This window comes from Mytilus trossulus, chromosome 4 (assembly GCF_036588685.1).
Source record: "Mytilus trossulus isolate FHL-02 chromosome 4, PNRI_Mtr1.1.1.hap1, whole genome shotgun sequence".
NCBI classification, from domain to species: domain Eukaryota; kingdom Metazoa; phylum Mollusca; class Bivalvia; order Mytilida; family Mytilidae; genus Mytilus; species Mytilus trossulus.
Window position 1 is genome coordinate 4,497,804 of NC_086376.1, and position 144,179 is coordinate 4,641,982.

The 144,179-nt window shown below is 33.0% G+C and overlaps 8 protein-coding genes across 8 annotated transcripts; 7 read left to right on the plus strand and 1 right to left on the minus strand.

Moving 5' to 3' along the window:
• The first annotated feature begins 5,195 nt into the window (after nucleotides 1-5,195).
• LOC134714393 (uncharacterized) lies at nucleotides 5,196-8,588 on the plus strand. Its single transcript, XM_063575634.1, has 5 exons — nucleotides 5,196-5,317; nucleotides 6,074-6,157; nucleotides 6,577-7,524; nucleotides 7,958-8,011; nucleotides 8,578-8,588. Exons 2-5 carry the CDS (start codon nucleotides 6,079-6,081, stop codon nucleotides 8,586-8,588), a joined length of 1,092 nt encoding a protein of 363 aa, XP_063431704.1. The 5' UTR covers nucleotides 5,196-5,317; nucleotides 6,074-6,078.
• Nucleotides 8,589-18,830: 10,242 nt separating this feature from the next.
• LOC134714394 (uncharacterized) lies at nucleotides 18,831-36,618 on the plus strand. The gene is made up of 9 exons (XM_063575635.1): nucleotides 18,831-18,845; nucleotides 18,907-18,944; nucleotides 18,982-19,601; nucleotides 20,153-20,206; nucleotides 33,271-33,354; nucleotides 34,076-34,214; nucleotides 34,324-35,162; nucleotides 35,599-35,652; nucleotides 36,605-36,618. The coding sequence occupies exons 1-9, from the start codon at nucleotides 18,831-18,833 to the stop codon at nucleotides 36,616-36,618; spliced, it is 1,857 nt and encodes a 618-aa protein (XP_063431705.1).
• A 6,946-nt stretch (nucleotides 36,619-43,564) lies between these two features.
• On the plus strand, nucleotides 43,565-47,557 carry LOC134713692 (uncharacterized). Its single transcript, XM_063574981.1, has 4 exons — nucleotides 43,565-43,646; nucleotides 44,558-45,655; nucleotides 46,694-46,747; nucleotides 47,475-47,557. The coding sequence occupies exons 1-4, from the start codon at nucleotides 43,568-43,570 to the stop codon at nucleotides 47,486-47,488; spliced, it is 1,245 nt and encodes a 414-aa protein (XP_063431051.1). The 5' UTR covers nucleotides 43,565-43,567; the 3' UTR covers nucleotides 47,489-47,557.
• Nucleotides 47,558-54,595: 7,038 nt separating this feature from the next.
• LOC134714395 (uncharacterized) lies at nucleotides 54,596-68,401 on the plus strand. The gene is made up of 6 exons (XM_063575636.1): nucleotides 54,596-54,675; nucleotides 54,780-55,633; nucleotides 56,001-56,054; nucleotides 66,339-67,289; nucleotides 67,577-67,648; nucleotides 68,385-68,401. The coding sequence occupies exons 1-6, from the start codon at nucleotides 54,596-54,598 to the stop codon at nucleotides 68,399-68,401; spliced, it is 2,028 nt and encodes a 675-aa protein (XP_063431706.1).
• Nucleotides 68,402-100,417: 32,016 nt separating this feature from the next.
• LOC134714396 (uncharacterized) lies at nucleotides 100,418-102,808 on the plus strand. Its single transcript, XM_063575638.1, has 3 exons — nucleotides 100,418-101,150; nucleotides 102,376-102,429; nucleotides 102,795-102,808. The coding sequence occupies exons 1-3, from the start codon at nucleotides 100,688-100,690 to the stop codon at nucleotides 102,806-102,808; spliced, it is 531 nt and encodes a 176-aa protein (XP_063431708.1). The 5' UTR covers nucleotides 100,418-100,687.
• Nucleotides 102,809-111,542: 8,734 nt separating this feature from the next.
• Nucleotides 111,543-114,846, plus strand: LOC134714397 (uncharacterized). Its single transcript, XM_063575639.1, has 4 exons — nucleotides 111,543-111,603; nucleotides 112,239-112,331; nucleotides 113,532-114,107; nucleotides 114,758-114,846. The coding sequence occupies exons 1-4, from the start codon at nucleotides 111,543-111,545 to the stop codon at nucleotides 114,844-114,846; spliced, it is 819 nt and encodes a 272-aa protein (XP_063431709.1).
• A 6,040-nt stretch (nucleotides 114,847-120,886) lies between these two features.
• On the minus strand, nucleotides 120,887-123,382 carry LOC134713696 (adhesion G protein-coupled receptor B1-like). Its single transcript, XM_063574987.1, has 4 exons — nucleotides 123,134-123,382; nucleotides 122,032-122,228; nucleotides 121,414-121,561; nucleotides 120,887-121,027 (listed from the first exon to the last, which is right to left on the minus strand). The coding sequence occupies exons 1-4, from the start codon at nucleotides 123,195-123,197 to the stop codon at nucleotides 120,960-120,962; spliced, it is 477 nt and encodes a 158-aa protein (XP_063431057.1). The 5' UTR covers nucleotides 123,198-123,382; the 3' UTR covers nucleotides 120,887-120,959.
• A 5,470-nt stretch (nucleotides 123,383-128,852) lies between these two features.
• LOC134713693 (uncharacterized) lies at nucleotides 128,853-143,909 on the plus strand. The gene is made up of 10 exons (XM_063574983.1): nucleotides 128,853-128,936; nucleotides 129,907-129,973; nucleotides 134,228-134,278; nucleotides 136,334-137,565; nucleotides 138,726-138,813; nucleotides 140,148-140,198; nucleotides 140,395-140,574; nucleotides 140,880-141,079; nucleotides 141,718-141,865; nucleotides 143,735-143,909. Exons 1-10 carry the CDS (start codon nucleotides 128,928-128,930, stop codon nucleotides 143,809-143,811), a joined length of 2,103 nt encoding a protein of 700 aa, XP_063431053.1. The 5' UTR covers nucleotides 128,853-128,927; the 3' UTR covers nucleotides 143,812-143,909.
• The last annotated feature ends 270 nt before the right edge of the window (nucleotides 143,910-144,179 follow it).

The window sequence follows — 144,179 nt, forward strand, 5'->3', positions numbered from 1 at the left end:
TAATCGTGTAATATTTTATGAAGAACGTAATCAAAATTTAAACGCATTTTTACAAGTTTTCCACTCAAATAATAATGCAATATCTCTTCAAAACATGACATTAGTGAAAGATAAAAATCTATAATTGAAGGTTTAGCTATTGATGTATATTTTTCATCGCATTATTTGAATTGCACCTACAATTTCGTGCAATATTAAAAGTGACACAAGGTGATATTATTAATTTGGACTTTGTTCAGGAATCATCCCATGTTAAACTATACTGCACGTTGTTTTTTTGAATATCTAAAACCCGTTTAATAGTGTTCTTTTGAATGTCCTTGTAAATCATTTATCTTTCCTATTAGGTCTATTTTTTAATAATATCTTTTTGACGTAACTCGTTATTTTTGTACTTTTTTTCTCATTTTTTCTTATGTGCGTTGCCTATATATGCCATCTTGTTTTGCTTTGTTGACGTATCTGTTTATTTTTATAGTGGTTAACATTTTAATACAGTGTGACTGCTGTACTCCTTTCTTTCAGAAGTTTACCTATTTTTTTATTCACACATTGTCGTCAATAAAATGCAACAGTGAGAGGTTTATATGGCTATAACACCAGATTAAATCCACCATTTTTTTTATTACGAAAATCGAATGAACTTTTTGACACAATTCAGTTCTAAGTGCCTTCGAATTCTATTTTTATAAGGTACACGTATCCAGGTATCACGATTGAAAGACCATGCACATATTTTGTGCTGATTAGCTTACAGACTGACAAAGACGTTTTAACTTTTCATATTTCTCTGTCCTAAATGGTCTTGTATTTATTACTACTGCAGTCCCGTAATGTAATGCTGTCATTTTATTGTTATATTTTACATTGTGACAAAATTGTCATGTACCAAGTCATGAAAATGGCAGTTGTTGTCTTATAGTTCGTTTCTGAGTGTGTTGCATTGTCGTTTTGGATTTTGTTGCACCTCAGTGTTCTATTGTTTCGTTGTTTCCCTCTTATAGTTGATGTGTTTACCTCAGATTTAGCTTGTAACCCGGATTTGTTTTCTCTCAATCGATCTATGACTTTCGAACAGCGGTAAACTACTGTTGCCTTTTTTTTCATATACTTAACCTACTAAACCAACCAAACCCAAACATCGGTATACACATTGGGTATTGTTATACGATTTTGGTATGACTGAACGGAAAAAAGACAATCTGAGAAAAGCAATATACATTGTCCAATGCATTTTTCTTAATTATATATAGAAAAATGTGGTGTGAGTGCCAATGAGACAACTATCCATCCAAATAACATTTTATAAAAGCAAACCATTATAGGTCAATTTACGGCCGTCAACAAGGATACTTGGCTCACACCTAACAAAAATCTATAAAGGGCCCCAAAATTACTATTGTAAACCCATTCATACGGAAAAACCAACGGCTTAATCTATATAAAAACGAGGAACACGTATAAATTACATAAACAAACGACAACTTCTGTACATCAGATTCCTGACTTAGGACAGGTGCAAAACTTATTGATATTGAAAATATTGACGTTCCCTTGTCACCATCCTACGGTGTTTATATATCTCAACTTGTACGATTCGCTCGTGTATGTAACAATGTTTTATATTTTAACGAGAGAAATTTATGTATTACTGAAAAATTATTACATCAGGGTTTTCGATATCACAAACTAGTCAAAACATTTACTAAATTTTATCATCGGTATAAAGACATCATTCGTAAATATAGCTCAACATGCAGACTTCTTATTCGTTCAGGTATTTCACATCCAATTTTTTATGGAAATACTCTTTATAAAGCACAAAGGTGTCAGTATTCACCTCAGAAACTTACAAAACCTTTGAATAGACTTATTAAGAAGGGATATAATTACGATACTGTTGTCAAGTCATTAAAGATTGCATATTTTGGCGTTAATAGTGAGTCACTGATAAGGTTTTGCGTCGGAACTAAAAAACAGTTGTTGGCATGACACGGGTTATGTTCTTCTCATATATGTTATGATGGTATGATACTAAACCCCTAACGGGAAGAATTGTGCCGGATGTACATATGATGAAATCATAATCTTTCAGTCAGTTTAACTGAAGTCTGGAGCTGGCATGTCAGTTAACTGCTAGTAGTCTGTTGTTATTTATGTATTATTGTCATTTTGTTTATTTTCTTTGGTTACATCTTCTGACATCAGACTCGGACTTCTCTTGAACTGAATTTAAATGTGCGTATGGTTATGCGTTTACTTTTCTACATTGGTTAGAGGTATAGGGCGAGGGTTGAGATCTCACAAACATGTTTAACCCCGCCGCATTTTTGCGCCTGTCCCAAGTCAGGAGCCTCTGGCCTTTGTTAGTCTTGTATTATTTTAATTCTAGTTTCTTGCAAGGACGACTGTTTAAGTGCAAAAAGAGCAGTGGCATCTTTTATTTGTGTATATCAACATTTGATTAGAAATACGGTAATAAAGGGGTTGGCTCTTTTGGGAGATTAAGGAAATGAGTAATGGCATGTAAAATTCACTATTCTGTCCAGTTTTTATTCTAAAAAACATACACATATATATTAAAAAGAGAGACGAACGATACCAGAGGGACATTCAAACTCATTAATCGAAAATAAACTGACTAAAAAATTTAAGAAGACAAACAGAAAAACACATGACACAACATGTAAGATGATGTGAATATTGTCAAAACTTTATGATTTCAGAAGTCAGATACACAAAACATATTCATTTCCCTACTGAGTATAGATCAGTATACGCATTGCTTCTTATTTTTCTACCTTTTAATGCATTCTTATGTATGTCATCATTATCTTTTATACTTTACATAAAACTCCATGATACTCTTGACAATTTTGGATGACTGTCTTAAAATTGAAGAAAAACTTTTACGACGTTTGCTTGTTGAAAATATACCATTCTGGTGTCCCATTTCTTTTTCTAAAAAGATTAAAACAACAAAAATACCGAACTCCAAGGCTTATTCAAACTAGAGAGTATTTGATCAAATAGCAAAATATAATTTAACAAATGGAAAACAACTGTCATATTCATGACTTGATACAGTCATACTCTGGTATTGGAATTTAATTATTTGTTCTTGTTGAACTTGCACTACACATCAATATCTTAAATGTGATTCAATGAAATCGCCTGACATAAGTGCAAACTGTTATAGAGCGTGCGTAAACGGCGTAAAACTTCTCTATTATCCTATTTTAAACATGCAAATGTAATTTCTAAGAACATTTTCGTTTTGTTGGCAATAATATGTCATAGCTTCCTTGCGTGTAAATATCAAACATAATACATCGCAAAAGTTCTCAATCAACTGGCGATTCTTTCTCTAGATTTTAGTTATTTTAAAATATAACATGCAAAATTATATAATTATTTTTGACATCATCCATCTTCTGTGAAATGGTTTTTAGTTCAGATAATCTTGTAATGTAAATGTTATTGTTACGGGACAATTTCCCCAAAGGAAAACAACTCAAACAAAATCAAACCATATACATCAGTCTGTAATGGCCTGACTCATCAGTTCGACAAGAAGCACAAGCAACTTCCATATACAGAAAAGATACAAAGTGTCAATATAAGAGTTCTCCCAGTTACTGAATTGCTAGTTCAAAGTTAATAATCATGTTTCCCAGTCTAAAGTATCCATCAGTCATTAACATTATGAAAAGCATAACCTTGTCAAACGGGGAAATATTTGTTACAATACCTAATATCTATAGGATGTATGAAAATACATAGTTATTCATGATTTATCAAAAACAAAATTAATGTTTGACCAGTAAATACAATATTCATAGATTTTACTACGGCGTAAATTGATACTCTTTAAATCAAGTATTCAATATAACCATAAGCTTACACAGATCGTATCTAAATTTACTTTGTCCATTGTGAATAATCATAGCACCACACCCGTTGATTCATGGACGTTTCGTAGATGTATGATTGCAAATCAGACAACTCTCCACGAAAGACTTTACGACATAGAATTTAACAGCCTACAAGAATCAACATACCCCCTACAGCAAAGTCAGTCATAAAAAGCCCCGATTTGACAAATGTAAAACAATTCAAACAAGAAAACTAACAGCCTGGTTTATCTACAAAACAATTAATGAAAACAAAATATGATTTACAGAAACAAACGAAAATCAATGAGTTACAGCCCTCATGGTTGTGACAGTCGCATACACAAGGTTATACAGCAACAAACGAAAACTACTGAGTTAAAGGTCCTGAATTTGGACACCAAACCCTTCTCTTGCGATTGGATAGTGATGTAACGTCAACAATAGAACAAACTATAAAAATCTGTTGAAAAAGGCTAAACTCATTAAATCAATACAAAGCAAAAAGCAACTAACAAAAACACTGAACGAACGTGACAGGATACTTATAAAGCATTTTAACATAAAAATATTTTAAGTATAGATCTGAGAGGACTTGCATTTACTGACAGATAGTCAAACCCAATGGAAATAACAAAAACATCATGTATTTAAGACTAAAATGACATTAAGTCCACTTTCAACTGCCAAATGAATTATTGTACTAGTAAATAAGTGATTCAGTTTTTTTCTTTCATGTTAGAAAAAAGAGAATACAATTTCTTTTTTTCCCGAATTTAATAATTTTAATTTTTCTCTCCATTTAATTTAAATATTCCTGTTAAGTTATTGCTTGCTTCCATAGTATCAAGACAAATTATAACTAGATGTATGGAAGAATAACATAATATGCACTTATCAAGACTGTTACTTGCTACATTTTTGTACTAGAGAGACACTATTATCAATTATAATAAATATACACGATTTCACGTTTCAAAGTTTCTTTCTGACTAATCTAATGGCGATTTATTGCATATCAATTTTAACATTAAATTGTGTTACAATGCACAAATGACCGTATTACGTAACATCAAAACCTTTTGTTAGATTTTTGAAGAAAATGTGTAAAATGACAAATAAACCTGTCTGATTAATATTTGTCAATAAATTGTCATGTAAGCAGAGATATATTTATGTTGTGGTTTAAAACCATGTAAAACACGAATTTTACAACCTAGCGTTAAGAAAAGGGAACTGTAAGTGTACTAAATTACAAATTTTATTGAGAAAAATCAATGTATGTATACTACGGTCAAATTTAATGCTAGTGCAGTAAAGCGGAAAGCACGTACACTCAGTGATATAAAAGAGGACAATTTCTTATCTTTTACACATACCATTTGTACAACATTTTCCAAAAGCACCAACAGAAAGAAGAGCAGGTATTACAATTTTTAACTAAATAGTTATAAATTTTAGCAAATTTCTTCACTTTTATAAAAAAAATCGTTTTAAAGTTCCAATCGTACAGTTACTTATAGTCGTTAACTGACTGTCATTTGTTCATTAATGGAGAGTTGCCTCATTGACTATCATACCGTATTTTCTTTTTCTTTTATAACCGTGCCTTACAAGAAGCTTCTTTATTATAATGCATCTTGAATTTCATTTTATACCAACAATTATTCCAAACTTTTTGAATGCATTTTGAGAATTTGATAACAACAATTCTCTGATTTTTGCGCTATTTTCACATTTCTTGATCGGTGATGAGAAAATATTTCTCCTCACTAGTTAAAAATCTGTTCTCGGCAAATGGTAGATTAAAATTTAATTGTGACGTTAAATCTTCTTGGTTTGTACTGAATTCTCCTGTTGTGACGTCAGAAAAACAGGCGACTATGCCTGATGACGTCACATGATGCATAAAAAGTATACAACATTTAAATATTTTAAATAGAAGAAAAAAAGCATAAGAGAACAGATTCCACCACTTTAACTTATATAATATGATATTTCTCCACTCTCGCCAGTTAAATTTCAACTATTTAAAAAGCTCGGCAAGTCTCACGCTTCAAATATTAAAATTCAACTGTCTCGAATGGAGTTACATCGTTACAAACTTGTTGCAGTTGTGGAATCTGTATTTATTTATACTTTTTGTCAGATGTTCCTTAATAGATTTTAATTAATTTTAGGCAGGATGAATACTTTTATAACCGTTCTCCTAGTGTCCGTTGCCTTTGCAAATGCTGTACCTAGATATGGCGGCGGTAAAGGAGGTTAGTTGTTATTATTTACAAAATATGATTTTTGCTCTATTTCTCAAAACAAAGGACCAACTTTTATATCTTTATGAAAATACTTTAGTATTGCAATTGTTTCGCTTGGATTTAGTTCTATACAAATCGGTATAAACGAATGCGGATTTTATTTTGGGATAAGATTGCATGAAAGTGAAACATAAGTCTCTGATATAACGTCAAAATACCGATTTTTTCTTATAAAGTGAGAAATAATTTTATCATCTTGTCTGTAAAAAATAATCACAAAAAGGATAATCAAAGAAATATGGCACAGATTCGAATTACAATATCGATATAAAAAGAAAGTTAGAAAGAAAGTTTATAGAAAAATGACTGTAAATTATCTAGAAAAATGTGTTTTTCTATCATTTAATATCGTTGTATAATTATTTCAGTAGGTGGATCAATCAGTGGATCAATTGATGGATCTATTGGCGGAAATGTTGGAGGTGGCTTCGGAAGTGGACTTTCTAGTTCTCTCAGTGGTGCTCTTAGCGGAAACTTGGGTGGTGGCATTGGAAGCGGAATTGGCGGCGTAGGTGTATCTAACTCTCTCAATGCTGCTCTTAGTGGAAATTTGGGAGGTAGTCTAGGAGGTGGATTCGGCGGAAGTGGACTATCTAGTTCACTCAACGCTGCTTTAAGTGGAAACTTGGCCGGAGGCATTGGAGGTGGTCTTGGAGGTAGTGGAATTTCTAATTCTCTTGCTGGTGCTCTAAGCGGTAATTTGGGAGGTAGTCTAGGAGGTGGCCTCGGTGGTAGTGGACTATCTAGTTCTCTCAATGCTGCTTTAAGCGGAAATTTGGGAGGAAGTCTCGGAAGCGGCATTGGAGGCAGTGGCATTTCAGGTTCTCTGGCTGGTGCTCTAAGCGGAAATTTGGGAGGTGGAATTAGTGGTGTTGGTGCCGGCAGATCTATCTCCATCAGCATTAGTGCATACCTTAGATTGATTTCCCACATCTCTGCTCTTCAACAAACCATCTCTGCCAATACCTTAGCAGCAAGTTTGAGCGGTGGAATCAGTGGTGGAATCGGCGGAGGAATTGGTGGTGGAGTAGGAGGTGGATTCACTGGTGGTGCTGGATCTAACTTTGCTGGACAATTTGACGGTGGATTTGCTGGTTCTGTTGGCAGATCTGGATTCGGAACTGGAGTAGGAAGCAGCGGATTTGCCGGACAATTCGGAAGTGGATTTAGTGCACAAAGTGGAAATATCGGAGGTATTGGAGGAGCCGGTGGTTTGAGTGGAGGACTTTCCGGAGGATTAAGTGGTGGAATTTCTGGTGGACTAGGAGGTGGTATTGGAAGTGGTGCTGGAGGAATCAGCAGTGCAAGCCTTCAAGGTCAGTATTCTATGTAAAAAAGTTAAACAAATTTAAACAGGAATCCTTAAATTTTAAATTTTGCGATACTTAATATGTATAACGGAACGATATTAGTAGGGATATATAAAAAAACATTTTATTAAGTGATGTAAATAGCATTAATCATTGAATCAATATCGACTTAAGATCGAGTACGATTTTCCTTGTTCTTTTTCCCCCGTTTTACGGGGATGGGGGTTGGGGTGCAGTTCAAACATGAGATTGCCTTGAATCGAACGCCATCGGTACTTTTATGTAGACGAACGTTAACACTGGCGTAACTAATTATGAACCTGGAATATGTAATCAATGATCTGCTGATTGCCACAGTTGTCCCATTGAGTAAAATTACGCGTTGTTGTGATTCTATTATCCTTTTTAACTTCATCTATAATCTTTATGTCGTTTTCAGCTGCTCTTCAAGGAAGTGTAAGCAGTGGATTCGGAGGCAGATCTGCTGGAAAAGGTAAGCCTTCAAAAAAGTCTGAAATATAACAAGATATAAGGATTTTTAAAAGTTTTTATCAGACATAGTAACATGCACAGTGTACTCGATAGTAAGGGCCAATTTACTATTATCGATTTTGTAGTCATTAAGAAAAACACGAAAGATGATAAAACCTACAATTCAAATATTAAACGGTCTTTGTTATTTTCTCTTTAACTTTTAACTTTTTAAGAAATTTTACATATTTTCGAAGATAATGGAATGTTGTGAAATGTTGAATCAATAAACAATGGACCTGAAGACACCTCTTCAAACAAGTTTACATAGTGCTTTGCATATGATTGTTTTGACCTTCACATATAAAAACAACCAACATAAGAAATATATAATTATTTGAAATGACACACATAGGAGAAATACCAGAATAATAAGTAAACGTATAATTTGAAAATAAACTTTCAGGGATCAAAAAGTGATAAGTAAAGTTTTATTAAGTGTAATCTATGTTTATTTTTGATAAAAGTGTATGCAAAATTTATGTATTTTTCAATTAGACATACTAATATATATCATTTATCTTGTAGGAGCATACTAAATAACATATGCATATTTATTTGACGCCTGAAGTCGATGAACGAACAACTCCATTTCTCTTTTGTTGTATATACTTGGTATTAGAATAAACATTGTCATCAGAATCAATTTTTTTTGGTTGTTTGTTTTCCCCCTTAATACAGTAATAACAAAATACAAACCACGTCAATAACCAGCCACAATCACTTTTAATGTAAATATAACAGAATTTGATGAGACTGTCATTAAAGTGACAGGGTTAGCGCTATAGAACCAGGTTTAATCCACCATTTTCTACTTTTAAAATGCCTGTACCAAGTCAGGAATATGACAGTTCTTGTTCATTTGTTTTTGATGCGTTTTGTTATTTGATTTTGCCATGTGACTATGGACTTTCCGAATTGATTTTCCTCTAAGTTCAGTTTTTGTGTGATTTTACTTTTTAGTCCATGTTGTTAGAGTTTCTTTGATTTTCAAAAATGATGTTTGATGAACTTTTTGTTTTTTTTCATACTTCAATTAACTGTGAAGAAATATACTCTCAATAACGAAGAGAAGATTACAATACTACCAAGGAAAAGAAGATTGAAAAACAATGAGTCTTTCAGTTTATTATGATAAGTGGCGTAACAAATCGTTATGATCCAAAATCAGTGATCACTTTTGATTAAGACATTTTAAGTTCTGAATAAAACATTGCACTTGTGTACATATAATATACCGTATATGTTGACGTTTCCTCGTACATTTTGACAAACTCTCACGATTCAACCGGATTTGTAAAAATTGGAACGAAAGAGACAAAGCACCCAAAACTATCAAGATTTTTTCCGAGCACAAAAACCGTACAGACTTGTTATTGATAACTGTTTTTTCCTCTGACCCAAGCTCTTTACAAAGTTGCAGTCTGATGTCTGATCGAAATCTAATGTTTTACATTTCCAAACTTATTCGGTTCTAAATAGCTTGTACCAAGTTTTCTGACTTTGTATAACGTCACCAGTGTCTGATTACTAAGTTTGCTATTTTATATATTTTTTGTTATTCATCATGGATTGACAGGCATTTACATATATTTACTAGAGTGGCACTTTATAAAACAAGCGAGATAAATAAGCATAGTCAAGCAAATGAAAGAAAAAAAGAAAATATGGTTTTTATAAAACGATACAATATATAGGTAAATATATATATGGACGAAGTAAACCATTTTCATTAAATAATATAGTTAATAATTGTAATTACATTCCGTGCACATTTATACATTACAATTCACTATTGAATTTATTAATAACTAATCCCAGGAGTTCCAGTAAATGTTATTATCTTTTGCACTCATGTTTATCTATCTCTGATATAGTTTATAACATCTATACGATAGTTTTCCTGTTGCATCGTGAATCTGTAGATGAAATGTATTGCTAGTAAAATGACTTTATATTTTTTCAAATTTAATTTATAGTTATCATAAAAACCAAACATGTCTATATTTACAATTAGTGGTATTTCAATATGTATTGCTTAAAAAATCTAAGCATTTAGATGGTGTCAGATGTCTGCTACAATATGTCAGACCCACAATGAATGTTCTATGTTTTCTGGTTTTTCCTTGCAAAATGTATATAAATTGCACTGTACACGGTTTATTTTTAAAAGTAAAGTATAAGTACCTACAATACGATGAATAATTCGGTATTGAAACTATCAGAGCTGGGTATTTTTGAAAATTTATATCACAATTATGTATTTTTTCAAATCTCCTCATATTTGATTAAATATACTCTCCCATTTCGCTCAGCTGCAATCACAACTGGTATCGTTCCTCGGTTTAAAGTATTATACATATCTTTTGAACCAATGTTTGACTTGAAATGTTTTTTAAATATTCATAGGTAGCAAAGCGTGTTGTTTTTTCCCTTTCAGCGTTGATTCCTATAGATTGTAATCATTCTTTAATGTTATTTTAATCCCATAAAATTGTAAAAGTGTGTGTTTAAAAGTATATAACCGTTTAAAATTTTGAAAAAACAATACATTTTCTTGCTCATCTAGGCGGTCATTCACAGGCCATAACCCATTTTAGTGCCCATGTTCTATAATAAACACAGACAATATCAATTTTAATGTTCCCATTATTCTATATAAATGAATATATGACTTCCACAAAATTGAAAGGACATTTCGCAGTCTTGACATATTTTTCAAGTCACAAAAGACTTCTTTGCAAAAAACGTTATCTTATTTTTCAGTTGTTCCAAAATCAGTCAAATCTGTTATTGTTTTTATGTGTAGCAGTAAATCATTTAATCACTTTGAATTTGAATAAAATAATCTTCTAACCCAAGTCAAGTTAAGCCCGTGTATAAAATGTCTCAAACGAATCATTTTGAAGCCATTGTTATTGAATCTTATGCAATTTGATTGGATTAAGTTGTTATTCGCTTATACATTTATGCTTTTCATACATGACTATTGTTTAAATCAGAACGTGCATGAACGTGTAAAATAACTTAAATGACATTAAAACTGGACACTGAACGGGTCAATATTTTTTTATCAATAAAAGTAAAGGTACGAAAGGTATCACAATTGATACATTATTCACGTGCTTGTTCACACTATACGGACTTCATATACAGGAGTGTGCTCCTTACGCAGAAACTGCTCCAACAAAGTTATGAGGAGGACAGATTAAAATTGACACTCCGTAAATTTTATGGACACCATCACGAATTGGTGGATCCATATGATGTCTCTTTAACCAAACTAGCTAAGGACATTTTTACCACATGGTAGATTGTGGTTTGTCATTATGTCGTCTAATCTTTTTATTACCAAACGTGACTTATTCCCGATTGTGACTGTTTTGCTGAATGTGAATTCGCATTACTATAAGACGTGTTTCTGTACTTGTTTATCCCAAATTCATATATTTAGTTTACATGTTTAATGTTATATTTGTAATTCTCATCGGATTTTGTCAAATGTGTTGACGTCTTTTTATTATATTTAGGTGTTGCGGATAGAAAAATTAATCACCGCCTTTATTAATTATATTAAATTTTGAACAATTATTTACGTTTGAAGGTGGATTCATAACAAACTGGACATATATATATATTACAGTTAATTGCTATTAATAAGTATTGCAATATGCATTTTGTTTAAATGAATTATCAGTATTTAGTTCTAATATAATCTTAAATCAATCCTAATTCTATCTCACTTTGATAGTTTTTCATATGTGACGTCATGCTGTTTCTAAATTTCATAAATTCCAATGTGGCATAACGTTTGTGCCGTTTCGCCATCGTATGTGACGTCACATTTTTTTAATTACGTTGACGCCTGAACTGATTCGGATGTGTCTATTCTGTGTTAAACTTTAATAGCATTATGTATTCGGGTTCAGTTTTCTGTAATTAGTTACTACTTCAGTTTCATTATGTAATCTCTTTCATATTCATTTGTTAAAATTTACTGTTTGCAATAGCATGAATTGTTCTATATAATAAGGATGTTCTTATCCCGGGCATAAAAACAATGCCGTATTTGGCAAAACCTTTTCAACTTTAGATCTTCAGTGCTGTACAACTTTGTACCTTTTTCACTTTCGATCTTTTATATCTTGGCGTTATGTATTCGGGTTTAGTTTTCTGTAATTAGTTAATACGTCAGTTTCTTAATGTTAACTCTTTCATATACATTTGATAAAATTTACTGTTTGCAATAGCATGAATTGTTCTATATAATAAGAATGTTCTTATCCCGGGCATAAAAACAATGCCGTATTTGGCAAAACCTTTTCAACTTTTGATCTTCAGTGCTGTACAACTTTGTACTTTTTTCACTTTCGATCTTTTATATCTGGGCGTCACTGTTGATTTTTGTGTGGACAAGGCGCGTTTTTGGCGTATTGAATTTTAAACCTGATGCTTTTTGTTATCTATTAATCATGTTTTTCTTTGTCTAATATGTTCTCCTATTTATTTGTATTGTAGTCCTGTAATATTATGTTGTCATCTCAATGTTATATTTAACTTTGCCATTAAAGTGCGAGGTTTGGCATGCCACAAAACCAGGTTCAACCCACCACTTGTATTCCCCTTTAAAAGTGTCCTGTACCAAGTCAGGAAGATGGCCATTGTTATATTATTGTTCGTTTATGTGTGTGTTGCATGTTAACGTTTAGTCGTTTGTGTTTTCTCTTATTTTTGAGATATTGAGATAAGACGTGGCACGGTACTTGTCTATCCCAAATTCATGTATTTGGTTTTTATGTGATATTTGTTATTCTCGTGGTGTTTTGTCTGATGCTTGGTCCGTTTCTGTGTGTGTTACGTTTCGGTGTTATGTCGTTGTTCTCCTCTTATATTTAATGCGTTTCCCTCGGTTTTAATTTGTTACCCCGATTTAGTTTTTTGTCCATGGATTTATGAGTTTTGAACAGCGGTATACTACTGTTGCCTTTATTTATGAATCGCCACTCCTTCTATTTTCACAACATTTTACGAATATACAGTAGATATTATTTCTCATAAGACTATTGAGAAGAAAAAAGAGAAAGAATACGCATAAGAACTTTTATTTTATTAAAAAAGTCATTTTGAAGAGAAATTCCGAAACATATTTTACGCACGGCCCCGCAGGTAAAATGATTGTTTATCTTAATATAAAACGCATCAGTCTCACAAACTAGTCAACACATTTACTCAATTTTATCATCGGTATAAGGACTTCATTCGTAAATATAGCTCCACATGCAGACTTCTTATACGTTTAGGTATTTCACATCCAATATTTTATGGAAATATTCTTTATGAAGCACAAAAATTTTAGTATTCACATCAGAAGATAACAAAACCTTTAAATAGACTTCTTAAGTAGGGATATAGTTACGATATTAATGATTATCGGTCATTAACGATTGCATATTTTGGCGTTTATATTGTTTTATTTATAGGGTCTTTACATCGGAACTAAACACATTTATTTAAAAACCAGTTGTTGGCATGACACGGGTTATGTTCTTCTCATATATGGTTTGATAGTATGATACTCAACCCCTCACGGGGAGTATTATGCCTGATATTCATATGATGAAGACATATTTTTAAATTAGTTTAATCGAATTCTGGAGCTGTCATATCAGTTAACTGCTAGAAGTCTGATGTTATTAATATATTATTGTTATTTTGTTTATTTTCATTGGTTACACATTCTGACATCAGACTCGGACTTCTCTTGAACCGAATTTTCATGTGCGTATTGTTATGCGTTTACCTTTCTGCATTGGCTAGATGTATAGGGGAGGGTTGAGATCTCATAAACATGTTTAACCCCGCCTGTCCCAAGTCAGGAGCCTCTGGCCTTTGTTAGTCTTGTATCATTTTAACTTTTAGTTTCTTGTGTACACTTTGGAGTTAAGTATGGCGTTCACTATCACTGAACTAGTATATATTTGTTAAGGGGCCAGCCGAAGGACGCCTCCGGGTGCGATAATTTCTCGCTATTTATTTTCAAAAATTCAACATGAAAATCTCCGATAGATGATTTCTCATGGTCCTAAGTTTAGAGAACCCCAATACATCAATTGGAACCATAACTTCAAAATAATTATGGATTTCATTGAGGACTACGCCAGGGCATGGGCTAAGCGAGAAGAAGTTGAACTGGACACTTTGTCAGAATGGGTTAAAACAATCAGGTCTCTGATAAAACATCGAATTCACAAGTTGAAAAACTGTGTGAACGATCGACCAAAGTCCGTTTTCAGAGACAAAGAGGCCATGAAATGTCTATCAAATCTTCATGATAAGTATGTTGTTGTTCCTGCGGACAAAGCTTCAAATAATATTGTCTTTGTATGTAAATCGTATTACTACGAATGTTTTTTAAAAGAATTGGGTATAAAGGAGCACTCAGGTAATCCCACATACAAAGACATATCATTTGACAAGGATGAGATTTTGGCAAATCATAAGTCCTTCATGGCTTCAATAAACATTACATTGAACACCAAATCAGAGGACTTACCTTGTTTGTATTGGATACCAAAGCTTCATAAAATTCCGTACAAACAACGGTATATTGCTTGCTCATCTTCATGTTCCACTAAAGAATTGCCGATTAGATTGACTAAAATTCTGTTCGCAGTGAAAGAGGGTCTTCAGAAATACTGTGAAACTGTTTACTCGCGTAGTGGTATAAACCATATGTGGATTCTTAAAAATTCTAAAGAACTTCTAGACATGTTTAAATCTCTTTCTTTTTCTGAAATTAGTTCCATCAAAACTTTAGATTTTCCAACCCTGTATACCACCACTCCCCATGTGAAATTGAACAATTGCCTAAAAGAAATAATCCACAATGCCTTTCAACCTAAAGATGGTAGCATACGCTATAAATTTATTACTTTAGAATTTCATAAGGCATATTTCGTTAATAATGACAAACAAAAAGGTAAAATATACTACACAGAAGAACAAGTGATCAGTATGCTGGAGTGTCTCATCGACAACATATTTGTTGAGTTTGGGAACAAACTGTGCGCCTCTTCTTGCCGACCTCTTCTTATTTTCATATGAATCGGAGTTCCTCCAGACACTTGTCAAAAACAAGAGGATCAAAGAAGCCAGATTATTTAATTTCACTTTCAGATATATTGATGATGTTCTTTCCATAAACAATCCGAACTTTTCTGATTGGGTTCCATTAATATTTCTCACAGAACTACTGATTAAAGAAACAACAGACACGGCTTCCTCCGCCCCATTTTTAGACTTATATCTCGAATTTGACTTACACAGTCATCTCAGTACCAGAATTTATGACAAACGAGACGATTTTAATTTTAAAATTATAAATTTCCCCCACCTTAGTAGCAATATACCAACTTCACTTGCATATGGGATATATATATTTCCCAACTTATTCGATATTCAAGAGCTTGCAGCTCCTACTTAGACTTTGTAAAACGTCATCAGTGCCTGAGTAGAAAGTTGATGAACCAGGGGTATGTCAAAGAACGTCTTGTCCTTTTCCTAAAATCGGAAGGTACCAAGACCTTATTAATCAATATTCCATATCAACTTCTCAAATAATACACGATGGTCTTGATGTATAAATTCTGCGTACTGATGTTGTATATCATCTTAACAACGTTTTGTTGTTCTTTCGTTTGTCTTTGTTCTATTATTAATATTACTTTTACTGTTGAATGGTTTTATGTGATATCCGTTTGACGTGGCTCGGTACTTATACATCTCGTCAACGTGTTTGTATTGGCTTTCATTTTTTAGTGGTTTGTTTTGTATATGCTACTTTTTGTATTTCTTTTGTTCTTATAACGTGACTCTGTACTTTAAAAGATCCCGTCAGTATGATATTGTTCTATTATATGTCATGGTATATTTCTATTATGAAGTACTATATACGTTGAACCACAAACGTCAAAAGCATTCAATCGCGTAGTGGAATCAACTGTTTTTGGATTCTTATAAATTCTACATATAACTTTTGGACTAGTTTAAATCTCGGTCTATTTCTGAAATTTATTCTTACATACTTTTGATTTTTTAACCTTGAATATTGCCTATGTAAGTTTTAAAATTGATTGTATGCACATTGAACATTTATATGACGTATAAAAATTTCTGACGTCAGACACTCAAATCAATCAATGTATTCGTAGATAGTAGATGTGTTTGTGTTCTGTTAAATTGTTCCTTTTAAAATTGTTATACGATGATGACTGATGTACCCATATTTATACTATTTTATTAATTGTGTCTGTTTAATTAACGCATCAATGTAAATATAACGGAATTTGATGAGACTGTCATTAAAGTAAGAGGGTTAGCGCTTTGAATCAGGTTTAATACACCATTTTCTACATTTGAAAATGCCGGTACCAAGTCAGGAATATGACAGTTTTTGTCCATTCGTTTTTGATGCGTTTTGTCAGTTGATTTTTCCATGTGATTATGGACTTTCCGAATTGATTTTCCTCTAAGTTCAGTATTTTTGTGCTTTTACATTTTTCTACATGGAAGACCTGTTGGTAACCTCCTGCTGTTGTTTTTTCTATGGTTGGGTTGTTGTCTCTTTGACACATTTCCCATTTCCATTTTCATTTTTATGAAAACTTACAAATGCAAATGTTGATCAAATCGTTCTAAGAGAATACATGAAAGATATAACGAAAACAGATCAACGAAATTAAATCCATTACTACAACCACTTAAAAGAAGTGTACCCGATTAAATTAATAAAATCTTATTACATAAAACTTTGAACAGTTTTATTTCAAGAATTGAAATACAACTGTTTAAAGTTTTATGCAATAAGCATAATCACAAAATGACGAAATCAAAAAATGTAAACATTTCGGAATTGAAATGGCGACTTACTCATTGACAAGTAAAAGACCGGCAGATCGTGAACTATTCCCTTTATATACGACGACGACCATTCGCTATTACACATCAATTTGAAAAAACATCGCATTACAATGAATAAATGACCATATTACGTAATATTTTATAGTATTGTTTTAGGAAATGTGCGAAATGGCAAATAAAACTGTCTGATTCATATTTATCAATAAATTGTCATGTAAGCAGAAGTAAATTTAAATTGTGGTTTTTAAAATAACGTTAAACATTAGTTTTGAAACTAAGTGTTATGAATATAAAATGACTAGTGTGCTGAACATCAAACTTTACTAGAAAAAAATTAAATTATCTACATCAGGGTCAACACTAATGTGCAGGCAAGAATGCGGAAAGCATGTTTACACAGATGTATAAAAGAGAATAATTGCTGATTATTTATACATAGATACCATTGATATCACCGAGAGACAGAACACCAGGTATAACACTTTCAAATTAATAATAATAAGCTCAAGTAAATATCTTTAAACAATGCTTCACATTTATAAACATTTAGGACATATAATAAGACTGGTTATATATCTCAACATTATTATTCATAATTATTTCCTATGCGTCTTGAATAAGATTTAATAACAAAAAGTATTTATGTATAAATGTTTATTAATATCTTGTAATCTTTTACAGTCAGGATGAATACTTTTATTACCTTAGTCCTTGTGTCCGTTTCCTTTGCAAATGCTGTACCCAGATATGGCGGCGGTAAAGGAGGTTAGTTTTTTAAATTTACATAATATGATTTTTGCTCTATTTTACCAAACTAAGGAAAAATTCGAAAAGTTTGAATATTTTTTTAAGTGTTTTGGTGATCTATAATTAATTCCTGAAAAAGTTCTTTAAAAAAATAAAAATATCGATTTGTGATGATCTGATTTCATATTCAATTACTTGATTAAGTTTTACGACGAATTTAACATGACTTAGATTAATGATTGATTATGGTTTGATGAACGTTCAAGGGCTTATATATCGTTCAAATACAGTGCAGTAACATGAATTAAATACAGGAATTGATAAATTATAAAAATTTAGCCAACCTGGTCTTTAACCTTACAACTGGATAATTATGGATTCCCCATTTGGTTGTAGCAGGGAATCCATAACATGTTAAGAGCGTTGAACTCTTCACGACTAAAAGCACGTTCGAATCATAATGCTTTAAAAGGTGCCGTTTTCAAATTTGTACGGTTTCAAATACTCTTGTTAGAACTTTCAAAAATAGTCTACCCCCAAATGTCAGAATAAAAATATTCTCTTTTTTTAATATCTTTATGTAAATACTTCGGTATGGCAATTGCTTTGCTGGGATTTAGTTCTATACAAATCTGTTAAAACCAATGCGGATTTTATTTTTGGATAAGTTTGTACGACAGTGGAACGTAAGTCATTGATATTACGTATAAATATCGATCTTTCTAATGAAGTGAGAAATAGTTTTAGATTATAATAATCATCACAAAAAGAATAATTATAGAAATATGGCACCAATTTTATTTCCAAAATCGATAACATAAGACAGTTTAAAAAAAAGAAATTTTATAGAAAAATGATTGAAATTAACTAGAAAAGAAAAAAATTCAAAACAACAAAATGTGTTTTTCTATCATTTAATACCGTTGTATAAATTATTTCAGTAGGTGGATCAATCAGTGGATCAATTGATGGATCTATTGGCGGAAATGTTGGAAGTGGCTTCGGAAGTGGACTTTCTAGTTCTCTCAGTGGTGCTCTAAGCGGAAACTTGGGTGGTGGCATTGGAAGCGGAATTGGCGGCGTAGGTGTATCTAACTCTCTCAACGCTGCTCTTAATGGAAATTTGGGAGGTAGTCTAGGAGGTGGATTCGGCGGAAGTGGACTATCCAGTTCACTCAACGCTGCTTTAAGTGGAAACTTGGCCGGAGGCATCGGAGGTGGTCTTGGCGGTAATGGAATATCCAATACTCTTGCTGGTGCTCTAAGTGGAAATTTGGGAGGTAGTCTAGGAGGTGGTCTCGGCGGTAGTGGACTATCTAGTTCTCTCAACGCTGCTTTAAGCGGAAATTTGGGAGGAAGTCTAGGAAGCGGTATTAGCAGCAGTGGCATTTCAGGTTCTCTGGCTGGTGCTCTAAGCGGAAATTTGGGAGGTGGAATTAGTGGTGTTGGTGCCGGCAGATCTATCTCCATCAGCATTAGTGCATACCTTAGATTGATTTCCTACATCTCTGCTCTTCAACAAACCATCTCTGCCAATACCTTAGCAGCAAGTTTGAGCGGTGGAATCAGTGGTGGAATCAGTGGAGGAATCGGTGGTGGAGTAGGAGGTGGATTCATTGGTGGTGCTGGATCTAACTTTGCTGGACAATTTGACGGTGGATTGGCTGGTTCTGTTGGCAGATCTGGGTTCGGAACTGGAGTAGGAAGCAGCGGATTTTCTGGACAATTCGGAAGTAGATTCAGTGCACAAAGTGGAATCGGAGGTATTGGAGGAGCCAGTGGTTTGAGTGGAGGACTTTCCGGAGGATTAAGTGGTGGCATTTCTGGTGGACTAGGAGGTGGTATTGGAGGTGGTGCAGGAGGAATCAGCAGTGCTAGCCTTCAAGGTCAGTATTCTTCTATGTAAAAAAGTTATACCAATTGAAACAGGAATTCTAAAATATGAAATTTTGCGATACTTTATATGTATGAAGAAACGGAATATGAAATGGACATCTGTTAGTGACTGCTCCAGTAGTACATGTATATATAATCCTGTTAATGACACATTTCAAACTTATGATGAAATATTAGCATAATAAACAGCCTGATATATTAGAATAGATAGAAACAAAACACTTAATTAAGTGTTGTAAATAACATTATTTATTTAATAAATACCGACTTAAGATCGATAACGATTTCCCTCGTTCTTATTTTTTCCCGTTTTTTTACAGGGATGGGGTTTGGGTGCAGTTCAACCATTTGATTGCCTTGAATCGGATGCCATCGATTAATCTTATTCAGACGCGCGTCAGCACTGGCGTAACTAATTATGAATCTGGAATGTGCAACCAATGATTCGCTGTATGGTACAGTTTTTCAATTGAGTAAATTACGCGTTGTTGTGTTTCTATTATTCTTTTTAACTTCATCTATTATCTTATGTCGTTTTCAGCTGCTCTTCAAGGAAGTGTAAGCAGTGGATTCGGAGGCAGATCTGTTGGAAAAGGTAAGTTTTAAAAAAGTTTTAGATATAACAAGATATATAGATATAAAGATTTAAGATTTAATCAGACATAGAACAAGGACAGTGTTCTCGATAGTTCGGGTCAATTTACCTAATATTTTTTAAAAGAAAAACACGAAAGTTATTAATAATCATTGGCAATATTATATCTTATTATTTATAATATGCTCAAAAAGAAAAAGTGATCAATTACAGTGCACATTAATTTAAATTGATCTCGCCATTTCGGGGTCAAACTCTATTCGAAGATAATGAAATCTTATGAAATGTTGATATTAAAAAAAATAATTTAACAGACATCTCTTCAGTTTTATATCAATCTGAACAAAGAAGTTTACATAGTGCTTTGCATATTATTGTATTAACATTCACATATAAAAACAACCAACATAAGAAATATACAATTATTTGAAATGACACACATAATATATATATATAGAAATACCAAAATAATAAGTAAACGTATGATTTGAAAATAAATTATCAGGGATAAAAAAGTGATAAGTAAAGTTTTATTTAGTGTAATCTATGTTTAGTTTGATAAAAGTGTATGCAAAATATAATGTATTTTTCAATAAGACATACTAATATATATCATTTGTTTTGTAGGAGCATACTAAATAACACATGTATATTTATTTGACGCCTGAAGTCGATGAACGAACAAATCCATTTCTCTTTTATTGTATTTACTTGGTATTAGAATAAACATTGTCATCAGAATCAATTGTGTTTAGTAGTTTGTTTTCCTTTTAATACAGAAATTACAAAATACAAACCACTTCCATAACCAACAATAATTCTAGTCCTTGTTGTTTGATTTTTTTGATTTTCAAAAAATTTGTTTAACGAATCTAATAGATATAGGAAGATGTGGTGTGAGTGCCAATGAGACAACTCTCCATCCAAATAACAATTTAAAAATTAAACCATTATAGGTTAAAGTACGGCCTTCAACACGGAGCCTTGGCTCACACCGAACAACAAGCTTTAAAGGGCCCCAAAATTACTAGTGTAAAACCATTCAAACGGGAAAACCAACGGTCTAATCTATATAAACAAAACGAGAAACGAGAAACACGTATATATTACATAAACAAACGACAACTACTGTACATCAGATTCCTGACTTAGGACAGGTGCAAACATTTGCAGCGGGATTAAACGTTTTAATGGGCCCAAACCTTCTCCCGTTTTCCGAAACAATAGCAGAATCTAAGACTACTTTTTAATTTCATACTACCAATAACTGTGGAGAAATATACTCTAATGCTTTACATTTTCAAACTTATTCGGTTTTCAATAGCATGTAGAAACCAGTCGCCCCAAAAAATTTCCCAGCAATAAAGCGTGTTTGGTCAGAATAATTACATGTGATTACTTCCTGCTTCTGAACGACTGATATTTGCCCTATTTTATTGACACGAAGACAAAATATCTATGTTTATCCAAAACACCTTGAACAATTCTGCTGTGAAGCAATCTGACCACGGACTATTATTATTTTTCATCCTTTTCAAAGCTTGTGATATTTCAGTAAAGGTAATATTACCTTCTAGTGAATCCTTTTTATTATCTTTTAATTTAGGTGTTAGAAATGGTATTTTCCCTTAAACATTGACTTCTTTTATACACTCTAGTTTTCTGTAAAATTTCTCAAAAAATCAATTTTGTTTGGTTCAAGATTTCTTTAAAAGTTTTATTTACAACATATTGGGTTAAAAGATTTATATATATATATATGACATGCACACGTATAAAAATTGCGGTTTTTATCCAACGCAGTCATAGGTTTGAACGTAGTTTTCAATTTAGACTCGTTTATATTTTTTGTTTAGGCATGTATCATATTTTCCCTCCGGTTTATATGATCCGTTCATCCTATATATTGACTCTTAAAATTCAAGAGTTAATCTAAAAATGAGGGTACTTTCTCTAAAAATGAGGGTGCTTTTTATATGGCCTTCCAAATACCGTTTCGATCCCTAACATCACTGAAGAGACATTTATTGTCGAAATCCGGATATGGTGTACTAAAGAAACATTGACACCGAATGTTTGTGGCACAACATCCTGTCCACAAGTTAACAATTTTTTTTTTCTGTGACGTATTAAATTTATAATAAGATCCATTTTGTTACAACCTGTGATCAATTTTATTTGGCAATCGCCAATGGCAATCAGCAGGGTTAAAGAACATCAGTTGTTCGACCTGTTAGTCAAATGCGTTTTGTTTAAATATACTTTTTCACTCTTTTGGAAAATGTTGTTTGTGCTGTTTTTAGACCCTTCTACAACGAAATTTGTTTGACATGCACACGTATAAAAATTGCGGTTTTTATCCAACGCAGTCATAGGTTTGAACGTAGTTTTCAATTTAGACTCGTTTATATTTTTTGTTTGGGCATGTATCATATTTTCCCTCCGGTTTATATGATCCGTTCATCCTATATATTGACTCTTAAAATTCAAGAGTTAATCTAAAAATGAGGGTACTTTCTCTAAAAATGAGGGTGCTTTTTATATGGCCTTCCAAATACCGTTTCGATCCCTAACATCACTGAAGAGACATTTATTGTCGAAATCCGGATATGGTGTACTAAAGAAATATTGACACCGAATGTTTGTGGCACAACATCCTGTCCACAAGTTAACAATTTTTTTTTTCTGTGACGTATTAAATTTATAATAAGATCCATTTTGTTACAACCTGTGATCAATTTTATTTGGCAATCGCCAATGGCAGTCAGCAGGGTTAAAGAACATCAGTTGTTCGACCTGTTAGTCAAATGCGTTTTGTTTAAATATACTTTTTCACTCTTTTGGAAAATGTTGTTTGTGCTGTTTTTAGACCCTTCTACAACGAAATTTGTTTGACATGCACACGTATAAAAATTGCGGTTTTTATCCAACGCAGTCATAGGTTTGAACGTAGTTTTCAATTTAGACTCGTTTATATTTTTTGTTTGGGCATGTATCATATTTTCCCTCCGGTTTATATGATCCGTTCATCCTATATATTGACTCTTAAAATTCAAGAGTTAATCTAAAAATGAGGGTACTTTCTCTAAAAATGAGGGTGCTTTTTATATGGCCTTCCAAATACCGTTTCGATCCCTAACATCACTGAAGAGACATTTATTGTCGAAATCCGGATATGGTGTACTAAAGAAATATTGACACCGAATGTTTGTGGCACAACATCCTGTCCACAAGTTAACAATTTTTTTTTCTTTCTGTGACGTATTAAATTTATAATAAGATCCATTTTGTTACAACCTGTGATCAATTTTATTTGGCAATCGCCAATGGCAATCAGCAGGGTTAAAGAACATCAGTTGTTCGACCTGTTAGTCAAATGCGTTTTGTTTTAATATACTTTTTCACTCTTTTGGAAAATGTTGTTTGTGCTGTTTTTAGACCCTTCTACAACGAAATTTGTTTGACATGCACACGTATAAAAATTGCGGTTTTTATCCAACTCAGTCATAGGTTTGAACGTAGTTTTCAATTTAGACTCGTTTATATATAACTATATATATACAACTCGTCTAAACATCAACCCAACAATGTTAGATCTGTAAATTTACTTTCGCAAATTTTTGGTTCTTCCCTCGCCGGGATTCGAACCCATGCTACTGTGATATCGTGACACCAAATCGCCTGCACTGCAGCCGTCCCGCTAGACCACACGACCACCTGGGCTCTCAAAAAAAGAGCTTTCGGTGGGCATATGTTACCTTTCCACGTCAGTTAAAATCTAGTTATATATATATATATATAGTATCTTGTGGGAACGACATAACAATCTTGTTGGAACAACATAACATCTTGAGGGAACGAGATAGTATTTTGAGGGAACGACATAGTATCTTGTGGGGACGACATAGTATCTTGAGGGAACGAGATAACTATCTTGTGGGAACGACATATCATCTTGAGGGAACGACATAGTATCTTGAGGGAGCAACATATTTTTGTTTCTTTCATGGCCGCATTCTGCCACCGTACAATGCAATACTGAAGCAAATATTCTCTCGATACAAAACACATTTCTGCTTAACTGACACCCATTACATTGTCAATTACTTTCTTTTTCTCACAAAATTAGTACTTTCTATCTTTACACATGTTATGACTTTTAGACTTTTATTAAACCAGACACAATGTTCTTTTAAAGAATTCAGTCCTTCAAATATTTCTTGTAACAAAATAACATGATCTCCTCTGTGTATTACGAAAAACAAATCAACATTGTCATAAAACGTCACAAAACTTAATTCAATAATGTTTATAAGAAAATACATTACTAGTCAGCACATGGCGATTGTTTTGTTTGAACTATCTTTTGTGTGTGCTAATTAGACTGTTCGAATGGTATTCATAATACTTTTTTGTGCCAGTTCGTCTTTAAATTGCACACGGTATTCTGCTTTCCATTTCTTTTCCTCGCCGCATTTTGTAAGTCAGGAGCTTATAATGAAGTGGTTGTTTTTCTTGCTGTGTATTTTTATTATTGTTTTAAACATCAGGCCATGAGGTTCTCTTTTGAATTGTTTTTACATTTTAAATTTCTATGCCTTTTATAGCTTACTGTGTGGTTTATGTTTTTCTCATTGTTGAGGGCCGTACGGTGACCTATAATTAGCGATATAACTTTTATGTCATTTGTTCTCTGTTTGAGATTTGTCTCAATCATACCATATCTTTTTTTTTACTATTTAAAGAAATTCCTATGCCTCGTTTGCCGAGTGATCATAAAGAGTTTATTTGCATGCAGTAATCACTATATCATGTCAACATTGAGGTTGTGAAATAAACCCAGCTCGTTTTTATAAGGGTGTTCGACTACGATCCTTAATTTCTAGGATTGCCATTGTCAGTATTCTCCTGTTCCCACGAAGGTCAATGTCCTATTCTAAATCTTGAACGATCCTTAAAAAGTTTATTTAGATTTCTTTTATAAAAAAGTACATTTTTTGCCATATTTCGATTTCAGACTTATTAGATATCGAACTATTGGACGTCGGACTATTTGGGTGTCGGATTAATGGCGTATCGGACTACTTGGGTGTCGGACCAATAGAGTGTCGGAATAATGGGGTGTCAGAATATATAGCTATATAGGCTGCCCTATATATAATGGTTTACTTTTACAAACTGTGACTTGGATGAGAAAGTTGAGAAAATCAGCGGACAAAAAGCTAAATTATTGGACGAAAAACAAAACGGACAAAAAACAAAAGTGTCGAAAAAAATTATAGACAAAAAGCAAAACTCGAAAAGCAAAAGTGTCTGACAAAAAGCACCGTATCGTTCGCTTTCAAAAATATACTGCGAAAAAAAAAATGAAAATTGAAAATTATTGATACAAAATAAAACAATCTTACATTTGTATTTATAGAAATAAAAGTTATAAAGGTGGGATAAATAGACTGATATGGCTATAATTCACCTAGTCTGTGTGGTATTATAAGATATTTAGATTCAATGGCATTGCACGATTTCATCTCTATTCACCAACAAAAGAGACCCGGGTTAGACATACAAATCTATTTTGTCTTTACCTATAACAAATATCAATAATCATATAATTGAAGAATGATTTAAAGTCTTCGTATCCTCAGATCTTTCACGATGTTCAAGAAACTGTCTTCAAAAAGATGCATTCTGATATGCTTACTGTACATCACGTGTTATTCCTTAAGCAATTGCATTACACAATAAAATATATCCTTCACGATAACACGAGGTCCCACAATAAAGTGCACAAGTGAATTTAATACAAAAATAATAAAAAAAAAAACGTGTTTCCATGATCCTAGATAAAAATGTAATTAGAAGTATAGGAAGCTTCTTTTTGTAATTTCATAGGGTTGTAAGAATGAAGCGCTTCATAAATATCATGATAAATTGAAATGTGACCAGTATAGCTACTAAAAAACGTGGATTTTTTTAAATGAAAAAAAATGTGTGGACTTGGACGGCGTTTTTTGTTAACTTAAGCAGAACTTATCATTTTGGACTTTAACGGTGCCACAACGGTGTCATGAGAACTACTTACTGTTCCAGAACAGTTCTCTTGACAGTAACTTAATGTTAGAAGTGATCTCTACTGTAAACTAGTAAAGGTTGCACTATGTAGATACAGCTGTTTCTCAAAACACGCTTCTTTTGGGGAGGTCTTAAATATTCATAGTAAATTAATTTTGTTAACATACTGGTTCCCACTTATGCTCTCTGTGTTCCATCTCACAGAGACATAACTTGGGAATGTTACCAGTAAATAAACATGTGCATATTGTTTACATTGAAATATGTGGTAACTTTTCATTCGAGGTAGGGGTAGTTAAGAAAATTAGTGTTAGTTTAAACTCTGAGAAGTTCAGAGCATATAAACGTTGAAAATATGCCGCACAGCCCTATATTTTGACCTTTGAAAAAAATTGTGGTGCACTGTGATGAACTTTCAATTCTAGGATAAGATTTTTTTTAAACTTCATAGTTAAAGTGGTACAGTTTTAGCCGTAAAAGGAGTTCCTATGGGAAATTGCATTTTCAATGCAACCTAAAGCATATCTCATTCGTTCACAGTAAAACATGTCACCAGAATGTTTTGGGATGTTTCAGGAAAAATATGTTTAGTGTTTGCGTTTCTCGGGTAACAATACAAAGATTGGTTCCCGGCTATATCCATGCGACTCCAAGTACTCTTCTAAAGATTTTTTGTAGAAGAATCATTAAAATGAAAATTAAATCTGACGTCGAATATTGTAGATTTTTTTTATATTGGATGACATTAATGAAATTTACGATGATTATTAGAAAATTAGGACACGCCAGTTCCAACTCTTAATGGATAAAATAGAGAATGGAAATGGGGAATGTGTCAAAGAGACAACAACCCGAACATAGAAAAAACAACAACAGAAGATCACCAACAGGTCTTCAATGTAGCGAGAAATTCCCGCACCCGGAGGCGTCCTTCAGCTGGCCCCTAAACAAATATATACTAGTTCAGTGATAATGAACGCCATACTAATTTCCAAATTGTACACAAGAAACTAAAATAAAATAATACAAGACTTACAAAGACCAGAGGCTCCGGGTGCGGGAATTTCTCGCTCTGCGTTGAATACCTTTTGGTGACCTCCTGCTGTTGTCTGTTCTCTGGTCAAGTACACATTCCCAATTTCCATTCTCAATTTTATGAGAAACGCAATGAACTTGTATTCTACAATTCAGGTTTTTTGAAAAGTTGTGATCCAAAGGTTATTGACCATCGGAAATTTGCAATAAAAATAAAAGTTAGGACTAGCTGAGCTTCTTTAAGGTTCACCATATTCTACATATCATATACAAGACAAAAATCGACAAAATTATTGTATAGTTTCAGATAATACCTAAAAAATCAAATGGTCCAGGCTTTAAGTCCGACTGGTTAAGCAAAATTGAGTTAGGAAAGCAGAAAGAAAAAATGTCACGAACACAGCGATTTTTTTCTTTGTACCAAGTGACTTTGTTTTTACACTTATTGTATAATTACACCAAATGCAAAAACAGAGCACAGTTCCAATGGTCATAAAGGCCCAAGTAGTACAACTCATGTTTTGTCCTCTCCATAGGTCCAAACTTATGTCTGCAGGGTCTAACATGCCTACCCCTAATTTTAACAAAAACTGACAAACATTCCTTTTGGTAAATGTTTAACCACTAGGTACAAATGATAGGTAATGGTCTAAGGTTGAATGGGCCTAAAGGTTAAGGTGGGACATTTCATAGTTTGTCTTCACCATAGATCCAAACATAGATATTTTATGGTTTGTCTTCAAAAAGTCCGAACTTGGGTCTAAATGGCCTAACATGCCTACCCCAAATGTTTTAAAGAGTGTCAAAATTTCCCTTCGTCAATACTTTTTACCTACTATGTGCATTTTATAGGTAATGGTCAAATGTCTAATGGGCCAAAAGGCCCAGGTGGGACAACTGATGGTTTGTTTTCACCAAAGTTCCGAGTTTAGGTCTAAAGAGTCTAACATGCCTACCCCTAATTTTTAGAAGTCTGTTAAATACGTTTGAATCTTGTGCAACCTTAGGGTTTATAGACATATCTGAAAATAGGCTCCTACTTAATTATTTTTCTACATTGGCTAGAGGTATTAGGGGTGAGATCTCATAAACATGTTTAACCCCGCCGCATTTTTGCGCCTGTCCCAAGTCAGGAGTATATTTTGTATGTGCCTGTCCCAAGTAAGAAGCCTATAGTTTCGTGGTTGCCGATGATTCATGTTTGTCGACTTATTTCTGATTTTTTGTAAAACAAAAATAGAGCCGATCATACAGTATGGGTTTTTGTCATTATTGAAGGCCGTATGGTTGCCTGTCATCCCAATAGTCTAGATCATGCCATAAAATCATAAAATGCCGGGTGGCCCACTTTATTCGACTCGATTTACCCCCCCCCCCCCACACACACACCACTTTATATCGCTAAAAAAGGAAAATGCATAAATTGAAAACAGCACTCGATCTAAAACTACAAATGCAATTGAGCTGAAAATTTACTTGGCCTCACAGGCACTCGTGTTAGAAAAATTAAGGTATCAGTTATATTTTTTTCTGAAAAAAGTGACTGTGCTTGATCTTTTTTCAAGCAATACAACAGTGCGCACAGTTTTTAAACAAAGTCAGTGTTTGATTAAAAGGGAAAAATTCCTGCTACGCTCAATATAATTGGAACGTTTTTGACCATTAACCCAGTTAAACAACGGGATCTTAAGTTTTTCGTAAATGGCCGAGAAATTGATTTTGCTATTCTCTCATGCACCGCTTGCTTGGAAGCATTTGTTCTTCTCGAGTGATTTTGCGGCTAAGGCTTGGGGGACGGTAAGGGGTATGGGTTTTTTTGGCGACAAGACGAAAGAAATTTTCTTTCAATTTAAGCATATGCTGAGGCTGGATAGCTCCCCCCGGCCAGAACATCAAATGGTTGCTGTTGGATTAAGCATAATTTTTTAAACGTTCTTTTTTGGAGATTTTCTTTTGTCACTGTTTTACTTAATTTTGGTAAATTGTGGATTTGAAATCTGAAATTAATATACAGATGGTCGAAACACGATGGGGTGGGTTCGAAGTCCCCGGAGGTGTGGCATAGCATGACCCCTCCAAGATTGGCAAAATTTAAGAACGATCAAAAATAGAACTACTCGAAAACTACAAATGGGATTATGCTGCAAATAAAAATTGACCTGTATTTCTGATGGTGCTAAATCATTGAACAAGATTGAAAAACATCATTTGTTCCAATCTCAACTTGTAATCTAGGGCAGATATCTAAAAATACCTCGAGACAATAGAACATGTCTAACTTGTAAAACCTTAGAAGATGAAAATCATTTTCTTCTCCACTGTCAAATTAATAACGTTTTACGTATAAAACTTTTTAATGACATGGCAATAGATAATCCTATGTTTTCAAATCTATCTGATACACAAAAACTAGTAATCCTACTAAATCCTTCTAATATAAACCAAGTGAAAAAAACAGGTTCCTTTATAAAACAGTCTTTAGAGCTGGGGACAGGGGACTCTTAGTTAGTTTTACTAGTATATATATAGATATGTGTGTGTTCAACTCAGTTATTTTATTGTTGTTGTTACTTTTGTTTATGTCACAAGTATAATGTTGCTTATATGACAAATAAAGATTATTAATTCAAATAAATGTATACATTGTATTTCACCTTTTAACCCCATACAGTAGTGAAATTTTTTATTCATGCAATCGGCAACAAATGTACACATTGTGTATCTATATCATCGTTAAGGATTGAAAGGTCGAATACAATGTATAAACAATTACACAAAGAAGTTTATTTAAACAACAAACACGTGTCAAGAATTTGAAATGAATTTAGAAATTTCCAACATGCGAAACCTTAATTTTTATACAAAATCGGCTTAAATGGTAGCAGAGGCGGATTTAGCGGGATGGCAAAGGGCCATAGTCCCCACTTGTTACGTTAAGAAAATCATTAATTAATTTTGAGAAAAGTGGTTATTTATTTATATACCAGAGCAGAGTATAAAAGTAGTTATTTAAAGAAAGCGAGATTTTGATTGGATAAAACAATTCATTTACCATAAGCTGAGTTCATTTTAGCATAAGCTAAAATCATTTCAGAATAAGCTAAAATCATTTCAGCATTAGCTAAAATCATTTCAGCATAAGCTAAAATTATTTGAGCATAAGCTAAATTCATTTTAGCATAAGCTGAATTCATTTTAGCATAAGCTTAATTCATTTTAGCATAAGCTTAATTCATTTTAGCATAAGCTTAATTCATTTTAGCATAAGCTGAATTCATTTTAGCATAAGCTTAATTCATTTTAGCATAAGCTAAAGTCATTGTAATTTTAATATTTATGACCTTGATTCTGCGCCAACATTTATGTATAAAACAATTCAGCATATGCTAAATTGATTTTAGCTTATGCAAAAATGAATTCATCTTATGCTAAAATGAATTAAGCTTAAGCTTAAATGAATTTGGCATATGCTAAATTCATTTTAGCATATGCTTAATTATATTATAGCATATGCTAAAATGATTTAAGCATATGCTAAATTCGATGTTTATGACCCTAATTCCGCGTCATAGTTTTCAGATGTTTTTGTCTGAAAGTTCTATTAAAAGTATCTTCAACATTCGTAGACATAAACTGATGCTTCAAGTTTTTCAACAAACATATTATACAAGTCATATTGTCAAGATAAAATTGTAACCCTCAATAGACCACTTTCAAGTTAATCCGCCACCGAAAAAAAATCGTCAATTATGCGCGCCTTTGTGACGTCTTTTTACCAGTTAAGGTGGTATGGGTGTCTTTCGCCATCTTGGATTGTAAAAAACAGAGAATCTAAGGTCAATATTTTCTATCAAGTTAGCAAAATTTGATGTGAATTTTCATAAAAAAGAACCACTTTATAAGAATATAACTTAGAAATATATATATATTTACAAGACGTAGATTAATTTTGGTTGTTTTTGAATATTTTACAAATTAGCTTTAAGGGGAGGTAACTCTATAACAGTGCATTTTCTGAAGGACTCTACATGAAATTTTCCTATTTTGTCTTTTAGATAGAAAAAAACGTACGGTGACCCTATCTTTTCTTTTGATATTCTCAAAGCATTGTCTGAAAGCAATTATTTCCTAATTTTTTTTTACAATTCTATCATTTTGTTTAGTTATTATTCACAAAATGGTGTTTTTTCCTGTATAATCCATACAAAATTTGTCATTTTGTCACAACCTGTAGCTTGAGAAAATGCACGGTGACCTATCATTTTTATAATATTTTTGATCATGTATCAATAGATACTACATTTTGACAAAGTATGAACAAATTCTATCATTTTTATTTTAGACTCCCATACCACCTTAAAGGGGATTGCCTGTATCCCTGCAGTTTTAACGTTTACCAAGCGTCTTAGTGATCGTCATTGTGCAAGATAAACTAGGAATAATGTTTGTTTTGTAAGTATTTAATTACAATTCCCTAATGACAGCAGTGCTGATTGTCTATTATTACAATTTAATTTGCCGAATAGTTCGTGCAATATAACATTATAGTTTTCCCAGCTACTCGCTCAACATTGGAACGATGCCCCTAAACGCTCGAATGATGTTCACTAAAACCAGAGCGTTTGACGGAAATGCTTTAAACTCGAAAGTTGTCTTTTGGTATTTGCAAATGGACGCGTATCTCACAAATAAGTATTACCTTAGTATAAATCAATTGTACTTTTTCACGTTTCATTACTTAGAAGAAAATTATTTAAAATATATACAAGTGAAAACTTTACCAACAAAAAACTTATTATTAAAATGGTATCAGAAGAACGACGGTCTATGTAATATATGTAACGAATAAGAATATAATAACCATGAAAATGCCTGTACCAAGTCAGGAATATGACAGTTGTTGTCCATTTGTTTGATGTGTTTTATCATTTGATCTTGCCATTTGATTAGGAACTTTCCGTTTTGAATTTATCTCGGAGTTCAGTATTTTTGAGAGTTTGCCCGATTGAATTAATAAAAACATATTGCAAAAATGTTATGAACAGCTTTTTTTCAAGAAATGTATACATATATATATGTAATTTGTCTAAACATCAACCCAACAATGTTAGATCTGTATATATATTTTTTCTTCACTCGCCGGGATTCGAACTCATGCTTATTATATATCGTGGCCCAAAATCGCATTGGACTATGCCCTACGCGCTAACTGGATAAAACATGTTACTTATTTGATTGATATGTGTTTGAAGAAATCACAAAATGTAAACATTTCGAAATCCAAATGGTGACTTGCTCATTGACAAATAAAAGATCGTGGACTATTCCCTTTATAAAAACTATTCGCCATTACACATCAATTTAAAATAACATCGCATTACAATAAATAAATGACCATATTACGTAATAATTTTTCTCATTGTTTTAGGAAAATGTGCGAAATGGCAAATAAAACTGTCTGATTCATATTTATCAATAAATTCTCATGTAAGCAGAAGTAAATTTAAATTGTGGTTTTTGAAATAACGTTTAACATTAGTTTTGAAACTAATTGTTATAAATATAAAATCACTAGTGTGCTGAACATCAAACCTTACAAGAAAAAAAAATTCTATACATCAGGGTCAACATTTCTGTTCAGGAAAGAATGCGGAAAGCACGTTTAAACAGATATATAAAATAGAATGATTGCGGATCATTAATACATACCATTGATACCATCTAGAGACAGAACACCAGGTATAACAAATTCAAATTATTAATTATAAGCTCAACTAACTATCTTCAAATACTGCTTCACATTCATAAACATTAATGATCAAATGATAACACTGTTTATATATCTCAACATTATTATTCATATTTTTTCCAATGGATCTTGAATTAGATTTAATAACAACAACTATTTGTACTTTTTGTCAAATTTTCCTTAATAGTTTTTGTTTTATCTTTTACAGTCAGGATGAATATTTTTATTACCGTACTCATAGTGTCCGTTGCTTTTGCAAATGCTGTACCCAGATATGGCGGCGGTAAAGGAGGTTAGTTGTTTAAATTTACATTAAATGATTTTCGCTCTAGTTCACAAAAAAAATTCAACAGTGAGTACACACAATACTATTTTTGTCAATTATTCTATTTATTCTTAGTTTGAATATTTTTTAAAGTTTTTTGGTGATCTATAATTAGTTCCTGGAAAAGCTCTTTCAAGAAAAAATAATTTTTGTGAAGATTTGATTTCAAGTTCAATCTGAGATTCATTTTTATGACGAATTTAAAATGATTTAGATTAATGATTGATAATGGGTTTAAGAACGTCCAAGGGCCTATATATCATGCAAATACAGTGCAGTAACATGCATTAGGTACATGCAGTTATCAATTATAAAAATTAAGCCGACCTGGTCTTAAACCTTCCAACTGGGCAATTACAGATTCCTCAGTTGGTTGTTGCTAGGAATTAATAACGTGTAAAGAGCGTTGAAATCTCCAAGACTGAAAGCACGCTACAAAAGGTGCCGTTTTGCAAATGTTTTCGGTTTCGCATACTCTCAAAAATGTCAGATTAAAATTTGTTCAACTCTTTTTTTATATATCTTAATGTCAATACAGTATAACTTCATTCTATTTAATATTTCGATAACAAGAGTCAGAGAAAAATTTAAAAGAAAAACGATAACCAATTTACGGGAAGATCATACACATTTATAAAAGCTAAATTTGGTTTGCTATCATTAAATATAATAGTATAAACTATTTCAGTAGGTGGATCTATCAGTGGATCAATTGATGGATCTATTGGCGGAAATGTTGGAGGTGGCTTCGGCAGTGGACTTTCCAGTTCTCTCAGTGGTGCTCTAAGCGGAAACTTGGTGGTGGCATCGGAAGCAGAATTGGCGGCGTAGATGTTTCTAATTCTCTCAACGCTGCTCTAAGTGGAAATTTGGGAGGTAGTCTAGGAGGTGGTCTTGGCGGAAGTGGACTATCAGTTCACTCAACGCTGCTTTAAGTGGAAACTTGGCCGGAGGGATTGGAGGTGGTCTTGGAAGCAGTGGGATATCTAATTCTCTTGCTGGTGCTCTAAGTGGAAATTTGGGAGGCAGTCTAGGAGGTGGTCTCGGTGGTAGTAGACTATCTAGTTCTCTCAACGCTGCCTTAAGTGGAAACTTGGCCGGAGGGATTGGAGGTGGTCTTGGAGGCAGTGGAATTTCTAATTCTCTTTCTGGTGCTCTAAGTGGAAATTTTGGAGGTAGTCTGGGAGGTGGCCTCGGCGGTAGTGGACTCTCTAGTTCCCTCAACGCTGCTTTAAGCGGAAATTTGGGAGGAAGTCTAGGAAGCGGTATTGGTGGCAGTGGCATTTCAGGTTCTCTGGCTGGTGCTCTAAGCGGAAATTTGGGAGGTGGAATTAGTGGTGTTGGTGCCGGCAGATCTATCTCCATCAGCATTAGTGCATACCTTAGATTGATTTCCTACATCTCTGCTCTTCAACAAACCATATCTGCCAATACCTTAGCAGCAAGTTTGAGCGGTGGAATTAGTGGTGGAATCAGTGGAGGAATTGGTGGTGGAGTAGGAGGTGGATTCACTGGTGGTGCTGGATCTAACTTTGCTGGACAATTTGACGGTGGATTTGCTGGTTCTGTTGGCAGATCTGGATTCGGAACTGGAGTAGGAAGCAGCGGATTTGCTGGACAGTTCGGAAGTGGATTCAGTGCACAGAGTGGAAATATCGGAGGAGCAGGCGGTTTAAGTGGAGGGCTTTCCGGAGGATTAAGTGGTGGAATTTCTGGTGGACTAGGAGGTGGTATTGGAGGTGGTTCAGGAGGAATCAGCAGTGCTAGCCTTCAAGGTCAATATTCTATGTTAAAAATTTAAACAAATTTAAACAAATATTCTTAGATATGCAATTATGCGATGCAGTACTTTTAAAATATAAAGGAACGGTTTTCGAATGGAAATAAACAAAACATTTTATTAAGTGCTGCAAATAACATTTTTCGTTTCATAAACATCGACCTATGACGTATACGATTTCCCTCGTTCATTTTTTCCCTTATTATAGGGATGGGGTTGGGGTACAGTTCAAACATGTCATTGTCTTGAATCGGACGACATTGATAATTATTATGTAGACGAACGTCAGCACTGGCGTAAGTAATTACGAACCTGAAATGTGTAACCATGATCTGCTGTATCACACAGATTTCGAATGGATTAAAAATACGCGTTGATGTGTTTCTTTTTATTCTTTTTATCTTTATCTGTAATCTTGATGTCGTTTTCAGCTGCTCTTCAAGGAAGTGTAAGCAGTGGATTCGGTGGCAGATCTGTTGGAAAAGGTAAGCGTTTAAAAAGGTTTAAAGTATAATAATAAATATATATATATATAAAGACACTAGTAGTATACCGCTGTTCGAAATTCATAAATCGATTGAAAAAAACAAATCCGAGTTACAAACAGAAACTAAGGGGGAAACACATCAAATATAATAGGAGAATTACAACACAACATAAACACAACACTAAAAAGCGACACACACAGAAACGAATTATGATATAACAATATATTAATGATTTGAGTTTTAATCAGACAACAGCAACATATACTGAGTACTTGATTAACTTTGTTAGGGCAGTCGATGAAATTTATCCCAAACATTTTTATAAATTTGACATACTAACATGTTGTGAAATGTTGATAAAACAACAATGGACCTAATATACCTCCCTTCAGTTTTATATCAATCCAGACAAAACATATTACATAGTGCCTACATATTTTTATATACTAGTTATCAAAGGTACCAGGATTATAATTTAGTACGCTAACATACGACTCATCAGTGACGCTCAAATCAAAAATACTTATAAACCCAAACACGTACAAAGATGAAGAGCGTTGAGGATCAAACATTCCAAAAAGTTGTGCCAAATACGGCTAAGGTAATATATGCCTGGGATAAGAAAATCCTTAGTTTTTCAAAAAGTTCAAAGTTTTGTATACAATATATTTATAAAAATGACCACATTATTGATATTCATGTCAACACCGAAGTGTTGACTACTAGCCTGGTGATACCCTCTGGGCCGAAACGTCCACCAGCAGTGGCATCGACCAAGTGGGGTAAATAGTTATCAAAGGTACCTAAGTAAAAGTATGATTTGAAATAAACTAGCATTATCAGGATAAATAAAATATAAGTAAAAGTTCTATTTTGATTTAAAGTTTATGCAAAATTAAATGTATTTTTTAATTAGATAGTATATTAATATATATCATTTGTTTTGTAGGATCAGCATACTAAATAATATATGTATATTTATTTGACGCCTGAAGTCGATGAACAAACAACTTCATTTCTCTTTTATTGTATTTACTTGGTATTAGAATAAACATTGTCATCAGAATCAATTGTTTAGAACTTTATTTTCCTCATAATACAGTAATTCCAAAATACTAACAACATCCATTTGTTTGAGGATTGCTATGTTCAGAACCAAGTGAAACAGAACAAAAATAAGAATGAAAAATGGAACAACATAAACACTAGACCGCCAAAAATAAGAAACACAAAATTACACAGAAACGGACTATTTGTTAACAACTGCTATACTCCTTACTTGATACAGGTCATTTAAAGAAAAATAGTAGGTTGAACCTAGTTGTATTGTTACCAAAATTTCCCGCTTATATGGCAATGATACAAATACTGCTAAAATGTAAAGGGAAAATGGTCCCAAAAAGTCTCAAGTTTGTGTTGACTAAACATCGTTAATTGGATAGACTATCACTATTTAATACGAATTACATATTCCTTAACATCATTTACCAAGGACGAGATTTTACAAAATCACAAATCTGTCCTTCTTTCTTATGGTATCAACATCAAAGAAAACGAAGAAAATTGACCATCAATATTTATACTGAATACTAAAACTACACAAAAATCCATATAAAGAACGATATATACCTGGATCGACAAAATGTTCGACTAAATAGTTATAAGGTCACCAGGATTATAATCAAGTACGCCAGACGCGCGTTTCGTCTACATAAGACTCATCAGTGACGCTCATGTCAAAATATTTATAAAGCCAAACAAGTACAAAGTTGAAGACCATCGAGGATCCTATATTCAAAAAAGTTGTGCCAAATACGGCTAAGGTAACCTATGCCTGGGATAAGAGAATCCTAAGTTTTTCGAATAAACATCTTTATAAAATACTGACTACTATTCTTTCTACAGTTAAAGATGTGTTTCAAAGGTATTGTGATGAGATATATTCTTCTAGTGGCTTTAACCAGATTTAAAAAATTCGAAAGATCTACCGCTTAATCTTCGATCACAATCTTTGCAATTTTGCAGCCACATAAAGACTTGATTTTTCTATCCTTTACACTACTATTCCCCATGCTCAGTTGAAAGATCGACTCCACCATCTCATTAAACAGAGCTAAATGGGATTCATAGATAATAATTTCTTGTTTTGGGTTACAATAATTCACATTTGGGAAGAACCACACTGAATCTACCAGAAAATATACTAAAGATGATATTATCAAATGCTGGAATTTTTTATCGACAATATATTTGTTGAGTTTGGAGAATTCAGATTTGAACAGACAATCGGTTTTCCAATGGGTAGTAATTGTGCACCCCTACTAGCCGATTTGTTTTTGTACTCGTATGAAGCAGAAATTAAACAAACCCTTCTAAAAGACAAACAGGAAAAGCACCTTGCGAAATTCTTTAATTTCACTTTCTGATATAGTGATGATGTCCTATCACTGAATAACCCATATGTCAGCCAATACTTGCATCTCATATATCCCATTGAACTTGAAATTAAGGATACTGCTGATACTAGAAATACTGCTTTATACCTTGATTTTTTCCTCAATTTTGACACAAATGGACGACTTCACACGAAAATCTATGGAAAACGGAACGATTTTAACTTCATAATTATCAATTTCCCATTTCTCAGCAGTAACATACCCTCTGCCCCTTCGTATGGTGTTTACATATCTCAATTAATACGTTATTCTCGTGCATGTTCACACTATACGGAATTCGTCTACAGGAGTGTGCTCCTAACGCAGAAACTGCTCCTTCAAAGTTATGAGGAGGACAGATTAAAAATGACACAACGAAAATTGTACGGACACAATCACGAATTGGTTGATCCATACGATGTATCTTTGTCCAAACTAACTATAGACATTTTGACCACGTGTTAGATTGTGGTTTGTAATTACGTCGTCTGATCTCTTCATTATCGAACGTGACTTATTACCGAATGTTACTGTTTTGATGAGTGTGAATTCGTATTGCTTTAAGACGTGGCACGGTACTTATCCATCCCAATTTAATTTGTTGAGTTTTGATGTTGTGTTTGTTGTTGTCATCAGATTTTTTCAAATGTTTTAACGTTTGTAGTTGTAAATCGAATGTTTTCTGTTGTATTGGGGGACAACTACTCATCCAGTTCATTTGTTAGACTTATTTTTGGGTCAACAAAATTTACACTATATATTTGGTTTGCAGTTTGATCAGAACAACCACAAAGCTAGATAATACGATTAATTATCTAATAACTACTTCAATTAAATGTTAATTAGTATTATACTTTTCACTGTTATTGATATAAGTTAGATTAGTCATACAAATCTAATCTTGGATTTCATCCAAATTCTCTTAATTTTCAGAACAAGTTTTAGGAATTTATATGTGACGTCACTTTGGGCGGTGCATTGACTTTGACTAATAGGGCTGTGGTTTTGTAATGTATTTGGTTTTTAATTCTATAGCTAATCACCACTTCAGTTTAATCATGTATATCTTTTATATAGTCATTTTATAAAATTCACTGTTTGCAAAACTATGTGCCCTGTCATACGTTTGTTTTTACTAATCAGGATACCACTAAATATTAAACAGAATTCGAGATACTCTATAGTTTTAGTTTTGTAAATAACATTGCAAAATATGGTGTATTGTGAACAGGTATTAGTGGAACGACTATTAACAGTCTGAGTCAGATGTTTCTACTTGAAAGTCAGACATTATTTGTTCCTGTAACCCCGCCTACTACAAAAGGCTGGTGAGGAGGAGTCTGGATAACGAAATTGTTTTCAGCAATATCTTGGAGGCTTAATTTTTTTTATACAGAAAGCCAGTTCGGGGAGCGGGCGCTTGACAGATCCTTGTTTCTTAGGTTGTTTTCTGATTCCTTTCCAAATTTCGTGAATAAGGTTAAACAAATTTATCAAAGAAAGGAAGAAAGTTCAGAGTAAACCGGTGGAAACTTTTTGTGGTTTAGGATCTACTTATCGTTTCAAAATCCCTGAGACCACTAGGGTTAATAAGTGGGATTCGTGTTGTTCAGTCGTAGTATTTGTATGTTTTGTTTTGTATACTGTTCATTGTATGCCCGTTTAGAGCTCACTTCGCCTAATGACTCATGTTATTTTTCGCATTACTTGACGTCCATCGTCCGTCGTCGTCGTCATTCGTTAACTTTTGTAAATTTTCTCCTCTTGGTCCAAATTAACCAAACTTGGCCACAATCATAGCTGGAGTATGTAGTTTCAAAATTGGTGCGATGAACCTCGTCTGGCTACTAACATCGCCGGGATGAATAAAAATAGAATTTTGAGGTAAAATGCAAGTTTTTTTTATGCCCCACCTACGATAGAAGAGGGGCATTATGTTTTCTGGTCTGTGCCTCCGTTCGTTCATCCGTTCGTTCGTCCGTTCGTTCGTCCCGCTTCAGGTAAAAGTTTTTGGTCGAGGTAGTTTTTGACGAAGTTGAAGTCCAATCAACTTGAAACTTAGTACACATGTTAACTATGATATGATCTTTCTAATTTTAATGCCAAATTAAAGTATTGACCCCAATTTCATGGTCAAGTGAACATGTAAAATGATAGTGCAAGTGGGGCATCCGTGTACTATGGACACATTCTTTTTTTGTTTATTTTTTTGAAAACTGAATAGAGAAAATCTGACTGGAGCAAATCGGATTCTGATTGTTAAGCTCTACATATTGTCGATATGCGTCAAAATTGACGACTTCTTATAATAGTCATTGCCATAAATGACATAGTTAACCATTTTTGTTCTTTATAACTATAATTGATATAAAAAAACATTAACTTGCATCAATTATCAGCATAACAAATAAATTTTCATCGTTAAAATCATCAGCCGACGCCTTATTAAATTTATTTCCCTCTGATGATGATTCTAACCGACATTTTTCCGTTTATGCGTTATTTCATAGAAATGAAAATAGAAAAATAAAAACTTAAATAAGCAAAAATTATCAGACAAAATAAATCTACAATTAAGACAATATAGATGAAATCGTATGACGTCTTCTTGGGATTAATGCCCTTTAAAGACGATTTTTATCATGTTTTGAGGGTTTTGCATGTCATGGTAGTAATTATAACTGGTTAAAAAACACTTTAAATTACATAAATGGTCAGCAAGGCACAATCTACTAACAATTCACATTTTGTTTATATAGACAGTTGTCTGTAACTCGTTAAATGAGTGATTACCCAGCCCCTCAATAAGGATTTTTCATTCCGTTTTGTGTTTGTGATGAAGTAAAAAAGTGTAAAATAAAAAGAGTCTAAACGGTCAGCAATAAAAGATAACGAAAACAGATTTTTTTGTCAGGAATTCTTTTTTCGTCTACAATGTTGGAAAGTTTCCTTTGTTGATTATGCACATATTCCAAGATGAGTGACACAGGCTCCTTAGATCCACTTGTAATTTTTGCTATGACATTGTCAGTTCGATTGTTTCTTATGATATTGCATGTGCTTTTGTTTCATTGATCAATGTATTTTTTTCGATCGTAAAGGAAGATGACAATAATTCTCACCATTTAGTTATAACATTAAGGTTACTCTTTATATATGTACAACTAAATATGCCCACTTTTCAAATTTGACAACCTTAGACGATATAGTACAATCAACAATCACCACAATCTATCAAAAACATTCTTCTGATGTTCACGAGAAAAATATTGTTTCTTGTTCAATTATTTTTGAAATATCCAAAGACTCTGAGGGAACTACGATATGCATTACAGCAAGGCTAATATTCTTAAGTCCGAGGCTTCAATATTTGAAACAATTTATTCGGGGAAATCTTTTCAGTTGTGATATTTGTAGTTATCCAATCACCTCATTTCGAATTTCAAGATGTGAGTCAAGATATGAAGCAGGCTCAATTGTATCTATGACATAATTTATTTAAAATTCGATCGACTATGCACGTATTCACCAACCTTTGATTTTAGGTTTGTCATTGGAATTGCTTCAATTTTGTGGAATGTGAAGTTATATAATGATGCTAGCTTATTCGTTTCTTTACCATTTTTTTTCTTCGGTTGATGTTTCAGATTAAAATTGAGAAGAACTTTGATTGTCCTTTATACTTCTTTCTTGGAAGTGTCGTATGATGAATATTATCGGTTCGTAAGTGATTTAAAACAAACGCATAACTTTTAAAATCTTATTACATTTAAGCTAACTTCTAATGAAATATTTATTTAAAGTTAAAATAAAATAACATCAAATTTTATGTCTAAAGCATAAACATATTTTTGATAAAGTTTTAACGCCTCTTTTTATTATTTTATAGGATTTTGAAAAGTTCCGTGCTTTATATAAAATGTGCTTCGGTAGATCATTTCTTTTCATTCGGTTTTAATGATTATAAATTATTTTATACCATGGCCAGTACTGTGTAATTTTGTCCTTTTATAAGTTGTTTTTGTGCTTCGTGCCGTTTATACCATTTCCAACTGATTATGATAGTTTGTTATGTTTCACAGTAGTCAAAGATACGGGAAGTTTTTAGCGGGGAGTGTTGAAAAAATGTGATCGCTGCCAATATGCTAGTAATTTTGAATGCATCCAACCTGTCAGTCATACCTGTAACGTGCGCACATTAAGCTTTAATCGTGTATTGGGCGAAGGAGAAGCGTACTTAAATAAGCATATATCGGGCGTTCAAGACAAATACGGTTGCGTATGCCTGGCGTTTGTCTAATGTAGATAGAATGCAAGTTAAGAAGGAAAAAATCGTATCTTGGACAATTTATTGTAGGGTGTGGTTGTTACAAACATTTCAAACACACCCCGCATACGTTTTAGTTAAAGCCGATCTCGAAGTGTCTACAACGTGCCCTTAACGTGTCTCAAACTTATCGGTAGCGCGCTCAACGCGTTTGTAGCATATGTATAACGTGTGTGTAGCGTACAGGTATACGCTAGACACACGCTTCAGCTGAATGAAAATGGTTTTGCTGCATTAAAATTTCCTCGAGTTGTAGCGTTCACCAAGCGTATACCTTTTGTATTTCGACGCACTTCAAACTTATGCAACGCGCGTATGACGATTACTTAGCGTTCCTCTGGCGTGCAACTAACGTATACCGATCTTGTCAATTTTCTCTGTACGTTTGGTGCACGCCGGTCTATACGCCAATGTGTGACGCCGGCATTACTTCAGTAATAAACCGGTAGACTGTTTAATATACCCCTTCCCAATATATGACGACGACCATTAATTACACATCAATTTCAAATTACATTTCATTACAATGAATAAATGACCATATTACGTAATATTTTATAGTATTGTTTAAGGAAAATGTGCAAAATGGCAAATAAAACTGTCTGATTTATATTTATCAATAAATTGTCATGTAAGCAGAAGTAAAATTTAAATTGTGGTTTTTGAAATAACGTTTCATATAAGTTTAAAAAATAAGTGTTTTGAATAGAAAATGACGGTGTCCTTAACATCAAATTTTACTAAGAAAATCTAATTCTATACATCAAGGTCAACATTAATGTTCCATCAAGAATGCGGAAAGCACGTTTACACAGCTGTATAAAAGAGAGAAATAGTTGAGTATGTATACAGTCATACCATTGATACCATCGAAAGACAGAAACCAGGTATTACAATTTCAGATTAAGAGTTATAAGCTCGAGTACTAAATTAAAAAAGGTGCACATATATAAACATTTAATGACATATAATGACACTAGTGATATCTCAACATAATTATTTATACTTTTTTGCGCAATGCATCTTAAATTATATTAACATCAGTTATTCATAACTTTAAATGCGTTTTGAAATACATTTTAAATGTCAACAATTACTTTTATATGTTGTCATATGTTCCTTAACACCTATTAATCTATTTTCAGACAGAATGAATACTTTTATAACCGTACTCATAGTTTCCGTTGCCTTTGCAAATGCTGTACCCAGATATGGCGGCGGTAAAGGAGGTCAGTTGTTTTCATTTACATAATATGATTTTCGCTCTATTTCACCAAACAAAGGAAAATTTCAAAAGGAATTACACTCAATTCTCTTTTGGCAATTATTCTATTTATTCTAACAAGTTTGAATAGTATTTTAAGTGATCTAGTCATCTATAAATAGCTGCTGAAATAGTTCTTAAAAAAAGAATAATATTGATATGAGATAATCTTATTTCACATTCAATCTGAGACTTGATTCAGTTTTATAACGAAATTAATATGACTTAGATAAATGAATGATTAGGGTTTGTTGACCGTCCAATGGCTAATAAATCATGCACACACAGTACAAGAACAAGAACTTAGTACACGAATCGATAAATTATAAAAATTAAACGGACCTGGTCTTTAACCTTCCAACTTGGCCATTACGGATTCCTTAGTCGGTCGTAGCAAAGAATCTATAAAGTATAAAGAGCGTTAAACTGCATAACATTTTACGGTTTCACATTCTCTCAAATATAGTCTACCACCAAATGTCAGAATAAAAATATTCTCAACTCTTTTTTCAATATCTTAATGTAAATACTTTGGTATGACAATTGTTTCGTTTGGATTACGTTCTCTTCAAACAAATACGGATTTTATTTTTGAATACGTTTGTAAGAAAGTGAAACATAAGTTTCTGATATTACGTCTAAATACCGATTTTTCTTATGAAGTGAGAATTTTTAGATTATCATAATCATTTTGTTTCTAACGTATAATCTCAAAAAGGATAATTATATAAATATGGCGCGGTTCTAATCACAATATCGACAACAAAAGACCATTTGAAAAAAAATTGACTGCAAATTAACTGAAGATCATACACATTTATTATATAACTAAATTTGTTTTGTTATCATTAAACATAAAAGTATGAATTATTTCAGTAGGTGGATCAATCAGTGGGTCAATTGATGGATCTATTGGCGGAAATATTGGAGGTGGCTTTGGAAGTGGACTTTCTAGTTCTCTCAGTGGTGCTCTAAGCGGAAACTTAGGTGGTGGCATCGGAAGTGGAATTGGAGGCTTAGGTGTATCTAATTCTCTCAACGCTGCTCTAAGTGGGAATTTGGGAGGTAGTCTAGGAGGTGGGCTTGGCGGTAGTAGACTATCCAGTTCACTCAATGCTGCTTTAAGTGGAAACTTGGCCGGAGGCATCGGAGGTGGTCTTGGAAGCAGTGGAATATCTAATTCTCTTGCTGGTGCTCTAAGTGGAAATTTTGGAGGTAGTCTAGGAGGTGGGCTTGGCGGTAGTGGACTATCCAGTTCACTCAATGCTGCTTTAAGTGGAAACTTTGCCGGAGGCATCGGAGGTGGTCTTGGAGGCAGTGGAATCTCTAATTCTCTTGCTGGTGCTCTAAGCGGTAATTTGGGAGGTAGTCTAGGAGGTGGTCTCGGCGGTAGTGGACTATCTAGTTCTCTCAACGCTGCTTTAAGTGGGAATTTAGGAGGTAGTCTAGGAAGCGGTATTGGCAGCAGTGGCATTTCAGGTTCTCTGGCTGGTGCTCTTAGCGGAAATGTGGGAGGTGGAATTAGTGGTGTTGGTGCCGGCAGATCTATCTCCATCAGCATTAGTGCATACCTTAGATTGATTTCTTACATATCTGCTCTTCAACAAACCATCTCTGCCAATACCTTAGCAGCAAGTTTGAGCGGTGGAATCAGTGGTGGAATCAGTGGAGGAATCGGTGGTGGAGTAGGAGGTGGATTCATTGGTGGTGCTGGTTCTAACTTTGCTGGACAATTTGACGGTGGATTTGCTGGTTCTGTTGGCAGATCTGGATTCGGAACTGGAGTAGGAAGCAGCGGATTCGCTGGACAATTTGGAAGTGGATTTAGTGCACAAAGTGGAAATCTCGGAGGTATTGGAGGATCAGGCAGTTTGAGCGGAGGACATTCCGGAGGATTAAGTGGTGGAATTTCTGGAGGACTAGGAAGTGGTATTGGAGGTGGTGCAGGAGGAATCAGCAGTGCTAGCCTTCAAGGTCGGTATTAAATGTCATCACCAGGAAAGAGTTGAACAACATAATTAAACAGGATCTCTATGATATAAAATTGTGCGATGCGATACTTTATATGAACGAACGGTATTAAAGGTCGGTCATTTAAAGACTTATCAAGCGTATCATATACGTTGACGTATCCGCATCTGCAGATATACCAAAAAACAGTACATGATCCCGAGCTTTAATTTTATGTACTTTCAATAATGCAAATGGGCGACTGATTAATTTCTAATGCAGAAGTTTACAAAACAATAACGGGAAATATCGAGTTTTAGTGGAATATGTAACCCTACTTTTAAAGATATTCCGGATAGTTGGAACAGTTTACAGGCATGATAGGAGTGAATACGATAAACTCGTTTGTTTGTGTATGAATTTGTGCACACGTAGAACCAAATTGTTAATTGACAAACAGAGTGATACTCAGTACTTTCTATTACCTTTTATGATAAAATCGCAAATAAACAATATTCAAAGTTGCTTACATGTATATATGTAGTACATTTGATATTTTTTGTGTTTATTCATATAAGATCTTGAAACATTTTTAATCTAGATTATTAAAGGATTGTGTACGATATTCTTGTACCTGCCCTACATTGGCTCCTTTTTAAGGGCATGTAAAAGTAGTTTATGAGAACACCCCCCCCCTTTTTTTTTTTTACAAAACACCTCTATCACAAATATTGAAAGTGTATGTTTGATTGTTTCGAAGAGATTCCTATTGGGTTTTTTTTAACTGAAGTATGGTCTTATTAATAAGCTCGGGATCACATAATAGTTTTTGATATATCTGTAGATGCGGATACGTCAACGTATACGATACGGTTGATACGTTTGTAAATGACCGACCTCTAATAGAAGGGATATTATTTTATTCAAAGTGCTGTTATATCCTTCATCTTTTTATCAACACCGACTTCAATAAGATTTCCCTCGTTTTTTCTCGTCCTTTTTTAAGGGGGTGGTATATATTATTATTTTTTACTTCATCTACAATCTTAACGTTGTTTTCAGCTGCTCTTCAAGGAAGTGTAAGCAGTGGATTCGGTGGCAGATCTGTTGGAAAAGGTAAGCATTTAAAAGAAGTTTCAAATATAATTAAAATATAACATGACAGATGATTTGAATCAGACAATAAAAACATGAACAGTAGAACTTTTACAGTGTAATTGGTAGTTAGGGCCAATTTACCTTGAATTTGTTTTCAGTGACTCAAAAATCATTAAAATATACGAATCGAAAATCAAAAGGTGAATATTATTCACTCGAAACGTTTTGGTTTTTTTTAATTTTACATCTGTACATGGAACCTTACAATCAGAATGTTATTAATAATTAATAGAATATTTATTACTATAGTAATTTGTTTTCTTACATATAACTAACCGTTAATCAAAAGTTAATTTTTTTTTCATTACGTGATCTTTATAGATTTGATATGCAGTATAGGTTGTACAATGGCATGAAATTTAATATAAGAACAATGGACCTAAACACATTTGCAATAAACATCTTATCAATCCGTACAAAAAAGTTACCTTAGTGCTTTGCATATTTTGTATTAAGACTCACATAAAAGAACTTCCGAAATTAAAATGAGTCAGTAAAATATTTTAAATGGCACACATAATGAAGATATTACATTGATTGGTAAAAGTTTGATTTGAAATTAACTGACAAAATCAGGGATACAAGAAATGATATGTAAACGTGTTATTGTTGTTTATTAACGTGTTTGCAAAATAAACAGTGCTTTGACATCAATATATGCTAATACACACATTTTGTTTTGTAGGATCCGCATACTAAATAACAAATGTATATTTGTTTGACGCCTGAAGTCGATGAACGAAATACTCCATTTCTCTTTAATTGTATTATATCGGTATTAGAATAAACATTGTCATCAGAAGCTATTGAGTTCAGTCATTTGTTTTCCTTATAATATAGTCAATTCCCAAATAAAAACCACTTCCATGACCAACAGTTATAATTATCAGTAAAGACATAAAAAAATATCTATGCATTATTACATGTTTCTTACAAAATAATAAAAGTTTGATATTCGTGCTAAGTACAACGTACTAAAGCTTAGTATAATGCACCAAGAACGTTCCATATAGCTGGGTCAAACAAAAAAGGTTTTTAACCTAAGATACTGTGGGAATACGGTTAAAAAAATCGGGGCTACAGAACAATACAACTTTAGCGAGATAAATAATAACAACAGTTGTATACCGTTCTTCAGTAGCAATAAATCGATTTGACTTAAACTAATTCGATAACTTACCAAAACACATCAACAAAAAGATGAAAACAACGGCAAACAACGGAAAGACAAAAACACTGAAATACTACAAAAACAAACGATAACATACAAGATCCAGTATCGCTCACCTGACTCGACCTGGGTTTTGGAAATCATATGAAAAAAACAAATTTGGCTACTAATTAACAACACTTTGCCAGCACCTGATTAGGAAAGGAGCATTCATGATATGTTTGGTTTCATTCAATTCAGTGGTTCTCTAAAAGAAAACTTTTGTATGCATTTCCCGTAGGGTCCTACGTTAAATTAAGTCACCCAATGGCGGCCATCTTGGATGATTGATTTGCTCCAAAGTAACAACACTTGTTCAACACCTCAAGGAACATTCATACTATGTTTAGTCTTATTCCATTCAGGGGTTTTCTAAAAGAAGAAATTTGTATGTATTTCCCGTAGGGTCCTATGTTAAACAGTCACCCTCTGGCGGCCATCTTGGATTTTTGATCCGCTACAAAGTAACAACACTTGGTCAACACCTCATAAGGAACAATCATGCCATGTTTGGTTTCCTTCTATTCGGTGGTTTTCAAAAAGAAATCATTTGTATGCATTTCCCATAGGGTTCTATATTAAACTAAGACCCTCGCTGGCGGTCATCTTGAATGAAGATTTGGCTACAAAGTAACTTGGTCAGCACCTCATAAGGAGCATTCATGCCGTGTTTGGTTTCATTCCATTCAGTGGTTCTCTAGAAGAGGTTCAAAATGTAAAAAGTTCACGCCGACGACGAACGACGACGGACGACGCCGGACGACGGACGACGAACGTCAAGTGACGCGAAAAGCTCACTTGGTCCTTCGGACGAGTTTAGCTTAAAAAAAAGGACTACTCGATAACAACTTAGTATTCATGACTTTGTTAAGGCCATTTTGATAAAACGAAAGGTGGAAAGCCAAACATTCCGCTCATATGGCAATATTTAAAATACAATTCATATGAAAACATTACAAAAAAAGTCAACAAAGACTCCCATATGTATTGACTTACAACCGTCAATTGGACAAACTATCACTTTTCATCCGGATTTGAGAAAATTAAAAAAAAATTAGAAAAATCACACCACATTTTTTCAAGATCTTTCAAAAGCCATCAGAACTAGTCTTTCGTTTGAACTGAATCTTGAAAGACTTGTCGGTGAGAGTTCTAACATAGGCATTGACAGGCTTGTTATGAAAACGGTGTCTGACTTTGAAGCCAGTGTTGCATACTCAGATTTTTACCATACACTCATTTGGTAACAACAAAATGCATCCTATTTCGCAATTGTCTTGCAAAAATGCGTATACGGTATATTTTCTACTGTGTAGAAGTTGGAAACGATATGTCGGTTAGTCTGGCCAATCATTCACAACAGTTAAATTAGCCATCGTTGTAAATATAACTGTAAGAAAGACTTTCAGCGCAGTTGTCATTTTAGACCCTCTGATTACAATTAGGCAGATTTCAATCGAACACCATCATTGACCACAACACTACTTGGTCTTGAGAGAAAAAAGTCATACAAGAAAACATTTAAGATAAGATAAATGAAAACCACGACACCAAATTTGTGTATTTAGAATAACAAAGTTGTCGACATTTCATGTTTGACAGCCCTGGACTATACTGTTCAAACACTCTGATTGAAAAATACCCCGTCTTATATATATATTTTAATTAAACGCAATTTTCGCTGATATGGGACAATGCTTGAAAGCATAAATATATTAAAAATAAACAATGAAAATAAACAATACATAGCAAATTATGATTTATAATTATTCTTTTTATTTTTTGTTGTATACATAATTAAAATAGTCCAACAATATAAGACCTGAAAAATACCATAGCGGATGCATGTATATACACCTGCTGATGTGACAACTTGAAAGCCCTTCCAACATTATTCCAGCGATACCACTCGTTACCAGAATATGTCAAATTGGAAGCAGGACTTTGTCTATTTAGCATTTTTCATCATTTAATTTGTTTTGATATAAAATAGTTTAAAATACCTATAGTGATTTCCATCATTAGGATGACCTATCTATGCTTGACCATTAAACTTTTATTTTGGGAGTGTGGTTGGATTGTTGTGTCGGTTTGCAATAGATTAATCAACAGTTTTATTTTCATATTCCCTTTTCAAGCAGTTTATACAATGTTCTATCCAAACACAATCAAGTGTTTGCTTGCATCTACTCCATTTGGACCCTGTTGGATGGTTTTCCTCACTGGGAATCATACCACATCTCCTTTTTTGTAGTTATGTGTGTATATTTTTAAATATTTTATCCTCTGCATGAGAGACCTCGATTATTCGAAGCCACCGTCGGTCATTATCTTTTAAATTTCTAGTTAATAGTGCTTTCGACTGTTATATTCGTTCATTCAACTTTTTAAAAAGGATTCTTTTAAAAAAAAAAACGAAACATAAGGCACATGTTGAACAGATAGAACACACATGATTGGCATATGTGTTGCAGCAGCAAAACTTTTGCAAATGCATTTTTGAAATACTAACTACAGTTGAACATGCTAATGTGTGATCAAAAGCATGAACGGTGATGCATTTTGCCGATATTCCATTCACAACATTCACCATGAAATTCATTCTTATTTTAACACGCATTCTGAACTAGTGAAGATATTAATGACGTGTGCTGAAGGTTTATGTCGGTTTCGATATGTATCGATCCCTCGTTTACGCCACCGAAGCAAACAAATCAAATATCATTTCAAGACGTCATAGCCGTTTGGACAAATTTTGACACTGCCATCAAATTTTCTCTGGCCCATGCTCCACATACCTAGTCAGCCTTGTTCTCAATCTAATGCCGAAATTTTTGCTTTCGAAAAAGAAGCAAGCTGAAACAAAATAAATCAAACACAACCTACCAATTTCTCTTTAAAATGACCAAGTTTATATAAAACAACTTTTAAACCAGTACTAATTTCATAACTTATCGTTATCACTAATTGCAACTGAGTTTTTTTTTTAATAAGCGAAGAATATTGACACAATTTGTACGACCCAAATTTTAATAATAATCATTCTTTTCTTCTCAAACACACAGTGCAACATGTGTGTCCCTAAAGTGCACGGAGAATATTTTAGATACTCATCATCAGTCCCAACATGCTGAACAGCACGTTTCATCCACAAACGACTTGTAAAGAGAAAAATAACACAAATTTCTTACTCGGACAAAACATTTTAAACGGAAGTCTCTTATCAAATAGCAAAATCAAAACATCAAACACAGCAAACAAATGGACAACAACTGTTATATTCTTGACTTTGTATTGTATTTTTACTTATGCAGAAAATGTTGGAGTAGACATTGTTTGTATAGCTAGCTTAACCACTCACTTGTATAACAGGTGCATAAATTTCCATTATATTGAAAACTACATGACAACAGAATAAAAGAAACAGGTATAATAGGTAAAAATTTCAAAAAAGGTTTACAGCTAAGAGTTCCAAATGGTGAAGTTGAAATCATCCCTTCTTAAATTTTATGGACGCCATCACGAGTTGGTTGACCGTTATGGAATAACCGTTTTACAAATGATATCGGATATGTTCATTACGTCGTAACTACAATCTCCTTCCCTTTCATGAATTTGACCTATCGAATTAGACTATTTACCAGATTTGTAATCACATAAGCAACACGACGGGTGCCGCATGTGGAGCAGGATCTGCTTACCCTTCCGGAGCACCTGAGATCACCCCTAGTTTTTGGTGGGGTTCGTGTTGTTTATTCTTTAGTTTTCTATGTTGTGTCATGTGTTCTATTGTTTTTCTGTTTGTCTTTTTCATTTTTAGCCATGGCGTTATCAGTTTGTTTTAGATTTACGAGTATGACTGTCCCTTTGGTATCTTTCGTCCCTCTGTCTTACAGCAATCATTATTGTGTTACAATGGTAATCGAAATAAAAACACAGTTAAATATCAACGAAACGAAAAGGCATATAGACAAAAGACATCAACAAAAACAAAAGACAAGAATTCATAAACTTATCATAGCAAAATATCACGATGACGGAATGTATAATATTCGAGCCACATCAAATGGATATTACTAAAACTAGACTAAACTGTACAGATAATGATAAAAAATAATACTTGTTATGATATAAAACAACGTCAGTACCTAGAATCTATATTTCGAACACAATCGTATATTATTTGTGAAGTTGATACGTAATATTTATTAACAAGGTCTTATTAAAGATTATTATCCATATATCTGAATGTAAATTAAATGGTCTGGCTTTGCAATACTCGAATACCAAAAGTTCATTAGGCTTAATCAGGTACGAAGGTGAATGGCACTGAGGACCCAATATTCCGAATGCTTTTTAGCTCAACTGAATTACAAATGTAGCCCAATTGCGCCCATTGATGTTTGTATGTAAAATTGGCCGATGTAAAACTGTCGCAGGTAATAGGTACATTGGTGTTTGTGATTGTAAATCATCATGTTAATGCAACTGTATTTGTAAAATCTACTTCTTCTATCATTGTTATTCAAAATTGTTGTAAATAAAAAAAGATCAGTAACATATTCCTGATTCCTGTTCAGGCGAATTTAGATTTTAAGGATGATATATTTAAAGAGAAAATGTTTTTTTGGAGAGACAACATAAGTATTTGGCTTATTTTGAAGACATCACGTACTTACATAAATCATCAAATTTTAAATGGCGTTTTATCTTAGTAAGACCAGTAGACCGTGGATATACCCTTTCAAAATAAATGACAAAGACCAATAAATACGTGTCAATTTTTGAATTAAATGTTCTACATGAAATAAATGACCATATTACATAATATTCCAACTTATTGTTAGACTTTTAAGGAAATGAGTAAACTGATAAATAAAATATCTGATTCATATTAGTCAATAGATTGTCAAGTAAGCAGAAGTAAATTTAAGTTGTGGTTTGAAATCATGTTGAACATTACTTTAAAACTTTGTGTTAAGAATAAAGAATGATAGGTCTATTTAACAACATTTTTTTTACATAAAAATTCAAAGTCTATATACCAAAGGTCAAATTAAATGCTCGGTCAAGAAAGCGCAATGCACGTACACTTAGCTGTATAAAAGAGAAAAATTGCTTATCATTCATACATAACGATATACACATCAGTAACTAAAGGTACCAACAAACAGAAAACCAGGTATTACATTTTTTAGCTTATAAGTACGAGTACAAACTAATATATATCAACATATTTTTATCCAACGCAATCATAGGTTTGAACGTAGTTTTCAATTTAGACTCGTCAATATACTTTTATATACACATTCATTAATTTTTATATTATTATACAATTAAATATGAAAATTTGTACTTTGCATGAAGTATTTGTTACTTAAATTACATGTCACGACATATTTTTCATCTGATTTCTCAAATCAAATGTTTATACAATATTTGAATTTATTTCAGGCAGGATGAATACTTTGATAACCGTTTTGCTAGTGACTTTGTCCTATGTTAATGCTGTTCCTACTTATGGCGGCGGTAGAGGAGGAGGTCTGTAATTATGTTCTATAATATACTATCGCTCTATTGAATCAAGCAAAGCGAATATCTATTAACTTTTTTTTTTTACTTTCCCCTTTACACTTGTAGTTTGAAATATTATTTTAAGCGGTTCACATGCAACTCAGATTAAGAAAAAATCTAAGACTTGTTTTTTTTTTTATTATGACTGGATTAATTTGAAGCGGCTTAGAACAAGGCTTAATTTTGAGCAGTTTAAAATCCAGAGGCTAATATTTCAGGTTCATACAGAAGAAGAACAATATATATATATACATCGAAATGGTAGAATGCGAAAATTGAGCCAATAGGAACTTGAATCTACCTTTTGCACATAGGGACCAACTTTGGGCCAAACCTACACAAATAAATACTGTACCAAAATACATTACATATTTGCTTTGCCGTTGTTATTTTTTTAAATAGAAGGAAAACATTAACTTTGATATCAAATGCTTTTAAAAAATTATAGATTAAAAAATATAAAGGTGGTCACACCATTTTTGTTTTTACTTCTTTGGACTTTTAAAGGTTGGAGACTTGCTATATTGTTTATTTTTTCTTTAAATTGAATAGTATATCACATATTCCTAAGTCAGTTCCGGCAATGATTTCCAACAAATGAAAATAGCGCACACTCTCCTAAAAAAACGCCTTGGACATAACTTCTCACTGCTAATGTTGCAAGGAAATGGTGCTGATTGTTGATGGTAGCTGCTTACAAATATATTTTCCTCTTGATCATTTTACTTAAAGTTTTTAATGATTATTTATAAATAATAAAATTATTGGGAATACTTAAGTACGATGGATATTGTAAAATGATACCAACGTTATTTACTATTTCGATAAGAAAAGTTAGTCAGACAAAATAGCCTTAAAAATTAACTACAACCTTATTATGAAACTAAACTTTATATTAGTTGTTCTTATATCATTTAATATACGTGTTTGAATTATTTCAGTAAGTAGTTCCATCAGTGGGTCCCTTGATGGATCTATTCGCGGAAATGTAGGAAGTGGTTTTGGAAGTGGAGTTGGTAGCAATGGAATTTCTAGCTCTCTCAGTGGTGCTCTTAATGGGAACTTGGGCGGAGTCAGCGGAAGTGGATTTGGGGCCAATGGAGTATCTAACTCTCTCAACGCTGCTTTAAATGGTAATTTGGGAGGTGGTTTGAGAGGTGGGGTTGGCGGTAGTCAACTATCTAGTTCTCTTAACGCTGCCTTAAGCGGAAACGTGGGTGGAGGAATCGGGGGTGGAATTGGAGGTAGTGGAATATCTAATTCTATTGCTGGTTCTGTAAGTGCAAATTTGGGAGGCAATCTAGGAGGTGGTCTCGGTGGAAGTGGACTATCTAGTTCTCTCAACGCTGGTTTGAGTGGAAACTTGGGAGGTAGTCTAGGAAGCGGAATTGGCGGCAGTGGCATTTCAGGTTCTCTGACTGGTGCACTTAGTGGAAATTTGGGAGGTGAAATTAGTGGTGTTGGAGCCGGCAGATCTATCTCCATCAGCATAAATGCATACCTTAGATTGATTTCTTATATCTCTGCTCTTCAACAAGCTGTTTATAGTGCCAATACCTTAGCAGCAGGATTAAGCGGTGGAATTAGTAGCGGAATCAGTGGAGTAGTTGGTGGTGGAGTAGGAGGTGGAGTAGGAGGAGGATTCACTGGTGGATTAGGAGGTGGAGTAGGAGGTGGATTAACTGGTAGTGCTGGTTCTAATTTTGCTGGACAATTTGACGGTGGATTCACTGGTGGTGCTGGGTCTAATTTTGTTGGACAATTTGACGGTGGATTTGCTGGTTCTGTTGGTAGAAATGGATTCGTCTCCAGAGATGCTAGCAGCAGATTTGTTGGTTCTGATGGTAGAACTGGATTTGTAACCGGCGGTGCTAGTAGTCAATTTGCTGGACAAGTTGGCAGTGGATTCATTTCACAACAACAAAGTAGAAGTATTGGAATTGGTGGTGCAGGAGGTTTGAATGGAGGAATTTCCGGTGGATTAAGTGGTGGAGTTTCTGGGGGAGTAAGCAGAAGTATAGGAGGGGCTGCAGGAGGACAAAGTAGTGCAAGCCTTTCAGGTCAGTATTGCATGTAGTCATTTGGTAAAATAGGTTGAACAACATATTTAAACATGGCCTCTATTATATAATTCTTTATAATGCAATGCTTGATATATAGAACGATTATAAGCAGTGATATGAAAAAAAATATATTTAAGTTAAAATGCTTTTTTACCATGAAAATGGTTGGGCCTTCGTTTTTAAATGAGCTGTTTAGAACTTTCCGCCAATCATGAGTTTTACGTAGAGAAACAAAACGACTGGCGTATCAAATTATAAGCCTGATATGTTTATCCAAGGATCTGATAAAAGTATTACTAAGATATGTTGTATTTTCAATAAAGCAATTGAAGTAATTTATTTTTAAAAATTATGTTGATTTTAGGTAATATCCAAGGAAGTATAAGAAGTGGATTCGGCGGCAGTGCTGTAGGAAAAGGTGAGTTTTGACTATAATGTTAAAAAATACCAATATTGAAATAAGCAAATATCATTATAAGATTTTCAGTTCTCGGCCATATATAATTACGTGAGAGGGCCAATTTCTGATATTTTTTCACGTACTTGAGAGAAAATCCGAAAATGTTTAAATCCTATTGAAAATTTTAATATGGTAGAGTGCAATTAAATAAGTCATAGTTTTTTCAGCGGTTTAAAATATTTACGTATACAACTGACATAAAAAAAAAATGTAGTTATCCGTTTTACATATTAGGCTGGTTAGGGAAATGTTACCAATTTTTACAAAGTTTTGTAAAATATTGGATCGAAGAAATTGTTTATCAAAATATTTTACATTGTTTCTGAAACATAATAAACGTTCATAAAACCGACAAAGTATTTCAATATAATTAGCGTTCGGTTAAGAATACCCTTCGTTCAAAAGTTTGAATATGAACTCGATTGTGGTGGACATCTATGTACACTGCAAGCTTATGTCAAACTTAAAATTGAGAATGGAATTGGGGAATGTGTCAAAGACACAACAACCCGACCAAAGAAAAAGACAACAGCAGAAGGTCACTAACAGGTGTAGCGAGAAATTCCCGCACCCGGAATCGTCCTTCAGCTAAAGCTTAAGTCAAACTTAAGCTATTTAGTCAATTTGTAAATATAGTTTTCAAATTTTGAAACAGCTTACATTATCAGATACAAAATTAATAATTGAAATATTTATAAATATGATATCATGATTCTCTTTTGTTTAAATTATGTGAACAATGTGCTATATGTTTCCACTATATATGCTTATAAATATATAATTCTTTTGTAGGATCAGCATACTAGATAAGAGATGTATATTTATCGAACGTCTGAAGTCGATCGACACACAACCACATGTTCTCCTTTGTTGTATTTACTTGGTTTTAGAATAAACATTTTCGTATCAATATCGTATTTGTATTTTATTTTATTTTATTAGTACAGCTGCAACAAATTGACAACATTCTATCCAGCCTTCAGTTTTTATCAATTGATTTGTGTAGTCAACATTGTGGTTAAGGACTTTCATAGTTGAAAAGTCACTTGGAAACCAAAAATATATACCAACAATTCTTACAAAAAGAAGAATGCTGAACAATCAAAGGTCTGATCTAGATAACCTTAAAACTTCAGCTAATGAGAAAATTGTTTTTCTCATTGTTACGGATATTCAAATTAGTTATTCAAATAAAGACAACAGTAGTATACCGCTATCCAAAAGACATTAATCGATTTGGAGAAAACAAATCCGGATAAAAAAAATCAAAACCGAGGAAAAAGTATCAACTATAAGAGAAAAACAACGAAACAACAGAAACACTAGTTAATAAGTGCAACACAAAAAGAGACTATGTATCAATTACAAAAACAAACTATAATATAACAACTGCCATTTTCCTGACTTCGTACAAGACATTTTAAGAAAAAATGGTGGGTAAATCCTGTTTTTTGGCTAGACAAACCTCATACTTTCATGGCAATGTTAATCGTAACACTAAAAGGACAACATTACATGACATGACTAAAGTACAAATAAATGCAAGAAAGTTCAGAACGGAGAGAAAAAGTACTTAAAAAAAATAATACAATACATTTCGACATGCTTATAGTTTTCAAAGGTACTAGGCTTATAATCTTTTTCGCCAGACGGGCGTTTCATATACATAAGACTCACCAGTGATGCTGAGATCAACATAGTCAGAAAGTCAAACAAGTACAAAGTTAAAGAGCATTGATGTGTAGGTTTTACAGTGTTATAATACAATACTGATATCAATACGTTTTAGGACTCGCTGGAATGACTAGACAAACTATTCTGTAAATAATCCAGATATCGTGTAACTATATTATATCAGGTTTGGTTATTGAATCAGACTGTTCACTCTCTCCAAAATAAGATAGTTCTATCTGCGTAATTTAATCCACGACAATGTAGAGCAAGTAGTTTCACGGAGCTAGCTTGTGAATGGATATACATAGATCTTAAAATAGCATAAAGAAGTGATTTGATAGACAACAAAATACTAAAATTGTTGGTTAGGACACTCATATATATGTATATTGGGTATCCAGTATAGTAAAGTACAATCTAATTATGTATCAAAGATTAAATTTCAAAATTAACATATCTATGATTGTTTAGTATTTTCTTTTGTAAGCATTATCATTCGATAAAGTTGTTGGATCCAAATTACGTAACTGCATGTCGCTAAAAATCAATGACGATATTATATCATTTGCTTATTTAAACACACATAATGTATCTTTGTGTTTAAATTATATTTTAAATGGTTACAATATATGTTAGTCTTGCTTGTGTTGTCTCCTATTGTCTCCTTGTTGATTCCGCATACTAAAGAGGAGAAACTGATTAAAAATCTATAGCAGTCGGCTAGAGGCTTGTGGTTTTAAGAATTGAATGCAAATTGCTGCAGCATTTGTTAAACTTATGTGTGAAAATGTCATGATAAAGAAAAGTAAGTGTCTGCTACCTTATATGTGAAAATGTCATGATAAAGAAAAGTAAGTGTCTGCTACCTAAAATTTACGAGTGAAGAAACATAGTTTTTTTTTGACGAGTTAAACGCTGGGAAACATTGAACTATCGTTGGGAAACATTGAACTATCGTTGTCAAAAAGAAACAAAATTGTGCATATATATATATACATATGAAATTTGATTTTTTAATACAATCTTTGAATGAACAAAGTATTAAATAAACATAAACATATATGCAAGAGTGTGCCAACCTCAACATTGCTACATATAAGAACCTTTTTTATAATGTTCACTGTAAAACATTTTCTTTCATTTTACCTTCTTCCCACGCACATGTCCTGTATGTAGGCACGATGATCATGGCGTCTACCTCGACGGATTTTTTTCGTACTTCTTGTTAAAGGTGTCAAAACGAAATTTTAAACAGACTTTCAAGATGTCATAATACTTTGTTCAAATTGAACTTTTGATCAATTTTCTCTTTGTACATACTCCACACAGAGAAGCGGTCAACATTATAACAATGGAAAACAATCCACTGTTACACAATCATGAGTTTTCACACACAGAGACTTCCTATTTATTGTTATATTAATCGACAGTTGTTCACCATGATTCACAATTATTTTTAAGATGGTCACCAAACAATTGGCGGAATAATTTTGAGAATGATAAGCCTGGATTAGCAAGAAACAGCATAACAATGAATTACATGACATAACGCTGGCTAACTGGCTAGCAATAAAATCAGATCCAACGCACCGCTTTTTCTAAAAGTCATGTACAAATTTAGTAATATGGCAGTTGATATCAATTACTATTAGTCCGTTCCAATGTATGTAATGTATGTAAGCGTTTGTTTTTGTTGCAGTCCAGTGTGTATGTTGTCCCGTTTTCCCTCGTTTGAAACCCGAATTTGTTTTCTCTAAATCGATTTAAGACTATTGAACAGCGATATACTACCGTGTCTTTTATAAAACAGGATAATAATGAAAACTCTGCTATACAAAATGCAGGAAACAGTAGTGTACAAGCGGAAGCAACATATTAAATTGAAAACTCAAACCGCACAAAATCCAAATGCCAGTAAGATATCAAATTGTCGTCCTTTAAATACATGTATGTCATAAAATATACTTGGCACACTGTTGGAATTTACTGACGTGTGACTCGATATTTGGGTCAGTCTCAGCTTTGATCTTTTGGTACATGGACACTCCTATGTTCGCCTCATACCATCATTGTGTCGTATTTAAATATACGCATTTTGCATATTTTGCTTCCAATTCAAAATTATATAATAAAGAAAGTAAACGACATATATTTATAATAAAAAATAGATAAAAACTGACGAGGAAAGGTAAATGAGTAGTTTAACATCGAAATTTAAATCAAAGGGGTCATGCATTAGTGGTGTACTTCAACAATGGTATTAATTGCAATATTTCAATTATTGATATTCAGTTTGTAGCATTTTCTTAACAATAAGGATGTTCAATCAAATTTGTATGTTTTGCGTATAAATTTTACATTGAATAGTATTTTTCAAACATTGAAAATTCTTTAGTTGTTTGCTTTATTAAAATGTCGAAAATATTTCGTTTTTTTCAGTTTCTTCGGAGAAAAAACATCTGTGTTAGGAAGACAAACATGTAGCACGAACGACATTGCAAAACCCAATACATTAGTTTAAAGTCAGCATACAATAGGAATGTGTGAAATTTCCAAGTCTCATTGCGTGGTTTTAATTTTTTAATGTAAGTGTTTTGTAAAAAAAAAAGAGGGACGAAAGATACCAAAAGGGACAGTCAAATTCATAAATCTAAAACAAACTGACAATGCCATGGCTAAAAATGAAAAAAAGACAAACAGAAAAACAATAGGACACATGAAACAACATAGAAAACTAAAGTATAAACAACACAAACCCCCACAAAAAACTAGGGGTGATCTCAGGTGCTCCGGAATGGGAAGCAGATCCTGCTCCACATGTGGCACCCGTCGTGTTGCTTATGTGATTACAAATCCGGTAAATAGTCTAATTCGGTAGGTCACATTCATGAAAGGGAAGGGGATTGTAGTTACGACGTAAGGAACATATCCGATATCATTTGTGAATTGGTTATTCCATAACGGTCAACCAACTCGTGATGGCGTCCGTAAAATTTACGAAGGGATGATTTCAACTTCACCATTTGGAATTCTTGGTTTAAAAGCTTTCTTGTGAGCAGCAAACCTCTATCAAGATAATCATGATAGGAAATGCAAGCATGTGAATATCGTATCAATTGGGAGATATGTATGCAGGTGCTGCTGAAATGTTGCTACTTAGAAATGGAAAGTTCACAATTGGAACGCTGAAATCATCTCTTTTGTCGTGAAGTTTTGTTTTCAACCGACCCTCAAAGTCAATTTCTAGATGTTAGTCAAGATATGAAGCCGACTTAACTGTATCTGTATTATCCTTTATCTCTAGTTCGATGGGATAGATGCGTTCCACATAGTCACCAAATTTTGAATTGTTTAGTGAAAGCACATCATCTATATAGCAGAAGGTAGAGTTAAAGGATATTGCTAACTTCATGAAGATATGTATGCAGGTGCTGCTGAAATGTTGCTACTTAGAAATGGAAAGTTCACAATTAAAACGCTGAAATCATCTCTTTTGTCGTGAAGTTTTGTTTTCAACCGACCCTCAAAGTCAATTTCTAGATGTTAGTCAAGATATGAAGCCGACTTAACTGTATCTGTATTATCCTTTATCTCTAGTTCGATGGGATAGATGCGTTCCACATAGTCACCAAATTTTGAATTGTTTAGTGAAAGCACGTCATCTATATAGCAGAAGGTAGAGTTAAAGGATATTGCTAACTTCTTATCTTTCTTCCTAAGAGGTTCATGCATGAAGTCAGCCTCATAATAATAAAGAAACAAGTCGGCAAGTAGAGGGACACTGTTTGTTCCCATTGAAATGCCGACAGTCTGTTGAAAACACGTCCTCCGAACGTAACACATATGTTGTCAATCAAGAAATCAATCATCTTGATAATACCATATTCAGAGAATTTTTTGTTTGAATCAGAGTGATTCTTTACAAAGTAGGATTTATTCCTCCCTAAGACAAGATATGAGTATCTACGTTGGCCATTCTTTTTTATGAAGCAAAGTAATACCAACTCTTTCAATTTGGCTTTTAGTTTGGAATGTGGAATACTTGTGTAAAGAGTAGAAAAGTCAAATGTTTTAATACTGTTACAAGATGAAAGAGAGTTAGATTGTATGTACTCTTAAAGATCTTTGGAATTTTAAAGTATCCACATCTGATTCACGCCACCTCTAGAATAGGCAGTTTTACAATAACTTTGAAGCCCGTCTTTGATTGCTGATAAAATAGATGTTAATAATTGAGAGAGGTTTCGTGGAGCACTTGGAAGACCCAGCAATATACCGTTGTTTGTAAGGACACTTATGTAGTGTAGGTATCCAATACAGTGATGGAAGATCCAGTTCTTCATCTTTGGTTGAGATCCCAGTGTGTGATTTCGTTTTAAATGGTTTAAACATGATTTTGACCAGAACTGCATTATAACGTGAAGGCAAACAAGACATACCCCTGCTGACCTGGAGGTTTTCCAACATCTAAGTCTTCAGTACGTTAGTGTTGTTCTAATTGAGAATTTTGTGGTCATTAAGTATGACCTATCCAGCAAATAGAGTAAAGGGTGACCGTCTGCCCCGTTTGCACTCAAAAACATTTAAATAATATCATGTCATCATATAGGCTCTATTCAGCATATTAGAGGCTTCATAAACATGTGACCAGTGTTTAGGACGTGATCAGTGGTTGTAATTGCCGTCCAGTGTTGTCTGTGTTGTCATGAATTATCATTAATATGGTCGTTATTGTAAATTAACTGTTTACAACACTTTGAATTTCTGAAATACCAAGGCTTTCCTACCTCATGTATATAAGTTACTTAACTGTATTTGGAACATCTTTAAGGGATGTTTGGTCCTCAATGCTCTTTAACTTCGTACTTTATTTGGTCTTTCACTTTTTTTTTATTCGAGTGTCACTGATGAGTCTTTTGTAGACAAAAAGTGCGTCTGGCGCAAATACAAAATTTCAATCCTGGTAAATGTTGTCGTTTATCGTTTATATATAGATTATACTGTTGGTTTTCTTGTTGGAATAGTCTTACACTAGCCTCTTTTTGGGGGAAATAATGGGGGTGGGGGGAGGAATGTATAGCTTGCTGTTCAATGCGAACAAAGTGTCCGTGTTGAAGACAAAAATTACTAAACCTTTATATAATAAATGCAAAACAAGACTATTTACTCCTTTAAATAAACTTATTCTGAAAGGTTACCTATTCAACACTGTGATAAGATCATTGAATATTGTTTTTATTGATATAGATATTGACTTTGTTATAAGTAGATTAAAAGCTAACTAAATATTATGTTATATACATATACATTTTCATGGATCTACAATCTGTCGAAACCTGAAACTTGGCATTGCACAAGGTCATGTTTTTCTATGGCTGTTTATGACGTATTTACACTAAATCCATTGTATGTTGGATGTGTACGGATTGATTGCTTAGTCTTAGAGGCATGCTTTTTTATTAGTTGTTAATGGCTTTGAACTAGTTGTCAGATAACTGCGAGTACTCTCAGATCTGTTCATTGTGTCTTTTTGTGTCGGGATGTATAAGAACCCGGCCACGTCCACTTTTATTTTTTGTCTATCTGATGAGTTAAGCCTTTTTCAACTGATTTTTATAGTTCATTCTTATGTTGTACTGTTAACCACTGTCCCAGGTTAGGGGAGGGTTAGGATCCCGCTTACATGTTTAACCCCGCCACATTATTTATGTATGTGCCTGTCCCAAGTCAGGAGCCTGTAATTCAGTGGTTGTCGTTTGTTTATGTGTTACATATTTGTTTTTCGTTCATTTTTTGACATAAATAAGGCCCGTTCTCGCTTGAACTGTTTAACATTGTCTTATAGCTGACTATATGCAGTATTGGCTTTGCTCATTGTTGAAGGCCGTACGGTGACCTATAATTGTTAATGTTTGTGTCATTTTGGTCTTTTGTGGATAGTTGTCTCATTGGCGATCATACCACATCTTCTTTTTTATAAGTTTAAATTTGTCTTACATGTTGTTCATTTAAAAAGAAATTATTAGACAATTGAAAAATATGGCCTTAACTAATATAAAATGTAATCATAAATGCATTTAATACTAGTACTTAATGCATTTCAGATCCAACGTTTAAAAGTCCAATTGCTGGGTATTTTGTTTATAAAAAAAGAAGGGATTACTGCAATTATTGACCAGTTTCATCGGTCTTAAGTAAAATGTGTTTAATTTCACTAATTGAGGTAACGTAAACGTTTAAGTAAACGTTTCATTTTGATAGTGAAGTTTTTTGTTCCATTTTCATTTTGTTATAAAGTAGTTGTTTGCTTGAATTTTGTATATAAATTCAGGATACTTTGACAAATAACGTCGTGACGTAATAGGTACACTGCCTCTATGGTAAATAATTTGTCTTTTTAATAAACTCATCATAGATGCCAGGATTAAATTTTGTATTTACGTCAGACGCGCGTTTCGTCTACAAAAGACTCACCAGTGACGCTCGAATCCAAAAAACATAAAAAGGTGAAATAAAGGACGAAGTTCAAGAGCATTCAGGACCAAAATTCCTAAATAATTTTTGGATCATCACTGGCGAGTCTTTGATAGACGAGACGAGTGTCTGACGTACAAAATCTGGAGTATGCTGTGTTTGATGAGTGTTTTCTATTCAAACGAAAAACATCAGGCATTTTCATACACTGCATACGCCTCAGAATAAAAGTAATATTTACAAAAGTGAATAATCAGGTAAAATATGTAATTTTGGGTTTATTATAATAGAAATGACAAATAGAAAAGAATTAGACCGTTGAATCGACCACTTCAAAGTATATGCAGACGACCAATAAAAATCGTAGTTGCTTATCGATTATGAAATTACATGAATAAATGACCATATAACATAACAGTCCAGACTTTTTAAGGAAATGTGTTAAATGACAAATAAAATGTCTGATTCATATTTGTCAATAAATTGTCATGTAAGCAGAGGGAAATTTATAGTGTGGTTTTAAATCATGTAAAACACGAATTTTACAATTAAGTGTTAAATATAGAGAATGAAAGTGTACTTAACTTAAAACTTAATTGAAAAACATCAATGATCATATACAAAGATCAATTGTAATGCTCGCCAAAGAATACGGAAAGCACGTAAACACAGCCGTATAAATAAGAACAATTCCTGATCAATCACACATACCGATATATTCATCAGTTACCAAAGGGATCAAGAGAAAGAAAACCAGGTATAACAGTTTTCAACTTAACAGTTAGAGGATCGAGTAGATATCAACTAACTTATTGCTTCATATTTATAAAAATCGTTTGATTGTATACACAAATTGATATAAAATTTATTACTCTATACGAAAGTATTTTACCTATAAATCTTAACAACGACAATATTTTTTTTGTATTTAGAAATCTTAGATTATATTTTTTTCATTTTAAAAATATTGAATATTATGGTTTTACGACAATAATGTATATGGTTGAAGAAATGTATTAATACCTTTTACTTCATTTTAAACAGGATGAATACTTTTATCACCGTTCTGCTTGTTGCTGTTTCCTTTGCTAATGCTGTACCCACATATGGCGGCGGAAGAGGAGGAGGTCTGTATTTATAGAAATTGATTCTAGCTCGGATTGACGTAACAAGGGATATGTTTAAAAATCAGTGTCACTTATTATGTTCTAATTTTTTAATTTGTTTTTTTTTTGGCAATTATTCTTTTTGCATATTTGCAAGGTTTATTATATTATCGATAAATAGTATGATGGACATACAATTTTGAAAGCATGATAATACTTATTTGCTATAATACAATTATAGTTAACTAGTATACATATTTCTGAGGAACCAGGTGAAGTCATACTCGGTATGTGTTGTTTTCTTTCTGTGTTCTGCTGTTTTCTGCTCTTTGGTCGAGTTGATGCTTTTTTGACACACTCCCTCTTTCATTTTTTATTTTATCAACTTTTTCATTCAATCTTAGACTTATTCATTAATGTGGCTAGTTATAATTAATGATTTTGATTTGTTTGGCACCAAATAGCTAGTATCACATGCGCATACAGTACAACAATAGTAAACAAGTACACCAAACTGGAAATTTCGGAAAAATGAGCTGACCGACATTGTTGCATTGCAACTGCTCTTTAGAAATAATTGCATGATTTCCCGGTCAGTTGCTGACGTGCTTAGTGTTTGTGTCTCTCGCAACAAATACTTCAAATATGAAGAACCAAGTAATCCTCTCCGGTGTAGCAAGAAATGCCATTGAATTAGGATGTTACCTGCTGACAACAATAATCAGATTTCCCAATTCATAGTTTTAATGTTAATTGCTGTTTCGTCTTTTAAAAAAGGCTATGGAAAGGAAAATTGCATTTTTTTTTCGATTTACTATGTCCTTACCAAAAGTTAGTCAGAACATGGAAGTAATATTTAAATTCATGGTCAGAACAAGTGCCAGAAAATGACTTTCGATAAAAAATCATTGTAAACCTAAATTTCTCATTTGTTTTGCTACATCATAGAATGAACTTGCTGAATAACTTGTTGAATACATTATTTCAGTAAGTGGTTCAATTAGCGGAGCAATTGATGGATCTATTGGTGGAAATTTAGGAAACAGCTTCGGAAGTGGAATTGGAAGCAACGGAATTTCTAGTTCTCTAAGTGGTGCTCTAAGTGGAAACTTGGGTGGAGTTAGTGGGAGTGGAATATCTAATTCTATCAACGCTGCTTTAAGTGGTAATTTGGGAGGAAGTCTAGGAGGTGGATTTGGCGGTAACGGACTCTCTAGTTCTTCTCTCAATGCTGCCCTGAGTGGAAACTTGGGTGGTTCTATCGGCAGTGGTTTTGGCGCAAGTGGAGTATCTAATTCTCTCAACGCTGCTTTAAGTGGAAATTTAGGAGGTAGTCTAGGAGGTGGTCTCGGCGGTAGTGGACTATCTAGCTCTCTCAACGCTGCTTTGAGTGGAAATTTGGGAGGTAGTCTAGGAAGCGGAATTGGCAGCAGTGGCATTTCAGGTTCTCTGGCTAGTGCTCTTAGCGGAAATTTGGGAGGTGGAATTAGTGGTGTTGGTGCCGGCAGATCTATCTCCATCAGCATTAGTGCATACCTTAGATTGATTTCCTACATCTCTGCTCTTCAACAAACCATCTCTGCCAATACCTTAGCAGCAAGTTTGAGCGGTGGAATCAGTGGTGGAATCAGTGGAGGAATTGGTGGTGGAGTAGGAGGTGAATTCACTGGTGGTGCTGGATCTAACTTTGCCGGACAATTTGACGGTGGATTTGCTGGTTCTGTTGGCAGATCTGGATTCGGAACTGGAGTTGGAAGCAGCGGATTTGCTGGACAATTCGGAAGTGGATTTAGTGCACAAAGTGGAAATATCGGAGGAATTGGAGGAGCAGGCGGTTTGAGCGGAGGACTTTCCGGGGGATTAAGTGGTGGATTTTCTGGTGGTCTCGGAGGCGGTATTGGGGGAGGTGCTGGAGGAATCAGTAGTGCAAGCCTTCAAGGTTAGTATGTTATGTCATCATAAGATAAAACATAAAAGCCAACAAAAAAAATGAATAAATGCAATGCTTCACATTATCAGTGATATCAAACGTATAAGGAAGCCCAAAACTGCTTCTCAAACACCATGATATTGGTTCAGTATACTCATTTTAAATGAATTATTTTGACTCGGGTGCCCATGATGAGTCTTACCTAGATGAACTGGTTTACTTAACTGTAAGCATGACAATTTTATCCAATTATATGTTGGTATGAAACATAATGTTATTACTTCTATCAAATATAGTTTTATATTTACATCAAGGTGCTCTTCAAGGAAGTCTAAGCAGTGGAATTGGCGGCAGCGCTGGAGGAAAAGGTTAGCTTTTTGAATTGACATTTAAAAAATAACATGGTAGAATTAATGAAAAAAAATGTTAGTAGCTAACGTGATCAGTACTTTTAACAAAAATGAGAAAGGTTGTACCTAAAAAGAAACAAAAATGTATGCATGTATAGAAGGGCAAACTTGTTCCCAACAGAATTAAATAACGATTAAGAATGACATGTTTTGGATAGTGATACTTGATTTGTTTTCAAATCTATATAAATTACAGTTTTGAGTTATCTTTAGGAATTTGATGTATCGTTTCTATTTAATCCTAACTGATGTTAAACTTTCTTTTATAATTACATGTAAAGATACAAAAGCGTGTAACAATGTATCTTTATAGTGTCGCTCTGTCTTGGTCAAAAATAGTGTGTTAATGAAAATGAAATGTGAATGTGAAAAAAACGGTCGTCAATGTACCATAAAATATAACTAAAAAGTTTTATGTAAATTGACAAATAGTATAGACTTTCTATGCATTGTTGTGAATGACAATAATATTTTTTTCGTAAAATTAACATTGAAGAAATTTCACAATTAAATTGAATAAGTACTTTTAATTCGAATGGCCCCCTTATTGAAAATACACAAAATGTAATTAAAATATTGTCCGAAAAATATCTCACATGATCAGTGATACATTCAATATGTTTAAAGATGCTAGTTAGTTATATGTTTACAGCTTAAGTATATGCATAAACTAATATAAGTTTTTTTTTTGTAGGAGCAGCATATTATTAAAAGATGTACTGTAACATTTATCGGATGCCTGAAGTATTAATAAACAGCCCCATGTGTGTCGTGTGTAATGTATTTAATTGTTGTTAGAATAAACATTGTTATTGAAATTCATATTTAGTCTTTTATTATTTTAATGATAAAAAGGTCTTTTTTGGCATGAAACACATACGTCGAACACAAACTGACAATGACATGGCAAAAACCGAAAAACAACCAAAGATAAACATCAAACCCTAGCACAAACACAACAGTTTTCAAAAATGAAGGTAATGGATACTTGGTGGATTTGTATTCTGGTCCTAATATCTTTGTATTAATTGATCTCCACGTAACGCAGCTCTTGAAAGGAGCTGTCATATTTTCTGTTTTGATGCGCATCACTGCATATTTTATCTATGCAATTAGCAATAAAGACACATTTTGTATCTTGTTTCCCAATGTCAAACTTGAATGATTAACTTTCTACAATAGTATACTGTCCTCTTTTGAAATTCGCCATACTAAGCCTATAGACCATGTTTTTGAATTCGCATTTCATAGTGGGATGATAATTGGGAGATCTCAAATGTAGCAACGTAGGCAACCTTGGATACGCATTTCATAGTGGGAGGATAATTGGGAGATATCAAATATAGCAACATAGGCAAACTTGAATAAGCATTCGATAGTGGGATGATAATTGCGAGATCTTAATTGTAGCAACGTAGGCAAACTTGAACTAGCATTTCATAGTGGGATGATAATTGGGAGATCTGATACGTAGCAACGTACAATGTAGGCAAGCTAACGTCATTCGGTCTTATAGATGGAAACGTGTCTCTTTGGCAACCATCAAACGTCTCCTTATTCCGTTATTGATTTTCTCCTGAAAAACGAAAAGTTAAGAGACTAACAAACATGAACCAGGAGACTGAAATATGTTGCTGTTATAGTTAAAATCTGACTTTGGTTGTGAACATGTGATGTGATGTTTTGATAAGATAGACTAAATACTTCACATACTAAATATACTTATTAAATTCTCAATTCAAAGTACCAACAAATCTTTACTAAAACTTCAAATTAGCAGTAAAAGAATACTGGTCCATCCTGCATTTGTCAAGTGTTATTTAGATGTCTTTTCGTTGTATATCCAATATGTCTATGTATGCACAAAAAGAAATAACAACCATTTGATTTAATATAAACACTTGTACTCGCGTTGTAAAATATCATTGACTGTGAACACTCGACGGCTTTCTCGACGAATATGTGACCATTATACCCATCCCCTAAAAGAACCTAGCTTTGCTTTTCATTAGGTGTGCCAAAATTAGATTACTAAACTAGAAATGTACTTCTGACTGTACCTATATCATATCAAACTCCAAAAAAAAAACAAAAAAAAAAACCAACATTGCTTTCTTTGTTAAATTCTGTAATTTCAAGCATTGATGGCTACTAAGTTCAAATAAAGTAGCCGTCATTTTATGTCAAAACTATAACTTAATTGTGCTGAATTGTGTTGAAAACTTTAACATGCGTTTCATGCATACCGGTATTAGATCGTATTGGTTCCCTGAAGTTTGATAGTACAAAAACCGGAACATCTGATGGCAAATGTGCCTTCTTATTATAATTTTATACATATTTTTTAAAGAAACTTTTAACAAGGGTTCTACAGTGAGCCAAAGAACCGAAGCTTCCATTTGATAGCATAAACTAGTCAAATATTTCACCCATCAACAAAGATGTGTAGATATGCGCAAGAACCTTTTTGTTAAGAATAATTATGTACTACTTTCTTATCTGATGCCTGAGTTTATGGTTCTATACCTATAGTCAAAAGAATGTAATAACTAATTATGCAAAATCTATTCATATATATGAAACCATTTGAGAGAAAAATTAATATATAATTATAGATTATCGTTATTTTACCTATGAAGACGTTGTCAATTGAATGTCAATAACATGATCAATGCCACGTGCCTGCTTAGTGTCAAGCGATAATTTTCCATGTCAAGCGAGTAGCATAATATGAAAAATTATCACAAAAAAAGATAAAAGAAAAAATGCACAAAATAGCGATAATAGGTTAATATATAATTTACGATTTTGGATATAGTTGACCATAAAACAATATATGGTCCGAGACCACAATTATTTCGTAGTGCATTTGTTTTAGAACATAAATGGAAATTAAAATAATCCCACCTGCGCTTTCTCAATGAAATTTTTACAGCGTGTTGTACTACGTTTGGGACAAATTATATCAAAATTATTGAAAACTTCATCGGCTCTAACTCAAAATATGGAATGTGTCTTGAAACCGTTTGACAGCTTCCGAAGTGCTAATTTTTAACCTTTTTCAGCTGGACCAAATCACTTCTTTCCTTAAAAATTCTAGACCCAGTGTAATTTCACCCCCTACTTGCAATTTGAGGCATTAAACATGGAGAATTTGGAAGAGGTATGAAAATTAAATGAAATTTAACAGATGTTTTAAATATGCGCAAATTTACTCCAATTGAACCATTTTATTTTAGCTTAAAACATTTAAATTAATTCTCATTTGTTAGGAAACACTCAGATTGAATAGAATTGTCAAATAACATTAAAATATGACTTTTATTAGAGAAGACAGTTTTACGGAAAGTGTATATAAACTTTATCATTTTGCACCTGCTGTCAAAAAACATTGGACGAGTTGTGATACTATAGTTTTGGTACCTTGCTGTATGTTAATTTATTCGAAAAGTACGTACCTGACATTCTATCTTATTCATATATTGAAGATCATTTTGTGACCTCAACGTCAATGTATCGTACTGATTGTTACATGTATTAGTATTTATTATCTCCCTTACCCCATGGTTCATGTTCATGTATATTTATTGATGGGTAATTTCCCTAATCGTTTCCCGCCTCATGTTCATTAATACGTGTATCTCTCATATCAATCGCATGTGTTTTAATATTGTCTCTGCTTATTGGCGTTATGACTGCGGTCAAAAGCTTACCCACAGCTCAAAGGGTATACAGCTCTTAGCAATTCTTCAATTAACAAAAAGGTAAGTAGGGGCATTTGTCATCTAAAACGAACATAGACGACATGTTCCATGGTTGTCTCTTCGATATGTCAAAAATGATTTGAATACGTGCTCTTAAAACATGGACACACAAAAGAAAAGCATAGATATAATTATTATCTCTGTCGTACCCTAATGCATCATGGAGTCACGGTTGTTGCTGGTCCTCTGCCACCCGCTGACGACTTAGGACTTCCTTTGTGATGTCTTGTGAAGGGTGCCGCATAAGGATTTGAAAACGATCCGCATAAGTGTTTGTAATTTCAATTGCCGAAAGTAAAAGAGAAGGGGGTCGGTAATAATTGCACATAGTCTTCTTTTAGGCCGTAACATTTCCCTTGTTTTAAAGGATACGAAGCCAGGAGTTTTATTTAATCCATTTTATTCGGAACATTTAAAGAGAAAAGCGTTGATAGGAATCATTGAAACTGATTGCTGTCTGCCCGAGTGATATAGATAAGTTTGAGACCTAAGGCCATCGACTCTTTAAAAAAAAAGGTCACCGGTCTTGCCTTCTGTGAAAACGTTACATGTATCGCTGAATATGCTACGCATAAAACTTGTACGTTCCCAATCAATTTAATTGAGAAAATGTAAAACATATTTTTTTTTACTGTATCTGTCCTCGCCCGGTTAATCTTTGTTTTAAAGGAACCTGACGGGTAATTCATATTGCGAACAAAACAAGCCCTTACTTTTTAGATATCTTAAAAACCAAAAAGAGAACTTACAAGTGTTTTTATGAGAACGGTCACGTGACATACCATTTTAGTAAAGCTAAATATATAGGCAGCTAAAATTAAAATTAGGCTTGAATACACTTTTTATGAACAATTGTTGTAAGACGTCAGCTGTACCTTGATGATCATAATGTAGCCATCAATCTTTTAATGTGGATAGATTGGTGGAGGGTGGTAAACGAATGGACAGGGGCGTCCGCTGGTGTTTTGATCGGCATTTTAGCAGGTACACAGTTTGTTTAATTGCGACCCCTCATACTCAAAAAGGTATTTTGGTTGTGAAAATGTTACACATAAAATATTTCGGGCAAAAAAGGAAACACGATATTAAAATGGATGTTTGTTGCCTTTAATGGGGGACGCATGTTAAAAGCAGGTACATACAAACAATATGAGTCTTATAGTGGTGCTTCCTTTGACAAAAAAAATCCCCATAATAATTGAACCCTTTAAAGCAACTGCGATCCGTGAACAGATTTTATTTTGATTTATTATCATGATTTATCAATCAGGAAGACAGGCACCAAGGTACAGCAGAAGCTGCAACAGACCCTCGTAGGTTCAGGGCGAGTTTCTATTAGGTAATTTTTATTTATTCATTATAAAAAAATACATTAAAATAAGATGTGGTATGATTGTCAGTGAGAAAAATTATCTGGCGTATATGGCAGCGTACAGATTTTTAAACTCTTTCCGAAAGACGATGACAGACAGAGCGTGTGGGAAATCCCGAAATACAACCATCACACATTAACGGTTGTGGCGTTTTGTTTGTCTTCAGGGCTGACGAAATAAGCAGTCCTGGATCTGGCACAGTCTGGCGAGATTGTTTTAGTTTTCAGCAGGTAGGGGGACATTCTGAATTTCGATAGCACAGAAAGCCAAGTACCTGTAAGGAGAACAACCAGAAAGATCCAGAAAATCATGGACAGAGCGGAGAGAGCAGAGAAGCTCTGAAGGGCAGAGAGATAGGATGGCTGGAATAGTCTGTTTATCAAGTTGCTTTTGATTAACTCCAAGAGGGCTGGGGATATAACCAAGTAGCGGTGGCGGATGTCCTGCTGGCAGTTAAAGGTGCAGGTGTGGAGATTGAGGTGTATTTCAATGAGGTAAATCACAATAAATTCTTAGTTATCGATATGAAGTACAAGACTTACTCTATCGTATCAAAATCAATATTTCTCTTACAGGTGATGAAGTAATATTTATGTATATCGTATTGATATCAAGATCTCTAATTGATGAATTTTATGTAGACAAAACGCGCGTCTGACGTACTAAATTATAATCCTGGTACTTTTAATAACTATTAACACCACTGGGTCGATGCCACTCTGATGGATGTTTCGTCCCCGAGAGAATCAATAATGTGGTGAATTTAATAAATTTCCTGTTACAAAACTTTGAATTTTTAGAAAAACTAAGGATTTTCTTATCCCAGGCATTGATTACCTTAGCTGTATTTGGTACAACTTTTTGGACTTTTGGATCCTCAATGCTCTCCAACTTTGTACTTGTTTTGCTTTAAAAATATTTTGATAAGATCGTCACTGATGAGTCTTATGTAGACGAAACGCGCGTCTGGCGTACTAAATTATAATCCTGGTACCTTTGATAACTATTTACAGCTGTTCGAACGCAAGGAGGCGCGGTCGTGCAATACTTGCCCTCCCCAAGGTGTACGCCAAAAACATGAACCAACCAGCCACCACAGCAGAGAAGCCCCAGTCATACCTCTACTTGACGGTCAAGGGAGACTTCCTTACTCACTCGGTATGTATATATTTGTATAAGAGTTATGTGCTTGAACAATGGTAATGACTGTGTTTGCATTTCGCGGTCTGCTTTCTGTTGCATTATGTTTATTTCTTTGAGGTCATAATGTTAGTGTGATATTTTTTAAAGGCCACCAAAATGTTATTTCCGTTAAAATCATTCTTGTTTTGTGAAAATGTAACTAAATCTTTTTTATTTTTCACTGTAACTATTTTTTGAAAATATTCCTTTGTGTTATTTTAATTTTCATTCTACAATTCAGGAGGCAGCAGACCGAGCCGATGACGCGAGGCAGCGCCGCAGTGGCCTTTTCATATGCACTGAAAGAGAAAAATTTAGAGAAGCTGGTTGTAGAGTTAAGTAAATGCTTTTGTTAGAAGACATCTTTGCTACTACACTTGTTCGTCGGTTAAACTTAGTCAATCTGATTTTTGACAAAACAATCACACAAGCTCGAGCAGAAAATTTTATACGCAAAGCTGTGGCTAAATTTATCTCTTTTTTTCAGACGGGTAGAAGAGCACCAAGAAAGGGAATGAATAAGAAGACAGTTTAGGTAAGTATGGAGTGATACATATAGATTCTTACACTGCAACAAGTGTATTACGATATTTCTACACTCGAGACAGTTAAATTTTATTATTTAAAGCGCGAGGCTTGCCGAGCCCTTTAAATAATAAAATTTAACTGTCGAGAGTGGAGAAATATCGTAATACACGAGTTATAGTGTCGGAATCTGTTTCTCTAATGCTTTTTATCGTTATTTTTCAAAGATTTTCAGAAAATTGTGCTCTTTATATGCGACGTCATCAGGCAAGGTCGCCTTTTTTCATGACGTCACAATAGGAAAATTGAGAAGAAAACACAACGTGTTGACGTATCAGCGATAATTTTTCATATCACTAGCAGTTGGAAAGCAGGTCACGGTTTGACCCCAAGTTTATCAGCAACAATAGAGTCACGTGACCGTGAAAATTCAGTAAAAAAACGGACGAGACAAACATCATTTTTACTCACTAAATACAATTGTCGTAATAAAAACTTATTGACCTAAATAGTCTTGAGTATCCATATTTTATTCTCGTCAAAGCTCACACATCAAATCAAAGTCCTTTATTCTTTATTTTATTTGCAAACTTGGAGTTTGGGTGAAAATTGTCAAGTCTCCCGATCGAAAAATCTAAATTTCTACGAGGAAACTAAAAATGATTGGCTGAATTTAAATTTAATAAAGCATCTCATTAAGGCAAACACTCGATATGAATATCTCGGCAATAGAATGTTGGATACGCAAACGTCAAATTGATTTCAAAACGAAGCGGTGGTTTTAATGCCGATTTGTGCAAGTGGTTATCTCCCCTTACTATCACCAGTCAAAAATAAAAACCCAGGAAAATGCATAAAAATTAAGAAAGGAGCTTATTCTACAAAAATTAAAAAGAAAATAAACGAAACTCGATTTATAACTATGTTATGATAATATAAAGAAGAGATACTTCCTATTTTTCAGAGAAGGACTAAATGTAAAAAATCAAAAGACAAAATATAAGTAGGCTAGAAAAACAATTCAGAAATGTGGATAATTTGACACCTACATGTAAAACTAAAAACCTAGCTATATTGAAATTAGATCTGGCGGATGAAATATACTACATGTAATTTTTATATGTGGGATCATTCCTAACAGGTTTTTTTTAAACACTTCTGATAATATTTAATGCAATAAAACATAGTTTATACAATTTGAATAATCTTTCTGAAAATTGATATAATTATTTAAAAATAAATAGTACTGACAATATATATTTTATATTCTATAAAGTGTGACCAAGACTGGCAAGAGTCACAACAAATTTCTTCAAATTAAGAGAGCCTTTAAACTCAAGCCTATGTTTCTTAGTTGAACATTAAAATATAGAAAAGGGATTTATGAGTTTTATACCAAAAATATTGACAGAAATTCTGTAAAAAAAATATGCTTTAAATTATAAGTGAAAGTGACACAATTTTGAATTTCAGAATCATTATTATTATTATAAAATTAAACAATTAGCTAGATTAGCTTGTACAGTAGCCCTTTGTCATATTTCTCAGGGTATTTTATAGATTATGAAAGTAAACTTTTTTGAAAAAATGGGGCTTCTTCTCTTGAACAGGTTGTTGTATCAGCTGCTTAAATTACATATTTATAAACAAAGTATTGTATATATATTCTTTACCTGAATACTAGTAATAGGAAATGAAATGAAACTGGTGGGACACATTTTGTGCATTTTACTTCAATAATGATCAATGATGCTTAAATTTGACAAGAATTTGCCATATCTTCCATTTTGTAAGAACATATCTCTATTAATTAACTTCTTGTTTTGCTGACTTGATAAGCTAGTTTTTGCTCTTATTACTATAGCTTACTAAGTAAAGAGATAATAATCTAAGCAAGATTTTATTAACTGACCGTTCATTTCCTTTTTGCATATGTTTTTTTCCTACAGAATTTTCTTTGCAATGCATTTTCTATTGCTATTTTTGTGCTTTTGTCCATCCATACAGTACAGTAGGCTATCAATAATTTGTCAGATCTGTCAGAATTTTCCAAGACGTTTAGCTTTAAACGCAATAAAGAAGATCTTTGTTTGTTGTTTCACTTTTCCAATGTGTAATTTTTTACTATGCACATGACCCTGACACATATTTTGTTATAAACGTTACATGACGTATGTTGAAAAAAGAAAACAATGTCACCGTCAATTTATGTAGGGGAACAATAGGGGTATTTAGTTACTTTAAAATACAAGTATCGTATGGAATTGTGAAAATCCGCAACTTTTAATCAAAATTTCATTCATGTCTTTAATAAAATCAGTATTTTATAGCACTTTGAAACAGGTACAATGAAAAGAAGCTAAACTTCACTGTTTGGAAGTAGAAGCGTAGCTAAAACCAGAAACAAATTGACATGGCTGGTGGTCACCAAAATTGATGTATAAAAGTAAAAAATGATGGCTTCAAAATTGTGCAGAAATTTGAAACAGGTTTCCCGGTTTCATTTAAGATTATAACCGTTCTTTTCTGTATTTGGATACGCAAACGTCAAATTAGGAAAAATCGAGTTTTTTGGCGAACAAAAAAGATGGCTATTTTTTTTTTAGAACGGACAGGATAAAGGAATAGCAATAAAAAGCTATTTTTTGTAATGTTTGCATGTCGTAAAGAAACTATATTGGTCACAAAACCTACAAATTTTAAAATTTAATTATAATAAAAGCATGACAAGTTTCAAAAAATACTTTAAACGTCAATCTTTTAGCCGATTGATTTGGCGGACTTTTTGACGTTACGGACGACTGTAGCGCCACCTAATTAATTCCCCCTGCTATTGTTGCTGATAGAGCTTGACGACAACGGCCGTATCGAAGGACTGGCTTTCCAACTGTAGACTGTTCTGAGAAAGGAAATCAGTCAGTAAGATCATAGGAAACATTCGTAAAATATCGAAAAACAGAGAATAACACGTAAAAAGTCACCACAAAAATAAATTTCTGTTATGGTTGTGGCCTTTTATCTACTTCTTGCATGAGAAGATATTTCTCGTAATGTGATACGAAAAAGTAATACTAAAATCTGTGTTAATTTGATTGGCTTATCCAGTATCATAAGACTATGTACATTTCGTCTATGACAACGGGCATTTTTGATTTCTTTAATAAGGTACAAAACACTAACATTTTTCACCCGACAATCTTTAAGTTTGTTTTGTCAAAGTTTTACATGCTGAAGTGTACGAAAAGTCTTTAAATAAATGATGCCAAAGTTTGACATCAGAAAAGTACATATAACGACATACTGACATGTGCAAAAGACAAGACCAACGATTCGCGTAATTTTTGATTTAACACAATGAATATAAGAGAAATAGGTTAAAAAAAAAAACTTGTGAGAAATGGTTATCTCTTAATATCAAACCTCGAAACTCGTTAATTATCAAATAAAAAGTTAATATCAAGCAATATCCTCTTCTCACTCGTTATGAAACTTATAAATGAATACAATAGTAGTATACCGTAGTTCAAAAGTCATAAATCGATTGAGAAAAAAACACATCCGAGTCACAAACCAAGACCGCGGGAAACACATCACCTACATAAGGAAAAAAGGAAAAGGAACAACAAGAACACCAAAGTGCAGCAAAAACAAAAGCTAACAAACATAGAAACAAACTATTTGATAACAGCTAACACTGGGGTTGAGAGATGGAGATTTATCTAAACGGATAAAACAAAAATATGGTTTAAAATATCATGTTTGCAGATAAAAAGCTCATGATGCAAACAATTTTATCTACATGCAAAATACCTTTATGTACTGTGTTACAACCTGACGAGGTTTACGAAAAAAGGCGTCAGTTGATTAGAGTACACACAATCTAACTCTCATTCATCTTGTTACAGTATTAAAACATTTGACTCTTCTACTCTTTACAAAGTATTCCACATTCCAGACTTAAAGACAAAATGAAAGAGTTGGTATTGCTTTGCTTCATAAAAAAGAATGGACCAACGTAGATACAAGTATCTTAACTTAGGGAGGGATAAATCCTACTTATTAAAGGATCACTCTGATTCAAACAAAACATTATCTGAAACTGATATTATCAAGATGCTTGATTTTTTTTTATTGACAACATATTTGTAACGTTCGAAGGACGTGTTTTTTTAACAGACTGTCGGCATTCCAATGGGAACAAACTGTGACTCTCTACTTGCCGACTTTTTTCTTTAGTATTATGAGGCTCACGTCATGTAGGCACTTCTTAGGAAGAAAGACAAGAAGTAAGCACTATCCTTTAACTCTGCTTTCATTTCCTATCATGATTTTCTTGATAGAGGGTTGCTGCTCACAGGAAAGCTATTAAACCCAGAGTTCCAAATGGTGAAGTTGAAATCATTCCTTCGTAAATTTTACGGACGCATTCACAAGTTGGTTGACCGATATGGAATAACCGTTTCACAAATGATATCAGACATCTTCCTTAGGTCGTAACAACAACCCCCTTCCCTTTCATGAATGTGACCTACCAAATTAGACTATTTACCGGATTTAATATCACATAAGCAACACGACGTGTGCCATATGTGAAGCAGGATCCGCTTACCCTTACGGAGCACCTGAGATCACCCCTAGTTTTTGTTGGGGTTCGTGTTGTTTATTCTTTAGTCTTCTATGTTGTGGCATGTGTAATTTTGTTTGTCTGTTTTTCTTTTTCATTTTAAGCCATGGCGTTGTCAGTTTATTTTAGATTTATGAGTTTGACTGTCCCTTTGGTATCTTTCGTCCCTCTTTTTTTTTTTTACTAACGAGAGCTACATTTAGATATAGCATATATGACCCCATGTCCCAGAAGTATGAATTCGAATATCTCCGAGGGAAGGACACACACATAACAAACTAATAATTATTAATATATGTTTATATGATATTCTTTTATTAATGTAATGATGTAAGTTTGTGATTATTCTCAGTTCATGTCGCAGTTAGTAATGAACGCAGCTAGCTTGCAAATTTTGTTTTATAAGTTTTCCATTATTTGGCCACGAACAATAATATTTAGGTGAAAACTGTAGCCTTTTCATGCAATACTACCTTTTAACATAAGTATCTTTTTTGAATCAAAAAAAGGTTCAAAGGACATGTACAACATATTGAATGAAAAATATATTACATTTGCTGCAAAGGAAAAATGGTAGAACCATCTTAATATGACTGGTATTAACTGGAAAAAAATACACACTTTGTGTAAAAAATATAGTAAAAGCACTAAGCTTTGCTGGTTCCAATATAGAATTATCCATAGAACTTTGGGAACTAATTCACTACTTTACAAATAAATAGTAACAACATGTGCACATTTTGTAAAGAAGGACCAGAGACTATAGAACATTTATTTTGGAGCTGTCCGATGGTCGCCAGTCTCTGGCATGCACTAAACATTTGGATTTTTGAAATGACAAATATTGAACTGCCTTTGAATATTATGATTATTTTATTTGGTATCTTAGAAAATGTTAAATTGAATTTTGTTAAAAATAAGATTATTCTTTTTTCAAAATACTACATTTACCGAACAAAACTACAAGAAGTTTTGCCAAATTTAAATGCTTTAAAAAACTATTTAAAGGAACACTTGAATTTAGAAAAATACATTTCATTTAAAAACCTCTCTGTAGGAGAATATAACAAATACTGGAGTCCCTCGGCCCCTATCATAGAATAAATAATAAATGTTAAAATTTGATTGAAACATCACTTATGCAGTCTATGGAAGGTGCGATACGATAAAAACTTTTCTTATATCAATGAGCGATATTGTCTGATATCAACGAGTTGCATTGTGGGAAATTTCAGACGAATGTTTACATTTTTATGATGGAACGAAGATTTCTCGGTATAAAGTAATGATTCTTTTCTTAAAACAGGCTGACATTTAACAAGACATACGTCTGCTGTATAATTTCCATGAATTATTTTAAGTTATACCAAGCAAGATGTATTTAAACGAGAAAATTGAATTGTTGAATAAATGAGACATAAATGCACGATTTATCATTTGTAGATGTATAAATTCATTTAATGTCATATAGCAAAATATGTGGAATGCAATCGAGATGAATTAAATTGTTGGATAAGCCAAAATCGCCTATAAGTCAAAGATACTGCTATATTTTAAAATATCAATGCGATGTTTGTCTTATATCATAGCGATATTTTTTTAATATCAAAAATTTATGAATGCGATACTTTTCTTATATAACTGCTATAGTTTTCTAATATAGAATTAATACGATGACACGTCACAATGCATGTCAAAAGAACCGCAAACATAATTCACAAACTTAGTTCATTTTGGGGATCAATATCACTAAAATTTCGTTTCTGTAACAAAATTAACGCTTACACGATCTTATCATTTTTAAAATGTTACTTGACCCTATTGATATTTTAAAGTGTTAACAACTTGTTCAGTCTATTGTTTTGCAATCACATGCTTTAACCGACAAATTCTATTTGAAGTGATGAAGCAATGGCGGAATTTGAATGCGGTTGTAAATAGTCTACCGACCTATTCGATTCTAATAAAGGTCCAGTGGCGGATCCGGAGGGGGGCGGGGGTTGAAACCCCCTTTTTTGGCCGATCAATGCATTTGAATGGGGATATATGGTTGAACCCCCTTTATCCTGGGTTTAAAACCCCCCTTTTAGAAACGGCTGAATCCGCCCTTGAGGTCACACTCCTATAGCCTATCCACATGGGTAATATCGAGAAAAAAAAATCATTACTTAAAAGAAAAAAAAACATTCATTCAAACAATCCAATTCAATACAGCAATGAATATTCAAATGGTAAAATAAATATTCCAAACAAATTAAAATGTACAAATGCTGTTGTCCCGATCTTTGAAGATACCAACTGAGTAGCCTCAGACTATAAATTGAACAACTTCAGATCGAACGAAAATCAAAAATCTTGAGAAACAGAAACTGTATTTATTATCAACATGGACGCTTATTTACAAATTTAGCTATACATTTTGGACCTTGGATTATAGCTCTCCCTCTTTTATATAAGCTTTGGATTTCAAATATTTTGGCAACGAGCATCACTTCAAAGACACTGTATTGTCGAAATGCGCATCTAGTGCATGAAAATTGGGACCGTTAATGTTATTACATGTACTTCCACTGGGTGGACTGTTGGTTCCCGGGGGTATCACCAGCCTAGTAGCCAGTACCTTGGTACTAGTACTGGCATGTAAATACGGATTTTTTTGTGTTATTTAAATTTTCTGTAGCAAATTGTTTGAAATTATTATAAATGTTGGCAACAATTATCTGGTTAATTTGATTGATTTTGTAAAATTTGTTTCAAATATGACCAACTTCTTATCCAAAATCACCAGCACCGTATCAGGACCCACCAGCACAATGACAGGACCCACCAGCACAGTATCAGGACATGTATAAATTGAGAAAATGCTCAATTTTAATAAATTGCAATGTTTTTTTCACAAAATTGTTTAGTCGTGTGGATTGCGGTATAGAAAGCGGACTCTATGAGCATTTTTGTTTTATTTTTTCAGTTCGAGATTTTCTTAAAATGAGCATTTTTGTATTACGCTTACTGAAACAGTTTAGAGGGTCATTTTTTAATGGTTTATATATGAACCCATAAGAAACGAAATTGAAAAATCTCAACTGTTTTCTTCCATTTTTTATGAGTGAAAACGTCAAAAATCATCATTTTCGTCTTTGTTTACATTTTTTTCATTGATCACCAGCACCCGTCAGGACCGAATCACCAGCACAGTACGTTCTCTCGCAGGACAACCATACCCACCGTGTATATTGTACATAACAGCAATTATTATGTACACCTCTGAGTCTGCGCTAAGTATAGATCTATCGAGAATTTTGTCACAGTGTTGTTTACAAAGCGACGTCATACTAGAATTATAAATTTGGATCTTTCAGTGCTGTTTATTTGGTATTTTTATTGACGTAATCGTTCTTGTACCATCATAACTGTCGTTACCGTTAAAGCTTAAGGGCATACGATACAGTTACAGGGGAGGTAATGACGTTGCTAACGTAAAATGTTATTTTCGCGACGTCAAACTTTGACATATCGGGAAAAGATGCATTTTTGGACTGATTTTTATCATTCAAACTGATTTAATTTAAAAACAAGTTCATGGACCCCTATTTTTCAAAACAGCAATTTGTTTCATTTTGCAGGGAGATTATCTGACCCAAATTTTATAAAACTGTAAATAGAGGATTTTTTTTAATTTTGACAAACATGCAACAAGAAAATGGCGTATTTTCCTCAATTCATGAACATTTGATAAATATGAGTTATTTCTGAATAAAAAATGCATAATTGTTTAGGGTACTTATAAAATACAGAAATTACCGATTATCTAACAGAAAACAATTTGTGGTTATCTTTTATAACAAAAAAGTTATGTCTTTCTCTCGAAAAAGAAATTACGGCCACAAATCTAAATTTTGAGCAAATATACAAAATTTCGAATTCATTTTACTCAAAAAGTAGCACATGAAGGTATATTTTTTATTACATATTTGATTTAATCAGGTAAAAAATAGCCTATATGAAAATTTTCACGAACTTGTAAATACAGGATCAAAACTGTATCGTATGCCCTTAAGACGTGTACTAGTTTATATTGCACTGTACAAAAGATCCAGCACCCAAATGACGTTTTTGGAGGTCTGGAGAGCAGTTATTTATAAAGGGATATTTTAAAGATTTATAGATATAAGAAGATGGTGCATGAGTTCGAATGAGACAACTTTCCACAAAGTATAATGATTTGTTTCAAGTAAACCATTATAGATCAAAGTAGGGCCTTAAACACGGAGCCTTGGTTCACAGCAAGCTTCACGCTATATAGGAACAAAAAAAAATACTAGTGTTATACCATTCAAACAGGAAAACCAACGGTCTAATTTGTATAAAAAAAAGGAGATTCAAAAGTACAGGTCAGATTTTGTCGAATCAATCTGAACGAGAACAGTATGATTCATCTTTGTCACATGTTAGTTTAATTTTTATCAATAAAGAAAGTCTTACATGCATGCATTGCGAGTATATCAGATATATATTATTTCGGTGTGTTCATTATAAAATTGCTAAAAATTAATGTTATATAGTATGTGAACAATAATTTGATACTTAGCTATTTGATAACGATATTGTTTATTAAACGACATCGGTACTGGCATTTTTACATTTTGAAAATGGTGGATTTAACCTGGTTTTATAGCGCTTAACCTCTCACGTGTATGACAGTCTCATCAAATTCTATCATATTTACAACGTTGAGTAAACAAAACAGACATAATGGGTAAAATTGTAAAAATATGGGTACAGCAGTCAAATATTGATACTAATAAGTGCTAATATTGATATAACAAAAACACCGCTATGATATTTTAAAAGTATCGCATTGATATTTTAAAAGTATCGCATTGCTTATTTATGTATATAAGAAAAACACAGCACTTCAAATTTTACACGGACATAAACGTTAGCGTTTAGCTAACTTCTGAATGTATATTTAGACTCAATTGTTGTTTATATTTGAACAAGTTTAAAAGTTAGTATTTACTTAATTTTTCGTTGCCAAAAACAACATCTTTCCGCATGAAATGTCTGCATGTTTACAATTGATATTAGACAATATCGCTCATTGATATAAGAAAAGTGTTTATCGATACGCTTCTTCCATAGACTGTTATGCATATCGCAAGAACAAGTAAGACTTCAATGTTATAAGATATTTATTTATTTTCAAGCTACTATTGCACCATCATATATATTCATTGTTGTTTTACTATCTAATACTTCTTTTGTGTGAAAATGCCATTCTGTACACCTTTGTTCATACATGTTGTGCTAGTATATTTGTTACAATAAAGAAAATTCATTATAAAAAAAAATAAAACTGTAGCCTCAAACTGCGAGGGAAATTCAAAATGGAAAGTCCTTTTTAAAAAGATAGAATCAAAAGTGAAAACACATCTAACGAATAAAAAAAACTGCAGTTGAATTGATTAGGATGTGTAAAAAGAAAGAAACGAAACGAAACGAAACCAACCACAATACACCTAATCGATATTTATTCCATTTCGGATAAGTTGTAAAATTACAAAACTTTTTCATCCAGTTGAAGCTATCTGGGACCTTGTTTAAACAATGCACCATGCACGATACTTTTTAATGAGACCTGTTTAAACTACCGTAAATTCTTCAAACAAAATATATTTTACTTCAATTTTAATTTCGAAAAAGTGGATCATAATCTATCAAAGTTTACTAAATATCGCTTTCTACGTTTCCCTCAGCTCACTACTGATCAACTCTTTTTTCGGAGGCCTGACCCTAACAGGAAGTTATATAAATGACTGTTTTCCCTGATTGGACTAAATAGCGATAAGATGTATGCAAACAAAAATGCCATTGTTATTTTCCGAAACAAGGTTTTTTAACAAAAGTATTCATCCCAACTGTTCTTTGATAGCCCTGGTCACAACGAACCCACGACACATCTATGCAGCGCCATGACATTGAATTTAGTCAAATCGCGGGTCATCTGTGATTGACGTACGACAGTCGCACGACACTCGCACGATATGGTGTGCATCGCAGTGGGACGAAAATTGGATATGCACCTTTTTCTGCTCTACGATTTTTTTGTCGTGTCACTGTAATGTGGCTGTTGTGAGAGTGTCTTACCACAGTCGTGCGTGTGTGTGCGTGCGATAAACACATTGTCGTGGGTACCAACATACACTATTTTGATAAAATCAATCGCACGACTGTCGTACGACAAACCCACAGTAGTCGGTGTTGACATGCATATCAATCATATGGTCATTTTTATAAATTTCCTGTTACAAAACTTTGAATTATTCGAAGAAAACACTCAGGATTTTCTTATCCCAGAAATATATTACCTTAGCCGTATTTGGCCCAACTTTTTGGTATTTTTGATACTCAATGCTCTTCAATTTTGAATTTATAGCTATTTTGATCTGAGAGTCTTATGTAGACGGAATGAGCGTCTGGTGTTTTAAATTATAATCGTTGTACCTTTGATAACTACTATCACGACTGTCCAAAGACATTCGCGATTCAGTCGCACGGTTGTCTCACTAATACCAAATTGTGTACGATATTCGCACAACATTGATTGTCTGTAGTACAACAGTGGTACGTTCGTCATGCAATATATCTTAGTTTTATTTGGAAGAATACAATTCGGCGGGAATGAATGTTTGGAAAACATACTGTCTGCCGTTTGAAGAGAATGGCTATTTCACCAGAACGACAACGCTTGGCATTGCTGAATAGGCGCCTTGTCGGACTCCAACAAGAGCAACATATGGTCCTGTCAGCGTTTATAAAATAAACTAATACAAACAACGTCGTTTACTTGAATCGAAATTATAATGACATTGAATAATATTGAAAGCAAATGGCAGATGGCACGCAAACAAATGGAACGCAATAAATCATGCCTTCTTCATATATTAGTAGTTCGGAGTCAACCGCGAGAGTGACTAACGACTGTTGTAACTTGTGCGAGAGTAGCGCGACAGTGACAGGACAGTAACACGCGCGTCCCATGACATTAAAACATTTGTTTTAGCCCAAAACAACTCATGGGTGTTGTACTACTGTCCCACGACCGACTTGCAACAAACCCATCAAAGTACAATTACAATTCTTTTTTTTCTGTCGTGTACCCATCGTGGACAATAGTGGCTGTTATGTGCTCTTTGGTCAAGTTGTTGTCTCTTTGACATATTCTCTATTTCCATTCTTAATTTAATGTAATTTCAACACAACTGTTATATTTATTGAACTCTCTGCAAGTAGAAAAGTTCATTATAAAACCGGAAAATTCCTCAATTTTAAAATAAGTTGGAAATTATTATTATAAATGTGCATTGAAAATGACGACCTGTGAGACATATTATTTTAAATTCCCTTTTTCAAAGCGAATGTAAAGCGGAAATTTGGAAATTTGCAATAATACGACTTCAACAAATGACAAGAAATGCTATTTACAACGATATAATCTATCTTCGTCAAGACATACATACAGGAAGGTTTGACCTTGAGCTCATACAGATTCTGCTATCATGTCCACAATTATATTAATTTGTTTCAACATTGTACAATGTTCCTTATTAAAATTTGAAAAAAATAATATTTTAAAACGTATCACGTTTGGATGAAAAAGGTAATTAATTAAAAAAAAATACTTTCTTTGCTAATAGTTCTCCATCATATCTTATTTTTAATTTCGTTTATCATTACTTCTGCATATTTCTTGCATTGTACTGTACTAAAATCTATATATAAAGGTAGCATTCTCCCTTTAAATGAGGTGCGAAGTTGTTCTAATTCAAGAGTCTGATTAAAGTATGCTATTGCAGTTCGGAAGTTTCCAAGTATATGGTGAGCTTGTCCCATGAAAATGTTCCAATCACGAATGTCGGAATCGAGGTTCACATAGTTTTTAAGTTCATATAGTTCTTGTAAAGCATATACAATACCAGATTGGTCATGAAGATGGTATAAACATAGGAAACGTAAAAACATTCCGTACATAATCGGTGATTTCAAAACTAATAATCTCATTCGAATTTCCGTCTGCAGTTCGAGTGGATAAATGCATGATATAAGAGAAAACTTGACATGGTCTGTAAGATGTCGTTTACACACATGAAAAGCATGCATTACACCATGTTCTATTGCTTCATGTTCAATGTTACTGTGGGTGCTTTTTAAATCATAATCCATAAAGTTGAATTCTAGTATTTTATTTTGATGACATTTACTCAATACCAACACCGTTAAATACAAAGATAGTCTATACTGTTTCATACAGTAAAAATAAGTCGCCAGATGTAGCCAACCAGATAATGCATCACTTTGCGTTCCAATCATGAAGTAAGGCAAATAATGTTTGTGTCTTTTATACTGATTTTTATTTGTGATTTCCAATATGCATGTGCTCCGAATACTGATATTCTTACAAATTATCGATGCTAATGTTGAGTACAGGAATCGGTGCGATTTGAGTTTGTGTTTGTTTAACACTCTTAGTAGTTTATCTAAATCAATTAAGTGATCGATTTCGAGGAATCTATTTGAGAACATTATCCTTAGCTGGCTTTTAATATGATCCATCTTAGAAATGGTCAAAACATTCCACTTGAAACAGTTTGAATAAAAAAAATTCGACATTGTGTTTGACTGATAGAAACAATAAATACCTCTATTATAGAGTTCAGTTAACATATGACCAATATTTGATAATTGGACTATATCAAATCTGTTTTTAATTATATTCATTTCGCTTATAAAATAATTGGGAAGATTTTCAAATTTCAAGAAGAAAAGTAATCGTTTCATTACATGCCGAAAACAATCTATTATATTTTCCGGTTTCCAAACATGTCCAGGAAGATCTTCGGATGACCAGAATACTGCAGTTTTCATAAAATAAGAGCACAACAAATCCTTGCAGCTTTCGTTTAAATTAATTACGTCAGTTAGTAGTATTTTCATTAATGCATAACACAACAGTTGTGTATGAGAAAATGAATAAATAAGCTGTTTCTCTGCAACAGAGAAAGAAACTCGCCATTCAATATCCTCGTTTTCTGAACCTTTACAGCCGATAGGTACAAGCATAACACCAAACTTAACTATTTTATTTATCATCTCCGGAGAAGGCCATGTACGGATTCTCTTGACCCAGGGATAAGCTTGTTGAATCCACGACCTACATCTTAAGCTAAAAGCATTATCGACTAATCCATCTGTATCCGTAATACAAGGACCATGCATAACGCTTTGTATTGGGTTAAGGAGTAAAACATACTCTTTCAGGAGTTTGTTTGATAGCAATCGTCTGTTATTGTCATGCTCTATACACCATTCACGAAACAAACTAAACTTGATACCATGTGATATATGTATCAAACGGACAAAACCTGGTACTGTGTCTTCTGTTGATATGACAAAGTAGTCTGTAAGTATGTTATTTGGTGCATGTTCATATACATCAACAAATCGTAGAAGCCACATTATATCGATATCACTTTTCTTAAAATCAAGACCTTCAGCCTTACTACCACTAGTGATTAGGCCTCTGTATTCACATAGATACTCTGGTAGCGTATGACACAGTCTCCTCGTTTTAACATCATTCTCATTGCCTATATTGGAACATAAATAATTGTACATAGCCACTGACATATTACCATCACCCATCTTTTGCCTAAAATCATAAAATAAATTAACAAATCAAATTCTATCAAATAGTATTATAAGCTTTTCAAATATGTTAACTTTTTTCAAAAAAGTATAGTAGTCAACTAAAATCTTATGCTATTGTTTCATTCCGTAATATATAGGATATATGTAGCTATTTTGGTTATTACATTGATCTACTACACAAATGGTATGAACAATGTTGACTTCATACTGAGCAGCAATTTAGATATTGATAAAATATGATACTTCATAGAAATGTTATCTGCAACATCATAACATTTACTCCTTGTTACATATACAATATTAGGTCAATGAAAGAAAAAATATTTTGTATGAGGTGGGTAACTGGGGAAGGGCGAGGTTCTAACGAGTTCTTCCCCAGTTTTGCGCCGAGTACGAAAAAGTTTATATTTTTACTACATTGACCTACTATTGTTTTTATACTGCAACTTATACTAACACTTTGATAGCCTTCTTAATCGTAACACATATGTCAAACTTATTTTCATCCCTTTATGAACCTCTGATTGTGGAGAAAGCGTTCCATGTTGAAATTGACATTATACGAAATATACACAACTAGTTGCAGTATAAAATACAATCTCAAATTCAAAGGGAGTTACATGAAGCTGTTTTTGTTATAATTTGACTAGCATGCATTAGTTTGTTGTATGCTTATTGAATTATATAAGATATAAAGCCTCATATATGAGTTGCTGCTGACATTAAATAATGTACAATCAAATATTTTCATGTTCTTTATTATTTTTTTGTTATTGAAATTGTTCAACTTGTTATTTACAGTCTTGATAACTTCAATTTCAATAATACAACACGAACGATATTGCAACAGAGAAGTAAATATTCCACCATTTGAAGAAAACAAAAAATAGTTATCGGTAGAATCAAGTTTGATTGTGCTACTTAGTTAGATACCACGAAATAATTTAAAACATAAAACATAATTTGGAACGAAATAACATGATAAAAACGATATTATGAAATATCAGAAATCAACTGATCCCCTTAAGCACGGATGGTCCGCTATGTTATATGTTTGTTTTGACCGTTGGCAAATAGAAAAATAAATTACAATATTTTCCACTAACATGTGGGTTATTCACGTCGTAACTAAATATTTCAGGTGTAACTGTCTCCTATGTCCCGTAAGTAACCGAAACTCCGAACTCGCTCATTACAAAGATATTCAAAAATGAACAAAAAAATAACACATTTTTTTATTTACATTGTATACATAGATTACTTAACACCAATGTTGACGGTGTATAGAAAAAAGAGGCCAATGAATTTGCTCTGACTTTTACAAATTTCAATATTTCCTTTTCGTTATAAGGGAATATTTCATTTGCGAAAGAAAATTAAAAAAACTGAATTTGCGCCATTTTACAGGTATCATATTACGGAAAATTTTAAATATTTTTTTAGATCATGTACATGTCTTGAAGTAAAGTCATAAGAAACCTCAAATCCAAAAAAATAATGCATATGTTTTTTATAACTCAATGGATAGTTTTCATTATAAAACTTATGTACATAAATTATTTTCTTAAGAAAATTCTTTAATTTATTCATATTTAGAAGAAGTTTACTTTATTTTAATTGCTTGCTTCCAGCAACCAATTCCCCCGACATATTTTCCGTGTGCAAAGTGACCTCAGTGTGACCCATCTCGTAAAAATTCGGTGATCACAATACGCATGGATGTCCTTAAAATAAACTATTATCTAAATTTACATGTTAAACACGTGCTCTCTTTCCATGCTTTTTTGTTTATTTTTTGTCGATTGTTGACAAACAGGTGACCATCGTTAAACTTCGGCTTCAAAACACGAACTTTATTTACCTGCCATATTTTCACAACAACACTGACCGATTGAAAAAAAATTGACGATTATACGAAATGTACAAGAAAAAAATTATAAATTCGTGCACAGAAGACTACGTTTATGATGTTTGTATGCATCGGTTCAAGAATGGGAAGAACATAATTTTTCACCGGTCACTCGTTTCTTATGACTTTAAGTGTGACGTCTGATTTAACTTTAAATCAACTAATATATGTTTGTGTTTAGGGGCCGGTTGGAGACAGCCTCCGGCATAAAATGGCATACTAAAAAGTTCTTCAATAGCACAATAACGGGATGTATAAGTACAGAACCACGTCAAATATAATAAAGAAATACCAAAAGGCATATAGACAAAGAATCTATACTCGAAGACTATAATGTATTATTTGTGAATTTGATACGAAATATTTATCAACAAAGGTCTTGGTACCGTTATTATATTGCTACTCAGGCGAATTGATAATTTTAAAATCAAAATCGTCTCGTGAGTCATAGATTCTGGTCCTCAGTTAATGACACTAATATGTATCTATAGATTGAAAAAAATGATACAAACCTTTTTGTTCCTGTTACCCTATCCTATTGATACGATAGTTTGAATAGTATATTGTTATTAATGACTAACTACATGTATTGCTGCCTGTTTTTTCGTGTCGTGATACCGCCATACAAAATTATTTGTGCGCAAATAAGTTGATTTTTCAAATTATATATATAGTCCTCACGGAAATATAAATATTCATATTTCATTTGATAATTGGTGTTCTTATTCTCCTACAATAGAGCGAATGCATCAAGGAAACAAGACAGGACAAATGTTTCTAAACTGAAACATGAAACTAATGGAATAAGCATGTAGTATAATCTAAATCACTTAAAAGACTTAAGAACGAACTATACAATACTACTTAAAATAGTCAAATAAGGATTAAAAAAATAAAAACCATGAAAATCTGTCTAGATATTAGTTTCGACCAATTTAAAATAAGGAAGCTATCATTTTTCTAGAAAATATTCACCCGGTCCATACTATTTTATATCTATTGTTTATCATAATAAAATCTTCCTCTTATTTCACAGTTTGCGTGCCTTTTTTGTTTAAAATTACAACGCGTTACCAAAATTGTTATCTGATTTCTCTTGTTTCGGACGAGAAATATAAAACATTATTTTAAATACAAACATTTAGTATTGAACCAAAAAATTGACCCTTTTACCTCAGGCATAGATTGCCTTAGCTGTATTTGGCAACACTTTTAGGAATTTTGGATCTCAATGCTCTTCTACTTCGTACTTTATTTGGCTGTTTAAACTTTTTTAGATTCGAGCGTCTCTGATGAGTCTTTTGTAGACAAAACGCGCGTCTAGCGTATATATAAAATTTAGTCCTGGTATCTATGATGAGTTTTTGTACTTTTCTTAAAAAAAATCATTTAATTTTTTTTCCTTTTAGGGTTATATTACGCACGTTATAACAATTGTGTTCCTCTTTCGTTGTCCTGTAGATTATGTTTGGCAGTTTGCAAATTTACGGTTTGTTTGCATTATTTGTAAAAAAATGTTTGAAAAGTATAAATAAATAATGTCAATGAAATTACATTTATAAAGATTCAGCATTTACATATCACTTTTTGATGAATGTAATTGAATTATACAGAGAAACATGATGTGATATCTGTTTCTGTTATCGAAAAGTAATCTGCGGTTGATACAATAGATTTTAATAATGCGGTTAATAGCAATAGCATATCAAATAAAAAAAAATACATTAATGTCAAGAAAATCATGCTTAATAAACACATTAAAAGAAAGAGATGCATTTACATTTAGCAGTGTTTATACTGAAGTTACTAAGTTTTTATACAAATAAAATATTCGAAAGAAAATCAGTTTACGATCTAAATGTTTCATAAACTTTAACTTTTTCTTCAATTTGTTTTTTTTTAAATTATTTATGTTTTACGTCCATTTTAATATGTTACTTCATCTTATTGTTTTATTCATGTTTGTTTTTATGTATATCTATTTTTGTTTGAATTTCTCTGTAACCTTTGTTCTCGTAAGGTTTTATGATAATAAAGTACACATCTAGTAGAAAATGTACAAGTAGTGTGTAATTGTTCTCATGAGGATTTCGTTGGGTAGTTGTTCTAAACTATCCGAGTCCCTCTTCATAGCTCTTGGTAAAATACTGTTTTAATTTGCTTGATCATCGGCAAAATACCTTATTATAGGTTAATCCACAGAACGCACTGAAATCGATATCAATACGTTTTTTCCTACAGTAAGTTTTTTTTCAATACCAGCTTTTGCGGAAACGAATTTTGAAATATGTCCCTAGTAAGTTAATATTTGAAAATTTTCATCACGAACATATTCTAAGAAACAAATAAACACAAAAACAAAAATATTAAATCTGCGAATAGAGCATATCGAACTATGTTGGAATTCCGAAAAGATAAGAAAAGTCCTCCAATTTAATCAATGATGACATGAGGATTATGAAATAAGTACCATTGAAATTTCTATATGCACACAAATAAACTCATCGTTGATACCAGGTTTGAACAAATAGACAGCTATTAAAAATGTACATGTATCGATTGAAAAGAAGGAATGCTATATATATGACAAGGACAAAAAATGTAAAAGTCTACATAAAAGCATATCAGATAATAATATACATTCATATGTACGAACGAGTTGTAATAAAATCGGAATGACAAATACTTTGGCTCAACAAACGGCCTTCTAGTTAATGTTTTTTTTAATTGTTTTTAGATATCACAAACTAGTCAAAACATTTACTAAATTTTATCTTTGGTACAAGGACATCATTTGTAAATATAAATCAAAATGCAGACATCTTATACGTTCAAGTATGTCAAATCCAATGAATAGCACAAAAATGTCGTCATTCACCTCAAAAGCTAACCAAACCTTTAAATATACTTATGCAGAAGGGATATATATATTTATGTTCCTGTTGTCAGGTCGTTAAATAAAGGCAACAGTAGTATACCGCTGTTCAAAACTTATAAATCCATGGACAAAAAACAACATCGGGGTAACAAACTAAAACCGAGGGAAACGCATTAAATATAAGAGAACAACACTAAAATGTAAATATGGCATATTTTGGTATTAATATTGATCCACTCGTAGGGTCTTTGCATCGGAAATAAACACATTTACTGTGATCCCAGTTGTTGGTCTGATACGGGTTATATTCTTCTCGTATATTTTATGATGATGATATTTAACCCTTAACGAGAGGCATTGTTCTTGATTTTCATATGATGAAGACATCATAGTTCAATCAGTTTAATTGGGGTCAGGAGCTGGCATGTCAGTAACAGCTAGTTGTTCTTTTATAAATTAATGTATCATTGTCATTTCGCTTAGTTTATTCTGTTACCTTTAGTATACCGCTTTTCGAAATTCATAAATTGATTGAAAAAAAACATAATTGGGTTACAAACAAAAACTGAGAGAAAAACATCAAACATAAGAGGAGAACAGCGACACAACAGAAACATTAAAATATAACACACACACACACAACCGAACTATCAGATAACAACTGCCATTTCCTGACTTGGTACAGGACAGTTTAAGAAATAATGATGGGTGGCACCTGGTTTTGCGGCTAGCCAAACCTCACTCGTTTCTTATCAACAACATAAAAAATCCAATATATTTAGTAATACATATAAACCTAAAAAATATAAAAAAATGTAATTAAAAGAATGGAAAGCAATAAAGCGCCTGGATCGGATGGTTTTTCAAGTGATTTTTTTTTAATCTTTCTGGCCTGCCTTAAAATTTTTGTTGTAAGATCCTTGAATGCAAGTTGTGATAAAGGGGAACTTTCTGTTACTCAAAAACAAGGGATAATTACATGTCTTCCAAAGGGTAACAAACCTAGACATTTTTTTAAAAACTGGCGCCCTATATCTTTGCTTAATACTGTATATAAAATTGGCTCTGGGGTTATAGCAAAAAAGCAGTTTTGACTAAACTTATTGATCCTGATCAGACATGTTTTATGAGTGGAAGATATATTGGGGAAAATCTAAGATTGATCTATGATATCATGGTATATACTGCAGATAATGATATACCAGTCCTTTTATTGTTGATAGATTTTGAAAAAAAGCCTTTGATTCCATTTCATGGAAATTTCTTTTAAATGTATTGATTTTTTAAAATTTTGGCGATTGTATTATTGATTGGGTGCTCTATCAAAACATTAATTCAGTAGTCATTCAGGGAGGGAATCTTTCAGATTTTTTTCACTGTTGAACGGGGGTGTAGGCAAGGTGATACATTATCGCCTTATCTTTTCATTTTTTGTGCTGAAATTCTAACGTTAAAAATAAGAGTTCTTCATGTTGAACACAAACTCTCGCAGTTTGCTGACGATACATCACTACTTTTAGATGGTTGTGAATAATCTTTACATGAGGCATTATTGGAACTAGTTTAGTTTGCTAGAATTTCTAGTTTGAATATAATTTTTTCCAAAACTTATGTAATTTGAATTGGAAGTAAAAAGTACAGCACAGAGACACTTTGTACAAATCAAAATATTACTTGGGGACTCACATCCTTTAAATTATTGGATTTTAATTTTGATTTTGATTTAGAAAAACTAGTTAAAATCAATTATGATTAAAATATTGTAAAAAATAAAAAGACTATTCAAACAATAGTCTAGGCGTAACATTACTGTTATTGGTCGAACTACTGTTTTAAAAACACTCATGTTGCCTATTTTAAATCCTTTAATATTGTCATTACCTAATCCAAGTGAAGATATTATTAAATAGATAAATTAACTTATGTATAAGTTTATTTGGAACTCACCAGTATAAGAGTAAAAAAGATGTAATACAAAAAGATTATTGTGATGGAGGCTTACAAATGATTAATTTACATGCTTTTATAAATGCTTTGAAATGTACTTAGATAAGAAGAATTTGTAAAAACGATTGTAAATGGCGAAATATATTTTTGTCATATGTTGATAAAGATAGATTCTTTAGTTGTGGTAATAGCTATGTTAAGCAACTACAGCAAAGTATTAGGAATACATTTTGGAAAGATGTGCTGGGTGCTTGGCAAATGGTAATTGAAAAAGAAATGAATTTGCTCGACTGGGAATATTTTCTTTCCAGTCCAATTTGGATGAATAGCATATTCCAAATTGACAACAGACCAGTGTTTTTCAAAGACTGGCATAGTTAGGATATTCTACATGAAAATGATATTGTTAGGAGATTGGTACCTTTCTAAAAAATTTATCAATTTCAGGAGTGTTTTCAGATAAATATAGACATCATGAAATATAATAGCATAATTTCTATGCTAAATAAGACTTCCAAAAAAAATAATAGGGGAGATTATGAATTAGTATCTCCTTTCATATTATCAGTTATAAAGACCATTCTCAAAAGCAAAAAGGGATCTAAACATATGTATTCGGTGCTAAACAAAAACAACACTGTTTCTACAGGAATAAAAAGATGGGAAGCAATTTTAGCTTTAGAAAATCAAACTGGAAAAAGATTTTTCAACTACCATTTGCTATTACAAAAAATACTAAGTTACAATGGCTTCAGTATAGAATTAATTATAAAATTCTGGCAACACATACGATTTTAAACAAAATTGGGATAGTGCAAAACCCATATTGTACTTTTTGCAAGACTGAACTTGAATCAATTGAACATATACTGTGGGATTGTTATTAAGTAAAACAATTTATTGAGCAAACTGAAATGTGGTTTCTCCAGAATGGTATTAAAATTGAGAAAGGAAATGGTGAATGTATCAAAGCGACAACAACCCGACCATAGAGCAGACAACAGCCGAAGGCCACCAATAGGTCTTCAATGTAGCGAGAATTCCCCCACCCGTAGGTGTCCTTCAGCTGGTCCCTAAAAAAATGTATACTAGTACAGTGATAATGAACGTCATACTGGTCTCCGAATTATACACAAGAAACTAAAAGTTTAAAACATACAAGACTAACAAAGGCCAGAGGCTCCTTACTTGGGACAGGCGCAACTTGCGGCGGGGTTAAACATGTTTATGAGATCTCAACCCTCCCCTATACCTCCAGCCAATGTAGAAAAGTAAACGCATAACAATACGAACATTAAAATACCGTTCAAGAGAAGTCCGAGTCCGATGTCAAAAGATGTACCAAAAGAAAATAAATAAAATGACAATAATACATAAATAACAAGAGACTACTAGCAGTTAACTGACATGCCAGCTCGAGACTTCAATTAAACTGATTGAAAGATGATGTCCTCATCATATGCAGTAAACAATTTACACAGGATATTTTTTTGTTTGGAAATTTCATCACGAATGTACAAAAGTGAACAATATTTTTCTCTGGATTAAACAAAATATATATAATACACGACATTTTAAAGGAGAATTAAGTTTTACAGCATTGATTGAAAATAAATAATAAAGCATCATTATATTTTGGAGAAAAAATGTTTTGACAAGTTTAATTAAGCTTTGTGCATTAACCAAGAGGCTTTATCGGATAATTTGGTGGATTAGCAACTATACAAAATGAGCAGACATCAAACTATTTTTTTTTTGTGGTTGTTTTTGTTTGTTTTTGTTTTTCTTAATCATCTTTTAATTCTTTTATTTATTAATTCTCTATACTTTTTTTTGGGTGTATGTCCTTTTTAATAAGATACAATTATGAAAACCCAACACAATATTATTTTCAAGTTCTATTCATTTTCTGATAGGTTGTATTATAATACATTCATATATATGAACTAACTGTTTGATAACTGTACTGTTGTATATTTTATATGTTGGATAAAAAAAAATGAAAAAAAAATTGATATAATTGTTGGGAAGGATGCTTACTGTTACTCAATATTTTGTAGAGCTTATAAATATCTATAACTACATGATGAAAGAATGAAAAAACAAAATTTAGAAATGCAATAATTTGTTGGAACACCTTGTTTACATATATTTTCTTCTTTTTATAATACTTAAGCTTTCACTACATATCGTCGAGACCACTTTGATATGTATGAAAATATATAAAGACATTTTAATTGTTGTTCAATACCAAGGCTGACCTTGTATTGTGTAATTTAACAATGGTCTCGAGTGCATTATTTCTTGAGACAAATGTCTTTTTCAAGAAGCTAAATGTATCACAAATTACGTAATATACATTGTAGGAGATGTGATGTAACAATTTATGAAAAAACGAAAAAAAGACAAATAAATCAGACTGATTAATATTTGTCAATACATTTACATCATAAGCAGAAGTAAATGTTTATATTGTGGTTCAAAATCTTGTAACACACGACGTTTACAATTCCGTGTTAGTGTTAATGTGACAGCTCATGCCCGCGAATTATAATATAAAACACGTACGCGTACTGATATAAACAAGAATATCCAAGGTCCTCCTCACTTTCTTCTGTCAGTTCCACAGACAACCAAGAAAATAAAGGTATGATGTTAAATGTTAAAAATTTTGTAAATTTTCAGTGCGTACTGTTTCAAATTCATTCTTACTTCAACATGAAAAGTGCATCACCTTGTATTATTTTTAAAGAAATTTAGTGGAAAAAAATATGCTATCAGTATTTATTCTTTTGATTTGACTGAGCATTATGAAACAACTGTGTGTGCATATCCAAGAAGTATGCAATTCAGAGGTTGTCGTTGGTTCAGCTTTATAATATTCGTTTTTTCGCTATTTGTATTCTTATCCTTCGTATGAATTGTGTCACATTTGGCTTTTTATAGTTGATCATTCTGTGTCGGTTTTTTTCATTTAATGAGCTTACGGTGACTTATAATTGCTTATATTCATTTCATTTGAGATCATTCGAACTCTGGTGAAAGATTGTCTCATTGGCAATAATACCACATCACTTTATTTTATAGCAGGGTAGTATTGAGGTAAACGAAATAATGTTCGTTGCCAAAGTAAAGGTTATGTCTTGCTATTCTGAAAAACATAAACAACACTTTAGGTCACCGTGTGCGTGATTGATTTGTAATTGAATGCTTGTTTTTTTATATATAATTTGAATGTACAAGCGTTGAATGAAGCCTTTTTTGTATGATGGGCTTTCTCTAAATATAGGCCAACAAAAATCACTTTTATAACCATAAAAAAATTATAAAAAAAGAAGAATTCAATTCTTATAATTAAATTTATTTGCTACAGTCATGAAAAAGCTTTATTTGATATCATTTCTCCTTTAATTTGCCAATTCTAGAAAAAATATCTAATTATTTGTAGTTTTTATATTACCAGAAGAACTTTCTTCAATAAAAGGGCCTTGATTCCCTTTATATACAAAAAATGACCAGGAATAGAATGTATCAATTTTAAGGTAAATTTTCCTAAACATTTCTGTGTGATCAAACTTTACAATTCTGGAGTCTGTTTCCCCAAAAAAACTTACGACTAAATTTAATCTTAACCCCTTTACGTTCCCACCGGTACTCTGGTACCGATGGGCTATGTTTTTGGGCAACTAGCTTGCGTAAAGTATTGAATCTTTGACATTTGTTTACGTACAGAAGTGGTTGATGGCTCAAATCAATCCCCTATATCACAGCTGTGTGATTTGTGAAATCCGTTATTTTGCATTTTGCGGGCATCAACGTTTGGAAGGCATATAGCACGTATTTCCCCCAACTATACCATAATGGTAACTTTCCCGTCTCTATCAGACTTAGGCCATTGCTTTGACACCAAAACAATATCCTATTAGCCATTAGTCTCCAAACGACCTTTTTTGCAAGATTTTTGTATTTTTTTAATTTTTTTCCGCAAGTCACGTGACTTTTGGACAGATAACACGTGACTTCAAAAGATAGAATTTCTGATATGTTAATTTTATTGAAATATTTAATCAACTATATCTCAAATGGACCCAAAACGACTTTGTGTAAGCTTCAATGCGAATGCTATATGCGATTGAACTTTATTAGTGTCTTTCCACAAGTTTACGTCCAATTTGGCGGAACAGGAAAGGGTTACGTATGCTGAATTGTGACCTTCTGCTGTTGTTTTATCTATGGTCGGGTTGTTGTCTCTTTGATACATTCTCCATTTCCATTCTCAATTTCATGAATTGTGCATGACCTACGATCAATCTGAATCGTGAGATTTTTTTGTGAAACCGACTCCAGATGATTTAAAACTACAATATATCTTTCTTTGTTATAGTCATGATGATGAATACTTGCATAACCTGTTTTGCTTTGTTGCTTACAAGTTCTCTTACTCATGCCAGTGGTAAATTTGGTAGCGGCAGAGGAGGTATGTTATACTTATTTCATAACTTTAAACACCACATTTTTTCTGTAAAATCAGAAGTCTGAAATCTTAGAAAGTAAACTAACAATTGCTTATCACAAAGAAAATTATCTTTAAAAATATGTGATCTAATGATAGTTTTCGTAAAAGATAAACTTGAAAAAAATGAAATCTTCTAAATCCTTTAATTTGATATTTTAAAATTGCAGTAGCTGGTTTTGGAGGTGCATCTGTAAGTGGGTCAATTGGTAGCAACTTGGGTCTTGGTCTTGGAGGTGGAGTTGGTGGTAGTAGATTATCCGGTTCTCTGCGTGGTGCTCTAGGTGCTTCATTGGGAGGTGGAATTGGTGGAATTGGTAGTAGTGGAATATCAAGTTCTCTAAGTGGTGCTCTTGGTGCCTCATTGGGAGGTGGAATTGGCGGTAGTGGAATATCCAGTTCCCTAAGTGGTGTCCTCGGTGCCTCATTGGGAAGTGGATTTGGTGGAAGTGGAATATCCAGTTCCCTGAGTGGTTCACTCGCTGCCTCATTGAGAGGTGGACTTGGTGGGAATGTGATTGGAAGTGGTATCGGTCAATCAATAACCATCAGTTACAGTGCTTACATCAGATTGATGTATTATGTGTCCGCTCTGCAACAAGCTTATTACACTAGTAGCTTAAGAGCTGGATTCGGAGGATTTGGTAGTATAATTGGAGGTGGATTAGGTGGTGGATTTGGTTCTGGATTTGGTAGTATGATTGGAGGTGGATTAGGTGGTGGTTTCGGTTCTGGATTTTCTGGTCAATTTGGTGGTGGATTCTCTGGTTTAGCTGGTAGAACTCGATTCGGAGGTGTTGGTTCTGGATTTTCTGGACAATTCGGTGGTGGATTCACAGGTTCAGCCGGTAGAACTGGATTCAGAAGTGTTGGTAGTGGATTTGCTGGCCGTTTCGGGGGAGGATTTGCCGGACAGGTTAGAAGGTTTCGAGTAGGGACCGGGGGGTTAACAGGAAGTTTAGGCGGTAGAATTGCTGGTGGATTCGGAAATACTTTCGCCAGAAGAACTAGTGGATTTGGAAGTTCTAGCCTCTCAGGTAAATATTGAATCTTTGGCGTTATTCAGAACATGTCATAATTGTTTCTATAACATTCACATCTTATAAAAAACGTAAATAAAGATAGTGAGCTCATACATATTTCATGCAAATATAAGTAAGAAATGAATTCAACTTGACTTTAGAATACAAGTTCTCAAAAGAAAAAGCATGAAATCTAAATGAAAAAAAAACAAGTTGGAGATGCGTTTTGTGAGGGGTTTGATCGTCTCTAAAATGTCAGAATTCCCTCCATTGCATTGAAAATAAAAGTGGATTCAGTTGTAAAGAGGGGAAATGAGCAGAAAGGGCAAAAATACAAATGCAAATTTCATGATTAACAATAAAAAAACAATTGACGTTGCTTTTCTTCAATTTTCATGAAAGATGGTCAATAATAAGTTTTAGACACGATTTAGAAACATTTAACAATGAAGAGTAAGATATCATCGAAAACTGTTTCGTTTCCGTGAATTGTAGCGCACACGAATTATGTGTTCATGCCACTGTGGATGTCCCACCAAAATCCCCAAAAATATGCCAATGACATATTGATTTCCATGAAGATTGGTGACACATATAAATCCATTGAGAAAGATTTATCTGATATTTCGACGCAACAGCTATTTTTCCATTGCTATATTAGATCAGTTTTCGATACATATGAGTTCTTCTATTCTAATACACTCTTGTCCTTACAAAACAAAAACAAAAGATTTCCGAACACTTCTCTAAAACTATATTGTATAAGCATAACACCAATTCAAATCCAATATAATCATTTTTTTTTTCAAATTCAAAGGCCGCCAGATATAAGAAGCTTCATGAGAACTCTGTATGTCTTGAAATATTTTCCCGATTACAAATATAATATTAAAAACCACCATCAAGTGCAAATAGAACTAATCAAGCATAATCATGTTCTGATAAAGCAATGTGTTCATAAGTAAAGCTTTGGTATCTTTCGTCTCTCCTTTGTTTGTTTTAATTTTCATTTAATATTTCCTACTCTTCGTTGAAGCTTTTTTGTGATTTGACGATAAGAAGTCTTACGGACAAATATCAAACTCCTTTTTCAACATTTTTATTCAAAACTGTTACACTAAATTATAGGGAGCGAAAGATACCAGAGAGACATTTGAATATAGTCATTATGGAACATGTTATCATTTAGATGAAATCACTTAGATTAAACTCATCTATATTGTTTGTTCCCTTTTTACAGGCTCCCTTCAAGGAAGTTTAAGAGCTGGCTTAGGTGGTAGAGCATCAGGAAAAAGTAAGAATATAACCAGTGATTATTAGCTTACTTTACTTTTTTTTTACCGTTACGGCTACAATCAAGGCAAATCAAGTGTTAAAACAAATATATTAGATTTAATTAGTTATCAAAAGTACCAGGATTATAAAATATTTCCAATGAAAAGGCTTATGAAATGCTCAAATCTTCAATTTAAATTTGATACTTAAGTCTATTATACAAACATTTTTTATCAATATATTTATATGTGGACTACCAATACTATATTTTACTAACATTTCGTTTAATATTTTATTGCTACCAACTGCTAAAACGGAAACGTGACTTGGTATTTTGTTTTCTAATCATGTATATTCATTATATATCAACTTCTTTTTTTACAGTTGCTGCCTACTAAATATAAATTTACTAGACGCCTGAACTTGTTGAACAGATACCCTAACACTTACGTGGGGATGGTTGTATATTATTAAAATAAACGTTTTCCTCCTAAATCATATTATTGGGGTTTTTTTTCTTCCTTTTGCTTGCAGCCTTTTATATATTAAATATTTTTTTCTAAAATTATTGGAAATGCGTACGCACATACTCTTGGGAAGAGGATCGGACGTAGCTTGTTATGAAAAAAAAGTAAAATCACAAAAATACTGAACTCAGAGGAAAATTCAATCGGAAAGTCCATAATCACATGGCAAATTCAAATGACAAAACACATCAAAAACGAATCGACAAAAACAATCATATTCGTGACTTGGTACAGGCATTTTCAAATGTAGAAATTGATGAATTAAACCTGGTTTGATAGCGCTAAACCTCTCACTGAATTGCAGTCGTTAGATGGTGTTTTAATAAGATATGTAGGTTTCGTATTAAAGATTATGACTGCAAACTTGGGGCTTAAGATACAAGAGGGGCAGTCAAACTCGTATGATGCAAATGATGTATGACAAAACTGAGTTGGAACTATTTTAGTTGGTCTAACATAAAGCACAAATGAGAAACAGTCATGTGTTTCAACCAATAAACATATCTTTTCAAAGTCTTACAAGTTGTTAATAAAATAAGAACTAACTAACAACTTTTACTAATAAATGCTTGTATCGCTTTATAGATTTCATTTCATTCTGAACACTCTAAGCCAAATAATTAAAGGTCGAGGACGCATAACTTCTTTAACACGCGGAGTGTTATATAATGAAAAAAACCCATATGGCATATACGAAAAAAATAAGAAAACATATGGCGTATAATGCACAAGACGGGAAATGATATAGGATGACAATATTGTATTTAATGAATTCAATACAGGATGCGTATTTTCTTAAATGATGATACATTTTAAACGATTTGAAGAAATTGGTGTTTGATTGCTTTTTTCTCTTCTGTTCAAACTGTTTATAACTTTTGTGGTGACATATATTGCCTTTTCGAAGTCTTCTTCTTATTCTAGTTGTTGGTTCGCCACCATATTTAAGAACATCAAACATAATTGTTTGCGCACAAGGTAAAAGGATTTTTTTTTACTCAGAAATTTTTAGAAACAAATCTATAATCAATGAAAGGAAGGGAATTGAACAAAATAAAAATAACACTTGACATGAGAAACAATCGCATAACAATAATATATAAATTCTAGGCGAAAGACAGGTACAAAAGGAAAACATATTAAAACATGTTCTGTACACATTATTGCATAATAAAACTAACATTATGATGACGTTGACCCAAGTGCACCAATGGAGTTTCGATCGTTAATAGTGGTTGCCTTGAGGAAAGTTTGAATATGTAAATAAAAAAAAACATATTTAACCTTGATGTACCGCAAATCACATCAAATAGTACAATGTATTGTATACGTATGGAGCTTTATGACCAGAACAGAAATATAATGAACTAATATTAACGAACAACTTTGCCATAAAGATTTGACGCATTAGTTTCATTAAAAAAAGTATGAATCTTTAACAGAAAAAGTAAAAATTGTAGATATGTTTCGTTGCTTTCTTTATTAATTTCAGTAAAAATAAGTTATTCATAGTCATGTTATGTCTGAACAATATGGGTATCGCAGTTTGACTTGTGCTTAAAAGAATAACTCTCTTGTCTCCCTTTCATAAAATAGCGCAGTGGTTTCCGGAATTGATTATAGAAACGGGCACTACAGGTCCTTATTCATTTTAATACAACTTTTTATGTATTTAACAACTGGTTCAATAATGATCGTAAGTCTAAATGCTTTCATTTCACACTTAAGGTGGTACCTAACACTACAGGGAGATAACTCTGTAATGTCAGCTAAACGTTTTAATTACGCTGTGTTGTAAAGGGAATATAAAGCTTCTCAATGATCAAAATTGGAGTTTGTCAAACTGCTAAATAACCAGTGTAATTTTTCTGACAAAACGGTTGGTTCAAAATTTTTGAAATTTTGATATTTTTGTTAGAGGGTCAAAGTAAATACATCGTCAAAATTTTATGAAAATTAAACGATTCAAAATAATTCTAGTGAAAGTGTTGGGTACCACCTTAAATAGCCGAAATATGTATATATTTTCTGTGCGAAATATATACAACTGTTGTATATGTTCCTCCTGTTCGGGCATGAATAAGTAGTTCTATACCATATCACCAGCCCAGTAGCCAGTACTTCGGTACAGGCATGAAAATACGGATTTTTTGTGTTATTTAAATTTGCTGTTACAAAATATTTAAAAATTATTTTAAATTAAGGAATGTATCTCCCTCGTGCAAAGCTCTGATTCCTTTCACGAATTTGGCTATACCTTTTGGAACTTTTGGATTATAGCTCTTCATCTTTTATATAAGCTTTGGATTTCAAATATTTTGGCCACGAGCATCACTGAAGAGACATGTATTGTCGAAATGCGCATCTGGTGCAACAAAATTGGTACCGTTGATTTTATTACTACCACTGGGTCGATGCCTCTGCTGGTGGACTATTAGTCCCCGAGGGTATCACCAGCCCAGTAGCCAGTACTTCGGTACTGGCATGAAAAAACGGATTTTTTGTGTTATTAAAATTTGCTGTTACAAAATATTTAAAAATTATTTTAAATTAAGAAATGTATCTCCCTCGTGCAAAGCTCTGATTCCTTTCACGAATTTGGCTATACCTTTTGGAACTTTTGGATTATAGCTCTTCATCTTTTATATAAGCTTTGGATTTCAAATATTTTGGCCACGAGCATCACTGAAGAGACATGTATTGTCGAAATGCGCATCTGGTGCAACACAATTGGTACCGTTGATTTTATTACTACCACTGGGTCGATGCCTCTGCTGGTGGACTATTAGTCCCCGAGGGTATCACCAGCCCAGTAGCCAGTACTTCGGTACTGGCATGAAAAAACGGATTTTTTGTGTTATTAAAATTTGCTGTTACAAAATATTTAAAAATTATTTTAAATTAAGAAATGTATCTCCCTCGTGCAAAGCTCTGATTCCTTTCACGAATTTGGCTATACCTTTTGGAACTTTTGGATTATAGCTCTTCATCTTTTATATAAGCTTTGGATTTCAAATATTTTGGCCACGAGCATCACTGAAGAGACATGTATTGTCGAAATGCGCATCTGGTGCAACAAAATTGGTACCGTTGATTTTATTACTACCACTGGGTCGATGCCTCTGCTGGTGGACTATTAGTCCCCGAGGGTATCACCAGCCCAGTAGCCAGTACTTCGGTACTGGCATGAAAATACGGATTTTTTGTGTTATTAAAATTTGCTGTTACAAAATATTTAAAAATCTTTTTAAATTAAGGAATGTATCTCCCTCGTGCAAAGCTCTGATTCCTTTCACGAATTTGGCTATACCTTTTGGAACTTTTGGATTATAGCTCTTCATCCTTTATATAAGCTTTGGATTTCAAATATTTTGGCCACGAGCATCGATCACTGAAGAGACATGTATTGTCGAAATGCGCATCTGGTGCAACAAAATTGGTACCGTTGATTTTATTACAAACTCATACTTTATCACAAAATGATAAATAAATGAACGTTCTCTAGTTAATTAAACAAGAAAACTGTGCATCAATGAAATTATAATTTAGATGATTGATTTTTAATAATATCACTATTCTGAACTGTTGCTGGCGGATTTCAAGGTACACTCAACACAGTAACTAGTGTCTACTTTCTTTCCTTACTTACGCTTACTTCTAGACTGGGTTCGACTAAAATCTTAACATGATGTATAATAGTCCTAAGTCATTTTTTGAAACTGTGTGATTTATTTAACTGAATATGAAGCTTAGTTGTTTCTGTCGTCTGGTCACTGGTTGCAAGAATATCAATATCACAATTCTTTATTTGTTGTTCAAGATGATGAAAGGTTGAATTTCTTAATCAGTTGATGAAATCTCAAACGAGAATTCAGAGAAAATTTTGTGTTTGCAAAGTTATAAAGAAGTATTATTCCGGTGAAGTCCTACATGGAAGTAAAACAAAAATATAGTAGTGTTTTATTTTATTCAATATTGGTTTATTTGACTTTATAATTATTAAAGTTGCATAATAGAATAGCATATTTTGGTTTTTGTTTTGTCGATCCTATTGTGCCTAAAGTTATTTTATTAAAATATCAAATATGATATTTCACAAGTGCACGAATCTTCTGTTCTTCTCTATCTTATTTACCAAAAGGACGCCGTTCACATGATCGCGTTACGTCGATCTAACTGAAATATTGATATCTGATTACGTTATACTACATATGAGTATGTAGTATAACGTAATCAGAGATCAATATTTTAATTAGATTGGCGTGTACGTCAAAAATCAAACGTTTCTGTGTCAGTGATTTTTTTTCTTAACACTTATAGTTCTGAACTTACTCTATTTATTGCTTAGCGATAAGTGTACGGACACACTCTAGAGTTGAGTGCCGATCTTTGTAAGAATCAGACAATTCAGAGGAAAAAATAACCAGGACTAACCATCCTGTTTTTAAACTACTCTCATCCTGATTTAATAATGATGCATTTTTCCGGTCTGCGTGATTGATAATTCTAGATAGTTTTTTGTTAGGATGAAAGCAAATTGTGTGGTAAGCTCCCCTTCGTTATTCTAAAATTATCAAACATAATTGAACCGGTATTAGCTTCATGTTCTCACCATTGCCTGATTCTTGAAAAGAAAGCTGATAATTTCCTTTGGTTGTAGCACTTTTTCTGGGTCACATTCATCTCGCTTTTTATCTGATACACTCAAACCTAACACATAAAAGCCGAGGATGTGTAAGTCCTTTCACATGCGACGAGCTATATGATTAAAAGTGATAAAAACATATGTTTTTCTGACACAACCTAATATACGAAACTGAAAATGATACCGGTTAACAAAAGTGGATTAGACAGATTATGGATAAGATAAAAAAAAAATCTTTATTGTTTTGTTCCGCACGATTTGACGAAATTGGTGTCTCATTTCGCATCTCATTCATTAACTTCTCACATTATCTGTGTTCGTATGCTTTTATGAACATTTTACAAAGAAACTGTAAAAACCAAAATTCGTAATGAGTTTAAGAAAGGAACATTAGGAAAGGAAATATCTTGACACGATAAATTCGTTGCCTCTGACTCGATTTTCATTATCATCAGCACATTCAATTTTAAAGACGCGAACGCCCATTTATAGAAACATTCGCAAAGCAATGATATATAATGAAACAAGACAAAAAATGTATAATAGAAAAACCTACAAAAATAAGTTATGTGCACATCGTTTGAAGATACAAGTAACATTATGATAACATTGACCCAAGTGCACCAATGAAGTGTATTTCATAAAGCTAACGGAAATCAAAAAGAGTTGTTGCCTTAAGGGGAGGTCTCAATAGATAATTAAAATCAGATTTAATTTCTTGTAATATTTCCTTCATGTTAAATATAAAACTTGAAATTGTAGGTATGTATCGTTGCTATTTTTATAAAGGAGTAGGTCCGGTAAGGGCCGATTTTGGCCTCAAATTTCAGGTTCATCTGACGAAAAATTTTGGCCACTTTTTAAACACTTAAGTGTCTATTTTATTTGAATCAATTAGTTTATGTGAAAGATTTTACTGATTTAGTAATAAAAAACGCACCGATTCAAGCTGAAAATGGAAAATCTACCAAATTTACCGAAAAATGTCACTTTTCAGATGTGTTCTGTCAAAAATGAAAGTGGCCGCATCCGTGTTCATCCTCAACCTCTAAAATTCAACTAACATGCTAGAATTGTGAAGATTTCAGTAATTTACCATGACTTAATGGTGCTAGTACCCGATATATGCGCATTGTATAGTCAAAAACAGCCCATATTTATGTAGCAGAAGCATTTTACTATCCAATAAATAACTAAAAGTTAACATTTTAACAATTTTGTAAAACTGCTATATTTTGGGGCCAAAAATGTGTCTTACTGGACCTTCTCCTTTCAGTTAAATAAATTATTCACAGTCAATTCACGTTAAGACAATATTGGTATCGCAGTTTGGCTTGTGCTTAAAACGTTAAACACTATCCATTTAATAAATGAGAGCACTGGTTTCGGGAATTGCAGAAGTACAAAGAAAAACATATATTCTTGATGATAGAAACAGGCATGTCTTTATTCAATTTAATACATTTTTTTAATTATTGTTCATGATAGATACTCAATTGTAACTGTACAAAGAAATAAATATAATAAATAAATATAATTATAAAAATTATAAATATATAAACGACCATAACATACAAAACCATCGATCAAAGACTAAAATATCGATCCCCTTTCCATCCGGATATATTTTAGCTTTACCAAGCTACATGTTAGCAGCAAACGGTATGTCCCTTAGACTGCCAAACTTCCGGTTTTCGTTTGAGTCGAACTTCGGGTATCTCGAAATATATGTCTAGTCCGACTGACTTCGAGATAATGAGAGTCGACTGTGTTTCTTATTATAGAAACAGGCTTGTTCTTAGTCAATTTGGCCAATAGTGATCTCAAGTCTTCATGCTCTTATTTCACCCTAAAATTTTTGAAATATGTATATATCTTATCTGCGAAATAAATACTACTGTTCATCCTGCTCGAGCATGAATAAGTATTTGTGCACCATAACAAGCTTAGACTATATCACAAAATGATAAATAAAACAAAGCACTGTAGGTGACCCAACAAAAAAACAAAACATCAATGAAACTATAATTTAAATGATTGATTTTTTTATATTTCAACTTTTCTGTGCTGCAGCTGGCAAATATCATTTCCTGAGCTTTAAAGTACTATCAACACAACAGCTAGTGTCTCATTTCTTTTATTTCTTGCATTTTCTTCTAGACTTGGTTCGACTTTTGACAGTTAAACTTAACAAAGTGTATAATAGTCCTAGGTCATTTTTTGAAACACAAATATACTTTTAATAAATCAAAATGAAATGATATTGAGTAAATTAAAATCTTCTTGTTTTTCGTCTATTACGGACTTTTAAAATGAAATAATGTACTTTTTTAAATTTCTTTTGCAAAATGCATTATTTCTCTAAATTCTGGTTGGCGTTTGTATAAACTGGGAGAGCTGAAATCAAAACAGACTTTAAAAATTCGCCATCTTGAACACAAATGAAGAATTGTGGGGTGGATATTACTGCAGCCAGTAACCAGACAACAGAAGCAACTAAACTTCATATCCAGGTCGATAAATAGTTTTAAAAAAAATTACACGGTTAAAACGAGTATGTGTTTACAGCAACAGCAGACGAACACTAAAACAAACTAAACCAGCATGACATGAGCGGCGAGAACAATGACAATTAAGTTCACAAAAACAAAGCACGAATTTCTTTGAACACGTACTAAAATAGAAAAACTGACAGTTACCTCCTTTAATAAGAAGACGAAACCATTCAATATGAAATTGTATTTATATCCTCCTAGTTACCAAACATAAAAAAAGCACACTTTATAGAATGCACTACAAATCTTATAATACGGTTAACAATTGACTGAAATTTTCCGCAATTTATTGTAAAGCTTCAAGTCACTTACCATATTTAGCAAAAAAGTATACCATTCAAACCTAAGGTAATCAAGAATACTATAGATACTACCTACCATGTCAACAAATTGAGAACGAAAAATGGCGGTACTATTTGGCCAACTTCTATTCCAAAAACAGCCGGCCGAAGTCTTCAATTCAAGAACGCGAAGTAATCGAACATAAACTTGCTTCCTTATAACGGATGATACTTCCAGGCACGGATTTAAAACAACTACTGTCGGCCTATTGATGGATGATGACATAGATGATGTCCCTTTCGGTACATGACGTTATGATGACTTTTCACTGAAAAATGAAATTGCAAAATACAAGCCCTACTCATAATAACGGGACAGTAAAGTTATTACGAAGGGTCAAAATATTTTTGATACACAACATAGAAAACTAAAGATTAAGCAACAAGAACTCCACCACAAACCGGTGATCATTTCACGTGCTACAGACAGGTAAGCAGATCCTGCTCCACATGTGACACCTGTCGTGTTGCGCATGTTATGGCAAAACCAGTAATAAGTCTAATTCGGTTGGTCTAAATCATGAAAAGAGAAGGGGAATGTAGTTACAATGTAAGGAAAATCTCCGATAAGTATACTACCGTCATTTGTCTTTTCACGAGCAAGTTCTTTCTGTATTCATGTTCGACGTTTAACATATCAAAGATCTTTTTACAGTATAATTTTTGTTCATTGATGCATGTCGTGCAGCGCCCTATAGTTGTTTACATCCTTTGTTCTATGGTATGTCCTTTGATTGTGCAATTTACATGTGGTCTCGAGCTTACTTAAAGTAGGGTATTCCAGATGCACATTCCGTTTCCGAGAAGCCACAATTATATGTTTATATAACCATTACATAGGATATTGAATGTTAAAATTTGTAAAAAAAACATGTTAAAATCGTCAAATAAAGCAAAATTTTTAATATTTGTCAATAAAATAAACTCTTAAGCAGATGTAAAATTAATAATGTGGTTCAAATGCATGTAAAACACGACATTTACAATTCCTTGTTAGTGTTAATGTAACTGTTAGTGACAGTGATTAAAAATAGAAGGCACGTACAGGCTATGATATAAAATTGATGAACAAAGGAACAATTTGCAAGCATCTGAAAGCTCCACAGACACCGAAGAAAAAAACAGGTATGGCGCTTTGTCAAAATATTATTTCATTTGGTACATTTCATTTGCACGTTTGAGTTTTTTCAAAACTTAGTTTAATTTAAGATCAAAATTGTATCCATTTCAATAATTTTTTTATAGGCATAAAGGTAAGAATTATTTCGAGTAAATTTCATAATTTATACATGGACAGAGCACATTTAACAGAATTATGTTCTTATTATTCAAAATACTCATTTTCATATAAAGACAATAACTTCCTAGTGTAGATTTTTTTGGGGAAAAATAAGAAATGTCATATTTTGTAGAAAAAAATATTTTGTTGAAAAAAAAATCATGTATTTCTTAGTTTTTAAGTAGTTCTGCACCATATCGACAGAAAAGAATTTTTAAAGTTGTTCAATTTATGTCAAATTTACCTTATTGCAAAACAAAATAAGAATCACTTTGTTTTGCTTTTTATACAACAATAGCAATTGTGGTATATAGTGTATCTAATCATTAAGGAGGAGTGTCGTAACGTTACGTTAAATATGCAACAAAAAGGCTAAGATAAACAACAATGATAACAAAACGATATGGTATTTATGGTAAATTTTCGACTTTGTAAGAATTATCGATGAATTAAAACTTCAATATTTCTTTCTTTGTTATAGGCATGATGATGAATAGTTGCATAAGATTATTTGCTCTGCTACTTACAATTTCTCTGACTCATGCCAGTGGTGTAGTTGGCAGCACCGGAGGAGGTTTGTTATAATTATTACGTAATTGAAACAATACATTGATTCTGTAAAGATAAAATTCAAGATTTACATTGTAAGATAAGAAAGTAGACCCTGCATTTCGTACTCCGGGTATGACTTAAAAGAGATATAGGCAATACATATATATGATATTGAATCAACCTCTCATAGCCATCATTTAAATCTTCCTGTTTGTTTACTATAAATATACGGGAGTCTGCACCATATATGTGTGTACTTATAGATTACCATTGGTCACCTCAACGAGATTGTTTTTTTTACGCTTGAGCCGGGACGACGAAAGCTAGAAAAGCAATCGAGTTGAGATGACCAATGATAATCTGTTTATCGCTATGTTACCTATGACCAAGTTGTAAATTTCATATCAATTTTATTAGCAACGCCATGTGCCTCCTTAGTTTCTTGCGATAAGTTTCCATCTCAAGCGAGTAGTATGATATGAAAAATTATCACAAAAAAAGATCAAAGAAAAAATGCACAAAATAGCGATTAGTCTAGTTAATCAAATATTCTTTGTGTTATAGTTGTTACACATTTTTTTTTTAATTTTTTATACAAAACATATGGATTGCTTATTCAAACGTTAAAGCCAGATTTTATGAATGCAAAAAATGCGTCTTGTTATGTTTCACTATGAAAGGAACTCGCATTCGAATATCTGATACACCTATATTTGTCTATCCAGTTTGGAAATTGAAATTATGTAAATGCACGCAATATTTCAAATTCTAGTCTCAAAACAAAAAGTAAATCACTATTTAATCTAAAAAATGAAGGGCGATGTGTTTGATTAACTGACACCAGTAACTTTCAAAACCAAATATTTAAAATCCACGACAATAGGTATATGATATAAAAAAAAACACAAAAAAAAACTAAAAGTAAAGGTAAAATACACCTAACGTCAATTTTGCCCAAGAAAGTTAAAACCAAAGTATCTTAGTATCTTAATAAATTATCAATTTGTACGTGAAAGATAAAGGAAAGTTTTTTTATAAATTATGTCACAGCACTGACTATTCGTCTGATGGTATTATCGGGGGACTAATATATATTAAAGATTAAATAAATTATATATCTTTATTAGTTATGCTCAATCGCATCTAATAAACCTATATGAGCTTATTTTTAGAATATTTTACAGACTGTAATCTAATACACTGTATGATTTTAATATTGCAGCCGCTAGTCTAGCAAGAAGAAACGTTGGTGTTCAACTTATTGGTGGTACTGGAATATCCGCTACTCTGACTGGAAGTGGTGCTAGTCAATCAATCACACTCAGTATCAATGCATACCTCAGATTGATATACTATGTATCCGCTCTTGAAAAAGTTTGCTACAATGCTATCCAAGGGGGTTGGATGCCTAGCGGATTAATCGGTGGTCTTGGTTCTGGATTCACTGGTCAATTGGGTGGTGGAATTGCCGGACAGTTAGGAGGGTTTGGAGGTCTTGGTTCTGGATTCACTGGTCAATTGGGTGGTGGAATTGCCGGACAGTTAGGAGGGTTTGGAGGTCTTGGTTCTGGATTCACTGGTCAATTGGGTGGTGGAATTGCCGGACAGTTAGGAGGGTTTGGAGGTCTTGGTTCTGGATTCACTGGTCAATTTGGTGGTGGAATTGCCGGGCAGTTAGGAGGGTTTGGAGGTCTTGGTGTGGGAGGATTAACAGGAAGTTTGGGTGGTGGAATATCTGGTGGATTCGGCAGTGGGTTTGCTGGTAGAACTAGTGGATTTGGAAGTTCAAGTCTCTCAGGTAAATATAGAAAATTATAGTCAATAGTCAAAAAATATTATAGGATTTACACAATTAGGAATTAAACGCTATTCAAGAAAATATTCTAATATGTTTTGCTAGAAATCGATTCAAATCTGTAATCTAAATAAAGAAATATCTATCTATCTAAAGTTATGTTCTGCCATACTTAAGTTTTACATATTTGATGTATTGTAAATGTCAAGATTTTATGTACTGCAATGAAACATAAAACTATGAAGCAAACGATATCAACTTATACTGTTTAATGATACCTGAATTATAGCGCACATAATTGGGTTGTTCAAGCACCCATGCATGTCCCTCCAAATAAAACAATAAAAAATATCTATGACATTTAAGTTTTAAGGTAAGTTTGTGACAAAAACATACTTTTATTAAGATTTATGATATATGTGATGCTTAAGATATGGTCTTCGATATTTTGGAAGATATTGGCATATATCTAAAAATATCTTAAAGATTCATTCATCGCAACTAGGATAAAAATCAGCAGAGAAAATCCTCATTCTGATTAAACAAGTATGCATTCTGTAAATCTAATGATATCTCTTCTTTTGATTAATGTGTTTTGTTTGGGTGTTTCCTTCTGTCAGTTGTTATAGACTAAATAAATTTGCATTTTACAGGTTCCCTTCAAGGAAATTTAAGAGCTGGAATAGGTAGTGGGGCAATTGCAAAAGGTATGAATATGAACCTGGGATTATCAAACATTTAAACTTAATCTTTTTAATTTTTTACTATGGATATCACTTTTAATTTAATATATACAAGTGAACATAAAATTAGAGATACTACCGACACAGATAAATCTGCTTCATATTTAGACCTTTTTCTCGAAATGACTACTGATGGTAGGTTAAATACCAACATTTAAGACAGACGCGATATTTTTATTTTCCTATAGTCACCTTTCCATGTCTGTGTAGCTACATCCCAGCGGCACCAGCATATGGAGTATATGTGTCTCAATTGATACGTGACTCTATATCTAGCTCAATACGTTGATTTTGTTGAACGAGGAATACTGCTTCCTCATAAGTTGCGAAGACAGGGCTATGAATCAATCAAATTAAGGTCATTACTCCAGAAATTTTACGGTCGCCATCATGAGCTGATTGCCATTATCAAAATTGTGTCAGAAATCATATCTGATATTTTCCTCGGTCATAATAACCTTTCATTATTACAAAACTGAACAAAGAAATAACACGACGGATGCAGTATACGGGGTAGGAAATACTTACTCTACCGGAGCACCTGGTTTCACTTCCGGTTGAGTGGAGTTCGTGTTGTTACTTATTTATTATTTGTAACTGTTGATGTAAAATGTCTTTTGGTTTTATTAGTCTTTGGTTACGCCTTGGTTTTGATTGTTATTGTCTTATAAACACATTTAGTTTTACAAAACTTTGAATTGTTTCGAAAAACTAAGGATTTTCTTATCCCAGGCATAAAGAACCTAAGCCGTATTTGGAACAACTTTTTTGAATTTTGAATCCTAAATGCTCTTCAACTTTTTACTTGTTTTGCTTGATAAATATTTTGATATGAGCGTCACTGATGAGTCTTATGTAGACGAAACGCGCGTCTGACGTACTAAATTATAATCCTGGTACCTTTGATAATTATGTATTAAAGGAAATAGATCAGAATTAGAATGTTCTATAAGAAAGCTCCTATAAATCTCAACTCTTCACCTTATATAAGGTATAGATAATTTAGTATGTTGAACTTTTTTTTTAAATGATTAAGGTGAATATGAAGTTAAATTATATTAAAACATTTCAAATATCGCTAGCTACAATTATTGTTGGTACATGTAGCTGAAACGAAATTTAAAAGAAATATATGTGTTGCTGTTTCTTAAGGTTACTATAGACTAAACATTTCGTTTTACAGGTGCTGCATACTAAATATATATTGACTAGACGCTAAAAATGGATGAACAGATATCCTCATATCCTGATCTTCTTGGTGACTGTTATTATTTATAAAATAAACTTATTCTTCTGAATCACAAAATTGTCTTTCAACTCCTTTCATCGCTTTCAACCTACTATTCAGCATGATTATGAGAAAATAACAGGAACACACTATATCAAAAAATGACTGCAAGTAACTTCAGTCTTAAGAACTTTTGTTACTTATGAAAGTTTTATGAATGCGAATTTAAATTCAAAACATCCAAGTATAAAGATACAGAGATGGGATGTGTGCTCTTAGTAGACATAAGTACAAATAAGTGTGATGTCGAGGTGTCTAAACTTGCATTCATGCCATCGAAAAGTCTCATACAGTGGTATAAAAACAAAAATCTTTTAACTTTATGGCACTTAGATTAGTTTGTCTGTTTGGTTTTTTTTTGTGTTTACCAATATTAGATAAAGGCAACAGTAGTATACCGCTGTTCAAAACTCATAAATCCATGGACAAAAAACTAAATCGGGGTATCAAACTAAAACCGAGGGAAACGCATTAAATATAAGAGGAGAACAACAACACAACACTGAAATGTAACACACACAGAAACGGACCAAGCATCAGACAAAATCCCACGAGAATAACAAATATAACATCAAAACCAAATACATGAATTTGGGATAGACAAGTACCATCACACGTCTTATCGCAATGTGAATTTACACTAAAAAATAAGAGAAAACAAACGACGCAACGTTAAAATGTAACACACACAGAAACGAACAATAATATAACAATGGCCATCTTCCTGACTTGGTACAGGACATCTTTAAAGGAAAAAACTGATGGGTTGAACCTGGTTTTGTGGCATGCCAAACCTCGAACTTTAATGGCAATGTTAAATATAACATTACAATGACAACATAATATAACAGGACTACAATACATATAAATAGGAGAACATATTAGACAAAGAAATACATGATTAATAGATAACAAAAGGCATCAGGTTTAAAATTCAATACGCCAGAAACGCGCCTCGTCCACACAAGACTAGACGACACAAGACGCCAAGATATAAAAGATCGAAAATGAAAAAAGGGTACAAAGTTGTACAGCACTGAAGATCAAAAGTTGAAAAAGGTTGGGTCAAATACGGCTATGTTTTTATGCTTGGGATAAGAACATCCTTATTTTTTAGAACAATTAAAGCTATTGCAAACAGTAAATTTTATCAAATGAATATAAAACAAATATACATAATGAAACTGAAGTGTTAACTAGTTACAGAAAACTAAACCCGAATACATAATGCTAAGATCAACACAGAATAGACACATCCTATTCAGTCCGGGCCTCAACGCAATAAATCATGAAAATGACGTCATGAAGGCACAACAAATACGTTACATTTGAATTTATGTAATTTCTGAAACAGCGCAAAAATGACGTCACAGATGAAAAACTATAATTCAAAAGTAAGATGGAATTAGGATAGATTTAAGATTATATTAGAACTAAATACAGATATTACATTTAAACATAATGCATACTGCAATACTTATTAATAGCAATTAACTATAATATACATATATATTACGGATTACAAATGTGTCGAGGTTTGTGATTGGATAAAAACACAGAGATGTCAGTATATATTCAGGAAACTGCCGGGGTATATACGACGTTTTTTATCCCCAATTGGAACCTCAAAAACGTCATCATAACACCGGTTACTATGTGACGTAGTCAAAAGCTATCAGACTGTCAGAGGCTCACAGAGGGCAAATAATGACGTGTTTCAGTCAATAATACAATTTTTTTTTATACAAAATCACGCAATAAACGCTTTTGATACTTAAATTTAATGTTAAAAGTGTTATTATCAATTATTTCATACACGATAAAATTATGTTCACACTAAATTAGAAAATCCTTCACGTATGCCGAACATATCAGGTTAGATTTTTTAATCAGGGCTTCGGCTCAGGGGATATAAACTCTAACCGGGAATGTCACAGTATATACCCTGTCTGAGACCTGAATAACATATAATATATATATGTCCAGTTTGTTATGAATCCAACTTCAAACGTAAATTATCGTACAGATTACGTTGAACAAAATTAAATTTAATAAATGAAGCGGTGATTAATTTTTCTTCCCAAAACACATAAATATAATAAAAAAAGACGTCAACACATTTGACAAAAACCGATGAGAATTACAAATATAACATTAAACATATAAAATAAATACATGAGTTTGGGATAGACAAGTACCGTAACACGTCTTATAGTAATGCGAATTCACATTCAGCAAAACAGTCACAATCGGGAATAAGTCACGTTTGGTAATTAAAATATAAGACGACACACTCTTGTATATCAAGTTCTTATAGTGTGAACAAGCACGTGAATAACGTATCAATTGTGATATGCAAACACCATACGAACGTTGGAACTGTGATCATTAATAAGCTCAACCAAAATGCTTCCAAAGCCAATTCAAAACATTTGAAAAACAATTATATATACACTCTAGACAAAAGACATGTGGAAACGATAAACACATCAAAACAAGTGTTGTACATGTCCTTATATAATAAAACTAATGTTTATTTGACATTGACCCAAGCGCACCGGGAAAGAGTATTATACAAAAGGCATAAATATTTAGTGCCTCAGTGAGATGTCTCTTCAGATAAGTTAAGCACATAGTTAACTTTTATGTATACGTCAAATCATATTGGATATAGAAGACGTAAGAAGCCTCATTACTAATTCGAAATAACTTAAGCTTTATATAACTCATAAGCGTTTTTGTAAGAATAACACTACATGAATCATAGGTGTGGTATGATCTGCTTACCCATCCGTAGCACCTTAGATCACCTCAAACTGTCGGTGGGGATTATGTTGTTCAGTCTTTAGTTTTTTATGTTGTGTTTTGTGTACTGTGTGTTTTTCTTTTTAGCCATGGTAATGTCAGTTTATTTTCAGTTCAGTCAACCATTTTCTACATAAGGAAATGCCTGTTTTAATTAAGGAATGGGCAGGTATTTTAAATTTGAATGACGTCTTTGAGCTTCTAATTTACCAATTAGATAAGGGACTTTTTTTAATTTAAAAGTAGTTTTGTATCCGTAATTTTGAATGTTGAAAAATATCTTTCATAATTAAAGTCAACAGAAATTAACCGCTATCGAAAAGTAAGTACTCGATTAAGAAAAAACATAGCCATGTAACAAACTTAAACTGAGAGAAAACTATCAATTTTGAGAGGAAAACAGCGGAAACAGAAATCCTGAACTACAACAAATGCAAATACCAACATACATTGAAGAGGACTATTGTATAGATAACAACTGTCATATTTATTTAATGAAAAATAATTAGTCTAACTTGGTTGTATGGCTAGCCAAACCTCATGCTTATCTACTTATGTGAACAAATAGGAGCCTGTAAATTCAGTGGTTGTCGTTTGTGTATGTATTACATATTTGTTTTTCGTTTATTTTTCTACATTAATAAGGCCGTTAGTTTTCTCGTTTGAATTGTTTTTCATTGTGTTATTGGGGCCTTGTATAGCTGACTATGCAGTATGGGCTTTGCTCATGTTTGAACGCCGTACGGTGACCTATAGTTGTTAATGTCTGTGTCATTTTGGTCTTTAGCGGATTTTTGTCTTTAGCGGATAGTTGTCTCATTGTCAATCATACCACATACTTTTTTATATGAATACTGCTAAAGATAACACTACTAGTATGTTATAGGAATACAATACAAACAATCGCCAGAACTTCCAGCACAGAGAAACACAGACATAAATCATAAAAATGATAGTACGTTACAACATGTAAAACAAAACATTATAACGGACACCTCCAATGACAGCACATTAGGACATCACAGACGAAATATAATCTGCGCGTCACACGAATCGATCAACGTCACAAAAAGTGACATTTCTTTTCTGACGATAATATTTTCTCAGGTGAATTTCTAAAAAAAAAAAATGTATCTTATTTATAATGTTTATAAAGACGTAAAAGAACATTTAAATGGGATTGGGGTTGTAATAAGGGTGCTATTTTATGTATCGTCAAACGTTTACAAGACTATTAAAATAGTACTGTGTTTGTTTTGGTGTGATTATGAATACATTTTTACGAAAAAAGAGAAACATCGACATTTAAAAGGACAAGTAAATTAGTCAGTGCAATTGATTATTTCAAGCAGTGATTTAAAAGACTAGGGTAGACGTCAACCATAATTCTGATTGTCCAGTATATAAAAAATTTGCAGTAACTTTGTAGTGATAATACTCCAGTTGTTGATGTTAAATCTATCTACAGTGTCCAGTGCACAAATCGAATTGAAATAATGCTATTTCTGTATATAAGAGTCCATGAATTTTTTTGCACGATCTCTGAGGACATGCACTTGGCCCAAAATATGTTTATTAAACAATAATGGCATAGATAAAAATCATGGAGCCAACACTTATCCATCAGATTAAATACCTTTACATATTGCCAATAACTTGCTGGGTTATGTAAATAACAAAATGTATTAATCTATGAATATATTACTAGTAATGGAAAAGAAAGTATTTGAACTGGCATTTTCGTGGAATAAATAAGTATTGCTGACAAAAAGATCATCATATATAGACATGAACATAAAAAAAAAACCAGAAACATATCTATTGTTACTATTTTCATCACACTGTAGTCTATAAAGTCTGGTTACAGATATTAGAGACTTAAAGATAAATCACGGACAATTTAATGAAATAAACAATTTAAAGAGAACTTATACATAATCAGTTAAATACAAATTTGAAATTTAAACATGTTCATCAGATGATTAGTTCGAATTGATTGTGTTTGTTGCATGGCTCCTTTTACTGCTTAAACATTTTCATGAATATCCACATGGATGCTACAAGCATAACTGACATCGTCATAGAATCTGAAACAAAATAAAATTGTATTTATTATATCAAAACTTTTTTCTCAAGATTTTTTTTATTTTAAAAGACAACATTCTCCTGAATATATGCACGAACATGATGAAAGTTATTACAACATTGTTGAAAATAAGCGTCAATTTTTCATACTACAATATCAAACATAACTTCAAACAAGTAAAGCTTTAATGTGTATACTTTTATATCCTTTGCTTTAATTTTATGTATTTTGGCGTTTCTGATGGGGTAAATCAAGAAAGGCTTATCGGAAGCACCAGAATTATAAAGCGATATATTTATTTTTTACGCTAAGTGTCGCATTAGAGCACTAGTTTATCTGCCACTGACTGTTTTATATGGACACAGTGTTAGGGATATGGTCACTTACCTGCTCCTGAACATGTTGTTATACAACCAGCATGTGTAAGATCTTCGTCACTACCATCAGAACAATCAACAGCTCCATCACACCTTTTTGCACTGGTTACACAAGTCACTAAACCGGATACGCAGCCATAGTTATCGGCACCACAATTCTATAAAAATACAAAAATATGATTCATGAATTTAATTTTCTTTAAATAGTAAATTTATTGTTATTTCTAAAATGGCTTAGAATAATCTCCATATTCGTAAATCAGGCAAAAATAGTTTCTCCAATATACGCATCGGTTTGTTTAATTATGAAGATCATGAAAATAAAAGCCGTTGTAGAGGTGACGCACTATCATTTAGCTCGATCTTTGAAATCGTAATACTACCATTATATCATGAAAGATGAAGTTGAAAGAAAAAACGCTTGATTATACATATTAAGGATCAATCTGTAATACTGATTGATTGTCAAATATTAGTATCACCAACGTATTTTGTGAGAAATATTCTCCGTTTATTTATTATCTTTTAAATCTCATAGCTCTGTCTTTGATTTGTGTATACATAAGTATATTAGATACAAAGTACGATCCGTTGAACAATAATATCTATTGTCAATTCAAAATTTAACCTTATCTAAGTTTCCAAGTTGATTGGGATAACAAGTTGAAGTCCAGCAACTGTTACTTTCTGAATCGTCACCAGCACAGTCCGTTCCACCACCAGATGCCGCTGGGTTGTCACATTGTCTTGTCCGGGTGTATTGTCCATTACCACATGTCACTGAACATGCTCCATAAGCAGACCATGATCCCCAGTTTCCATTGACTGAAATTATGTTTTTTATTCGAAAAATAAATAGAAGGCATATTTCTATTTCTATTCAAAATCACTTTGGCTCGTAATAATCAATATAAAAAAATAAGTACCGAGCAATTTCTCAAAAGCATCTTAGTGTGTGGCATACTATCAATTCAAATCATTAGACAATCAGTCTTTCTTTATAAATCACATGTAAACACTGTACCTTGTAATAAAAGTTGAACTTAATGAGAGAGATGCATATCGTAAATTGTATCACATTTCTAAATTACAATTTGCAGCCACGTTTTATACTTTTTTACGAACTCAGTACATGTCAGAAGACCAGTTTTCAACATGTACATTTAAAGTTTAAATATAGTCTCATTGGAGGGCGCGATATATTATAATTTTATTTATGTATGTAAAATTATATGTATATATAGCATGATTCCTAACAACAAAACATAACAAGCAAGAAGACTATCTGCCTTATTTGTGAAAAAAATAATAAACGAAAACACAAATATAATATACAACAACAAACTTACAATGTACAACCACTGAATTACGGGAGCTGGAATTGAAAATGGCGCTTTCAGAATGTGGCGAGGTTAAATTTCTGGCGCCAAACCCTTCGCTAACAAGGGCCAGTGGTGTCGGAGTATAGCATGTGTTTTGTCTAAAGTTATGGGACTTTATTTCACATAATTTTGCATTTCGAGGTCATGTCGGGGCCTTATATACATGTGTAGCTGTCTATGGGTATCGTACCATACAATGACCGATATCTGATTACAAACACGTAACTTGGACTCTGATAAAGAGTTATCCAATTGGTAATCAAACCACATCGATTATTTTATGTAGTGTCCTTAAAGAAATATTAAAATCAGAAATGTCCCTTCTAAAAGAAAACATGAAATACTTACCAACTTGAGCTTTTGACAATTCCACCAAAGCGAATGCTGTTACAACAAATATTAACCGACTCATATCTGGAACTGTAGAGATTAATTCGTTATTTGGCTTTTTTGAAATTTTCTGTTGCTTTATATAAAAACGGCACGCACTTTGATATCTTCCTATTGTATTGCTACTTGTTTCTGTATACTATTGGCATTTTATTGGATTCGTCTGTTGATTTACATGAACCGAAACTTTAAATTATACTATTCATTCCAGACTTTTAATTTAAGATCTAATTTCTTAAGGAATTTCTTTAAGAAATTAGATCTTAAATTAAAAGTCTGGAATGAATAGTATAATTTAAAGTTTCGGTTCATGTAAATCAACAGACGAATCCAATCATAATATTTAATGTTTAGATAAATACACAATATGATATTCAACCGCAAAAATGCATACGTTAGAATAATATTTACTCAAAAAATAATATTTATAAATGTTATAAATATTTAGGCCGCGTATTTAATAATTTAGGTCTTAAGCGGATTAAGTCCACCTGTCCCGTTTACAGTAATTTCAACTGTCACGATTGGTATCAAACCATAGATTTAAACTGCCCTTTATTGACAAAGTTGAAACACTGAACCACTAAGGTCATTTTTAAGCAAAATAAGTTTTGCTTCTTCGGCGACCAATGCAATAGCTCTTTTTTTTACAATGTGGGACATTTTAATATACAAAATCTGCCATACAAATAAACCAAATGTAACCTAACTCTTTATTAGACATTAACCAAAGTTAATAAAGGTAACTCCCAACAGAGAATGACTGTTTGGTACAACTGATCATAGTTCAAAGCAATATACCAATAGATATAGGAAGATGTGGTGTGAGTGCCAATGAGACAACTCTCCATCCAAATAACAATTTAAAAATTAAACCATTATAGGTTAAAGTACGGCCTTCAACACGGAGCCTTGGCTCACACCGAACAATAAGCTATAAAGGGCCCCAAAATTACTAGTGTAAAACCATTCAAACGGGAAAACCAACGGTCTAATCTATATAAACAAAACGAGAAACGAGAAACACGTATATATTACATAAACAAACGACAACTACTGTACATCAGATTCCTGACTTAGGACAGGTGCAAACATTTGCAGCGGGATTAAACGTTTTAATGGGCCCAAACCTTCTCCCTTTTTCTGAAACAATAGCATAACATCACAACATATAAAAACATACGATAAAATATCAATTAGCAGACTTAACTCAATCAAAAAACGTATGATTACACAAAGAACGAATAAATTTGATCTGCGATATCTGAATACAAATGCACAGTTAATTAAATATTAGAGACAAACAGTCATGACCAAAAGGCTATCAAACAAATTCAAACACACTGAGAAATATTTAACCAATCAAAGCTGTAAGATATGTCAAAATTCATGTTCAGTCGGTTTACAAAACATGCAGCATATCATTTGTAGATCTGAAAACCGCTGAAAATAGTAAAAACACAAAAATACTGAACTCCGAGGAAAATTCAAAAAGGAAAATCAAAAATCAAAAGGCAAAATCAAAAGTCCAAACACATCAAACGAATGGATAACAACTGCCATATTCCTGACTTGGTACAGGCATTTTCGTATGTAGAAAATGGTGGTTTATAGCTAGCTAAACCTCTCACTTGTATGACAGTCGCATCAAATTCCATTACATTGTCAACGATGCATGAACAAAACAAACATACTCAAAGAGTAAAAATGTCAAAAATAGGGGTACAACAGTCAATATTGTGTTATCATCTTAATATCACTACATAAACAACAAATGTAACAAAGAAGCACAAAAAGGCATACATCAAATTTAACATTCTCATTTTGCTTTTCTTATACGGCTGAATTTATCTATTTAAAGTCTACCCATAAATGAAAGAAGGTTTTCATTACTGGTGTAAAATTACGCGTTTGAAATTTGCACAGGTAGACATAAAATAATTTTGTCGTATGACGGCATACATAAATGCAGACTCACGTAAAGTAGATAAAACAAAAAACAGACTTAACAGTAAAAATAATAAATAAAATAATGGTGTGGTTCAAAGTATGACGGGATACATAAGTACAGTTTCACGTCAAATACGGCTGAATTATCTCTGTAAAGTCTACCCATAAATGATAGAAGGTTTTCATTACTGGTGTAAAATTGCGCGTTTGAAATTCGTACAGGTAGACATAAAAATAATTTTGTCGTATGACGGCTTACATAAATGCAGACTCACGTAAAGTAGATATAACAAAAACCAGACTTAACAGTAAAAGTAATAATAATAAATAAAATAATGGTGTGGTTCAAAGTATGAAGGGATACATAAGAGAACAGATATTCATCATATCGTTACAGACCAAATTTCATATTCTCTCAATATAACAAAAGAGGCAACAAGTATTCTGTATGTACAAATACAGTATATCCCTACTCCGATCGTGTGGGTACATTTTGAATATTGAATTTCACTTCAATATTGAATTTCACTTCGATATTGAATTTCACTTCGATATTGAATTTCACTTTTATATTGAATTTCACTTCAATATTGAATTTCACTTCAATATTGAATTTCACTTTGAATTTCAATAAATTGATCATGATTTAGAAAGAACTCCTTTAGTTTTCTATGTAATGTAGCTCCTGCGTTTTCAATGTAATGTTGCTCCAGCATTTTCAGTGTAATGTTGCTTTTGCATTTACAAGCTTAAAAGACTTTTGAACTGCAAGTATTGTGCAAATATTTTCTAAATTCGAAACTCAAAACATGCATTGTAATAAGTATATAGACATATATTGATATAAGCCTTGATATATCATTTTATTTGCGTCGTTGGCAAAGTCAAGATCTGAAGATTTAATTTGTTAAGAAGCAACGTAGATAAAATATCTCTGTTTTTGTAACAACAATTTTGCCGTATTTTGGAATTTTGGGTCCTAAATGCTCTTATACTTTGTACTTGTTTGGCTTAATAACTATTTTGAACTCAGCGTCACTGATGAGTCTTATATAGACGAAATGCGTGTCTGTCGCACTAAATTATAATCCTTGTACCTTTGATAACTATTTTAAAGTACGATATATTTTCTGGTAGGATAGTCATTTTGATAGTGTAAGACATTACTCTTATTTTGTAACAGTGACCCAGTCATAGAGGTAATCTGCTTAACCGGTAATAAACATTTGTTGATTCACCTGTTTGTTAAAGTAGGATAGTTTAATAACTCATCAAATAATAACTTTTATCAATATTTGATATAAAAAAAATTAATGAAAATAGGACGAAATGGTATTAACATTTCACTGACTTATCTTTTCAAATTCAAATTTAAAATGAATTTCATGATTAAGGTCATGAACAATCCTTTTTTGTGAATAACTAAACTGATTAAAAACCAAATGCTTCAAAAACGAATAAACAAACCTTTTGATCGACAACAAAGTTCTTGAGTTTGATATATTTTCATAATTTCAGAGAGTTGGTATTTAAATAAGGTTGTACTTGTACAGTTTCTTCTGACTACTTTATTTTTGCACTCATTCGACCAGATTTAAACAGAATTTTCTCATAACCAAAAAAATCTGTAATTTAAATAAAGGATATGTTGGTGATAACACCTGCCACTCATTTACCAACCTTGCATCTCATAAAGCCATGTGAACTTGAGATAAGGGATAATACCGAAACTAGAATATCTTTAATATAACTTCATGGTTTCTGTAACAAACGCACTGATTTATACTTGTCACTAAGCAACAGAAGCATATCATCTGACTAGTCGTATATCTTTAAGCGTTTAAGAGTACTTGCTTCATTCATTTGGATATGCTATAAACACAAACACTGTTGCAACATATTTAAGATATGAAGATCGAAGCGATGCATCTGTGACTCAAGTCAGTAGGGATACGTTTTCGCGGTTTACATCTTTCGTCATAGGAAAAGTCGTCTAATTTGTATTTTACCGATTTTATCTTATCCCTTATCATATTTCTCTCATTTTTGGGTTTATGCAATTCCTTCAGTCAGTCTTGTTATCTTGATATATTATGGTATATCAACAACATGTGGGTGCAACCTAAACAACCATAACAGGTTACTAAGTAATCAAGCAACAATTAAGATTCGGCGTCTAAGACTGTGTGAGATACACCACAGACACACAACGTTAACACAAATGGCTAAATAAATCAAATATACATGTTCATATATTACGGCATAATACAAAACCCTAATCAGTTTAATTGAGTTCTGAGTAGGCATGCCAGTAACTGCAAATATATTTTTTTAATTTATGTATCATTTCCATTTTGCTTGGTTTCGTCTGTTTCCCATACATAATCGGAACCGGACTTATCTTAAACTGAGTTTTATTGCATGTATTGCAGTGAGTTTGTTTGTTCTACATTGGCTACAGGTATAGGGTAGGATTGAGATCTCACAAAACATATTAAACCCCACCGCAATTTTTCCTCTGACCTTTGTTACTCATGTACGTTTTGTTTTAAATTTTGGTTCATTTATATGTTTATGTGTTCATTGTGACGTTCATTTTCGCTGGACGACATTTTTTTGGCCTCTGGAAGAGGAATTCTTTCGCCGGATTGTTTTCTCATTGACATGTTCTCCGTTTCAATTCTCTGGGAATTTTTTTCAAATAAATTAACAAAATGATTATATCAAATAAGATATGACGTTTGTCCTCTTTCTTTTTAACTAGAGTATAAGGTAAGTTGAACTCTTTTCGACTTCTGTGCTGACCTGAATTATCATTGATATGGTTATATTTATAAATTAACTGTTTACAATCATTTGAATGTATAAATACTATGGCTTTTTCTACCCCTGGAATAGTTTACCTTATCTGTATTTTGAAAAACTTTTAGGAATGTTGGTCCCTAATGCCACTTCGTACTTTATTAGACCTTTTTAAACTTTTTGGATTCGAGCGTCACTGTTGAGTCTTTGTAGACGAAACGCGCTTCTGGTGTATATACAAAATTTAATCCTGGTAGCCATGATTAGTTTATTTAGTGTTTACAGAAGTAAAAATGTGTTATGGTTCTCGTATGTAATAACATTTTCAAAAGAACAGACGAAAAGATATATATACGCATTTTTACAGATCTCTTACTGAAATAGTGTTACAACACTAAAAGGAGACAACTCTTTAAAAATAAATTGAACTTTTTAATCACGTTTTATTGTTAAAGAATAGTAAGCTTCTTAATGATAAAAAAAATCGTTTTTCAGACTGCTATATTTCCATTGATTTGTTTGTGCTTAAATGTGTGATTAAAGTTAAAGTAAATAATTTGTCAAAATTTTATAATAAACACGCCAAATTCAATTTAGTCAAGGCGTTTAGTACCACTTTAAATGGAGATTTCAAGCCTTCCTTGGAATAAATACATATCCATTTAGAAAGAGAATTGAGATAATTATAATGGTAAATATATATCTTAGCTTTTTGAAATTGCGTTAAATGATTGACATGCATTTGGTGACACAAATTCTTTTAAAAGATATGATAAGTTGTTAGTATTAAAATCCATAGTTTTCTTGACCAGTAAGAAAGTTTAAATTTTGAAGGGTAATGAAACGATATGTAGTGTCAATATTGAAAGTACTTACCAATACATTATTAATATTATAAATAAAACAGCATAACAATTAATAAGCTAAGCATACTGAGGGGTTGCAATATACATACTTTCGCAATCACCATTGTGGTTCATTAGTCTTCTATTCGAGTGGCATGCATGAGGTAAATATAATTACATGTATAAGTGACAAATATATTTGCATAGCTGGTAAACCAGTTTAGCAGTAAATGAGGTTTATTGTACTGTCGTTTATTTGATACAATTGTCATACAAGTAAGAGTTTTAGCTAGCTTTCAACCAGGTTTAATCCACAATTTTCTACTTATGAAAATGCATGTAGCAAGTCAGATTTATGACAGTTGTTATCCATTCGTTTGATGTGTTTGAGCTTTTGAATTTGCCATTTGATGAAGGACTTTCCTTGTTTAAATTTTCTCGGAGTTCAGTATTTTTTGTTATTTTACTGTACTATCGTTAAACGAATTTACTGCGTTTCGATTATCCTATATAAAATGTATATTGTAAGTATTGTGCTAAAGATGTTGACAGAAATCAACTATATTGTTATAAAAATAATGAGAAGATATAACTCGTCGATTGATTGTTGTTTACCTAACGTCCAGTGGCAAATAGTATATGCAGGTTGAGGATGAAAACAAATCAACACGTAATGCAATAAGTAGTAGATTGTGCAATAGGGTTTTGATTGAGATGAGGACATATTAGATATGGACAAAATTATTTTCCTCGCAACAGGACAAATTAAGACCCCTCACTAAAATTATGTATGTGTTATTTCCACTCTATGTGAAACGAGGCAGCGAAACTTTGATCGTAAGTGACTGTATTTATTCATCCTGCAAAGTTAAAGGAGATAGGTTTAAACAGTTATTACTAAATTATTATTTAAAACATACCTCAGTGTTCTTCTTGACTCATTTGTGTGTCCAAACTTTGCATATGACATACGGAAAAAAAATTTACTCAATATTGAAATCCGCTCAAGGTCTTTTCGATAACATGAGATGCGAAAATATATTAGTGAGACAACGGTTTTGTTTGGCTAGTACTTTTCAATTACTATCTACAATATCTGAATTAGAGTAAGATTATATTTGTATTTCTTTCTAGATCTGCTCAGTGAACATGAAGACTCTTTTATATTTGACAGTCCTATTAGGGATTTGCTACGGGCAAGGTAAATACTGTAACATATGAACAATTACCTTTTAATATTCTTATATTTTTTCTCTCCAATATTTCAAGGTATTTTTTTACAAACATATATCAGTTATTAAAAACAGAATTTGAAAAAGTTTACTTACTTTGGTAGACCAAACACGCGTCTGTTGAACAAAAGTTCAATCTTGGTACACATGATGGATTTATTTACTACTTAAGTTAAAATACTTGTTTTATAATGGTCAGCAAAACTACGTGCATATGCCATTTGTTTGGTATACTTTACACTTAATATATTTTTTAAATCAAGTTGAACTTTATTTAATTATTTGTTTTTAAGTTTGCTAAAAAGTATCACTTAATTTTCATTTTTTTTTCTTTCTTTTTTACTTTCGTTATGCTGCTGTCTTTGCATGCACATAACGGGAAACGGAATCAAATTTTCCTGGAAGCATCGCGAACTCAAATGAAAGAGCTTTAGTTGATGTATGAGTATAACCTATTTGTTATTTTATTATGAATAACAGCAGTTTGTATATTTTGATATTTGCAAACACACGATAATAATGAATTTTCAAAAATACATTATTTTTTGTATATGTGTATAATAGTTATCAAAGGTACCAGGATTCATCATAGACACCAGGATTGAAATTTAGTATTGACGCAAGACGCGCGTTTCGTCTACAAAAGACTCATCAGTGAAGCTCGAATAAAAAAATGTTAAAAGGCCAAATAAAGTACGATGTTGAAGAGCATTCAGGAACAAAAAAAAACCTAACGGTTTTGCCAAATACAGCTAAGGTACTAGTAATCTATTCCTGAGGTAGAAAAACCTTACTATGATGACTATTAAATGATGGTCGCTACGGGTATATAACTTTTAAAGTTCAAAAGGAAGATGATAAAACCTTTATATCTTATTAAACAGAGTTCAACATTTAATGCAATTAAATTATATCACATATAAATAACGTTCACTCCGGGTTAAATAACAAAACACAATTAAATTCAGAAAATGTGATATGTAAGTGTCGCCTATGGTGACAGTAAAACTGTAAACAACGCACCACTGCTGTACATAGATTTTTTACATTTTGACCGGTTAATGTCTGTTTGTTTTGTTGGCACATCGCTGTCAATATAATGAAATTGATGCGACTGTCATACAAGAGAGAGGTTTAGCTAGCTTTAAAACCAGGTTAAATACACCATTTTCTACATACACATGTAAGACCTTTCCGTCTTGCATTTTATTCAGAGTTCGTTTTTTTGCAAATATCCTGTTGTTGTTTTTAAACAGACATATTAACTGTACATATGCGTACAAGGTGCCACCAATAGAAAGTACTGCCGACAACGGCATCAAATGTAAGAAAACGTCTTTTGAATATTGCCACATTAGCTTTTCTAGGTGCAGTAAAGATGTGATATAAGAATGGTCTCTATCTTAATGTACTTCTGGTTGCACCTGCTTTTAGTTTGGAATGCATACTTCAATGCAGCAGGTTGTAGTTTGTTTATGTGGTGCATAAGTGTTTCTCGTTTCTCTTTTTTTTTTATAGAGTTTAGACCGTTGGTTTTCCCGTTTGAATGGTGTAACACTAGTATTTTTTTGGCCCTTTATAGCATGTTTTTCGGTGTAAGCCTAGACTGCGTATTGAAGACCGTACCTTGACTTATAATGGTTGACAATTATAAATTGTGACTTGGATGGAGAGTTGTCTCCTTGGCACTCATGAGGGGCAACCTCACTCATAGTATCATACCCCATCTTCCTTTATCTAATTAGTTAAGACTATTTACTTATTAAAGAAGAATGACTCATTTTCCCAGTATTTGTTTCAGTAACAGTTTGAGATTCAAAGAGCTTTTCAGTCTACTTGAATTTGAAAGAAAAAAAACATAAAATAAAACATATTAAAAATCTCCCCGGAGCATAGCTTAAATATCAAGATGATTCACGAATATGCTTTTTGATACTGACAAGTGCCTTCAGTCATGTTCCTGAATGTTTAATTTAATCTTTAGAAATAAACATATTTTTTGGTTAGAACATCAGAGTACATACATGAAGTTAAGTTACTGTAAAATTTTAAATGGAACTAGATAACTATTGTATTTATAGCCACGTGAAGAGGACCCGTGCATATATGATATGGGCGGTTTTTCTTTATTTCTCTTTTGTCATGTTAGATAACACGTTGAATGTATTTACTTGCTCTTTTAGTATAACAAAATGATGTTTAGCATTATAAATAACTGTTCAATATTTCTAGATGACGTATTCAACGTGACAAACACGATTCCCCTTTTTCATAAATAAATAATATTTTTTTATAATATCTATACTATTAAACGAGAAGACCTCATTTTGGGTGTCGCTTCTCTTCTTTCCACAATAAATTAATCTTCATGCCTCTGTGTCCTATATGAACAGTGCATAATTGCATTTGTCATCCGTTCATATGATTATCCAGATTGAGTTATTTTGGGAGAAAAACGAGAAAAAAAGGCGTCCGGATATGTTTCCGTCATTGGACGAAATTTTAAGTCAGATTAGACTTCCGGTTTGCGTTTTCTGTATACTTTTTTCATACATATACTACGAATAAAGTGTATTTTCTGTCTGATATCCGTCATTGGACGAAATTGTAATTCAGATTAGACCTCCGGCTTGCGTTTACTGTATACTTTGAAACAAATACATATACTAGGAATAAAGGGTATTTTCTGTCTGATACCATTTTCAAGTTTACTACTCAAGGCGGTCACAGAGTTTATTAAAAAGAGAGTGTCTGTATAATATATCAATGACCGACGTGGATCAATTATTTAACTGAGAATTGAATTTAAAAGAAAATACACTTTATTTATAGTAATAAATGAAGCAGGACCTTTTCGGGACGTCGGGAACGGGTTAAGATCGAAATTTCAGGATTGACCATTTCGGGATCTTGGATTTCTTTTTTCGAATTTCAGGATGTCGAGATATTTAATTTATATTAAATTCGGAACCTCTGGATTTCATGTTCTTAAGACCGGGATATCGGGATCAGCACCCCTCCCGGTGTTATCCGCCCTTTTATGAATGTTCATAATATACAGATAAGCGCTAAAATTATCCATGTGTCATTAAAATTAATAGAGAACTAACAAAAAAAAAGGATTTCTTTTGTGGAAAAAGGAGGAGCCGGGCTAGAAAGGAGCCGGGCTAGAAAAACAATTATCCTGTCCCAAATTACCTATGACTTTTGATATCTTTTCTGAAATTCTCCAGTCATTAAGTTTTTTACAAAAAAAAGTGAGGTATGAATGCCAATGAGACAGCACTCCGCAAGAGACCAAAATGACACCGAAATTAACATTTAAAGGTCACCCTACGGCCTTCAACAATGTGCAAAGCCGATACTGCATAGTCTGATATAAAAGGCCCCGAAATGACAATGTAAAACAATTCAAATGAGAATACTAACAGCCTTATTTATTTACAAAAAATGAACACTAAATTACAGGCCCCTGACTTTAATGTTCATAATATACTACATGTATGTTCATAATGAAATTAATAGAAAACAAAAAAATAGGAATTTTGAAAATAAAGAAGGAGGGTTAAAAAAAATACTTTTCCTGAAATACAAGTCAGTAAATCTTTTACAAAATTCTTCCTACAACACTTTACATACTTTCAACCACGCTCTAAATGCCCGCGATTTCGCGGATGTGTTCTAGTTGCTTTTAAATGCAGAGAATGTCGTCAAGTCGTGTGTAGATAAAACGGCGCGAATGGCGCTAATTAAAGTCTTAAATCTGTTATGCGGTTTGACCCCTGTCAAAGAGATATCAATCAAGAAATGTCAAACAGTAAATATTTCTTATAAAAGAGGGACGAAAGATACCAAAGGGACATTCAAACTCATAAATCGAAAATAAACTGTGCTAAAAATGAAAATTACAAACAGACAAACAATAATACACATTACACAACATATAAAACTAAAGACTAAGCAACACGAACCCCACCAAAAGCTGGGGGTGATCTCACGACATGTGCTCCGGAAGGGTAAGCAGATCCTGTTCCACATGTGTCACCCGTCATGTTGCTTATGTAATAACAAATCCGGTAAATAGTCTAATTCGGTAGGTCTCATTCATGAAAAGGGAAGAGGATAGTTACGACATAAGGAACTTATCCGATATCTTTTGTGAAACGGTCTACCAACTGTGATGACGACCATAAAATTTATATATGTTATTTTGTTAATTTCAGGCAGAGATAACCAAGGCACAGAGTTTTTACTTGGCTTTATGAACAACAGAGGTATGTAGTTTACTGTCAAATGAAACAGTAGAAAAATCTATACAAATCTTCTGTATACATAAATGATATTCAATAGGATTGCAAAAGGTACATAAGTTAGTTGCCAATCCAGAGGGTTCTGGGATTCGATGCTTCCTTTTTTTCTTTTGTCCTGTAGTTTGATTGCCAGTATGCTAACTGTCCAACAGAAATCAACAAGGAAGATATAAGTAATAATATGCCTCACCGTCGGCCTTTAACTGTTCAACAATGAACTATATATCTACCATGGCTATAAAAGGTCCGGACGTGAGCACTATGTAAATACACATCTCATGAAAAACAAACTTCCAATTTAACTGGTTTTATAATCTTGGTCGGGTTGATAGTTAAATGGAAATGAGAATATGTCAAAGAAACAACAACCCGACCAAAGAGCAGATATCAGCCGAAGGCTATTAATGGTTTTTAATGCAGCGAGAAAATCCCGCACTAGGTTGTGGGCATGAAACATGAAACATGAAAACTTAATTAAACGCCTATTTCTACATATACAATATGTATTCAGTGGCGTTGTACATAAATGACATATAAAATACAAAAATACTAAACAAAAATACAATATGTATGTACAATACCAAAAATTGAAAATTTATACTGTGATACACAAGAAAAAAGTCAGAAAAGTTCAAAATAATTTTCGAAATACAATGTTTTCAACCGACTTTTAAAAATATCCAAAGCTTCAGAGTTTCTTACATTTGTACCTAGTTCATTCCACAATTTTGGCCCAATAGTACTAAAGCTTCTATCTGAAAAAGTTTTCTTTTTGTTATATGGGACTGCATAACAACCAAAAGATGACTCTGACGACATCAGCTGGTTCCTAAATAAAAAATGTTAACTACATGTAATTCAGTGAAAATGGACGTCATACTAAACTCCAAAAAATATAAATGAACTAAAAGTAAAAAAACATACATGACTAACAAAGGCCAGAGGCTCGTGACTTGGAAGAGGCACAATAATGCGGCGGGGATAAACATGTTTTGTAAGATCTCAACCCTTCCCCTATACCTCTAGTAAATGTAGAATAAAGAAAAATAAAGCAATACGTAGAGTAAAACTCCGATTAAAAGAAGTACGAGTCCGATGTCAGAAGAGGTAACAATAAGAGCTAAGCAAAATGACAATGGTACATATATTCACAAAGGACTACTAGCAGTTACTAAAATGTCAGCTCCGCCTCATTTAACTACATTGTAATAGAAAATTTATGTCTTCATTATATAGGTTCATTTATATTTACAAGAATCATATAACTTGGTGATTGCGCATTTCCAAAATCATCTTACATGTATAACAAGAGGCGGACACAGCGACAGCAAACTTGATTTATGAACATTTATTAGTGTCCTAGCAGTTTTCAATATCACAAATAACATAACTCCAGAACGAAGAAAGTGAAAATCGTCAATATCAAACTTGACCTTCATTTTGATATCAGTTACAGTAAAAACTTAATTTTTGAAAAGCTTTAGTTGAACGTTTCATGAGTTAAAGCTCGGACATGACTGGAAACACCATTTTTCAAATTGTCAAGGACCATAACTCCTGATCGGTGAAAGTGAAAATTGTCAATATCAAATTTTACCTCCATTTTGTCATCAATAACCCAATATATTAAAATTGGAAAAGCTTTGGTTGAATGGTTCATACGTAAATACAACAACATGACTTGAAACACCATCTTCTTAATTTTTCAAGTACCATAACTCCTGAAAGATAAAAGTTAAAATAGTCATTCGTGAAATTGACATCCATTTTGTTGCCAGTAACAACATATTGAACTTTTAACAGCTTTGGCTGAACGGTTCGTGAGTTAATGCACGGACAACATTTGGCTGCCGTTCGCCCGACCGACCGCTTGCTATGTCCCCAAATCAAAAACTGACATTTTCGACGAAAATCCCGTTAACAATCAGATCCTCCAGGCCATTTATATTACAGAAAAACGTTAATTTTATATTTATACCATACATAATTTTACTAATTAAAATGATATGTTTTCTATAGTTTCAGGATCTTCAACTAATGACCTTGAACTCTTTGTGACCACAAGCTCTAACTCAGCCGTAGATGTAACGGTAACAGCCCCTTTATATTCACCCGGAAGTACGCTTGCGTCTACAACTGTCACACGTGGTAATATTGAAAAGATAACCATAACGATGAACCTTCGCGGGGCAGATGTAGAACTAGGAAATAAAGGTGTCTTGGTCGAAGCAACAGAAGAAATCACCGTATTCGCTGTAAACAAAGAGTTATACTCCACAGATGGATTCGTAGGTTTTCCGACCGACACATTAGGAACAGAATATGTACTGATCACATGGTCTGAAGACGGACAGTTTATGGTTGTTGGTGTAACTGATGGAACCACTATAACTATTACACTTCCGACATTTGTGTCTACTACCTTATCTGTTACATACAACGGCAATGCATATACTAACGGTGATTCATTCACCGTTGTTCTTGATCGCTACCAAACATTTCATTGTCATCAAACCGATGGTGACTTCACCGGAACAAGAATCCAATCAACTCATCCAGTATCAGTTTTCAGCGGAGCCAAAAAGGTAGCAGTAGTAGATACAATGACAGGTTCAAGTTCTGACCATCTTGTAGAACAGATAATGTCAGTTGACACTTGGGGCAAAGACTTCTTCACCATAAGTACACCAGATAGAACTATTGGTGATTACTTCAGAATAGTTGCAAGTGAAGATTCTACCACTGTGTCATTGGCCGGTTCAACACATGGAACCATCAATGCATATGAATACATCGAACTGAACGTCGACACAGGGGATTATAAAACCATAACATCTGACAAAGCAGTCATGGTCGTTATGTTCGGGAAAACCGTCAGTTCCCAGGTTGGAGATGCACCTAATGGCGGTGATCCACAGATGACAGTAATACCACCTCTTCCCCAATTTCCGTCAGACTATACCTTTAGCACAGTTGAAACACCAAGCGGTGATTTTACAAATTACGCCTTGATTGTTATAGATAAATCAAAAACTTCCGATTTAATGGTTGACAATGTTGCTGCAAGCACATCATGGACAGCAATTGCTGGGTCAGCCAATTTGGTCACTGCAACGTTTGATATTAGTCCTGGATCACACTCAGTCTTCAGTAACGACCCGGCTGCGACTTTCATGGCAATAGCCTTCGGCAACGCTCAGACTAATTCATATGCTTATGCATGTGGTTTTCGATTAGCACAAATCAATGCGGTAAGTATTATTTTCAATTTGCCGTTTCAGAATCTAATGCATTGTGGGTTATATTTCAAAAAGCTGACACCAAAACGTTGTGATTTGTTTAATACGTGATAAACAATAGAAATTAAACCAATGATGTAACGTTATTTTCATTTTGGAGTACGAACAATGAAATTACCCATAGTCCTTTAGATTTTGAAAAGGTGATTAAATACAAAAAGGAGATTAAAAAAAACGATGGTTTTAATCCATGTGATTTGTACTTCAGCGCTACATGTAAAAAGACAGTGTGCCGTTACCTCTTTAGCTATTAAAAATTATTGTTTCGCCGTGTGGTATTTTTTTTTCTCGAGAAATTCTGCTTATAATTGAATTCTATGAACTTTTATTTCCCGTTTGTATATATTTGAATACCAGAAATTCTGATTTTAATATGCTCACTTTCACTTGCTGAATTTGGAACAATTAAATTTTCTATTTGAATTTAACAAACAGAAAAAATTAAATATCAGAAAGTTCAAGCTTTCTTAGACCCTTGTGGCCTTTCATCACCGTGCCATACTGTCTTGTAGTGTCTGTAGTTTGTTAAAAAGTATTATTTAAAAAAAAAAATGAAACACTTGTAACTTTGGTAAGAATATTGACACCGAAATGTTTAACATTTTAAATGAAAATCCAGTGTCAAGTTCCTGTTTTCCCCTTGTCAAAAGTTACAAAACAATTTCATTAAACCGTCGAAGTAGTGTATATAATATAGAATATAACTTTTACATGGTTATACGAATCATTTAGTGTCGTTTACTAAGACGATCTGTAGATAGTAAAGAGAATGCATTTCTAAAAAAATATAGATAAATAATAATAGAGTGATGTGAAGCCGACTTAATACGCAATATGAACTGGGGTGTATTGTTGGTTTATGAATATTGTTAAATATAATATTTACCTTTTTTCTATAAAATTTATCAACGATTTGAAGATCGTATAATTTTCCTGTGTATTAAAAGCTTATTTTTTGTCCGACTTTGAATAAAAAAAAGTTAATCCGTCAAATTTGAATTTACTTATACATATAAGCAAGTGATTAAGAAATATCAGTTTGTATGTGGATCCAGCCCTCAGTCATACAATCAATAGTTCATAGACTAGTAGTCCATTTGTGTTTTATATAGCCATGTTCAGCCACTCAAACAGTAGCCGGTGACATCGTGGATAACGATTGTGATGGGTGGATTGATGAAGAAACAGCCAACGGAATAGGTAATGTAACACAGAGGCCCCTCATTGGAGTATCTAAGTAATGTAACACAGAGGCCCTCATTGGGGTATCTAAGTAATGTAACACAGAGGCCCCTCATTGGGGTATCTAAGTAATGTAACACAGAGGACCCTCATTGGGGTATCTAAGTAATGTAACACAGAGGACCCTCATTGGAGTATCTAAGTAATGTAACACAGAGGCCCCTCATTGGGGTATCTAAGTAATCACATCAGCAATAGGTAATGTAACACAGAGGCCCCTCATTGGGGTATCTAAGTAATCACATCAGCAATAAGTAATGTAACACAGAGGCCCCTCATTGGGGTATCTTAAGTAATCACATCAGCAATAGGTAATGTAACACAGAGGCCCCTCATTGGGGTATCTAAGTAATCACATCAGCCAATGGAATAGGTAATGTAACACAGAGGCCCCTTATTGGGGTATCTAAGTAATCACATCAGCAATAGGTAATGTAACACAGAGGCCCCCTCATTGGGGTATCTAAGTAATCACATCAGCAATAGGTAATGTAACACAGAGGCCCCTCATTGGGGTATCTAAGTAATCACATCAGCAATAGGTAATGTAACACAGAGGCCCCTCATTGGGGTATCTAAGTAATCACATCAGCCAATGGAATAGGTAATGTAACACAGAGGCCCCTTATTGGGGTATCTAAGTTATCACATCAGCAATAGGTAATGTAACACAGAGGCCCCTCATTGGGGTATCTAAGTAATCACATCAGCAATAGGTAATGTAACACAGAGGCCCCTCATTGGGGTATCTAAGTAATCACATCAGCCAATGGAATAGGTAATGTAACACAGAGGCCCCTCATTGGGGTATCTAAGTAATCACATCAGCACTTTTTTAGGTGAAATAATAGTTATCTTTTTTAGTTGAAATTGTAAAAACCTAGAAGTTTAATATTTTATTGAAATCAGTGTAGTATATGTAACAATATGGATCAAATGAAATAACATTTTATTGTACTTCAAAAGACATCCGTCCATTTTAATACTGTTCTAACATTCAACTATTTACTGTTCTCATCTAGATTTAAACAAAAATACTGGTAATGTCTAAGGCATAAGCAGTTTGCAGATGTAAAGAGATAGATAAAATCGATATCAATTATAAATAAGTTTGTATTTTATTTTTCAAAATGAAATTTTGTCTTTTTTAGATTGTATAAAAAGGGTGGGTTTCGTCTTTCAATGAACTTCTTTAAAGAACCTTTCTCTAGGCTAACTTAATCAATTAGTAAAAATAGCAAAACAAAAACACAACAATGCATTTTAATAGTTGACATTTTTTATAATTGCAGACGATGACGGTGATGGATTGATAGATGAAGATTTAGCTACTGCTCCCCGAGGTAAGAATTGTATCATATTTATAAAATAATTTCTCACATTCAACTTACCATATTTACACATAGAAACTCATTGATTATATTTAAAATGTACGCTTATATTCAAGATTCAAAAACACTTTCCTCTTAACGTCTCAGAGAGCAAATCGCCATTATTGTTCTGGCATTTGTGTATTATACATTTCTTATTTTTTTTCAGTTGACGGAAACTGGGCAGATTGGGCTGCATGGAGCGCATGCTCCGTAACTTGCGATTCTGGATCCGGTTCACAAATCAGAACAAGATCATGCACAGATCCTGCTCCTGCAAACAATGGATTGGATTGCACTGGTGACTCGTCCGAGACACAGTCCTGTTCATCTGTCATACCCTGCCCAAGTGCGTATATCCATAATAAATCAATTTAATTTTGCAAGATAACATAGATTGCATCATTTCAGAATTGTCAACATTGTAACCCCTTAATATTTGTAGAAATAATATAAGTTACTTGAAAGATCAGATAGAAATATTGTAGGTACATGTACATGTATTGTGTAGACTTAAGAAAAATTGTCTGTTTTGCGGATAGATATATCAATACATTATCTAAAACAGTATTCGCAACTCATTGATGTTTACTAACATTAAGTACCGTAAAACAAAGAAACAGACTAGCTGTAACATCATTTCTATCATTACAGTTGATGGAAACTGGGGATCATGGGGAGTATGGACTGACTGTATGGTGTCATGTGGAACTGGTGAAATCAACAGAACACGTGAGTGTGACAATCCAGCTCCTCAACATGGCGGGGACAACTGTACTACCGGAACTGCTATAGAAACTGACAGCTGCTGGAATGGAACTTGTTATCCGTCAGTTATTGGAAATATTGATAGAGTATGTTTGTTATTATATTACTCCATTAATTGGCTTTTCTGATTTTATTTATATTTTAAGTAACGTTCTCTGATAGAAATAAATTAGTCTATTATACAGCGTTCCAACAGTTGGTTACACTGAACCATCAACTAAACTTTGCAATTGAAGCTTCTTCAAAGTTTTTAAACACAACAATCATATAAAAAGATTTGATGACTTTTTATTGGTAGTATACAAGGTTACTCAATATAAACATATATATCAACCTCGACATAAGACCTCGGTAAATATTAAATTCTTCGGTCACCAATTGTATATTATGAAATGGTAGAAAAAAAAAGACCTTTCAACTTTTACTTTGTACAATTTCGACAGCAGTTGGATAAACTTTATAAGTATTAACCTATATGTTAGTAAAGTGTCTTTGTGTTTTATAGGCGTGTTCGAATTCTCAAGTTGTCAAATATTAAATATATGTTTTTAATGCAGTTTCTTGATGTATGAAGAGTGAATTTCAATAGACAAGTGTATTCTAAATAATGTAATTGTAGTGCTTGTTTGGTGGTTTCTACACACAGCTTTCAATTTCAAATAGCTGTGAGTGAAACGCTTACGAAAACATGCACAGTTTCTTAATTTCTTAACATCGATTTCAGAATTGCTCTTGGACATGGTTTGGATGTAAAGATGGTGCCATTACATGTATAGATTTCTCTTTCCGGTGTGATGGAAGCGAGGACTGTGATGATGGCAGCGATGAGTCAGCAGAAATAGCAGGATGTCCAACCCAGTGTAACGGAGCAGGTAATTTATTTTTAACGTCAGGTAACTGATCCTGCCATGCAATAATATGATGGACCCGGTTTGTGATCCTGCCATGCAATAATATGATGGACCAGGTTTGTGATCACTAAAAAACAACATGTCGATGTGGTGAGATTGCCAATGAGGCACCCATTCACAAGAGACCAAACGACGTATATGTAAGCAAGTATACGTCACCTTACGGCCTTCAACAATGACCAAATCCCATATCATGTAGCTATATGATCTCCCCGACAGAACAGAAAGTAATACAATTAAAAAATGTTGCTTTATCGGAGCGGGTATTTTTCTCGAATAGAATTTGAAAGACCAGGCCTCACGGTCATAAAACTATGCTCAGTGCTCTGAGCACAAAAATCATGTTCGAAACATGAAATCCAGCATTTTGATTGGTTGATTTTCGAGTCTGAGTACAACAAGAACTATCTTTAAAAAAGATATCTGACGTATTTAAATTTGAGTATATGTTTAAAACTATCATTTCGATAACCTTCAGAAGCACAATGACTTAATGATGCAGGACCTCTCTAATAAAATCTCCATCTGAATGTCACTACAAGTATTCTTTACTAAGTCTTGTTATATTAAGGGAATAATATATAAAAATATTATGATGACACCTAAAAAATACAGTGCAAATAGCAAGAAACAAATATACATTTTCTACTGTTTACATTAAACTTCATTCATGGTTACCAAAGCTAGACACTATTGGTAGTATAAGTAGCTTTTAACAAAACCCCGCGGAAATCTCACATGCGTAGGTGCGTTCTAAAAGTCATGTACGTTCGTACAACAAAGTTTACATTAAAAATTATATAATTGTCTCGAATAAACAGCTGTCATGGATATAAAGAGCTATTGAAGAAACAATTATTTAAATAAAAATATAAATCTTTGTAAGATCTAGTTTAAATATTTATAGTTTTCACTTGCTTTCCATCATGATATGATTTTCGAGACGTTTTTTCAAACACAACCAAATCACCCACCATGACAGCATTTTGTCCAATCACAGACAAGATTTCGAGCATGCGTATTCTATTGCCATAGTTAAGAGTCCTTAAGTTCAAAGGGCACAAACCGAAAATATACCGACTACGTCGGAAAAATCATACTCGAAAGTTTTATGACCGCGAGGCCCGGAGTATGTTTTTTACATTATACAACGAGGAAGGTTCGTAAACAGGGTGAAACATATCTGTTTTTTTTTTTAATTATGATGCAAAAGTAACATTGTTTTATTTTATACATGGCACGCAAGGTATTATGAGCGTGAGAAAGTATATTAATTAAAGAAGAATGGAGCATACATCAATGAGACAAGAGCCTAACGAATCTAGATAACTTAATAAATGTCGCGCATTCGAAGAGCTTTTCCAGATTTACTTTCACTAGAAACGTATAAACTCTAAATCATTTGAAAAACAAACAGGTAACTGTATGGATAATACGAAGATACGTTAGGAACTTTATGGCAGAATGGGCGATAAAAAGAATACACACATTTAGTAAACATATGGGCGTCCTTATTTCTCATTTCAAGTTCTACATGTCATAAGCCTCAATGAAGTTGTGAATACTGTTTATTGAATAAATGCACATGTTTACTCCAATGAGGTTGAAGGCATACATAAATCAGCATAACAATTTTACAATATATCATAAAAAAAAACAATAAAAGAACAAATTAAACATTATAAACATATATGTATCTATCATCTAAAGCGAAAAAACGAAAAATGATATTATGTAAGTTATGGTAAAGCCCTATATGTTGTACAGTTCCAAGTAGCGGCATTCATTTTAAATGAGCAAGTGTTTAATTTGTCATCTTCTCATTTTTAGGTACCATGCCAGTATCCAGTATTTTGATTGGTACGATTATCTGCTTCCTGTATGTGGCAATGATGGGACATTTTTAACCTTTGAACGACAGCTTATTAAGTTATTTAGTTGAAATGTATGTTGTTGATTTGTATATTTATTTATTTTCTAAAATGTATTTTTTTACTATTAATTTATGTAATAAACTCTACCATTTATACGTAGCTAGTAGCATTATATTTAACTGTTCTTTTGTTCCCTTAGTTAGTAGAGGCGTCTTAGTCTATAGTTAAGTCTGACTGTGCTTTAACGATTTACGGTTATGATTGGTCTGTTTTTCCTCTTTTTAATAGTAAAATCAGGTCATTCAAAGAGGTACCAAACTACAGGTTGTAGCGTCGACATATCAATATATAATCGTTTATTGAAGTTGTTTTGGTGGAATGGGCCATGATTTAGTTAGGTC

Bases quoted from the DNA above. Each gene is read 5' to 3' on its own strand.
- LOC134714393 (XM_063575634.1), top strand. From the start codon at position 6,079: ATGAATACTTTTATAACCGTTCTCCTAGTGTCCGTTGCCTTTGCAAAT. The intron at 6,158-6,576 runs GTTAGTTGTTAT...TAATTATTTCAG, and splicing joins ATATGGCGGCGGTAAAGGAG to TAGGTGGATCAATCAGTGGA. The intron at 7,525-7,957 runs GTCAGTATTCTA...TGTCGTTTTCAG, and splicing joins CAGCAGTGCAAGCCTTCAAG to CTGCTCTTCAAGGAAGTGTA.
- LOC134714394 (XM_063575635.1), top strand. The intron at 20,207-33,270 runs GTAAGTTTTAAA...TATCTTTTACAG, and splicing joins AGGCAGATCTGTTGGAAAAG to TCAGGATGAATATTTTTATT. The intron at 33,355-34,075 runs GTTAGTTGTTTA...AAACTATTTCAG, and splicing joins ATATGGCGGCGGTAAAGGAG to TAGGTGGATCTATCAGTGGA.
- LOC134713692 (XM_063574981.1), top strand. From the start codon at position 43,568: ATGAATACTTTTATAACCGTACTCATAGTTTCCGTTGCCTTTGCAAAT. The intron at 43,647-44,557 runs GTCAGTTGTTTT...GAATTATTTCAG, and splicing joins ATATGGCGGCGGTAAAGGAG to TAGGTGGATCAATCAGTGGG. The intron at 45,656-46,693 runs GTCGGTATTAAA...CGTTGTTTTCAG, and splicing joins CAGCAGTGCTAGCCTTCAAG to CTGCTCTTCAAGGAAGTGTA.
- LOC134714395 (XM_063575636.1), top strand. From the start codon at position 54,596: ATGGAATTTCTAGCTCTCTCAGTGGTGCTCTTAATGGGAACTTGGGCG. The intron at 55,634-56,000 runs GTCAGTATTGCA...TGTTGATTTTAG, and splicing joins AAGTAGTGCAAGCCTTTCAG to GTAATATCCAAGGAAGTATA. The intron at 67,290-67,576 runs GTTAGTATGTTA...TATCAAATATAG, and splicing joins CAGTAGTGCAAGCCTTCAAG to TTTTATATTTACATCAAGGT.
- LOC134714396 (XM_063575638.1), top strand. From the start codon at position 100,688: ATGTATTATGTGTCCGCTCTGCAACAAGCTTATTACACTAGTAGCTTA. The intron at 101,151-102,375 runs GTAAATATTGAA...CCCTTTTTACAG, and splicing joins TGGAAGTTCTAGCCTCTCAG to GCTCCCTTCAAGGAAGTTTA.
- LOC134714397 (XM_063575639.1), top strand. From the start codon at position 111,543: ATGAACAAAGGAACAATTTGCAAGCATCTGAAAGCTCCACAGACACCG. The intron at 112,332-113,531 runs GTTTGTTATAAT...TTAATATTGCAG, and splicing joins AGTTGGCAGCACCGGAGGAG to CCGCTAGTCTAGCAAGAAGA. The intron at 114,108-114,757 runs GTAAATATAGAA...TGCATTTTACAG, and splicing joins TGGAAGTTCAAGTCTCTCAG to GTTCCCTTCAAGGAAATTTA.
- LOC134713696 (XM_063574987.1), bottom strand. From the start codon at position 123,197: ATGAGTCGGTTAATATTTGTTGTAACAGCATTCGCTTTGGTGGAATTG. The intron at 122,229-123,133 runs GTAAGTATTTCA...ACATAATTTCAG, and splicing joins ATTGTCAAAAGCTCAAGTTG to TCAATGGAAACTGGGGATCA. The intron at 121,562-122,031 runs GTTAAATTTTGA...GTATTTTTATAG, and splicing joins AACTTGGAAACTTAGATAAG to AATTGTGGTGCCGATAACTA.
- LOC134713693 (XM_063574983.1), top strand. The intron at 129,974-134,227 runs GTAAATACTGTA...TGTTAATTTCAG, and splicing joins AGGGATTTGCTACGGGCAAG to GCAGAGATAACCAAGGCACA. The intron at 137,566-138,725 runs GTAAGTATTATT...TGTTTTATATAG, and splicing joins GATTAGCACAAATCAATGCG to CCATGTTCAGCCACTCAAAC.